Here is a 121896-nt window from a genome sequence, read left to right on the forward strand (position 1 = left end):
TCTAAGAAAGTAATGATAATAGCAGGACACTTCCTGATCCCTCATCCTAATACATAGGCCTACACTCAAACAAAATGCTGCCGCTCTTAAACTGCCGCAAGATCACAACAATTATTCCATTTGTTTGGCTAAATCATTTTTATGAAAAATAATGCTCTAAAGGGTAAATGGTTGACGGTGCTAAATGCAGCTGTTCCCCATTAGCTTACGAACGAACTAAATAGCCGAGATGGCCTAATGGCACTACTGAAAACAAAAAGCGCGCCGAGCTTACGTTGATTAATCATGCCACTGACGATTTACTTTTTTAATAAGAGTTTACCTGGTGACATTGTTGATCCTAAACCATTTAATAAGCCTAAATCTTTCACTATCAATATTTAGGGGTAATGTGGATGGCAGAAATAAATATGCTTAAAATTAATTTGAATTAATTCTTGTTTATTTAACATAGTGTTAATAAAACATCCAGCAAGATACTCAATGTTAAATTATGCCAACATCATATTTAGACAGTTATATATTACATATGTGAATATTAATATCAAACATATTAACATTAATTATTGAATAGTACTTATTAGATATTGCAACTGCTTGATTGGCGAAACTGACCTTTTCTAATAACATAAACACATGAAGCGCACGAATAGATGTACGCCAGAATAAAATTTAAAGTATAAAATCGACTGCAAATAACTAGTGAGAAAAAATCTTACTAAATCCCTCAGTGTCTTATTAATAAACTCTAATATCTGTGCATAAACGTAACTCAGAAAGAATGTAATACACCGTTGTTCTCTAACGACGTTAATTTTAACTGTGAAAAAATTCGCGTGGAAGACCATTGGAGGACCAGTGTCTCCATTCAGAAAAACTACATTTTTCATTTCATTTTTAATTGTCTTATTTTTTTTATTTTTATCATTTTTTTTACTTCAAGTTACTGCCAGTTTAGTTTACTGCCGAGTTATTTAATTTAAAAGGTTTGTCGAAAAAGGAAGGTAAAAAAACGGAAATCTTTGCCAAATAAGTCATATTTTGGGCATAAGTTCAGTTTCTATATACATAAATATCGAAAGTTCAATAGCTCAAACTATACTTGAAACCTTACATGCAGATTGTCCTGCTACGCATGAAGTAACAACAGTTAGTAGTAAACAAACGAAGAAAAGAAAGATAGAATCCACAGCTAAAGGAATGAAAATGCTTTGATTTGCATGCTCTGAGACGCCCGATAACGTTATTTAGTAAGGAATCCTTTTTGGAATAAGGAATGTTTATTTCACAACATAGATCAAGGTAACGATACAATATCAAAAGGTGTTCATATTTTTACAAAGTAACAAACTCATTTCCCAAACTCATTTAGATAATATTATGTACAACTACGTTTGTACAACATTCCATCAATTAAAATGATCAATTGATGATTGTGTTCAAGTAAAATCCAAATATTAATAAAACAGATTGAGTACACGTAACCCATTCAGTAAGTTTATACAATAAAAAAGCTTGATTGTCCCACCGTTAAAGCGCTTCAATATGCGAAGAATGTAAGCTGAAAGTGACACAACGTAAGTGCTGAAAATATTTTCCTTACTCAGTGAATCTATTCTGCCAAATAATAATAATAATAATAATAATAATAAAAATAATAATACAATGATGCACTATTCACTTTACAATGCGATAGCTGACAATATTGCACAAATAGAAAAATAACCATTTAACCCACAAAACAAGTCCATTTCATAACGATTTCTCGAATACAGGCATGTTGTACACCTTAGATTGCTTTAACATAAATTGTCCCTATTAAACGTAGATATGAACAATAGAAATAACCAGGTATATGGGGGAAATAATTTATCCAACCAATTTAGCAATTTAATTAAACTGTAAGATATATTAAGAAATTTATAATAGAGATACTTTTAGATGAAAAAATGAAAATCACTATTGTCTATTGATTTTAATTCCGTTCGAACTGAATGTTGCTCTGCAAACCAAGATAGCGTTCCCCCATGAAACGGACATTATTATTATTATTATTATTATTATTATTATTATTATTATGTGATTATTATATGATTAATAGGATATGATTATTAAAAGGAGGAGGGCAATTATAATTTCTGGCACATGTGTTTACAATTCGTTCTTCAAAAAATTATCGAAAACCAAAACACCAAAATTGTGGCTTCCACTCGTAAGAAAGCAAACTCCTTATTCATTAATTAATTTTACTTTTGTACAAAAATAATAACTATAATAATAGTAGTCTTGCTTATGTTACGCTTCCTTGTCCATTACAATGCACATATATACACACACATACATATATACATACATACATACATACATACACACCCACAGGCATACACACCCATACACACACGCGCATATAAAGCATGTTAAACAGGTCTCAACAGTGGTACAGAGGTAACTATAGGATGTGAGTAATACACAGGATGGGGAAACGTGAGGAGAGGCTGGCTAACTGGCACGTTGCCCGACGAATTCCCCGTTTCAGAGGCCGAGTTCTCGTGGTACAAAATAGGCACGCGCACTATCCTCTGTGCGGCTGCATGGCTCAGATTGGCCGCCTCCAGCTCGGCAGCCAGTTGCCTCTTCCACTTATTTCTTCTATTCTGGAACCAAATCTTAACCTGAGTCTCTGTGAGATGCAGGGATGCCGCTAGCCCTGCCCTCTCCGAGCTACTCAGATAGCGTTTCATGTCAAAGGTAGATTCCAGCTGAAACACCTGACTTCTAGAGAAGACAGTGCGCGTTTTCTTTTTCCTGCACGGTTTTTTATCCGGACTGTCCTCTGTTTTTTTCCAGTCATCCACACTGTTCTCTTTCTTTGCTTCTTCAGTATCACTCTCTTCCAAAACTATTTCATCGGCACTTTTGTTCTCTTCGTCTTCTTTGGCGTCGGGGTCGGATTTGAGCATCAGATCTGGCGAATCTCGATCAGTACCCGAGGCTGGAGAGGAGTCTCTTACGTTTGCCTTTTCGGCAACTAAAATTGAGATGGAAAATCTCTGTTACAACTATTGCGATCACACATTTTTTTTTGGCAAAACATACGCATTTTATCAACATTTCAAAACATCAGAACAAAGCGGCCACAGCCGTAGTACCGACTAAGGCACAAATAAAATGAGAAAGGCGTACTTTAAAAAAATGCTAATAATAAATACGACCTCATCTTTATAATTTTTGCTCTTTGATGAAGCAACTTAGCCTATTATCACTAAGGTTAAGCATGTCATTTACTTCATAGATAAAGCATGCCATTCTCTACTTAATATATACATACAAAATTATAAAGTAACTGACATTCTCGAAATCTGGGAGCACTACTTGTTAATAGGAATGAATATTACATTTTATTCACATGCAGTGAAGCCCACTTTTCACAGAATAGCCTAGATAAATGTTTAGGTTACAAGCCAGAATTGTTATCAACGTGACGGTGTCTAGATACACTGTTAAGGTCTTCATTTGTTGCCACGTATAGGCGACTCGAGGAGGTCTATGCACTTAATGATTAACAATCACTGGGATGACATCATATTTCTATACATGCATTACTCTACGTATCGTAAAACTAAGACGACTGAACCCTACCGTCTGCCCGGTGTAGATGGCTTGATGAGTTGAGAGTATAGGGGTACCACCATGCCGAGGCTCGCTCCAAGTAGTGTGCTGGTAAAGTAAATCTTTGGGTAGGCAACTCAAAACGAGGAAAACTTAAGTCCCCGACCTGAGAGACTGAAATGCCGGCCTCCAAGGCTTTTGGCGAGGTAAGGAAAGGCTTAGGTTTGGAGGGTTTGCTATCACAGTTCAGAAGGTTCTTAATGAAAAACGGAGACTCTTTAGCCCCAGTACAGCTATCTTGCACTGTCTCGGGCATTGCCACTATGTTTCGTGGTCCGAATATCTCAGACCACAAGTACCACGCAAAAGTACGAAATTAAACGAGAGCAGAACGACTAAAAGCAAGAGTATTTTATGCTTGTTATTTGTTGTTGTTCAGTTCGGTAGGCGCCGAGTTCGTTGTTGATGATAAAGGTGACAAGAGCGACCAAAAATTCAGATAAAAACCAAAAAAGTAATATCAATCTTCCGTCCGGGTCATGTGAAGATCTTCGGTGTAAATGTAACAGTGTTCACTGCGTCAGTCTGGCGCCAGATGCTAATGATGAAATAAAAATGTCATCCAAGTTAAATGCGGAGAGTATACGGCGATTGGGCACGTACAATGGCAAATGGGATTAAGGAAGGGATGGGCAGAGAGAGAGAGAGAGAGAGAGAGAGAGAGAGAGCAAGAGAGAGAGAGAGCGTTTACAATAAGTCCGCCTTCAGACTTCATGCTTTGACTGTTAGCTAATACATTCTAGTGTTATTGGCCTTGTATAGTCCAATTAGACAGCAAATAGACACTGAGCAATTTTTTCAAAGGGACATTGGCTTCGGATGATTGCTAGTAGAAATATTGTAGACACATCGCTGGAATTTAGTGATTAGTGTAAACTGGTTGTGTTTATAGTGGTTATTTTTCAAAATATTTGTATTTTTAATAAAAAAGTATTACACCGTTAATGTATAGACTTAATTGTAAATATAGGCCTAGATAAACGTGATTTTGCACTTCTTAATAGATAGATAGATAGATAGATAGATAGGCAAGCATATTGATGATATTATCCGTAACATAAAGAGAACTTTAAGCATGCCTAACAAACAAACTTTAAATATGTTAAGAGCAAGCAACTGAAATGTTTTGGAGCCGATGTGATGTTTACTTATTACGGGATTTGTTGTTCTCATAAGCCATTGCGCGTTTCAGTCTGTATATTTAAATGTACCATGCATTCATTATTTTAGTAGTTTTATACTCATTATCATTAAACACGGTGTTTATTACTTTATTACTTTAATCACTGTCCCGAGCCAGTTTTACCATTCAGAAAGTGAACCGGAACACTTAGCAGCAAAAATCGGCCTAGATGTAACTAAACCATATTGTTTTAATGTGTTCTTATAGGCTACAGACACTATCATGATGCTGATCCTTTCACTGGGCCGAATTGCGAAAAATGAAAGAAAAAAGAAGAAGGAATAAAAAGGTGATAAAACATTTATTTGTTTTTTATTTGTCATTCGGGGCCTACAAGAATAACAGAAAGTTGTATGTTGATCGTGGATCGTAATGTAGCGTCAAAGTTTTGTCCTCACCCCATGTGCACGTAAGCTTTATTTCCCTTTGTAATTAAATAAAATGTACATTTCCTTGTTTGACTAGACATTAGCCTGTTTGAACTAGTCCGCATTCTTATAGTTACACATTTACTTATAGCCTAGTTTACGTTTTAGTTGTTTAAAAAACACGTGATCAATAATGGTGCTTGTATTTTCTAACGAAAATACGGGAAATAAACGAAACGGGTTCACTTCGCTGCTACATTTGTACTCAAACCGTTACTTTTGTGTGGCGATCAGCAAAATCTGATATACATGTCCTTCGATCGAGATTGTTTTGCTGTGTCAGATAGGCGAAAATATATCTAAAAAATAATAATTGCAGCTAATGAGCCAGGGGCCAGGCAACGGAAAGCATTGTTTAAGGAGCCACTCAACACGCGTGCAATAGGTCATTTATCGAACAGGAAATAAAATGTGAATTTAATATTATACACTTAAATTTGTTCTATTCATGTTCAATATATGAACGCAATTTCTTATTTCGTACCATTAAACGCAATTCAAATGTTGAATTCTGCTTTCTGTTTATTATTATTATTATTATTATTATTATTACAGAGTTAGAATTGCCTTTGCACAGTAAAACAGTAGAACTGATCATCTCTTATATAACGCTAAAATATGTATAGGCCTATGCATGATTTATATAAATCTGTTATATTTCATTTCTTCTATTAAAAGCGCCGTTGGTATATAAACATTGTGAAACTGGCGTCCCCTGTAGGTTAAGAAATACTTTTTTAAACCGAAAACATGATATGACAAAGCAAATAGGTTATGTTTACCTAGAAAGAACTTTGCGTCAAACGATTTATATATTTAGAATTAAATGTACTGAGGCGGACACATGTAGCCTTGTTTGAATATTCAATACTATTTAATAAAAGTATTTCTTATTTAAAATAGTTATGTCTTTAAAAATACATCTCAATTAAGAATTATGTAATGTATACGTCAGTATGCATATATTATGCACGCAATTGCTCATTTTAATGTTGATATGATATGTGGGCAATGCATTATCAACACATTAATTTGAATGTCTCGTGAAATATTGGTAGAGATTAAAAGAGGAATAGAATTTTGGCTACCGATATTAATCTTTTCTTAGTAATTAAGCAAACGTAAAAAAAAAGCACTTAACATACTTTTTTGTGGACAAATACCGTTAAGAACCGAAACAGATAATCGCGTGTTGACTCTGCCGCGATGAGCAGCGAATAACGCTGCATGGTATGTAGACTGCAGGCAAGTGCGTCCCTAATCATTAAATGAAATATGGAGGCGGGAGACTCTAGTTCTATTTTAGTATATTTCCTGGGTGGAGAGGTACTTATTACAGGTGATTATTATCGAATATTATCGGCTATTTAGAATTGACCCAATATCGGTGTTTTAGATATGTAATCATCATGGGAAGTAATCTGATTTATATGCATATTATTTATCGGGAATGCCATTTTTACCCATCAAAAAATGAAATGAAATGCAATCAAATAAAGTAAATACCAGAATAATAATATGCGGAGCTGCAGTGTTCTAGAGGAATGCGACTAATTCTGCATTCAGCAGATACATATTAATTAACGCTTTTCATAACGAAGAATCTGCAAAGAAAGAAAACACACCTAAGGTGCATTCATCCACAGAACAGAAGCAGCAACAACAGTGATGACAGCGACAACAATGATAGAAATTCCATTGTAATATCAAATATGTAATTAAGCATGTTATTTCTGTCTACTTTTGTTAACACTTCGAAATTGAAATTTTCATTAGGGTTCCAGGCACGACAAATGATAACGTAACAGTTGTCCTAAACTAAAATATTTGTTCAATCTTCGTTTTACTAATCAGTTACAAGGCACAAAATTTCAATTCTCTGTATCTGATACTCAATATTTATGAATCGCGATTACATAATTGCAAAAAGGTATCTAATTAAGCTCAAGTGTTTTGATTTTCTTTTAACTTATATATAATATTAATAGTAAAAGTCTTTGTCCTAGCTAAAGTGTTTTTTAGTTCTATTATGAAATATACTTTTAGTCAATTATATAAAATCTTAAAAAAATCCGTCTGTGCATCGACTTTGATTGACAAGACTGTAGCATTAATAACAGATGTTCAGGCCTATTTATTGACAAAGGAGAATCTGCAATACGTAGTACACATGTTATGCTTTATATTTATGCTTTAAGCTTTTTTAAATAAATAAATAAAGAATAAATCAGGTAATGCAGCGCCCTCTTGTGCTTGCTTTATAAATGTCATTAGCTCGAGTGTTAAAAATCTGAAGTGAAATTTAACGCGTTGTCATTACACTGTCAATTTACACTGAAAATAAAATTGCACGATCAGATTTCCATGAAATTTGATGTCCATTTTGTAATCTAGAAAGAAAGATTATTTCAAATACTCCGTTCAATCTTGGACTATGTGTAAACTCATCCCTGTATTCTAATATTGTTTTCCTCAATTGCTACCATTAGGCCCAGTAAGTGCAACAAACAATTAAGTCATAATTGAGTATGCACTATAGTGAAATATTTAATTATATTACAGTAATCCCTTCCAGTATTTTTTACACCCATCTGTCTTACAGCTTATCTTAGCTAATATTTTGTATTCTTATATTTTTAATAATAGTTATTATTCTGAATTCTTTAGAAATGTACAAATTGCACTTGCAGAACACTATGACTGAATACTCATTGTTCAGCCAGTTAAGAATCCATCCATCCATCCATCAATCCATCAATCCATCCAGAGAAGGTACTGGAATCCTCTGTAGTTTAGGTTTCAAGACAAGAGAAACATTAAGATTATACGGCAGTCCATTGCAGCATTGCACACAAACATTACATCACACTCAAACAGACGTGTTATGGGCGTGTTATAATCAGCAGTCAAGTCAATAGATTTTGCTGTGCATGCATTTTTGCATGTTTTAAAGACAAAAAGGTCTGGTACTCATATATTTCACATATGACTGAAAGAATGGTATAGTCATCGCACCTGAGATACATTAATTAAATTATTTATCTATGTATTTATTTTTATTTTGAAATGTAAACAAAGAAGTAGGCCAAACTTTTTCATTAATATGGAGTATTAAAAATTACATTGATAAAAAGAGAGATCGGGGTTTCTCTTCTGTGCTTTCTTTTCCCAAGCAATAGGAAATCATATAATATACTGACATTCATATTGTTTATTTCAAAGCCTTGTTATTGATTATGTCACATGGAAAATGACAAATGGTACCAACCAAATGACACCATCAGCAAGATCTATTATAAATGATAGGACTGCATATGGTTTGTTAAAAGGTTCAGTTTAGACAGTTTATAGGTCTACATCCATCACCATCTAATGACCAAAATGATGAAAAATGTGTGCTTGAACACAACAGTTCCAATGTCAACTTTTATTTACAGTTTATATATTAAAATTATGTAGTATATACATTGCAGTACTGTCATCACAGTCTGTTCTTCGTAGTTAAAATACAGATTAAAGGTCTGAAATCATTAGTAAGGACCAGTAAATCTGCACATCATTCACTAGCTTTCCTATCTATGCATTTCTTTGCCGTGGGTATAAAGATTTGGTTATAAACTCCTTACTTAACTTGATTCCCCAAACCGTCTTTTCTCTTCCTTTATTTATGTTTTGCACATCTTGAAGCCAGTCTATGTCATAGACCAGAGTTGCATTTCATAGTAAAATTTGTAATATTCTCAGACTACACTAATTTTATCCTAAGGATTGAAGAGATCACATTTCAACCAATTCCTGGACAAGACCAGAAGTCTGATGGGGGAGACCAGAACAGGTGTTATAGAAAATTATGCCGGTGAATATACAGTATGTCCCAAATGAATAAAGAACATTATAATATAATAATATAACACTAATTCAGCTTGACCTTTGTTTGTATACTATAAAGAAAACCATAAATGACACAAAGTAATTGGAGACTTAAATATGTAGCATGTAAACATTATACTTTTAAAAGAATTTTTAGTGGCCTCTCTTTGACCTAAGTGTCCTAATTGTAGCTGTCTGGGTATTGATCATTGAAGACTGAGCTACAGTATGATTAGAATTGCCTCATCTATTTATTTGAGGCTTGAAGAGTGAGGACTCATTGACATTGAGGAAGTGTAGTCTTCCCCCACCGTCTCCTGGAGAAGTATCTGTACCTGTGGAATTGGAATAGGTATTGTTATACTTGTGTCTGCCGAAAAGCCTTTTTGTGCAAGACTGTCACTGCAAGTCCTATTCAGCCATTACAAATAAATGGGCAGCAAAAACTGGGCCCACTATGAATCCGTAATCTACACGAATACATAATAGACAGTACACATGATAATGACAGCTTGGCAACAATGGCAAAATTTTGCATTGGAATTTATCCTGTATGTAATTAAGACACATTTTTTAGTTCATTTATACAATGTGGTAACATTCCAGAACAGACAAAAAGCCGTAGAAGTTTGAGGATATTCATTATAATTTCCATTTTTAAAATGATTTTGTAAGAAATACCTGTCTGAAATAATTGCTTTCAAAACCTGCTAAAATAATGTATAAGGATCTTCATTTAATATACCGTTTGGAAATATCCTTACTCCCATTTTTTGGATGATTGATTGAATAAACTATCCCATGACCCTATACCGGTCAAGCAATTGGAAGATGGATGGATTATATCATTCACGGTTCAGAAGCTTGTATGCCTTGGAACCTTTTTGCATTTAAAATGATCACACTTTTGAAAAATATAGGCAAATGCCAAGGAAAATAGTTACTGGACAAAGATGCAGGGCTAATTTAAAGTAATACTACTACTATTGAAAGTACCATTCAAATTATTTACATAAACCAATTAGCTTGCAAGAGTACACTCTATTTATCTTACGTCATATATAATATAAAAAAGATAAGAAATAAATTATATTCAGTTTCTAATTGAGCTGTAATATAAAGCTTAAAGCCAGTCCAACTATATCTACTATTCAGATTATATCCAGTATGTATTCCTATTTAATAAAATGATGACATTTTGGTGTGAAATTTTCAAAAGTTTAATTTTTTTGTCAATTTTATTATCATGATGCTTAGTTGACAGATATACCCAAAGAAAGAGAATAGTCCCCAGTAAAATGAATATACCTGCCTTCTTTAAAGGCACAATAGTAGACACCTCTTGTCAACTTGCCATCTCACAGCTTTTGGATTCATACATATTTTTCTTTCAAACGTCATGATCACATGGGTTAAATTAAAAATCAGATATCAGAATATTTAAATGAAGGATGTGAGTATAGATACTCAGCATGTCATTCAGAAATGAATCATTTGTTCGGGTGACTCATTTGAGAACGCTCACCCAGCCTCTGAGACAACAAAAATTCACAGTAAATCATACAAATCGGGGTGCCTGACAAAATGGCTGAAGTTTAACCTTTTTTGACCCTCCTACACCATGGACCACAGGATTACATAAATTATGGCAAAGAAAGATCACAGATGGGTTAATAGTTACCCTTCATACACACAACTCATGAGACAGACCTTTCCTTGGAAAACAGCACAAATGAGAGGCAAAGAAAAGCCCACAAATGAGAAATACTGCCACCGCACTCAGGATATAAGTGGGACTTCTGTAAGTATCTGGCGCAGAGGGTAACGGCGGGAAGAACGTTTCCATGTTCTAACTATGTAAAACTCTTTGGTATTACATACACGGACAGAGACTCGTCTGCCATGGGCATTTGTTTTTGTTTTCTTTTAATATCCCTTGTTTAGGTTTACGTCATTTTCAGAGGAATGTAATTGAATCACACACACACACACACACACACACACACGCACTAACCAAACAAATCGTTTGAAAAGATTTAGATCATATTTATATGGCCTGGCCTGACAATAAGGAATATCACTATCGTTACCAAGGACACACCATTCATTGTTTTGGAGAAAACAAGCATCACATTATGCTCTAGCAGGAAGAGACTGATAGATTACTGATAGCATTCTCATAGCTTATGAATTTAATCTAATTTTATCTAAAGTTACAGTTTTACTCCCTTTAAACAGCTGCATGATTAAATGAACTGCCTCTTTAAGGAATACAACTGTGTCTTTAAGGCTATTTCCTAGCTGCTGCCCTATGATGTTTAACAAACATTGTAGCCGTACTGTCATGTTGCTAATCCACAGTCTAATCAGGGAGATTTTTAGCTTTTTTTCCCCCCCCATATGGTCCTGTGGGGTCTTTCTCTGTTTTCTACCTCGCTGCAATGCTGGGCTCAGCCTTCTCCAAGTACCACCTGTCTCATCATGTCATTACAAAGTGTAATCTGGTCCCAGGAACAGAAAGGTTCTTATCAGTGTCAGGCTGAGATATAGATATGGGCTGGGTTACAAATGGCCAAACGTGCAGGCAGGAGAGCAGGCTATCAATAAAGCAATTTCTAGTGTCATAACAGCTACGCTTTCTGTAAAGCCACCTTTCAAAAACTTTTCCCTCTGCAAATCGCGGCAGCCCCAACCATTAGAGTCTGCCTTGTGAATTTAATGGATTCCGTACAAATAATATTCCACCATAATGGAAAAGGTTGAAGTCAGTGAAGACAGATGAAGTCATAAACACGTATAATTGAGAATCAAAGACCGATAAATTTTAAACTGCTATCCATTTTCTCTTTTTAGATGGTGATCTATGTCGTGGCAGTGGCTGGAAAATGGAAGAGATTACAGGGGAAAATTATAACAATAAATTTTCTAAACATACACCTTGATTATGCTTCGATTTTTAGGGAAGGCTAGGATTGCTGAAAGCTTGCAGGGCTAAATGGCACCATAAAATAGGTTCCCTGCTCTTTTGCCTCTAGAGCACGACATGCCTGGAGGTGTGATTTTCTCTCTCTAAATGGAGGAAATGAATTGTGTAATTTATTGCAAACTCGAGCACAGTGAGATTAGATCAGCATATCCCATCAAAGGAACAACAATCAATCAGTCCCTACTTAACAGCTTGAAACGCATAAACCAGGGCGGCTAATGGCTTTCCAATCTAACAGATTGATAGACTTATCCATTCCTAAGGGATGAATTAAGAAAATCGGCTACTTTCACACTTCTGACAAGGCCTTTTTTCTCCCTCTGGTTTTTAAATACAGCGATGCGGTTAAAGTTCTGATGATCCTTTTAAAGCCGGGGACTCGGATTTGTTATTCAGATGAGCGGGGAAGTGTGTCAGATGTGGGGAATGGGTTCATTTAAATGACCTGATTATCGAGGGTCATTTAAAACTGTGAAATTGGGTCTATTCAAAGCCACTTAACAATATATAAATGTGACCTGGGTGACCTATTCAATTGACTGTGGGAAGAGTCTCCTTTTCAGCCCCCTTTAAGCTAAAATGTCAAACTTATGTGGGCAGAACTAAGCAGATTATAAGTGCTGATCACATCTCAGCCGTCTTTAACACAAGTATGACTTTTACGCTAGATTGGTCCCTGGCCCCTTGCATAATTAAGAAGGAGGTGGTACCAAGATGGCACTTTCCCAGAAGGAGAACGTCTCGTTTTAGACAAAAGCCATGAATGACGTCCCTACTGGGGGGATATGGGTGTTCCCAAAAGGGTGAGGCGATTTCGCTAAAAATGCTCCAGGCTTTGTAAGGCAAAAGCCTACGATCTCAGATTGGGCCACTATCCTTATCCTTGATTAAACAACCACAACATTCATCCAAGACCATGTTATGGTCCAGCTATCACAGTTTAACTTTACATCTTGGCTCTCTCCGACATCTATCTAGCTTCAGATGATACCGGGGGGCCCAGATCATTCAATTGCATTGACAGTAAAAATGGATGAGGGTTTCTGTTTTAGAATGCCACAATGGCTGTGGTATAAACAAAAAGGAGATGGATAACCCATTTTCAGTACAGCATTCATGTAGAGCGGGATGGGGTGGTGGGGGGGTGTGTGTGTGTGGGGGGGGGGGGGGTGAGTTTGCACTGGCATGTTGCTGGGAGACAACTCCGTTGACCTGCTTGATGAGACAGTGGATGGTGAGGAAGAGAGAATGCCCAGTCTACCCAAACATTATTGTGGCTACTTATGAGACAATTGCTGTTTATATGCTCCCACTGATGCTCTTTGTCTGCCAGTGAAAGTGTGCCATGACTGCTTGTCCTTGCTATGCATGGCGTCCGCCACGCGGAAAGCTGCCTGGCAAAGACTCCTCCAGCGGCTGTCAGAGTCCCCAATCGCTGCAACTTGAGTAGCTGTAAAACTCAATCCAGCGGTACCATATCACGTTCTCTGTAGGATCCGTTTCACTTGTACAGTTGCCTGAATCCCGCGTACGATTATATCATAGCCCATTAGTAAACCAACATTAACGCGAGAAAAACATGCACAAATTTTGATAGCAGGACAGAGCATCTTAAGACACTCCATGCTGCACTGTATGGGATACATTTAGTCTAAACCTGGCATTATCTATTACTCGGTCTGTTCTACAACTGGATGGCTACCATCAAGTTCGAAATCTGATTTGCAAGGAAGTCCTAAGGGCAGCCAGAAAATTAACCATCAGCCATTTTACAACCATAAATTACAGTTCTGCTCAGAAGGATCACAAATCAACTCCATGCACATTCATGTCCCTTTCTCCAAATCACTTCTGGAGAACGCAATTAAGGATTTCATAAAAGAGGTGACAAGTCATAAGTTATAGCAATGCCTCGCACATACCAACAACACATCAGGGGAAATTGTAGCGTGGTGGCGGTGCTTGAATATAGTATGTAGGACTTACTTTTTTGTTGCTATTGTAGTTAAACTGTAACCTTTCATTCGGCAAAGGAAGTCTTCATCCACACGGCAGGCTCATCCAGTCATTTTCATTTGCCTCCCTCATTTCTCTGAAAGAATAACTCAAGTTGTCCTATTAGCAAGTCAAAATGAAGCATTGATTACTTGTTTTTAAAAAAAAAAAACAGGCACAAAACAAATTTGCACTTCGGAGGAACAGATGAAAGGTGCTCACCTGTAAACACATGAAAATGCAAACAAGTATTAACCAACTGATTTTGTACACGGGTGTGCTCTTTTGGTTTTTACCTTTACTGTATTCCCATTACCAAAACAGCCCCTTCAATCCTCTGACACAGAAACGAAATTTATTCCCTTGCTTGGAATGAAACTTTTCCTTCAGCCTATTATATATTTTGCTTTCTATTTCAGTTTAATAGCAGAAAAATTGGTTACATATATTTTTTACAACACCCTGCCCCATTATTGCGCTTTTGTCATTTGATTATTTATAGAAAACTATTTCCTGCTTACTTACATTTGCCACTTATTTCCCCATTGTGACCCACAGCAGATTCAGTCCATTTCAAAAGCCTTAAAGCCAATTCTTTATAAGTCTACAAGTCAACCCTTACAGTTCAGTAGGAACATAAAGTGCAGGTCTAATGTGGCGGAGGAATGAAAGATAAGGAATAAAGGTGGGGATACAGCAAGAAGGACAGGGAAATATAAAAGGTTGTGGTTGAAAATGAAAAGTGTACTAAACAAGTACTATAGTGTGATGGGAAGAGGAGGGAACAGTAGTGTACTGTGAGATAGCAAGGAACAGTGGTGTGACAAGAAGGACGACTCAGGTTCTAATTTTGATCTTTGGTAAAATGGACAAAGATAAAAAACTCATAGTAAAAGAGACTATGGGATTAATTTTTGGCTACTTTGAATGGAAGATGTAGCATTTGTACAGTATGGTAATGAATATAGTATGAGCAAGCCATGAGTAAAGTGAAGATAGAAGATAGTGAAGAATAGTAAACGTGGCAAAAAGAATAGTAAGATTAGGAAGACACTGAGTGGGGCACATTGTACAGGTTTCGTTTTGATTGCTAGTAAATGCAAGCTTGTTTGGATGAGGAGTAGTAGCTTGTGAGCAGAGGTGCTGTAAGGGGGGGATTCTAAGGGCCCCTGAGTTGGCCCCTAAGTGGGCCCCTGAGTGATACACATAACTAAATACAAATGTAACATAATATTAACTTATAATAATATAATAACATATTAATTTAACAATTAAGTTAACATATTAACTTAGTACTTCATATACTGTTTTCAACTTGATGCAAGAATATTTTTTTTTACATCTGCATGCCTTCCACTGATCGTAATTGTCTAAATTTGTCAAAAAAGATAACAATCAATTGTAGAGTGGCATTCAACAGAATCCTTCATGTGGCATATTCATTCTTACATCGTGAGGTCATATTCTATCATAATGTAAATACACGTTGAACTATAAAAATGTATACTTGATAATCCTATTTTCTTTGGGCTTTGGGCTCATATTTCTGCCTGACTGATTTCCCTCCAAAGATCTCAGGAGTTTCTGCCAATATTTTTTCTGTATTTTGTATAGTGACACTAATAAACTGCCGTGTAACATGGGGCGTTTGTCACTGTCACAGGTGAGAATGTAATTAATGATGCAGGGGGCTAAGCAGCCCAGTGTATCTGCCTTTAAATACTCCTCAAGCTGACTGGGTTTGCTGGAGACCAGCTGGGGCTGCGCAGGGATCGATAAGGTCAAAGTTCAGTCATTCGTCCCATTATTAGCCTGACTGTTTCCATCATATCCCACGCTAATGATGCCTGGGGGGGGGGGGGGGGGGGTGGGGGGTGACGGTGGACTCAGGCATCATGGGCCACTTTTCACTGAGGACCAACCAAACCTTGGCCCTTCTTGCCAAATGCCTGATGGGTTTCCAGACTGGGGCAGCAAATGCAAAGCAGCTTCTCCATGCAGCAGAGGTTCAAAGTTTGTGTCCCCCAGGTCATATTTACAGTTACTGCACTTAAATCCGTTTTGATGTCACATAGCTAACTGCTTATTTTGCTAAGCAGGCTGTTTATGTAACTATTCTGTACATCTTTTTCTGAAACTTCCAGTCTCATGGAAAGAGAAGAATTTGAAGTGACCTTTGAACACATTATGCTGCGTTATCTTGCATTGCGTGTAAGACTAAAGAATTTGAAAATACTCCCTATTCCAAAACTTTGTCATTACTTGTACATTTCTGATTGCACATTTACTCCTAGATCTGTGCAATCAGAAAGGGACAAAAGACAATGGGTAGTAGAAAGTTCTTTAAATTATCTGCTTATAGACAGGCAATCTATTAAGCCCTTTTCATACCGTAGCAGTATGCTGGTGATAGGGCAAGTGTGCGTTCAGAGATTCATTCAAGAGAATGAACTATAGTCTTCAAGTGACAAGCTAGAGAAATGCTCCCACTTTTCAAGCTGTACAAATTACGTTTGGCCGTGATAACTCACAACTGGACACTTCATTTCAAGTTGAGTGCAACTGGACCAGTCAAAAGCTATTATCCCATCTTCTTTATTTGTAGCCTGTGGTTTTGGTGTAAGGAGTCTCAAATAAATACTGGTAAAATGCCACTTCAATCAAAAATATTGCCTAATCGTTCTCCAATTTGACTGAGTCCGGATGGTAGCCCATTCCAAATGACATAAACCATTTCAGGTCATGTGACCAGACTACCTGGCCATGGTTTTTGTGCTTTAACTCTTCTGACATAAAAAGTGAAACTATGCTTCACAGATTACAAGAAGAGAAAAACAAGTGTGTGTGGTAGCAAGAATGAGAAATCACCAAACAAACTGTACATTACGGTGAGTTTTATGTCAACCCATCATGTCACGTATGTGACTCAAATGACAAAAACAAACCCAAAATGGTTAAGATCAGAGCACACAGTCCAGTCTAGCACAGTAGGCATTTTCTGCTGAAATGCAGTCATAGATTTAGTTTCTTTGTGATTCTTCAGTTGGTGAATGCATCAGAGACTAGGAAAAGAGGTCAAAGTCAAACAAAACTAAAAATAGCCCCCTTCCTTGTTACAAGGGTTGAATATGAAAGACGAAGCTGTTGTTTGAGCAATATCTAGTAAAGATTTGGTTTGATTTTTCTTTCTAGTTTTCTAGTTTTTTTGGGACATATTGAGGAATACTTGCGCTGTCTTGTCAATAAATCAGTGGTAGTCAACACAGATATCAGTCTATCAGCCAGAAGTTTGTCTATTAAAGCAAAATGTAAGTGAGAGGAAATAAAAACTGGAAGCTGCAGGAAATTAATCAAGGAAATGGGTTTTGTGGCGCGTATATCACACCTAATCTGTCCTTTGTGCAAATGTAGCTTTCTGCAATTCTTAGCAATGGAGAACAACATGCTTCTTTGTGAAAAGCCACTTGTTCCCTGCATAATTAGAGATCTCATAGTCAGGGTAAAAGAGGGGGTGGGGAAGAACTGGGGGGGGGGGGGTCTTGTTTGCCCATTTAAAGTGTGAAGCAGATAATAGTATTTTCATCAAAGGCAGCAATTACATTCATTAGACAGGGTCTGGCATAGTACCACGGAAATTAAGTGCTGGGAGAATGAAAAGCTTAATTTGTACTTTTTTATTGTAAATCCCTCCCCCCTTGTCTCTTGTTTGAAATGCTTTATGTTGAGCAGAGAATCTCAAGGAATAGACTCCAAACAAGAAGAATAAATTCAGGGTCCTTCATCACCTTTTTGTGGTAATGACTAAGTAGACATGCTACTGACTACTGCTACCATAGACCCACTTTCCAAGAATTAAAAAACCTTTCTTTAGGGCTGATATCCAATGCAGCTTTTAAATGAACCCAGCATATGACTGGAGTCTTGAAAAAAAGCTCCGGGGCTTTTCAAAATTAATTCCCAATTCCTTTCAGAAGGAAATTAATTGTTTCATGTCCTATAAAACTGCAAACAGCACATAAATCAACCAGTTTAGAAGGAATGGAGGCCTTTTAATTCAAGCCCTTTAAATGTGAATTAGGGTAAGTGGACGACTCTATCACTTCCTAAAAAGCAGGTGCAATTTGTAGTGGTAGCGTTTATGTCAGATCAGTGATTCAAAAATGTAAAACTGTAACAACCACATATCTGTATGTCATAATGGCCAACATATGTTTATGGCTTAACAATATTAACAATGATCATATTCCGTAAAACCAAAATTATGAAAATATGCAAAAAGCACTAAAATATGGAACATTGATATTAATCCTTGTACAAAATGTAAAATGAGAGAAATAAAAAACATTAAAAACATTAGGTTTTCTCCAAACACAAAATTGACAACATTATCTTGAGACAATTGAAGGCAATAATAAGAAAAATAAGAAATAATGATTAAAATGACTTTTATTTGTAAGAACTCCATATTTTAATGAAACACAATGTGATTTAGCAGGAATTAGTAGTTTTTCTTACAGTTTTTCATTCAGTACTTACACTAAGAACTACATGCTTTTTTTTATATGCTGTGGCCCATGTATTAATGGCAGTTAATCTCAGACTGCGCTCCATCATAACCTGCCTCACAGACAATTAAAATAACGGTGCATCATGAAGTCGCCCATTTTTAATTAGGTCAACATGCATGAGATCTTGGCAAATTATTCACTGTGAAACATTTAAGTGTCTTCTGTGCTTGAACATGTAATTAAGCAGGTCAAAAGCTGAAAAATACCAATAGCTCTCACTGACATTTTATTGCAATTATTAGGATGATTTTAAAATAATATGTTTGTTATATGTCACAATGTCAACTGTTAAAAGCAACTAAACTTTTTTTAAGAGATTTTTTTTATTAAAAAGCTGATTTACAGATTTTTTTAGCTATTAAATTATTGATACTCAAGGGGAAGAAATAATTTATATCTAAATATCACCAATTAAAAACCTCAAATTAAATGACTACAATACTATAAGGTGCTTACAAGCCATTAGAAGGTTCTGTAACTGATGGTCTCGGTGGTAACTGGGTTCAATAAACAGGCACACAGTTTTACTCACCAAAAGTAAGCAGAAAACCTTACCTTGAACAGCCTTTACTATAAAGATACTTAATATTTAATAAGCATGTCAATAATCAAAGTAATATTTATTTAGCACGACTGTACTCAAAATCTTTTTTTTTTATATAGCAAGTTATTTAAGAGCATGACACATTACAAGACTTATTGGCCTGTTTATTTTTATTATGAATTTTTTATAGTTTGTAAATACTGTAATATAACTTTGAAAAGCATTTTGCAGGAGATCCCAGTCTGTCACAGTGTTCTCAAGTTATGTATTATCATAGCACTCCATCTAGTGTTTAAAATTAAAATTACACATGCACGTCATTAAATTATACGGGACATGGTTACAGGGAGAAGGTTAAATTGCATTGCTCCTTGAGACCCTCTGCTATGCTCTACTCTGATATCACATATACAAACGTACCTTTCACTCACTGATAGAGTATTTGCATTTCGGACTAAAACTTCTACAACCATCTAAAAATTTAGTTACAATTATCAATTATACCTATATTAGGGAGCAATATATCTGTATTACTGTATCCTTATAAAGTTTTTTGGTAACACAAGTTTTTAGTAATTTCTAAACACATTCATAATGCTATAAATATTTATGAAACGGAATAGCACATTATACCGACGGTTATAATGCATTATAAAGGTATCTATAGTGCATTATTGATGAGAGCTTCATAAAGCATTCATAATGCAAAATACACATGGCTATAATGTGTTATGCCTTATGATAAATATTTATAGCCATGTTTATAATGCTTTATGAATGGATTATTATTTGTAATGAATGTGTTTGTAACACGACCTTAAGTGTTACTAGTTTTTTTTAAAAATAAGTTTATGGAGTAATTAAAAGCAATACTCACTTACACAGGGATAATAAGTAATGTGATACAGCCTTAGACTGGGGTATTTAATTATATTGATGTAGCAGATGGACATTATACTAATAATTAACTAGCAAAAACTGTTAATGATTTCATGAAAAATAATGTAATGCATCCATATGTAATGATGACAGATGCGTCTTGGTTTATCAGTCCAGTTCAACTTTCTGTAAAAAAAATAATAAACTCCTGGTTTAAACGTTTGAGCATTTTTCTTTTCCTCTGTCGCCATCTGCTGTCACAAAAATATGTAACAAACATTGCAATGCAAAAGATGCATTAGAGATGCTTAACAGCCCAAAAACCTGCTCTCATCTGTGTATACATGTGTGTTTGTGTCTCATGGAGACCAAGATGGGATATGCAGAATGATTTTAGCACTGGGATTAATAAAGTATTGCTGCTGTATTCCAAATTCTGGGCCCTCCTATTCCCCTGTAAAGTGCTGGGCCCACTAAATTCTCCACGGAATCCATGCCCCTCTGATGCATCTTGGTATATCTGCTTTTTTGGGGTTTACATGAGTTTCGTCACAATGCAAAAAATACATGAAGATGAATTGGTGTCGTTGAATTGGCCTGCAGCATATATGGTCTGTGATGGACTGTACTTCTGTAATGCATAGACTGTGCAGTTCGGTACCTTATGAGATCACCTACATAAACACAAAAGTTTGGTTCAAATAATCTAAAACTGAAAGGGCAGCGGGTTGAGGAAGAAACTACTTGATTGGTTCTGAGCCTGGGGTTATTTGTGTAGAGGAGGACAGTAAATATTCTGCCACAAGGAACCTCAGATTTATGAGAGAACTTGCTATGGGAAATGTAGACAACACAGTACAAAGGCACAGTGATGTTTTACCAGCAAGTAGAAATACGCATAGATGGACAAGTAAATTACTGCATTTATAAAGGATTGCCTGTCTATGGGGAACTTTTTCACGCACTGGCATGCTCAAAAAGAATCAGAGATACTGTAAATCCAGGATAAAGCCAGTGTAATTGTACAGTAAAATAAACTAGTAGCTTTTGTGACAAAGGTATCATAGCTTATCATTTGTCCATCACTTTGACAACTACTGTACTGCAGTAATGTGGTATAAAACAATCCTCTATCAGCTGTGCTTTTTATTGTGGTGTTTATGGCTACTAAACTGATCATATTTTAACTAGTTGCAGGTTTTACGAGAGCAAGGAATGTTTTTCAGATGCTGCTGATGCAACTTCCATCTCATGTCTTTTTTTCACTTGTTTAATCCAATGCATGTGTTTCGTGTAGATTTCAGGTAATGAAAGATTCCACTTCAACAACAGCTGTGCTTATTTTGCATGACATAACTATTTTTAACAGTATAATTTGCATACCCTTGTTTCAAACCCTTCTGCTGACTTTTGACCTGGACAGCATTTTGCAATTCCGAATAACACTGCACAGCTGCAAACTATAGCTGATTTACACCTGTTATAGCTGATTTACAGCTTGTTAATACATTAGTAGTAACTCAATAAAGAAAAGACAAAATGTCTTGTCTTTGTGAATGCTTTAATCATAGTTATAGAGTGCGTTGCGATAAAATAAAGGTTTTATAAATGCTGTATGAATGATTTTGTAGGCAATATAAACATCGTGATGTTATTTGCCGTGTCTCAGCCTTTTGTATCAATGGCGTCTCCTGCATCTGTGTCTTGAGTACCTGGAAAAAAAAAGAGCACATTGATTTAACTAATTGGTTGGTGTGTGGTTCAGCAGGTGAGGACTTTGTGGCCATGATTTGGAGGATGCCAGGCCAAATCCCACGCCGGGCAGAAATAATGATCTCATAGGTGGCACTTGAGCAAGGCCCTTAAGCACGACTGTTCCACAGGTGATGGACACTTGTGTGTTTGTCTCATGGACAGTGAGCTGGGATATATATGTATATATCTGCAATACATACATATATATATATATATATATATATATATATATATATATATATATATATACACAAAGGTACAGTGGCACCTCAGTAACTCATTAGAACTCAAATTTCTTAAAAGCCAAACCAGTTCGAAAAAAAATGACCTAGAACTTGATCTGAATCTCAGAAGTCAAACCGTGAACGCCGACCTAAGCTTGTACACGCGGGGAAATGAGTCACGCGGCCTGTCTCTCAGCTGGAAAGAAAGGGTAACGCTTCGGTCTCAGCCTCGCATTCACTGTAATTGCATCGTTTGTTGGTGATAGTGCTTTTTTTATTGAAAATATCAGGTAATACACTGTACTTTATATCATTTTGGTAGCCAATGCTCACCAAAAAGTTACGCAATAGTTGTACAAATGTTACAACCTAAAAGTTTTACGATTTACGACTTACGAACAAATTAATGAATACAGAGTAATAATAAAAATAAACAATGGACCGCATGGCATAGTCTAGTGTTAGCGCAGTGTTGGGGCATGGCTTGTGGTAGTGTTGGGGTACATTCTTTATCGTTTTGGAAGCCATGAAGAAAAAAATGTTACAAATGGCATTTATTTTCTTACTTTACAAATGACTGTTTTGATAAATGTGCTTAGATGTGTTTAGTATACGCTCTTCTTGTTTTATCCTCTTTATCTTCTTGTTTTATTATTGTGTTTAAATGCAAAAAAAAACCAACATAGTTAGGTGTAATTTTTTGGGGCCGGGAACCAATTAATTGGTTTTCCATTATTTTTTAGGGGGAAAAACTGTTCAAATCCTGAGTTCTGAACGGATTAAGTTCGAGTTCTGAGGTACCACTGTATTTCATTGTATATGAAGTCCTATGCTAGATAAGAACAGAACACTTTATTCATCAATATAATATTTTCTTTTCAACAAACCCATCTTGCTCTACAGTGCAGGTTCGAGCTCACATGCAGTGTCGAGCTCGCATGCAGTGTCCCTGGAGCAACTGGAGGCTAAGAGACTTGCTCAGGGTCTGAACCCATCACACCACACAGCACTGGAAGAACCATTCTTTCATAAAAAGCAGGGTCACAGCGACAGTATTAATGCTACTAAAACTGATCCGTTCATACTAATCTGTACTGACAAAATAGAAAAGAAAAATAGATGGAAGAAAAAGGATGGAAAGATGTTCTTGGAAGGACAACATTTACCTTTTAGTTGGATGGGCCCCAGGATCACAGTTGCGTCTCCATGAGTAGAGCTCAGGGACCTTGCCTTACGGGTCCGACAGCCTTGAGTGCAGCGTGAGTTGAAGTCGTTGGCCTGACACACAACAACTTTACATTGTATGTAAACAGAAGGATACATGCGCAGAAACTTGAAAGCCTGGAACCTGAAGCGGGCGACACTTCTGGGAATGTTGCTATATGCGTAGTAGCTGTTGTCCTTTTTACAGCTGATAGAGAAGGAAAAGGAGAGTCAATCGACAAGGACAAACAAGGCTAAGTGTCTTCTATCAAGATAACATAAAAGATCATAAAATAAGTTCAGCCTTATGATAATTATTCGCAAATATTTTCCTCCTTTAGATTTACCGCCGATCACCCAGAATTCGATAACTTTGAATAAGTAATACATATAATCATATACATTCACCCTGGTGTCCTATCCAGAATGTACCCACACCTTGTGTTCTATGTGACCTGTTAATAGGTATAGAAATGGATGGATGGGTGAATGGATGGATATTGACACTAAAACACTGAAATATAGCATTTGATAAATACATAATACTATAAATTGGAAGACTGCCTAGATAAAGTGTTAAAGACTAAATTAAAAACAAAACCTGTCTCACCCACTGCGGACCAGTTCATATGTCCGAGTCTCAAAGTCATCTTCATAGGGAGAGGTGACACAGGTGTCCAAGAACAACACCAGGTTGTCGGAACGTCTCTGCAACTGGACTTGCACATACAGGTACTCGTTCAAAGTCACCCGGTAGGGTGAGTCAAACACTGGGTAATTGAAGTTGCTTGAGGTATAGAAGACCATGGAGGCATTGAACTTCCCGATTCCTGTGATGTTCCCGTTAACTTGCTCAAGGGCCTCATACATAATATGGGCTGTGGTGTCCGGTTCCATGTAACAACCCACCCGCAACTGGAAATCCGACAGACGTGTGATCTCTCCAGTTTCTGACCCGGAAGCCCTCACGTTATTGGTGTAGACGATTTTACCATTGCTGGACTATCCGATGGAAAAAAAAAATCATGTCACACAATCAGCAAAGAATCCCTTTTTTTTTTCCACAAGTACCTGGCCAAGTGAATTGGGATTAAGGGAGCAGTGTGTCAGATCGTCAACACTGAGTACTGTACAGGTTTTTGAATGTAATACACTTATAGCAAACCAGAATTTAGTGAATTTGACAGCCTTGGCAGTTATTTTCTCATTTTAGTTAATGAAACATATGATAATAATACAACTTAATTTCAAACTATGCCAAAAAACATTTTTTTTGTTTGGTTGAACTAGTGTCGTACCTCTTGCCGTGTACCACATGTGTTCAGTGGGAAGTTGAAGATGGTCTCGGAGGAAAACACTTGAGGTCTGCAGTATTGGTCATTCAGATATAAATCACTGCCACTGTACCCGAATCTCCTGAGGTAGGAAGCCTGAATTACTATATTCATTTTGTCGGAAGAGCAGTCCACTTTTCCTGAAATGGGAAGTTCAATAGGGTTTTTAAAAATATATTATTTCAATAAAATTTTGAAAGATTTGCGAGATTATTAAACACAAACACTGGCTCTATCTGCTATTCAAATTTCTTACGGAATGCTCCCAGTCCTTTCTCAAGATCCAGATCATTCTATCTCTGACCTCATTGAAGTAAAAGTTTGTGACAATAAACAGAGATATACGTAAAAATATAAATAACCACCCGGGTACTACCTGAGCTTTCTGGAAGCGAACTGCTGTAAACAGCCTGAAAGCCTCTGCCAACCTCTGTGTAGTCAGTCCTGAAGAGAACAGTCAGGTATCTGGAGGAGGAGTGGAACATTCCTGTGGTGCTATTAAAGCACATGTTGCCAAGACACGGGGAGCTCAAGGAGGGCCCATCATACACAGAGATGTAGTCACAGCCACAGCACTTCTCCAGGCTGTCAGGAAATAATATGTCAGGTCACTTTAAAGGGAATTTGCATGGGAATGTATATGCATATTAAAACAAAGCAAATTGAATATTTACTTAATGTCGTTGAATGTCAAAAATACTCTCTGTTCCGGAGGAGCAGTTATGTACCAAATGCAATGAGCATTGTCATAGTAATAGTTGGGGTAATTAGGGCTGGAAAATGATCCAGAGCCATAGAGGTGTCCTCCACAGGATGATGAATCTTCAGGGAGAGGCAATGATCAGACATTTACCAAACTGCAAGCATTTTGATAATTCCGAGAAACAAGTTGAAGATGTTTCTTTGCAATGAAATATCACACAGGAATTTTCTCATATTTACATGCAAATGTTGTTGTTGTTGTTGCTGTTGTTCTACTTTAGAGGTGTCTTAGGCTTAGGTCACATACTAGACCTGCATATAAGTGATACATAATATGACATAGAAATAGCAGGAATGGTACCTGGTGTATAATATCCTCCTGTTGTAGAAGGTGCACAGTAATCTATAAAAACAAGAAAGGTAAGGGGCTCAGTAACATAGATCACATACAGTAACAATTAAAACTGCCATGATCATCTCTCTGATAGTGAATCTACTGCTTTTCTATACCCATTCTTTGTAGCTGTCCTTACAGAATGCCAAGTGTTTGTGATTACCGTGGAAGTCAGGGCAACAGCTGCCATAGTATTGGCAAGAATCTTCGCATGAACAGGTTCCCAGGTAGTAGCCACAATTATACATGCAAGATGCAGAAGTAACACCTAGTAAAGGACAGAGTATTAGTAATATCACAACAAGATTATTTTGTTTTCTCAACATAAAATGCTCTAGTATGGCATTTTTTCATGAGAAAAAAATGATTTGGCCAGAGAAATTTTATAACAAGTTTCTAATTTTGCCTGAAATGGATAAAGAGTAAAAGGATAAAATTTAATTCTTATATGGACAAAAATAAGATAAAAATTACTAAAAAAAAAAAAACACAATACTTGATTCTGCTGTCATAGGAATTCCCGTTGAGCCAGTACAGTATTCTGTAAGAGAGAGAGAGAGAGAGAAAAACCAATGTGTTATATAAAATGCGCAATATGCAGAATACATATCAAATGATCATTATCTATTCATATCTTACCAAAATTCGTGTAGCCACAATGGTCACAGAAATCAGGACAGCAGTTTCCAGTGAATTCACACGAGGAGGAACAGGAGCAGGTTCCTAAATTGTAGCCGCAGTTGTACCTACAGCTGTCTTGTCCAGTGTTGTAAATGGCTTTAAACCCAACATTTGTAACAGAGGAGTCTGTTTTAAAGACTACAGTCAGGTAGTTTGAAGAAGAGTGGACTGGTTGGCCTCTGCCATCGTTATGGCAGAATGACTGCAACAGTGTGGAGCTGGTTGAGGCGCCATCATACACAGTGACACTATCACAGCACCCGCAGCTCTCCAATCTGAAAAAACATTGAGTTCAGAAGTATGTGATTTCCCATCCTTGCTTGATACACAGTATCCGACAACCCAATGGAAAATTCCACACAGAAATGTTAATTTTGTTTCTAACACAGAATCCAAGTTTAAAGTGTCTGTATAAATCTGTCACATGTGCTATCAGATTTCACCTGAAATGTCTATAAACAACTAATGAAAAATATATAAGAAACCTAGAAAGAATGTGGATCATTTATATAATCGTTACTATTGGTATACTAAATATGTTATTTAACTATGGCTAGGTTTATCATATCAACTGTATTAGTTCAATCTCTATCAAACAAATTGGTTCTAGTTGTGTATCTCAGTAAGGGTATCTGTCGAAAGAATAACAGTGTATGTTGTATGAAACATAAAAAGAGGAATTTCAGGGATTGTGAGTCCTGATTCCTGCCCCACAGCCTGTGTGCGTGTGTGTGTGTGTGTGTGTGTGTGTGTGTGTGTGCGTGTGTGTGTGTTTCATGTTTTTATTATATTATGGGGACCAAATGTCCCCCACAATGTAATAAAAACCAGTTTTTTTATGTTGTGGGGACCATTTTTCAGGTCCCCACAAATAACAATGAACGCAATCATAAAACTAAAAATGCCAAAAGTCTTGTATTTTGTTTGGTTACTCATGGTTAAGGTTACAACTGGGTAGGGGTTAAGATTGTCATGTTGGGATTAGAGTTTTCCTCATAGAAATGAATGGAGAGTCCCCACAAAAATATAATTACAAACCTGTGTGTGTGTGTGTGTGTGTGTGTGTGTGTGTGCGCATTGAAATGAATGGGCGGTCCCCATAAGGATATGTTTACCCTACATACAAGTGCGTACGTGCGTGTGTGTGTGTGTGGGTTTGCATAGATCGCATTTGAAAACCAAATTGTCCCCAATGTGTAGTAAAACCTGAAATTTCCCTACTTTTGGGGACATCTTTTGAGGTCCCCATTTGGATAACCTCAGTTTTATAAAAATCTGTAAATGCAATCAAAAAAGTAAAAATGCCAAAAGTCTTGTATTTAGGTTGGTTACTTATGGTTAAGGTTAGGGATGGATCGGGGTTAAGGGTGTTGTGATTGGGATTAGGGTTTTTCCCATAGAAATGAATGGACGGTCCCCATTTAGATAGGAAGACCAACTTGTGTGTGTGTGTGTGTAATTTGCATGTTCTTCCTTTGGTCATGTGACGTTCTTCCCATGGCCTAAAACACATGCAGTGAAGTGAATTGTTGTTGCTCTTAGTGTGTGATAGTGTGCCTTGCAGTGGATTACCATCCCTGTCTGGATCTCCCTCCACATCTTCACCTGTGCTTCAGACTCCCTGCAACATATTATCAACATATAATCCTGAAGATTGCTCACTCTCAATTATAACACACTTACCGTATGTCTACAAGTGCCAAAACAATCCTTTGTCCACTGGGAACCTTAATTTGCCACGTACATTGTGCATTGTTGAAATAGCCAGAGGGGTAATTAGGGCTGGAAAACCACCCAGATGAGCTTGTTAATACACCTCCACAGGAATCTAAAGAGACCCAAAAAAGGCACCACAAAATATGGCTTGTAGTATATTGCGAATGCAAGATGCACTGTGAATAAACCAGTCAGATATGTTTTCTTTGATATTCCTAGGAATTAAAAAATGAGTGACAGTTTTAGAAATGGTGAAATACCTGGTACGGTACTCGTTACTGGATCACAGAATTCTGTAAAAAAAAAAAACCACAATAACAATTAAAACTGCCATGACCATCTCTTTGATGCAGCATCTACTGCTTTTCTATACCCATTCTTTGTAGCTGTCCTTACAGAATGCCAAGTGTTTGTGATTACCGTGGAAGTCAGGGCAACAGCTGCCATAGTATTGGCAAGAATCTTCGCATGAACACGTTCCCAGGTAGTAGCCACAATTATACATGCAAGATGCAGAAGTAACACCTAGTAAAGGACAGAGTATTAGTAATATCACAACAAGATTATTTTGTTTTCTCAACATAAAATGCTCTAGTATGGCATTTTTTCATGAGAAAAAAATGATTTGGCCAGAGAAATTTTATAACAAGTTTCTAATTTTGCCTGAAATGGATAAAAAGTAAAAGAATAAAATTTAATTCTTATATGGACAAAAATAAGATAAAAATTACTAAAAAAAAAAAAACACAATACTTGATTCTGCTGTCATAGGAATTCCCGTTGAGCCAGTACAGTATTCTGTAAGAGAGAGAGAGAGAGAGAAAAACCAATGTGTTATATAAAATGCGCAATATGCAGAATACGTATCAAATGATCATTATCTATTCATATCTTACCAAAATTCGTGTAGCCACAATGGTTACAGAAATCAGGACAGCAGTTTCCAGTGAATTCACACGAGGAGGAACAGGAGCAGGTTCCTAAATTGTAGCCGCAGTTGTACCTACAGCTGTCTTGTCCAGTGTTGTAAATGGCTTTAAACCCAACATTTGTAACAGAGGAGTCTGTTTTAAAGACTACAGTCAGGTAGTTTGAAGAAGAGTGGACTGGTTGGCCTCTGCCATCGTTATGGCAGAATGACTGCAACAGTGTGGAGCTGGTTGAGGCGCCATCATACACAGTGACACTATCACAGCACCCGCAGCTCTCCAATCTGAAAAAACATTGAGTTCAGAAGTATGTGATTTCCCATCCTTGCTTGATACACAGTATCCGACAACCCAATGGAAAATTCCACACAGAAATGTTAATTTTGTTTCTAACACAGAATCCAAGTTTAAAGTGTCTGTATAAATCTGTCACATGTGCTATCAGATTTCACCTGAAATGTATATAAACAACTAATGAAAAATATATAAGAAACCTAGAAAGAATGTGGATCATTTATATAATCGTTACTATTGGTATACTAAATATGTTATTTAACTATGGCTAGGTTTATCATATCAACTGTATTAGTTCAATCTCTATCAAACAAATTGGTTCTAGTTGTGTATCTCAGTAAGGGTATCTGTCGAAAGAATAACAGTGTATGTTGTATGAAACATAAAAAGAGGAATTTCAGGGATTGTGAGTCCTGATTCCTGCCCCACAGCCTGTGTGCGTGTGTGTGTGTGTGTGTGTGTCAGAGCATGTGTACCTTACCTTATGGGGACGCAATGTCCCCACAATGTGATGAATACCCTTTTTTTTTTTCCTTACAGGGACCAGTTTCCTTAATAAAAATCTGTGATTGCAATGAAAAAACTAAAAATGCAAAAACCTTTGTATTTTGCTTCATTTCTTATGGTTATGGTTAGGACTGGGGTTAAGGTTGTCATAGTTAGCGTTAGCATTTTCCCCATAGAAATGTATGCGCAGTCCCCATAAAGATATGTTTACCCGACATGTGTGTGTGTGTGTAATTTGCATGTTGTTCCTTCGGTCATGTGACTTTCTTCCCATGGCCAAAAACACATGCAGTGAAGTGAATTGTTGTTGCTCTTAGTGTGTGATAGTGTGCCTTGCAATGGATTACCATCCCTGTCTGGATCTCCCTCCACATCTTCACCTGTGCTTCAGACTCCCTGCAACATATTATCAACATATAATCCTGAAGATTGCTCACTCTCAATTATAACACACTTACCGTATGTCTACAAGTGCCAAAACAATCCTTTGTCCACTGGGAACCTTAATTTGCCACGTACATTGTGCATTGTTGAAATAGCCAGAGGGGTAATTAGGGCTGGAAAACCACCCAGATGAGTTTGTTAATACACCTCCACAGGAATCTAAAGAGACCCAAAAAAGGCACCACAAAATATGGCTTGTAGTATATTGCGAATGCAAGATGCACTGTGAATAAACCAGTCAGATATGTTTTCTTTGATATTCCTAGGAATTAAAAAATGAGTGACAGTTTTAGAAATGGTGAAATACCTGGTACGGTACTCGTTACTGGATCACAGTATTCTGTATAAAAAATAAAAAGAAGAACAATCACCATGTGGTTCCCATAAATTAACCTCCTTTAACTGAAACTTGCAATGGTGGTTGAATTGGAAAAATAAATAACTAAACAAACATATAAACAAACAAAGAAATGTTATGTGCAGAGGCAGCAGAAAAGATATGATTGTAAACTCTGTTACAATATGGAAATTAAGTGTATTTAGGTTGCATATTGGTTGCTACTAAGAACTTTCAAGCAAAATTTGTATTTTTATGTAATATAAATATTTACTGTTATTTTTTGCCATAAATAGATGAACAGCATATTGCCTGTATCAAAATAACCCAAATACATACAAATCATACTATTTACTAAGGTCTGTTAAGGAATATAAAATTTGAATAAATTATTGTAACTTGCATTCTTAGTTTTTACCCTAATACTATAAAAGATCATTATTTCAGGGAACAAGGCAATCCATTCTTCCACCTAACTTTCCAATTAACCTTCAAAAAAATCTCACAATGCATAATCATTCTCCCTATATGAGATATACTACATATGAAAAGACTCCACAGCTACCTGTTTGAGCATAATGTCAGGCTACTTCTACTTTTTTGACAACATAGCGGTAATCAGTTTTGCTAGAACTATTCATCCAAAGTTAAAGTAAAACAGACATATCTACAGACATTAACCTCTCTAGATACCATGAACAAGTCAAGCACAGTAGTTGGGAACCGTAATGCTGACAGCTGCTCAATCATGACGACGATGATGATGATGATGATGATGACAGTAACATGTTTTATTTTAAAGGTGCCTTTCAAGACACGCAAGATCACCTCAAAAAGAATAAAAAGAACACCATGACAGCATCAATACAATCAGACATTACAAAGTAAAAACTCAGGAGCTTTCAAGCAGATGGACTCAAAGTGAACATGCCAGCCTGAGAAAGGTGGGGTTTCACAGCACTTTAAAATTGTGTTATACTGTCCATTTCGCTGGCCTGAGGGGGAGAGAGTTCCAGGGTTTTGGTGCAGTGTGGGAAAAGGCTCTAGAACCCATGTCTGGGATAGAAAGAAGGCCTGCTGATAAGGACCAGAGGGAGAGGGAGGGAGGGTAGGCCCGCAGAAGATTAGTGAGGTAAAAGCAGGACTTTAAAGTGTATTCAGCAGGACACACTGCTTACCTCTGTAGTCGGGGCAACAGTTATTATTGTACCAGCAGTCATATGTGCAGGAGCAGCTTGAGTAGGAGTAACCACAGCCGTACATGCAGGAGTCCGTGGAATAGTCAGTGGTGAAATAGTCTAGCAAAGAATTTACAAACATTTTATAACGCATTGTGCACATCGGAATGTTTTAGTGACAAAACAGATGGGTCTGGGAGAATAATTAAGAAAGTAGAGCCTGTTGGTGATATTTATGTACTTTAGCGAAACTAGTGGTGTAGATTTGAGTAGTAACGAGTACGTAAGTAACGAATACCAGGCTGTAACGAATCGTTACTAGTATTCAGCCGTTCAAGGATTCGTTGCTGACAGTAACGAAATGACTGATCAAACCGCCCAATCGGCACTCGCCTTGCAGACTGTTGTTTGCGGCAGCTCTGGCTGGCATGCAGTTGCAGCTGGTTTCCATTATCTGAAGCCTGCGCTCATTGCCTGCATGTTGTATGGCCCACATACGAGTCTTATGGGGGTAGGGTTAGCAAGCGGGTTCCGTCTAGCGCAGGGGTGCCCACACTTTTTCAGCTTGCAAGCTACTTATTCATGACCAAGTCAAAATTATCTACCTACTATATTTATGTATACAAATATTGAGTATTATTATTAATAATAATTTTAAGAAAGTATTTTTGAATTGAACTGGGATTTTAGTTCCTTCACCTTTCTCTTTCTCAGCTTGCTTTTCGGAGGGAAGTTAATGTCGTAGTTTTGATGAACAGTCCGAAAATGCCGCTCCACATTTCCCTTCTTCGGAATAGCAATGGTAGGCTGACAGATGAGGCAAACGCACTTCGAATATGACATGGTAGAAAAAGTCCTCCTCCCATTCCGTATGGAAGTGGTAGGTTTTTGGCTTCTTACTTGGTCCTGCTCCCTCATTCATTTTTATACCCTTTCTAAGTTTAGTATAAATAAATTGGAGGCTAAGTAGGTGACTTGGTAACTTTCTAGAGTTTTGCAGCAACTGGAGCGGCTGAACTCGTCATCCATCCTCTATTTTTTATGCCATACAATCTACCCAGACTACCTTTGCGAACGACATATTGGGCACCCCTAGTCTAGCTTGAGACTTGCCTCCAGGCTCCTGCCATCTTGAGTAATCACTCGAAAAACCCGTTTCCACTATCCAACTGAAAGTACCGAATAACGATACGGTCATCGATCTGAATGACTACCGACTGCAGTACCGATATCCATTTAATTTCTGTCAGCTGAAAAAGTGCAAATGATCATGTTCCTTAACCACGATCTTTGTTCAAAACTATGATAAATAGCATCTTGACAGCACATTTGAGTTGACTGACTGGCATCCCGCTCTCCTTTGTTTGCGCGGCGTGCATCTTCACACTCAATTTTGAGAAAGCAATTGTGATTGCAGTTCTTACAACCAGCAATAGCACCATGCGTCAAATTACCAACACTAACGCGACGCTGCTAAGCACTGTAGGTTTACGGACTGCGGTATATTATAGGTAGCAGCATTCGTTATTGTATGCATAGCCAACCTAAGTGGTAACGAGTATTAAGTAACGAATTCTGGATTGCCGAGTACTCGGTAGTAACGATTACGCAAAAATAACGGATAACCTAGGGTGACCAGATAATCCATGTCAGGGAGGACACTTTGAGCTACTTCGGGTTTTACAAACTACTTTCAAATTGAAAGGCTCCTGTGCTCGGCTAAATAGTTCAGCTCTTCTTGTGCTTTGACTGGTTTGTTTCCTTGACTGAAAGACTCATCCAGCTGTTTCACATTAGCATTAGTGACACATGCATGATTATAGGAGACTGACCAATCAGCACACAGCAAGAGCTGAGTGCTTAAGTGAAATCCAGGTCCGTTTAATTGAAATGGTAATTTACAATTCCTGTCCTAGCTCAGAGTGTCCTCCCTGACATGGATTATCTGGTCACCCTAGGATAACCACATCACTAAGCGAAACTGATACATGGAAATTTGATGGTTTACAGTGTCTGTTCATTCATTAACGTTTTTTACTTCCCCTCTTAGGTTTAGAACAGTTGGGTGAAAATTTGTCAACCGTTGTACTGGTTCAAATGGACTGTTTCAAAATCACTCATAACCTTTTGAACTGTAAAGAAATTAGGATTTTCTGTCTTTTCAACCGAAAGCAATGCCAGTAGCATGTTGAGTCACATTACAGTTTGAATTAATTATATTCAGACATCTAAAGTACCATTGTATGTTAATACATTTAAAATGTCAATAATCCATGTAAATCAACTTTTGCATCACTAACCTGTTACCCAGTACCGTCCTGTAATAGATACAGAGTGACAGTTTACAATCATCCTTCTGCATATTTCATACAAAACATCATTAACACACACACATAAAACATAAATATGAAAAATACATTTATATACATTTATTGTTATCCTTGCAGGTGCATATTGGTTATCTTGGTAATAAAAAAATCAGTAGATTACAGTAAATACATGTAGTAGATGTACATACCATGAGTGTCACTGACGGCCAGCAAAAGGCTTAGTAGGAATGATATGGTGTGAAACTCCATGGTTCCCCTACCCAGGTCTGTCCCAAATGACCATAAATGATCGCTTATATACCTGATGTGCCTAATATTTTTCTGCATATTTGTTTGAGGGAGTAATAAACTGTGAGGAGATTGCAGGTGGATCAACATAAATCATCAGCACCTGTAGGAATCACACGGTTTGGTTAGCCAATACAAAACATCTACTGTTATAAATTTGGAGAAAAAAAAAGTTTGATATATACTTGAATGCAACCTTAGGGACGTTGTAAAGCAATTTCATAGACCAGAGAATTTATTGTTAGCTGTTGTCATATGTCATGAACCATCTGCATTCTCATGGTTCAGAATTCCGCTTCCTCATCTGAGGTGTTCCCTTTCTCTCTCGATGTCCTACACATGTCCAGTGTAAACACAGATAAACCCAATCTTTACAGCACCCACATCCCAGAAATTTAATTATTGCGGTAAGTGATAAAATGCTTGACTTCATCACAAACTCATAACTCAATAATTTGTACAAGATATAAATAATAATAAAAAAAACAACATGCAATGGTAGTGATTCACTGTAAAACACCTGTAAAGCTTGTTGGGGTATGTAATGTCACTCATCCAGCTTCCATACCCACTTATACTTTACAAGGCTGTGGTGAACCTGAAGCCTATCCTGGGAAGTTGAGGACTGGGGATACCCTGGCCGGGAATTTGAGGACTGGGGATACCCTGGCCGGGAAGTTGAGGACTGGGGATACCCTGGCCGGGATTTCCTCCCATCTTTCTAGATATAATACATCTACATAAATGCACATAGTGAAGGGCAGATATGCTTTAATGCGCTATTACTTTATGATCGCAGAACTGGATTTTTTTTTTGTTGTTTGAACAGCATTGCTGATACAGGTTTTGCAAACAGGACTTTCCATATCAGCCTAAATGATAAGAGTAAATTACCGCCTCTGCACTCAGTACGTATTACTTCAAATCCCACGTAGATTCTCCAGTTGCTTATCAAAATAAGAATACTTTACTGATCCCTGTGGGTAAATTCTCTTTTTGTCTGTCCCATCTTGCTCTCCGTGAGACACACATGGAGGCGAGAGCAAGGTTGGGGGGTCACAGCAAAGGATCAATCACACATGGTGCCCCAGAGCTGCGAGGTAAGGGCCTCACCTAAAGCTCCACAGGCATGTGACTATTCTGGGGATGCTGGGCTTGGACCAGAGATCTTCCCATCACAGGTACTTGAGCTCACTGCACCTCACACCGATCCTGGATAGGCATAAGCAGTGCTTCATTGGTAAATCAGAAGGTGCCGGAATGTGAAGGGCCTATGAGAGCTATGTATTTTTAAGAATAAATCTAAAGTAATAAAGGTGAAATTGCACAAAAATTGGTCTGTAAATTAAAATATATATGTATTTTTAATTTATTGCTATTGTTTTCGTTTTTTTAACCAGAGACCTGCTGGATTTGCCAAAAAAGCAGACAGTGAAAAACAGTGAAGTCCGGAATGTGTTCTAGCAGGATCCAGCACAAATTAGGCACCAGGTATACGGTAGGGATACATCCCAGACAGGATGCCATCCAGCACAGAACACACACACAGGTTTGTACGTCTATCTTTGTGGGGGTCTTCCATTCAGTTCTATGGGCAAAACGGCCATCCCAGCTATGACAACCCTAAACCCAGCCCTGACCTTAACCATAAGCCAACAAAAAAAATACAGAACGTTTGACATTTTCAGTCAGTATTATTTCAGATTGTAGTCAGTATTATTATTTTTTTTTTTAATAAAATTGAGTTTACCTTTGTGGGGACTGAAAAAATGGTCCCCACAATGTCAAAATAACAGTTTCAATACAAGTAATCAAAGAGAGTGCAGCAATATGTAGTGCCCCTCACCCAAATGATTTTTAGAATCAGATTTTCGATTCATTATTTGTTGATAGAATAATCCATTCTGGAAATTCAACTGAACTTCGAATCACTAATACAAACAAGCGAGAATGGATACAAATGAGCCATATCATGCAGAACCCAGATTTGCATGTGTAAACCGTAACCACTGTAACAATAAAATATTACCACTATGCTATCTATTGTGTCTTTAAATTACGCAGTATCTGATTTGAGGGGTTCATTATTACAATGGGGTGGCGGGGTGGCACGGTGGCGCAGCCTCCCAGCAAGAAGGGCCTGGGTTGGGTCCCTGGGTTGGGTGTAGGACCTTCCTGTGTTCATATGGGTGTCCGCTGGGGGCTCCGGTTTCCTTCCACAGTCCAAAAGTGTGAGCAGTAGGTTAATTGGCGAATGTAAGTTGGCCCCGTGAGTGTGTTGGTTCCTGCCTGTGCCTGTTGTTCCCAGGCTAGGCTAGGCTCTGGTCCCCCTGGTTGGGTTTAAGTGGTGATGGGTGGATTATCACAATGTGGGGAAACCTAGCAAATGAAGCAGCGCTACATCCATCCCTCTTCAGATTAATAGGCAATAGATACAGAGAAAAACAAAGCATTCTAAAAGATATCAAAAATAGCTCATTCAAGGAGATGGCTGAGCAGAAACAAAAACCTTTCAGTACAAACATGAAGGGGAAAATAATATGTAAAGGACACTAAGGATGAGTAACAGGTGTAATAAAACAAAGCACCCTCCAGTGATAGAGCGCCCCACCCAGACTGCCATAGCATACACACACAAACCATAGCAGGATTTTATAAATTAATCTAATTTATACTAATCATCTGTGGAAATATTTCCATAGGACATAAAATTTTAGCTCTAAATACATACCACTACAGTATTAGTAAAATTACTACTCTGTGTTTTTCTAAGATCATTAAGACTTTTATACTTATTTGCAAAATAGTGATGCAAATTGATTCCTTGGGTCATTCCAGTGAATCGGTTAAACAGCTAGGGGTAAAGCTTAATTAATGCAATCCATCATGGTTCTAAGTTGTGCAAAAAGGCAGTTCTTTACCACCTTAAAAGAAAACTTCAAAATATAATTTATTAATTTCAATTACATACACAAAAAGGGTTCGTTTACAACACTCAGACAGGACTTAATAATAATAATAATAATAATAATAATAATAATAATAAAGGGATTTGTTTCATTGCAAACTATTACTGACACTTCTGGCAGAGACTCTGAGGGCGATGTCCAATAACATCTGAAACTATGACTGTGGTGAAAGATTCACACGTTTCCAATGTGTTTATTCTCTGATTCTTCATAATTAAGTAAAACCCAAAAGATTTTGTGCAACGATATTCTCAAATTATGCTCCAACACAAGAATTACGGTGATGGACAAAGATTACATTCAGGGTAATAAAGTAAAATGATGTAGTTTAATATAGTAAGATTATTACTGCTGTTCAACTGTAACAACAGTAAAGTCCATTAGAGGGCAACACCTTCCAGGTTTTTCTAATGATTATGAGCACATACTCCATAATGGTGGCCAACTGAACAGTACTTACTAAAAAATAAAAATATCAGCTACCAAACATTATATACAAACAATGGAATAGTGCAGTGTAGCTGTTCAACTGATATCTTTAATAACAGCTGAATATCCACCACTGCCTTTGACAGGCAGTTGTCTTACTATATCCAGTAAAAATCTACTGTATACTGCTTTTTAGGCATACAAAATAAGTAAATATGTATCCAGAAATGAGAAGATACAGGTTATGCAAGAACAACAGCATTGTTGGGGGAATTCCGACTCCTTTATGAGCTGAAAGTTTACAACCTCCCTTCTCTTCCAGAATTGCTGTCCACACACCACAAAAGCCACTGGCGAAGAAATGCACTCTGGGTAAAATCTCAGCCCCTAAACAACAGGATGGCAATAAACCAAAATGGACTAACTTGTTCCATATTGTCTGAACATGAATGTCCTATATATTAATATCCAATCTCCACCAACATTTGGACTACATGGAAATTATTCTTGCCCCTCATACATGTTGTTCAAGGAAAATACATAAAATATAAAATTTAAAAGGGAATTAAAATTCCCCACACATGGACGTTTCGAACAGTGGCATAAGTGCAGTACAAAAACAATAAAAAAGATAAATAATACACTGAACACTGGTAGGCTAACTGAAGAGCAGTCGTACCTCTAGTAGCATAGATCGGAAGAGCAGTCGTACCTCTAGTAGCATAGATTGGACTGTGTTCTGCACAGTTTGCTAACCACTGGGTGAGTTTTCAGCCCAGCTGATGGTACAGGGAAGAGTCTATTGATTACAGATTCTTAATGTGGTGGCACTTCAAAACCACACCCATAATGGTCTGCAGGGATGTACAGAGAGTTGGCTCCAGAGGATGGGGGGGTGGGGGGATGTGGTCAAGGGTCAATCTCCTCCGGAATGATGGTGAGGATGACGTCCTCGTTGCCGCGGCGCACCACCAATCGCAGGGTGCCGTCCCGCTTGATCGCGCTGCTGACATCTCCGGTGGTAGAGATGCGCTGCCCGTTGATGCTGATGATGACGTCATGCTCCTTCAGGCCGCCCCTGACACAGGAAAAAAGGAGAGATTGAAAGTCTGCATGGAAACCACAGCTAAGGTTGAACTTTCAGCTGCTGGGCAAAATGTGGACCAGCCAGCACACAATTAACACTACAGAAAATGAGATGGATCAATGGCACTTACAGCAATCTCACTGAGTAGACTTAGTTCTGCTACAATGACGATTTTTTTTCAGTTACTACTTTTACGGACTCAGATTAACGGGTTAATTCTCTTAGCCGGCAAACAGTGCCAGTCATGGATTATCAGTTACATCCATGCTAGATCAGTTCTCATTAGCAGCCCCCATCAATATTTTTAGCTTTCTGGTCAGTAAAAGTATTTTAAAGGCAAACCATAGGATATTTCAGTCAGCCAGAAATAGAGCAGGTCGTGGTCACCAGCCAGATTATTAGAGACGAGTCACTGTTTTCATAAAGTGGGAAACTGATGCTTCAGCAGACCTCAGGTTAAGGAATTCTGCAGCAAAGATACACAGGGTTTCTTTGCCACACTTTGTTGGGGGGGGGGGGGTTCGTGGCTGCTATCCCCATCCACAACTGCAGAGCAGGCATTCAAACCTCATTCTTCAGTCATACCAGCAAGACAAAATGCAACTGGCATAATCTGAAATGTGGTCTAAGTGTGCAGTATACCAGCAAGTATCACAGAAATCAACTGTTGTTTCCTGTAGTAACACTTACGCTGCAGCGGGTGTCTTAGGGATGACCTCGATGATGTACGCTCCAGAGGTGACATCAGGGAAATCTTTCTGTTGAGCCTTCAGCTCCACAGCAAGTCTACAGAGGAGTATAAACACTTCAAGCCAAAAGCACTTGATGCTTTAAAACATTTTAGTAAGACTTAAGGCCATGTTTCTAGTAATTTATAAACACATTATATATATAATAATGCATTCATGAAGCATTATAAACATGGCTATAAATATTTATATAAAGGCATAATACATTACAGCCATGCTTATGATGCATTATGACTGCCTTATGAAGCTGCTATCTACACTGCACTATAAGTGAGAGCTTCATAAAGCATTCAAAATGTATAATCATAAATATTTAAGCCAAGTTTATAATGCTTTATGAATGCATAATTATTTGTTAAGAGATGGCTTTAAGTAGTATTACCCATTTTTTATTTTTATTTTTTTAATAATTGCAAAAATACTTACGCTGCTGTGAGTGTCATCATCTTTACTCCGATGTATTTCTTCTTTAATGTTGTTTTCACTGAAGTGCAAACAGCATCGGAGTCAGCTTGCTGAGATTTAACTATAAGGAGGGTCACTTATATGACGTATGATGTTTGGTCTGGACAATCAGAAAGTGCTTTCTGGGTTTAGTCTACATAGGGATCTGCTGAGTGAAATGAAACTTGGTGGGTGGATCTATGAGCATGATGGACTGTCACAGGTACCTTTGGCCTGCCTGCCGTATGACTCGGCCAGGAACTGCCGTATTTTGTCAGAGGGGATGGCGAATGAGATGCCTGCCGTGACCTTCAGGGTGTTGATTCCAATCACCTCGCCATCCTACAAGAATAAATCCCATCAGAGTTCTGCTCCCTGAAATCATTACCACTGTGCGAAGCACGCTGTATGGCCAAACGTACGTAGACGCCAGCTGGACCAACATCTCCTTCCACAACTAAGGATATTAATATGAAGTTGGTTGGCTCATTGTTGCTGTAATAGTCTCTGCTCTTCTGGGAAAGCTCATTTCTTGGACATTGAACATCATTCGGGGTGTCAAGAAGCCACTAGAATTTGCGGGAAAGGTGGGACGTCTGCAGTGGCTGTGATTTAATGAGCCTGTTCCTCAAATTAACAGGGCATCCACACAATAAGCATAAGATTTATGTGTAACAGGGTATATGAAAGAGAGAAATCCACCTTACCAGATTGACCAGTGGGCCTCCAGAATTCCCATACTAACAAATAAAAACATACATTCATACGTTTAGACACAAAGCAAAAAAAATACATACATATATATATATATATATGGTAAATGGACTGCATTTATATAGCGCTTTTCTACTCCTACGAGTACTCAAAGCGCTTTACAATACATGCCTCACATTCACCATCCACACACACATTCACACGCCGGTGGGGGAGGCTGCCATGCAAGGCACCAACCTGCACACTGGGAGCAATTTGGGGTTCAGTGTCTTGCTCAAGGACACTTTGATGGGGTCAGGAGGAACCAGGGCTTGAACCTGCAACCCTCTGGTTGCCGAACGATAGCACTACCTCCCGCGCCACCATCATATATATATAGTATAACAGGGTATATTCTGCTGATGCCTTTCTGAGACATTTTTGTCCTCTTTTCATTTACTGAACATATTCAATTGCTTGTTGTGAGAGAAAGAGTGCAGCTTAATTACCCATGGCAGAAAGATTTTACCTTCATTTACTATTATGTTACTGAAACACAGGAGCAATTCACAGCAATGCTGGTTGCAAAATCTGTCAGTCCTCTTGTGGAAAACATCAAAAAAAAGGTCTTGCTGTTTTGTTTTACGGCTGCCAATGTTTCAGCCACAGGCAGAAACTTTAAAAAGTTAGAAAATGGAAAACTAAACTATAACTGGGCACAAACTCAATTAGACACCACTTCATATTACTGCATGAAAATGTGTAATAGCTCTACATGTGACATATATGCAACTACACAGGCATGATTGATGCCAGTTGTTTTAACTTTAACTTGTGTGTTGTTAGTTGAGTTTATTATTGTATAGTTGGTGAAGGATATAAATAAATGACAACCTTTGCGACACTTAATGACATCAGTTCCATTTTTTCCAGCCATTTTTAATTGATTGAGTCATACAAAAGTAGCATCTAGAAGGGGGTGTTGAGTCAAATCTATAGCACTTTGAAACAAATTAATAAACCAAAAATTCCATCCATCCATCCATCCATCCATCCATCCATCCATCCATCCATCCAGCTGCATGGGTTCTGGAGCCTATCCCAAGCAGCAGAGGGATGGGGAAGACAGCCCCTCTACTTTAATCTTTTGTTCAGCTTAGGAAGTGCTGCCTACTGACCGCTAAGTGTTATTAAGCAGATTATGCTATTATGACGCAAGACTGAACTCACATTGATGATGGCATCAGTCTGGATATAATCCATGTCAGAGTTGCGCAGGCCCAGCTCCTTGCCCCCTCGCTGGGTTGTGCTAACGATCCCTGTGGTGACGGTGTTCTGCAAGGAGAAGGGGCTGCCAACGGCCACCACGAACTCCCCGGGCCGCAAGTCAGCTGATCTGCCCAGCAGCAGCACGGGAAGCTTCGTCTGCAGACGAGAGGGAAAGAATCGAGGCCTAAGTGCAAATACATAAAAAAGGATACGCTTCTAGATATCCACTGAACGCCAAAAGGATGTTACACTCTTCTAAACTTAGTTTCTTATTTATAGAAGGAGCTCTTCTGTTTCCAACATAGCTGAGTCAGGGACATAAAGTATTAATGACCAGTCTAATCGCAAGTTCACTCCACAAACACATAAAATATTTTACCTGGTTTTAAACAGTGACATGTGCATTCGTAATTATAGCCAGATATGCACACGGAGTGTACACAGCGAAACGTCCTGATTTTCTGAGCTCTAACGTGGCTGTCAGAGTAGATAAATAACTAGTAGGACAGAACATGGATACGATTACTAATTATTTTTGTATCTAGCCTCGTACATGAAGGTAATAGTAGAAATGGTCCTGCGTGCTGAACTCTACAAGCCGCTTGGATTAAATCTACGGCAGCGGTTATAAATAGAGCAAGACAAGACAGTGAAAGGTCACTGAGGAATGAAGGAGGAGACAAAATGTTCCTCCATGTCCTTGTCACAGGAAGAAGCCAAGCATGACGCAGGAACAACTGGCTGCTTGGGCTAAGCAGGTAAACAGACAGAAGCGCAAAGAGGCCAATCCTGACGCAAGGTAGCTCGATAGCAAAGTGCTTAGATGAGCTGCTGTCTGTGTTCGTATGCAGCCGATGGAAGAAAACCAGCCTTTTTAGAATATAAATATACTGCAAATGAACATTGAAGAAAGTTATCCATGTAAAACAGAGGATTTTGTTTGAGTAACTTCAAGCAAAAAGGTTAAGGAGCTTCACAGCCTCAAAACTATATAATTATATGTAACTGAGCTATCCCTGTAAAACACTGACACATTTTAAAGACGGGTAGGTTGTATCTATTGTTTTGTTACTTGTCCATTGCTAGCGGTGTTAAAGCAATGTGAAATAACTGGAAATATCCTCCTGGAATGGAAAGAAGGATAGCTCAATTTTCCTTGCCCATAATAACCTCATAAAAGAGTTCCACAAGTGTTCCTTTCTAAACACTGATTCTCAAAAACCAAGGGACCAGTATTTAGTCATTTTATAAATTCATGCTTAGCTTTATTGGAAACGGAAACTTTCCCAATCTTTGCTGTATTACACTTTGGTGAAAGAGAAGTAGCTTGTAATTGATAAAGAAGGAAATGTGTTTGCGGGACTTTACTCTAAAGATAGTCAAGCTGCAGACCAGAAGGGGACAGATATATTATAAAAAAGTACAGTTTTACATGTATGACTCAACTCAGTCAACTGTATTTGCAAGCTAGACACCAGATGCCCTTAATCAAAGGCGTCTACATCTGAGACAGTGTGGTTGGTTTTTTTCTCCCACAGAATGAGAAACGGACGCTCTATGCCACATTTTAATAGAAATTTAGAGGGAAAAAAAAGTCAACCAGAAGAAGCTTTCCTTACATCTTTCTTTAGGATTATTGCTATATATACACACTAGGCTACACTAATTATGACTTAAGTCTCATGGAAAATAATGAGACAATTTACACAGACAAGACTGTAGCTAAACTGCACATTTGTAAATTTTAATAGTAAAATAAATTAAAATATCTCTACAAGATAACTACTGCTGCCCTGGTTAAAAAGAAACAATAACCATTTACTCATGAGAATGCAGAGATTTAATAAAACCCCAGATTAACAGAGATGTTTGAATATCTCCTAACAAAAGCTCTCCATAAGAAAAAATAAGAGGCTAAACAATATTTGCATATGGCAGTCCAATTAAGACTGAGAAAAGAGTTACTTAAAACACACACTGCATATAACAGAAGAATTTGTTCTAAGGCTGCAGTATAGAATTTCTATCATTTTTTTTTGCTAGACCAATGCCAATCAATCAGCAGGCCAGTGGCCCAGATGGCTTTTCTGCCGTCTGCATGGCATTAGTCAACGTTGAATAAAAAAGGGCTTTGGAGTGAAGTTTCAAAAAGCTGGCCTTTCGCAGTTTAATCCAGTGTGCCATCAGATGGCGTTTCAGCTCACTGTAGAGGTTTACTGATACAATGTGTGACCACCGGCTGTTCATCTCAGACTGTATTCAGACTTTATGCACATCTGAGCAAAATAGATTTTACATTGTGTATAGCCAGGTGTGTAGCTCTGCAGGTTATGACTTTCTGCCTGTGAGCAGAAGGTTGCTAGTTTAAAATCCCATGGGTGGCAGAGTGATTTCTCCATTGAGCTGGGGAACTAGGCCCTTAACCCCAATTGCTTCAGGGCCAGGCTAACCCTGCTCTGTGAACCTTATTTGTATGCCCAGGGGCTCCGTAACAGGGGGAAAGTCGGGGTGATTGACAGCGGTCCTAAACATTTCGGAAGAGAATTGGACTGGTCTGGGTTGGGGGACCAGTATGATATGCTTTCATGAAAACTGTGTAGAGGCACCCTGCATACATCACTTTGGACAGAAGCATTTGCTAAGGAAATAAAATGCAACATAAAAACAAAAGTAACTACAGAAAAAAATAAAGGGTGAAAAAAAAAAAAAAAAAAAAAAAACAACAGATTATAGAGTTGTGGAAAAATTTAAGAGACCACAGCACAATTTTCAGTTTCACTCATTTGTCAATTTATAGGTGTGTGTCTGTGAATAATATATATATTTCTGCAAAAGCCTGATACAAACTGTCCTAGCAGTGCACTTCACACCTGCACTTAATGTTTCCCGTTCCTTTTGAAGGTCACTTTTTGTCATCCTGCAATTCATGAGAAGCTGTTGGATAAATTAACGGTCATCCCTAGCATTAGAAAGTCGCTTTTGCCCTTTTCATGGCTGGTTTCTGGTTGTTCCCGGTGTCTCCTGCTTCACCTTATTCTTGTGTACTGCGGTCTTAAAAATTGTGAACCTGGAAGCAGCCTGCTGCTCAGTATAGCCTTCTGCCAGCAGGACCAGGATTAAACCAGGATTTAAAAATGCAGGACTATTTAAAAATATAGCGTGGTCTCTTAATTTTTTCCACAGCTCTATATAGTGCCAACATACCACAACAACTCAGTCTCTTGGTGGTAGACTTGGATGAATTCTCAGACATTTCCACTCTCTCTCTCTCTCTCTCTGTCTGTCTGTCTGTCTGTCTGTCTCTCTCTTTTACACACACACAAACACACACACACAAAGAAAGAATTGCATACACATGCACACAGAAGTATGAGTTAGTGTATTGTAGAGATGGACTATTATGAGGGTCAACAAAACTGACCTTAAGCCCTGCAGAACATGAATCAGAAGGGAATTCTGACACGCCTCCTCCTGAGGTTTCCAATCAAATACCCAGTTTATCCATTTAAAAAAAAAGTACAAAAACTCAAACAGCGTTAAATCAAGAGAGATACGACACTGCAGTTTTGCTGTAGTATTATCTATCCATCTGCCAAATGCTTATCCAATACAGGGTTACAGATAACCTAGCCCCTATCCCATAAGCGGAGCTACGGATGTGGTAGAAGTCTTAGAGCACACAGGTTGGGGGGGTCTGCCAATATGGGGGGGGGGCATCCCCCACATCCCCCCTATTTCCAACGCCCCTGCCTGGTGGAAACCCGCAAGACACAGATAGAACTCCACACACAGAACACAGGCAAGATTCAAACCTGGTACTTTGTTTTGTATGTTGCCAGTTGCACTGTTTGTTGCTGCCATTGTGAGAAGTGTTTCACTCACTCTATCAAGTGTCAAGTCATGTGCCAAAGTGATTTCATTTAAGCCTTAAAGCAACACCTACCCATCGGACATTGAGATACCGCATATTTTTCTCTAGATTTTGTACAGCCACCACATTTATAAAGTACCATACAACCAGATTTTCACTAATTTACAACTGTAACCAAAATAACTGAGAACGACAGGTTACTAGAATCTTGTGTTCATTTAGCACCTTCACCAAAATGCTCAGTGATGACACAGACAACACAAACTTATGCTTATGTGGCCACGAACATCTTACCGGGGTCTCAATCTTAATAAGTGCAATATCAGCCTTCTCATCCACATCCTTGATCTTGGCATCATAGGTGGCGCCATTCTTCAGCTCCACCTTGACCCGATGCTTGTTGGCTACCACATGTGCATTGGTTACGATGAGTCCGTTTTCCGAGACCACGAACCCTGAACCACTTGCCACGGCCACTTCACGCATGGAGAACATCATCCTGGATTAGGGAGAGAGAAACTACAAGTTACATTTTAAAAAGTTGATTGACGACTGAACATTTCCCATGGAAAAGAAAATCGGTTGCAGATCACTGGTGACCTATAAAGCCCAAGCCGTCAGGAACACTCTTATAAATGTCTCTTAAGAGTTCAACATTGCAAATCCCAGCGTCGCTGCATGTAACACACAAAAACTCAACATCGTGGGTTCATAGGGTTCACAAAATGGAGAAAGAGAGAGAAGTTTGTATAGTGGCTTACTATTCAGTACTGCAATTTCTACCTCCAGGATTGGGGGTTTGAATCCTGCCTTGCACTCTGTGGGTGTGAGTTTGTATGTACTCCTATCGATTTCCTCCAAGCATTCTGGCTTCCTCCAAAAACCACGCAGTTAGGTGAATTAGAGACTCAACTGCCAATGGACTTATATGGCCTGTGGCAGACTGGCCTTCTATCCAGGGAGTTTCCCCAACTCAAGACCTATGTTTTAAAGGTAGGCTCAAGGCTCATGACCTTTTCAAGTAATAAGAAGCTGCAAGACGGATGGGAGAGTGGATAGGTCTTTGAAGGACTTTAATTTTATTATGTGTATTCCATATTTACAATATTACTGCTACTTGGTTTTGAATGCTATTTGAAAAAAATACATCAATTTGATTAATTTGACTCATTATTTGTGTAATGTGAATAAATAAATAAAAATATAGTTTTGTGCCCCAATAGCAGCATTGCAAAAATTCTGATACTGTAAGATTCCACCTATTTATGCTTGACTTGAGGAACTTTATTATTTTTTTCTGAAACCATTTAAAATCTGTCCCTTCATTATAAAACCAGTTGTTTGAAACATCTACTTTAAACTCTACTTTAATAGTATCAATAGTCTTTATTGTTTGAACCCATTACCTTAGAAGGGCCAAGCGACAGTGTTACTCGCTGCCCTTCCATGCCTCTTATTTGTTTTTGTGTTATTAGTTTTAGTTGTTGTAGTGGAAATGTGTTCAGTTATAGTACATCGTGACCAAAAAAAAACCTGACCAAAGGCAAAATCTCATCTATGAGCCAAATGGTCTCTTTTGAGTGAAATCCTTCTTTTAAACACACAGCAAAAACTGGACAAATACAGTCAACATCAGCATAACTGACAACCCTCATGAAAATTAAGTAAAATTAATAAGGAGTTAATTTTTGGCAAAAACAAATGGATAAGCCTCATGTTTTGATTTTCAAACAGATTTTTTTTTTTTTAGATATAATAATAGCCCCTTCCAGAATCTGAACTAGCGTTCAGCATTCCATTCCCTGCTGCATGGAATAAAATTAACTTCTCTTACTATGAACGGTTCTCTGGTCCAATAGGTTTTTATGGGTAGCAGAACTCATGGAGCGCAGAACCGGCGAGGTCACAAAGGCAAATGCTCGAAAACTTTGGGAATATCATTAAGAATGTAGCGATGAACAATCACGAAAAGATACCTACATATAATTACAAATCAGTAAAGCATTATTTAAAAAAGCCTAAATTGTAGCTGTGTTTATTTTATTTGTTTTTAGCACACATGATATTTAATGAAGGCAAACAATATTGGCTATTCATCGAGTGTCACGGTCTGACATCTATTTCTAAACTGCATATTAAATGTTATGTCATCGGCAGTGTTAGCGCTGCAAGGCAAAAAAAAGTGCATCTTCTTCAGATGATTTATGAAATGTGGTTGTCAAACACACAAGGACTCAACTCCTGCAGCCCAAGCTTCTAATTAAAGTCCAAAGGCTTCATCAGGCCACATCAGGCCACCCAGAAAATCTGGGTTTCTCTTAAGGCAGCCCTAGATGTTAGATGCGTTAGTATCAGTCGGCCTTAGTTTACTTGCTGCAGTGCTAATGTGAGATCCCTTACTTGCGGAACAGTTCGATATGGACAACAGCAGGGGCGATTTTCTCCACCACATCAGCAATGAAGTTGTACTTGTGTCTCAAGCTGTTTGGATTCTCCTGTCCTGGAAAACAGTAAAAAATATATACACACACATATACATGCACACAAAATTCTTATTAAAGGAGTTCTTGGATTATCAATACATACATCCGTGAATGGAGACAATACAGCCAGTAAATTCAATGTTAGGTTACTTTACCGCAATGTTCCTGTGGCCTTTTATCTGCCATTAAATATTCTTCCCCGCTAATTGAATCTGGACACATCCCGTATTATGTATCACAATAAAAAGATAATCCTCGGTACTAAATTGTGCAAAGTAATTAAATGCATGTTGCGTTTCTGTTTTTTGAGGAAAATCACACAGCTGTTTTACTATCTCTCAGCCTAAACATAGCAACCTGCAGATGGAGATGATCAAAACAAGGTACTTATTCAATGGAATTCTAAATCAAATCTAGCACTGCATACGCTCTAAGTAGCTGCTCTAATATTATAGTAGGGGCGGTCTACTTTCTCGCATCTATCCATGGCTGAAAGCAAAACAAAAAAAGAAAAATCCATGTCGTACTGCAGCAATCCTTAGTATGAAAGTAAAAATAAAACCCGTGTCACTTGCCCTTTGCTTACATCAACCAGTGCTTTGAAGATCGTATGCTTTTTTTCCAAGTGAAGTCTTTGCTTTTCATTGTATTAAATATTCACTGGGCATAACAAAAATTCCTTCTCAGGTGGAAAATATCTTCTTGTGCCGCTCTCAAAAAAAGCACTGCTCATCTATTCTTAGTGAAACGCGAATTCCCTGTCTTCTGCATGTAGAATAATAAAGGAAGCCCACCCGGCCTATCCCTGTCTGAAAAATAATTTAAGAGCAATTTATTCTGCCTTGATAAAGTTTCACAACATATTGAACAAGGAAACAAACTTGTTTTTGTACCTGTAACCGTTTTTATTCTTTCAAATACTGCTCAGTTTGATATGCAATATATTTAGTTTAGTAATATCTATAAATAATTCATTCAGCGGTCTAATCAAAAGTATTCAGGAGCCCCACTGGAACAAAATCATACATGGCAAGCTAGCAGAGACTTCAGTCCTATATGACTTCCTTTATATATGCTGAAGTATGACTGAACTAGAGATGCTGTAATCCAATTGAGCACTCAGATTTTTTTTTTGCCAACCTAAACATACCAGTCTATGCATCATATTACATATCTCATATAGTGAAATTCTACCAACATGCATCAGCAGACAGGCAGACATACAACATAAAGACACATTAGATGGAGCCGGTTCCAGGGAAACATGTTTAGATGCTGACAGCATACTTTTAGAGGGAGGAGAGGAATTGGTGATGGAAAACATGTGGAAGGAAAATTTATACATCAGTCCTTCCCTGGTTCTCATTAATGATGGGGTATTTCCTTGCTTTAGGGGTCTTCAGACCTGCTTGATATGAACTAACCTAGCATTGCACTTCACACCTGCACTTAATGGTTCTCATTCCTTTCGAAAGTCATTGATGTCATCCTCCAATTCATGAGAAACTGTTAGATAAGTTAACGGTCATCTCTGCCAACAGAAAGTCACTTCCACCCACAGTCTTAGACACTTTAAGCCTGGAAGCAGCCTGCCTTGCAGTGCAGCCCTCTGCCAGCAAAACCAGGGTTAAACCAGGATTTAAAAAATGCAGATTATTTTTTCTTTTGTTTAATATGGCGTGGTCTCTAAATTTTTTCCAGAGCTGTATATGTATTTGTGTATGTGTGTGTGTGTGTGTATATATATATCCTGACCAGCACTCCTTGCGAAGTATTGTTGCCATTGCTTTAATGTGCCTTGCTGAGCGGTTTCCTGTCTCCCGTCTCTCTCTCCTGCCCTGCCTGCCCTGTCTTCCTCGCCCGCCTGTCGCGGACCCCTTGTCATCCTGCATCCTGCCTGTTCCTGCCTCCCGTCCTGCCCGTCCCCCTGTCCAGCGTGCCTGTGTAGGACTGAACACCCCGGCATTCGACCGTCTGGCTACTTCCCCGACTACGCCTCACGCCTTGCCCTTCGGATTTGTCAGCTTTCGTTATCGCCCACATTCTGGGTCCCGTGTCTGGTGTTCTGCCCAAGTCTAACACTATGCATAACACCTTCTACGTTTTTTTTATGAGATTGCTGCTCAATTTCAAGTCTGACATTGACATGCTGCAGGCAATAAGTTCTTGTGATTATCACATTGTAGAAGCTTATACTTCTGAAACACCATCACAGGTACTGAATGGTCTGTTTGAATTCAACAGTGATGGTAATGATTATCATTGCAATAGAAGCATGTATGAGGATTATTACTTTGTTTTTCATTTAGCCCCTTTCATTCAAAAGGACAGACATATAAAATGTTTCAAATATTGGATCGTTCTCAGTAAACCTATAAAGATACAAATCTAACTATAAGTAACAGTAACAAAAAACACAATGAGAAAATTCTGTAGAAACAGAGGTAGCTAACTGAATATGATGCATAATGCACTTTATTGGGTTTTAAAGTATCAAGCCCACAGGCCATGGGATGATTTTAACATAGTATACACTCACCTAAAGGATTATTAGGAACACCATACTAATACGGTGTTTGACCCCCTTTCGCCTTCAGAACTGCCTTAATTCTACGTGGCATTGATTCAACAAGGTGCTGAAAGCATTCTTTAGAAATGTTGGCCCATATTGATAGGATAGCATCTTGCAGTTGATGGAGATTTGTGGGATGCACTTCCAGGGCACGAAGCTCCCGTTCCACCACATCCCAAAGATGCTCTATTGGGTTGAGATCTGGTGACTGTGGGGGCCATTGTAGTACAGTGAACTCATTGTCATGTTCAAGAAACCAATTTGAAATGATTCGAGCTTTGTGACATGGTACATTATCCTGCTGGAAGTAGCCATCAGAGGATGGGAACATAGTGGTCATAAAGGGATGGACATGGTCAGAAACAATGCTCAGGTAGGCTGTGGCATTTAAACGATGCCCAATTGGCACTAAGGGGCCTAAAGTGTGCCAAGAAAACATCCCCCACACCATTACACCACCACCACCAGCCTGCACAGTGGGCATGATGGATCCATGTTCTCATTCTGTTTACGCCAAATTCTGACTCTACCATTTGAATGTCTCAACAGAAATCGAGACTCATCAGACCAGGCAACATTTTTCCAGTCTTCAACTGTCCAATTTTGGTGAGCTCGTGCAAATTGTAGCCTCTTTTTCCTATTTGTAGTGGAGATGAGTGGTACCCGGTGGGGTCTTCTGCTGTTGTAGCCCATCCGCCTCAAGGTTGTGCGTGTTGTGGCTTCACAAATGCTTTGCTGCATACCTCGGTTGTAACGAGTGGTTATTTCAGTCAAAGTTGCTCTTCTATCAGCTTGAATCAGTCGGCCCATTCTCCTCTGACCTCTAGCATCAACAAGGCATTTTCGCCCACAGGACTGCCACATACTGGATGTTTTTCCCTTTGCACACCATTCTTTGTAAACCCTAGAAATGGTTGTGCATGAAAATCCCAGTAACTGAGCAGATTGTGAAATACTCAGACCGGCCCGTCTGGCACCAACAACCATGCCACGCTCAAAATTGCTTAAATCACCTTTCTTTCCCATTCTGACATTCAGTTTGGAGTTCAGGGGATCTTGGTTTTGGATCTTGTCTTGGTTTAACTTTTAAAATATAGTTTTTTTTATAAAGCACATTAAATAACCCCTGTATATGATAATAAAAACTTGCCTTGCCTTACCTTACCATAAGGAGACCGAGAAACGTTCTCCTCAAGACCACACGAACAACTAAAAACTATATGCTGGAAACTAAGACATTCACAAGGTAACTCCATGAAAAGCTCTGTAAAAGTAGAAATGTGTTTATTTTGTGGTAAGATAACGTGAGCCAACTGGCTAGTAGTTGCCTTAACTGAAAGAATTCACTCCAATCATCAGAGAAAAAAAGTTACTAACGCACTACAACAAAACATTCAATAACATTAACAATAACATTCAATGAACAATAATGTATGGCATGAAATCAACTTGTAACTATATCATTCAGTAATACAAATAATAAAACAACATACCGTTCACATTGGCCTCAAGAACTAAGTTAGCGCTTGATTCCCCTGCACTTCCTGTTGTGGCTGAAGGTGCACCTGACATCAGTGGCTGAGCGTGCACCTGACGTCAGTGGCTGAGCGTGCACCTGACGTCAGTGGCTGAAAGTGCACGTTCTGCAGCCAGACTAGTTTTACAGCGCTTTACTATTATTTTCTGCGGACAACGCTCCTTGGGAATGAACGAAGGTAAGAATTTTAGGACATGGGTAAATCTCATTTAAGACCTAGGATGGAAATCTGGGCATTTTTAAGACATTTTAAGGCCTTAAATTTAACTTTCTGAATTTTAGACTTTTTAAGGCTTTTTAAGACCCCGCGGGAACCCTGTAGACTAAAACCTACTGTATACTCGGAAGAGAAATATCAATTCCATGCACTCATAGCGAAGCAAAAGTTGCAAAGGCAATTGCTGACATAATTATGTACAAGTGTCTTTGTCAAAAGCAAGAATAACCCAGGTTTCCCCAGGAATTCCAGGTATCTTATAATCACTTATCCTGGATGGGTGGGGGGTGGGGGTGAAATCTACCCCAAGCACATCACAAGGCACATACATTATAGGCAATTCACACTTATTTATTTGGCACGTGCTTTTATTCACAATTACATCCAATTGAGAAAGCAGGTTCAGCCAGTGCCTGGAGCAACTGACACAAATACATTAAGCTAACTGCTGCCAACAACTCTTACATAAAACTGGCCTACAGTTCATCTAAAATGCTGCTTTTCACACTCCGCTGCCACTCACGAGCAGCCGAAACACACACATTTCCTTGAACCAGTCAGTCCCAGGTCACTACTGACATAGATAAGTAAGTAGCTTGTAGTTTTAACTGTCCTTTTCTCACTCATACATGTGAAAGAAGTTTGGGCTGCCAGTTGTGCCCCCCCCCCCGGCCAGCACATTTTCAACTGGCAATGCCAACTGTTTCAGAACTATATGAAGGGTTATCATATGCTCTTAGATATGCCCAGCTGGATGTGCAATCTTTTGGGGTGTGAAATCAATCCTCCTGAGACTGAACATCAGCAAGATGTGCTGTGATTAATCACAAGTTCTATACATAGCATTTAAAACAACCTCGGCAGATAAGGTTTATTTTCCCTAAAAGATAGAAACATTGTTTGTTGATATTTCATAGGGGCTTTGCCATAAAATATTTTATCTGTGAAAATTTACAGTATCTCTGTTCCAAGTTATTATTGCATTTTTTATAATATATATAAAAGTCACTCTGCTGTTACAGTCATGGATATACGGTAAATGCCTTTTTTGGTTTATAAAAACAGTGCCTCAGAATACAGAACTTGACCTAGATCGTGAGCCAACTTAAATATGTTATAAATTGAGTAGTTAGAAAACCAGATGGTGATGCATATTACATCATCCAATAAGAAATCTCATATTTTAACTTGAAAGCAGACCATGCAACTCGTAAAACAGATTTCTGGAAAGCACTTCAGCAGCTCTCAACTTAAGGTTTCTTTTTTAAATGCAATCACTAAAGTACCAAAAAGTAGCAGACATGCAGGCAAAGTGGTGTTGATGAGGGACAGACACGTTAGAGTAATGGAAGCTGCAGGGTTTGTATGCACAGTACTGGCTGGGGCATCTGCTGTTGGGCTCCGTTCATAAAACCATCTACACAACAGGGACTAAGGTGTGATCTGACTCACTGTACATTGATGAAGTTGCCTTCTAGGGTCTAACACTTACCTTTTCACATTTCCCATTAAAGTACCATTCAAAGGTTGGCACATTAATGCCAGTATTAGTTTCACCAGAAAAAAAGGCAAATGACTATCAAAGTTTTTTGACCTGAGAGCCTATAAACAAGCAAAGTAGTTTAAAGCAAGTCATCCTATCGGACTGAATTCCAGTTATGCAAATACTGTATTCCTGTTCAAAAGTGTTATTATGATACTTTTTAAAACTGGTATTACACTTGTAAATCATAAACCATCAAGTGATCATTTAAAGACTGAAAATGAAGTAGCACCCAGACATTAGTGTGAATGTGTTCATTGACTGCAGGTGTCCATAGAAAGATCTCCATGGGCGTCTCAATTAGCCCAGTCAAGGACTAACTGTTCACGCAGTACAGGTTAGCTAAGGGCAGGGTTATTAATAGTGGCGTTTACAATGGTTAGAATGCTCCTTAATTATTGCATGTGTAAAAAGGTATAAGTATTTATTACCTGGGAAAATATCATATCTGGCCTGAAACAGCTACAAAAAAATCCTATATGTGAATTAATTATATATGGTGTAAATGTAAAATTGAGACAAAAGTTGCATTGTGTAAGTGACATGCAAAGTTTACCAATTTTTTTGTTTATAGAAAAATGAAATGGGATTCAAATGGTGAATTCACAGTACCAATAAGGTTCTTCTGTAAATATTCCATGTGCATTTCGTCCACGTACCTTGACCGCACGCCCCTCTTTGTATGAAGATGACAGGCGGCTGCTGCAGTCTCTGGGCCCGGTTCGCCACTCTCCTCAGTTCGCAGACGTTTCGGTACGTGACTCCGTCGCTGCCGCACACCCGCTCCGGGCTCTGACACACGCACACGCCGCTTTTTCCTCTCCTCCTCACCGTGGCGGAAAAGCCTACTCCGTCCGACACCAGGCACACCATGCCCTCCCCGCACCTCCCGGTGCCGCCGCAAGCCTCGCCCTCTCCGGCGGCACACGCCGGACAGCAGCTGCACTGGTCGAGGACCTCGCCGGCATAACAGTCAGCGGGCAGAGGGACGCATAAGGACTTATCGCAGGGATCAGGACAGCCCATAATATAGGGATCAGCTTGGGCCGGTAAAGGTGTAAAAAAGAAAGTTGCTATAATTACCCAAAGCATGCTTCAGTGCAGAATAAGTATAAAATCAGTAAAATAATAAATGTTAAAAAATAAGGTATAAGAAAAACAACTAAGTATCAAACTACCTTCCCCAAACTTCTAAATCTGACCTTATTTTAATATAAACCGCTTAAAACAAACTATAGGTGCTCCTACGCTGAGCTAGTATTACTATGCAATACAATACATAAATTAAAGAAGAAAGTCACTTAACTCCTAGTCTGCTTTGTTATTAGACAGCCCGTATCTCTCTGCTCGTAGTCGCTATTATGGGATTTGTTTTCTAATACATATATAAAACCAGTCAGTTCCACATGACCAGTTAAGAGTTAGCAAGTGATGGAAACAAGACTTATGATTGGCGGAGCAGTGTGACGTAGTATCGGAGGGCGTGTCCTCAAAACGTTTGTCTATTGCAGTGAGACTACCCTGCCCAACTTCATATTTAAGTTAAACTTTTATAACTATACTGAAGAAAATGAAAGTTCAAAAATACTAATGGCGCTGGTTAATTGTTTGTCCTTGAATGTTAGAATGTTTGTATTTTGTGGTCTTTCAGAAACAACGTACCATTGTTTGCCAGACTATTAGGATTGTTCTAATTGTTATTCAGATGTTCTGCTTTACAAAGCGATGAACAGGGTAAAAGCTGTTTAATTTGTAGTCGCACGTTTTAGTCCTTTTTGTACAATATGTGTTGTCGTTTGTGAATAGAGAAACATATGTAACTTTGTTAGCGCTAAATGTCAATAACCATCAGAATATTAAACGCATATAGTTCATTATCTTGAGGGGATTGGCATAAAGAACAGGCACATAATTCCAGACCCTACATCATCATTGGAAGTGAACCACACAGACACAGTTGACTGTATTTGTTGGCGGCTGCCGGACATTTAGATGCCAGCAAGTCATACCAGTCAGTCAGTTATGCTTTGTTTTATCGCACCAGCAACAAACAGCTATAGCTTGTCCTTAATTGGGAAATTCTGGTGCAGCGTTTGAAAGATCTGCAATCCGCTGTGCTGTGATGCAGAGTCAGCAGATTTGCTTGCATTGGTACAGGTTAAAACTGCCGGTCACATCTCATCTGTGTAGCAGTATTTTATTGTAAAGGTCCGTAAAACCGATCCATGACAGCACTGTTTAGTTGTATTAATTTAATCGGCATACTGCCAAGTCACGTCTATTTATACTTCTTAGTACCGAACAATATTTTACTTATTACACTTACAGCTTTTAGTACCGGACTAATGTTCCCTGTAAGACACTCTCAAAATAACAGAAGTAAAAATGAAGTGAACATGCTGTATAAGTAACTAAACATAATAAGTGAACATTTCTATTTCAAGTCCCTTCTGTGTTTGTATACATGTGATAAAACTTGCAGGTTGTGCCACTCATAAATATTAAATTGAAACGGCAAGTGGTTATTAATTTGAAAATTATGCCGCAGGAGATGAAAATCATGCATACAATATTTTGAAATTACAGAAAATTACTCATAAAAGTTACAGCATTGGTATATATATATGTATGTATGTATATACACACACATATATATATATATATATATATATATATATATATATATATATATACATACACACACACACACACACACACACACACACACACATACATACACACACACACACACACAATCTAAGCAATCACTGTAGTCGGTTATTTCCCAAATGTTACTTATGTACATGACCACATGACTGTTTCAATTAATCACTTAACCCAATTTATTTTTCACCTCTGTAGAGGACATTGTGTTTTTCCTCATATCTTGATTTGACTGGCGTGTGTAGTATGATTTTTTTTATTTTATCATCCTAGGAGGACATAGGGGTAAAGCAGGTTTTCAATGTTTTAGCAAGCTTGACAACAAATATATACATAAAGCTCATGCCTTTTAATAAACCAGTTTCTGTATAAAGGGGTAATATTATATTAACATTTACAATGTTACAATGCATACAGCATATCAGACCAAGCAGCTTTTGCTTATAACTGTCAACAGATCCAATTGATATTTATGGAACAAATTTCTAAGTATTCACTTCTTGATTCTTTGAATTAAAATCACAAGTAATATTTACAATGGGTACGTCCTACAAAGGGCTGTTGTAGTACCCTTGAGCAATATACTGAACATGATGCAGTCCAGTTAAGTACATTTAAATAATTTATTTATTTATTTGCAAGAGGCTTTTATCCAAAGAAATCTTCAACTGAGAAAGAAGTGTCTGACAGTCCCTGGAGCAACTGTGGTTCAGTGCTTCGCTCGAGGGCCTGACTTGTAAAATCATTGTGCTGATCCTAGGATTTGAACTGGTAAACTTCCAAACACAGGCAGTATCCTAACCCACTGATCCACACACTGTGTAAATGCCCAGCTATATAAAGGGGTAATAATATGTAATCTTTTCAGAAATGATTCAGAAAGTACGCCTCATGACAGCAAACATCTCCACATCTTTCCAACCTAAGAATGATCACCCCAGGTATCGCAAATTCCAGTTCAACTCACAAACATAGCATATTTCAGCTCAGCAGAAAAGCGACTTCAAAAATCCACAAATAAAAATTATGTTCACCCATCATTGATTTTTACGGTAAAGTATAAAGACAAAATGAACAAACATGGCTTGAATTAGCTGTAAAGAGTAAGCAAGGTATCAGTGAGTCAATTCATACCAAAACAAAGTAGCCTACTTTTTGTAAGGTACTTGCATTTAGTAACTGGGACATCAAATAGAGGGGTAAGGAGCGTGCACTGATACACATTTATATGACATCAAATAGGACATCCTTATATTATTTAATTCTGTAAATGTATAAAATAGAACATTTTTACAATGTCAATACTGAAGTTTTTCAAACCCCAGTTTTATAGCAGCATGTCAAAACTCTGTGATGTTAACATATCTGTAGAGGGCAGTATAGTCCTTTACAATAGATTGTACATAAATTCATTTGGAGCTCAAGGTAATGTAAGACATGCAAACCCAATTTTAAAGTATATTTGTCCATTTTTGTGTTGACTAAAATGTGTTGAAATCTAAATAGTTTTATCCAAAGATTTAAAATATTATTTTATGTATTATGCCTGCTTGCTAGGAGCTACTACTGTTTTACCCAGGAAATGCGACCTTTTGGAGAAGAGTCAGATCAACTGAACAGACAAAAAAAACTGTACAAAAGGAAGTATTTACTACCTTGGGTTAAAAAAGCAAGACACCACAGCAGGTCTGTCAGAGAGCTATTACATTAAACAGAGTTTTAATTAATTACTTTTCCAAAGAAAATTCTTCAGGGTCCAGGAGTGATAACCGCAGTTCACATGGATATCATTTACTATGACACTATATGATTAACCATGTCAGATTACATTGTGGGAGTTGCTTCATATGACGAATACTTCCTGCTTTTGTCATAGTCCATCCATCGTTCAATCCATCCATCCATCATCCATCCATCCATACCTAGCCTAGCCCCAAAACGAAAGTATTTCAAGACAATGATCCGACTAAAACATGTCGTTGGACTTGTGAAAGGAAGCTGAAATGCTTAATGATGAACATAGGAACAAAGGGAAATTATACACATTGTGTAAGTGTGGAGGTCTAATAAAAACATGGAAAAGAATAAGTGACCTAAACGACATCCACTGATTATGTCAGCACTTACAGCAGAATAATAAGAGTCATTTGGTTTTTAGTATTCTTTTCATGGCAGGACCACATTTTAAAATGGTACTTTTCACACCAAGTAATAAATACAGAACACAATTAAAACACTAATTTAAAAAGACAGCTTTTGTATAGATATAATCCAGGTTCATTGTTTTAACAGGTGACTCATTGTTACAGTAGAAATGCTGTATGGCTGCTGTTATCTGTGGTATTTAACTGTACAGGGACTGCAGATCTCAAAATGAGATACACCATAAGATATATGCAAGAGAGCAATGGATCTCACACAGCTTTAATACAACACACTGATGCAAAGAGCTGGAATAGTGCCCTCAGTCAGGAAATCCTCATTAAATATGCCAGTTGTGGCAGTTTTGGTGGTGCATTACATGAAATTTCATTCAGATATATAAACATGAATTAATCCATTATTCAGAAAACACAGTTTCTACAAATTTTCCTTCTATGCTTGGGATTTAGTAACATTAAAAATACTATAAAGTGAATCTGTAAAACAATATATAATTATGCACAAGAAAATGCATGTTTTTTTCCCCCACTTGTCCACAGGACTGGAATTTCCCTTTAAATTTTCGGTATGAAAAACATACCAGCTGACTCTTCCATACTGTCACCCCCACTACAGCCAGACTCTTCTTTCTTCCATCCCAGGCTTCTTCAAGTTCACTTGAATTCACCTGCCTCAGCTCCATGCACCTCAAGCCTACATACCTTGTCCCTCTATTTTGATTTTCATGGGACAAGCTTTACTCTCTTGCCCGGTCTTAGCTTGATATCAGGTTCTCAGAGGATGCCCCCCACTCCACCACATTGCGGGGGGGTCGGTGGGTAGTGGAAGAGAGACAGTAGAGACAAATTACTTTGAGGGACATCAGTATCTTAGACCTGGCTGACTGGCAGGTCGGCATCATCTAGGTCAAGGCTTGGGGGGCCTGGGGGGCCCGGGGGGCCTTCTCCGAAGCTGCTCCGGCGCCTCCAAGGAGAAGCCGTGCTCATTTGGACAGCCGTGTCTCTTGGAGGGACAGACGTGCGGCTCTCGGCGCCCCCTGCTGGCTGGGCCGGGGCAGCAGACTCATGAAGTGCTCGCTGTCCCAGGTCAGGCTGTGAGCAGACAGGGCGCGCGCTCGCGGCCCCAGCGGGCTGGGCGACGCAGCGCCGAGGGGAGAACGGCACTGACGCGGGGGTCGAGATGGGGGCAGGAAGCCTCTGGTGGTTGCGGTAGAATGAGGAGATTGAGGAACGGTCGCTGGGCTCCTGTAACGAGTGGGTTGTTCCCAGAGATAAATACACAGTCAGATACAATACAGATCACTGGAGCGGTGCAGAAGTACAAGGAGCAGTAGTGCAAGTAATAGTGAAGGAAGTAGAGGTGGTAATGCTCAGTTTGTAAATGTTAGTATTTCAGTGTCCGATTTTACTCTGAAAAACAAAAAAAGAGAATGCAGAAGCATTAGCAAAACCGGAACCCGAATGCTGAACCAAGCCATTTAGGTGGGCGGCTGCACAAAGAGCCACCTAACATTAGTGGTCAATTTAATTATTAGGAATTAATCCACATTCGCGATTAGTATAAGGGTTGTTGATTTGCATTAAAAAAAAAAAACACCATTTTGAAATAAAGCAGATGAACAGGAGAGGTGTATTGCTTAAAGTGATTTTAAAGCATTCAATTACTGAAAAGCATGTAAAATTTCAAAATAAATTATGTAAACCAACATTCATTACATGGAAGGAAAGATATTAGACTGCATCCAGCCAATAAACTGCATAGCTTTGATATATTCAATAAATCAAAAATCATCAAATGAAGTTTTCATATCTTCTGCTGAAGTCCACCTTAGAATAGTGTATTGAAGGTAGTTTTCTAAGTAAATATATCATCTCTCTGTTCAATGGAGGCTGCATCAAGTCCTTTACCAACACCATTTGAGTGGCCTTTTAAATTAAGGGTGACCTACACTAAATATGCCATATTTATCAGTTAACAAATGGGAGACATAGATGAGCTCCTTGCTTGACAAGGCAGTAAGATAGTGAGGTGCCCTTAAATGTCACATGGCCAGAAAACTAAAAAAGATGCATTTCTCTCCCTATAGTCTGTTATGCATCATAACCTCTTGTGATGTGAATGTGAATCTAGCATACTATGACCACTAGATGGCGTGCAGGATACACATATGAAGATTAAAAGGTAAACTTTTCAAAAGAGTTTCACAGTCAAGATTAAGCTAATGCCTTGGCGAAAAACATGAATTTCTAAGGCACCCCCAGGTTAAGCAGACCTATCTAAATACACCTATAACAGGTTCTATAGCACCTCCTGAGAGTTGAGCAAACTGACGCAAGCCAAAGAGCAATCAAGTTCTCCATACAAGCACTGAGCATGCATATTAAGACAGATGCCAACTGGCTGCTGTATTTTTTTCTGGACAATGGGCTGTGACCAATGGGGCATGAAAAGAGAAAATTTTGGTGACACAGTGTCTTGCACTATAAGTGCACAATAAAAAAAACCCCAAAAAAAAAACAACACAGCTCGTCTGCTTTGCTGTTTCACAGGGTCGGGGCAAGACTTTAAAAATACTGAAAACAAGATTGCAACACCATCACCATCACACAATGTGCCTTATAGAGACAACAACAATACCCTGACAACAGCGGCCATGGTGGAGCCCTTGAGTGGAACGAGGTTACAAGAACTCAACAAAATGGCAGATGGATTGGGTGGAGTTCAGGTTCGGGGAGAGAGGTAAGACTGTGTTTGACAGGGATGGGTCAGGGAAGATGAACGTGACATGAAGCAGCACCTTCAAACAGGAATGGTGCCTCGTGAGTTTAAGAAGCACAAATAACTAAACAAATAACTAAATAAACCTATGCTGCTTAAGCATCTCAAAATGTTCTGGTCATGAAAGCTCACATACATTCTGCATTCGCCATTTCGGGATGTATACCTCTGTATACAAGGATTCGACAGCCGTCTGGCCTGCCGCATCTGGAACAACACATTGCAGAGCTCTATTAGAGAGGCTGGGAGGAGAGGAACTCCAGTACAGAGTGGAAGTGTAGGGACCTCCTACATCACCCTGAACAAGCGACCACCTCTCCAGAAAAGGAATGGGCAACTAGCAGCAGTCAGTGTGGGCCACCCAGACAAGTTTTACAGAAAATGGCCAACTGCAGCTCACGTTTAGCATCTGCTTATATCCTTCTAGCATCAGTTTATATGTCAGATTGTGCAGCGTACAATCAAACGTATAGGATATTGACTTTGAGCAGCTGATAGATACTTTGAGGACATACGTACAGGTCCACCACCCAATCAAGGTAGCCTCAATCTCCAAAAAGAGCCCATAGGTGAGGGCTGGGTTTACATACATAAGCCGCTGATCTGCCAGGGCCACGCTGTGCCACTATCGCCCCAGAGACGGCCTTGATCCAGCTGTGCATGTCTTCTGGGCTTTCCGCCTGGATGGGGAAGGCACAGAGTAGAGATACGTGTCATTAAAATGCTTTACCTCAAAATGCAGAATAAGAAATGAAAGATGAAACACAGTGGTACTGGGCGAGTTGCCGGCCAAATGGAATCTGTCACACACCTGAATGTAAAAGGTCCTAGAAGCTGTAACAACTTCAAAAAGGTTGTCCCTCATCAATATATCACTGAAATGAAGACATGAGGAATATTAATTCAAATGCATCTCCATGATAAAGCTGACATAATATACAATTATCAGAGTTGAAAATATGTCATTTTCAAACATCAACACAACACATCAAGCTTCTACTACATTTTACACATGAGGTGATAAAACTTATTGGTTCATTTTTTTCATACTTTAAATGTCCTGTAGTACCTCTGCTTACACTCCTGAACTTTGTGAACTTCCTTCAGTGGAATTATTCTCAGTGGATCCTTGTCCTGAGGGCAAGAGGGCCATCACACGTTACTGTGTTAATACATCAACTCACACGCACGTCAGTTCTCATATCCTCATACATATAGAGTGTTGCCCTGCTCATTTCTGAGAAGTGATTTGCTTAGATAACCCCTGAATGTAATGTGAACACAGTAGCAGACTGCGCCAATGTCCTCCAGCCTATCCCAGCCCTAATTTATTATAAGGAATAAAGATCTGTGGTGCTGTGTTAGTGTATTTATCATCATGTAGACACCGGCCCAACCGCTGGACTAATCGTACATGGGAGACATACATGGAGACTGCTCAACTTGTGTCATTTCACCTGGGTAAAATCCTGAGAGTAACCCTTATTTAGAACCAGAAACAGAACTTCATAACCATTACTTCTGAAGATTTACACCTGACAAGGATTTGCCCCACTACAGAGAAACAAATTAAGCATCCAGGCAATTCTATAGCCACAATTTCTCTGAGACCTCACTGCCCTTTAAAGGAAGTGCTTAGCACTGCTGTAAGGCTGGCACTAAGACCAGGCATGTGTGACTGTTTGAGATTTCTAATATTACTGTCCAAGGGTCAGAGCCCCATCTGTCTTCTAACTGCTTAGCACGGTAAGGGTTGCTCAGAGTCATTCCCAGGCAGCCTAGGATACATGCTGGAAGGTTGCCAGTCCATCACTGGACACATACACACCAATTTAAAGACATCAGTTATCCTAGCTGCATGTCTTTAACCCATGAAACAGAGGGAGAACATGAAAACTATACAAACACAGAGTGTAGGTGATGTTCAAGTGACAATACTGTATATTATCCAGTGTAATTTTCAATTAAATGTCATCTGAAAATTATGTGCTTTGACAGTTACACAATCTTACTGAGTAATGGTCTTACATGTGTTTAATTATAAAACCAGAAACATGTTTTAAAGATTAATAGTGTCCTTTAACAGTGTCAGTGTCAACACTTGAAATGTTATGCGTGCTTAATACTTCAAACCTCATGCCAATTGGCTTAAATTAACCATTATCTTAACTTGTATAATGCAACAAAGTAAGATAAGAGAAAGGAATATTCCTTTTCATTTAGCACAAACACTGTAAAACGTATGCATTTATAAGGTTGGCAACATGATAGCTATTCCAGTATGTGTGTAATAAAAACGCAAATTATGAATAAAGAAAAATGGAGAAAAAAAAAACTGCTATCATAAATGAACTCGTTGATCCAACACTAACAATACAGCCAAGACATAAATCAATATAGTATAATTTACATATTATATGCATGCAGGATGAATCAGGCCTGTCAGATTTTTTCATAACAAAGTACATTGAAAGATGCTTATAGAACTGAGTTGCATCTTTGGTACTGAGGAGTGGGTTATCATTTTAGATGGAGTTTGCCGATTCATACTACGTGCACCTGAAACAATGCTATACAATGACAGACTAAACAATGTTCCCGGATGAGGGAATTAGCAGACACACTCTTGAGTCCAAATTGGACCACCTGCTAGGCAATGCAACTGAACACAAGCAGGGTCTTTGTGGCAAGCCTGAGCACTGTTAGTACTAACAAGAACCCTTTGCATGACTTAGCGCTTCTCCTACCTGGCTAATAGCCCAGGCCCATCACTTTATTAACATACGGTATTATGCCCTGTGAGAAGATTCTCTGTAGTGTTTTGGATCAGTGACAGCACTAACTGAGAAGGGATGTAACTGAAATGGCCTTGCAGACTGCACATCAACCACAGTTCAGTACCGCTGATCTCCAATGTAGAATACATATCCACACAGTAAGTGCCCCTGAATCTACTGATGACTGTGTCCAGAGGAGAATTCCCTAAGGCCATAGATCAAATATCAATTTCAGACTTGGAGGGGGGAGGGAAGGAGATTATAAGTAACTACAGCTTTAAATGTATGTAATTCAGGAAACTTCAAAGAAATATACACTCGATCTCACCTTCGACGAAAGACTAAACACTGAGTGACAACTAAAAAGCTTGGAATCATACATTTTCAGGTCTGTCGCCTGCTAAAGGAGACCTAGAAGACAGAGGTCTGTAGGTGAAGTTCACGGCCCCTGTCAAATGGCTCTATTTATGGTGCTGTAATGGCCTTCTCTCACTGACCAGCCGAATACTTTACTACATGAAACAACACTATGGAAGTTCAGCACGTGGCTTTGGCTCTTGGAAGCATCTACCGAGTGAATCCATTGAAGTACATGAACGACAGTGAAAAGGCTTACCAAATCTGATTTGAAGTAACTCACTGAATTTTCATCTAAAAGGAAATATCTTCTTTTCCAGGTCTTCATCTGAAAGTTGTATAAAAGGAGCAGTTCAGTCATTTAAACCCCCCCCACATGCACCCCATCCCAATTTCCTAATCTGGCCATGTAGGACTCAACTATTTGACAAAGAGCTCTTACCACGGCCCCCTGTTTCACACAGTATCCTGCCTTGATAGCTGCCGGGTCCTGGGTAGGTTTGCTCAGAACATATGGGGCTTGGCTGTGAGACGTCTTCAGAGCCTCGCGGTCTGTACTGTTCTGTCCACCACAGCCTTCCTGCTATGGGTAACAGCGCAGAGGTGAAAAAATACACACATTACACAAACAGCTGTGTAAACTGTGCAGTCACCTTAGTGAATAGGCCGCATAACTAACTCCTGCACATAACTGTGGAGACAATATCATCTGATCATCCATCCATCCATTATCCAACCCGCTTATCCTACTGGGTCGCGGGGGGTCCGGAGCAACGGGTTCGAGGCAGGGAACAACCCTGGACAGGGGGCCAGCCCATCGCAGGGCACACTCACACACCATTCACTCACACATGCACACCTATGGGCAATTTAGTAACGCCAATTAGCCTCAGCATGTTTTTGGACTGTGGGGGGAAACCGGAGTGCCCGGAGGAAACCCCACGATGACAGGGGGAGAACATGCAAACCCATCTGATCATTTATTCCAATATTATAATTATTTTTTACGCATTATTTTTTAGTCTCGGTTAAATGCCTGTTTTTACGCATTATTTTCTAGTCTCAGTGAAATGCACACATTTATTACTTTTTTATTAACTTCCCTTATTTCTGAATGGCCAATAATTAAAAATACTGTGGTACCTCAGAACTCGAATTTAATCCATTCAGAACTCCGGATCGAATCCTAAAAAGTTCGAGTTCTGATCGAATTTTCTCCATAAGAAATAATGCAAAAAACCAATTAATTGGTTCCCGGCCCCAAAAAAATTACACCTAAATATGTTTTTTTTTAGCATTTAAACAAAAAATGAACCAGATAAAACAAGAATAGCATATACTGTACTAAACACATCTAAGCACATATATATCAAAACAGTAATTTGCAAAGTAAGAAAATAAATGTATCCAAACAATGTGTAGATTTAAAAAAAAAAAAAAAAGACAATGCGTCCTGGCCCAATCATCCACTCCTTCCGTGTGCCACGCCCCCTTGTTAACCCCGTGTGATCAGCTGTTTCTGGTTGTTGTCATTAGTCCTCTGTATTACGTCCGCGTTTCAGTTTGTTTCCCCAGTCCGGTCATTGTATTGTCCGTCTGCGTTTTGCCTGCCTTACCTGTAATTAAACCCCGTATTCCCCAATACCCTGACATCTGCGCCTTTGTCTCCGTTTCGTCCCTGTTCCGCAGAACAATATTATTATAATTAAATGTATTAATGGTTTACTATTAATATTAAAATAATTAATAAGAAATCTTTATTTTTAAATGTATTTTATTATATAATAATAATTACTGTTACTGTCTGTCGGTGTCTAAATGTATTTTTACTGTCTAAATATATGTATTCAGCTAGTGTAAACATGCACGATGCTATCACATCTAATGCGAGACTGAAGCTTTACCCTTTGTTCCCGCTGAGAGACGTGCCGCGTGACTCATTTCCCCGCGCGTACAAGTTATCTTAGGTCGGTGTTCACGGTTTGACTTCCGAGATTTAGATCGAGTTCTAGGTAATTTTGTTTCGAACTAGTTGGTTCGACTTTTAAGAAATTTGAGTTCTAATGAGTTCGAGAACTGAGGTACCACTGTATATATTTCCTAAAATCAATACCTGATTTCTTGAGATATAAACATTTTCATTTCCAGCATATGCTCTCACTTATTACAAAACCTGATTTCCATTCTCATTTAAACAACTAAGCATAAAATTAAAAAAGTAACACTGTCATGTGGAATTAGCCTGTTCCTTACCTGTGTCTGGGTAACAATGGGCACACCTCCAATGATGTCAGTTCTGTAGGACACTTGTCTCTTTGGATTCAAAACATCTACGAGAGTCTTTTGATTCTCTGAATTTTGTTGTGGATCACAAGACTTTGGCACCTAGACCCCAGAGAAAATATGAATACAAGTTGTATGCCGTGTTTTACCATTTTGATTGATAAAGAAATTAAGTATGGAAGTTAAATTCAGATATCTATTTTAGCTGGGCCGAATAAGCATTACTGGGATACGTCAAATTTTAGGCAGCAAACGATATAAGGATTTTGAACTTGTGAATATTATCGATATACTCAAGAATGTCATTTCAGATATCCTGCAAATTTATTCTGGCATAAATAAGGTGTGTTTAGCAATCAAGATGGAAAACATAAAATAAAATAGGGTTACACATAGGAAAATCCACTTTTAGACTTTTAGACTAAGAAAACCATCTAAATTTAGCTCATTAATTGCACACATGGACAAAAACCACTGACACAGTATGTGCTAAAGTGCCAAAGACTTGTGCTTCAATACAAGCCCTGACTAGCTTTACTACCTCTGTGAGATCACACAGCAGACTCTGTGGTATGTAGAAAGCCATTGTATGAGTGCCAGTGATCAGGGAGGGATTTGTTCATGGCAAGAATAAGAGTATGTGAGGATACCTCCAAAGGAACAGAGCTGACATAACGACAAAGAACACTGCTAAAGAAGAGCATAAACCTGTTACACCTTTAATATTATTGCCTTATATAATAATGATAATGACAGCATCTCATAGGAACTAATTACCACTAAATATATGTTATGTTGATTTAAGTCGAAGTCAATATTCATTTTTATTTTAGTCATGTTTTTACATATGAAGACTAGTATTGGATATTTGTCATGGTGATAATCCAGGTTGTGCTTTCTCCATGTTAAAAAGCTAATTGGCGTTATACCCTCAGTCAGAGATTTTAATGGGATGAAAAAAATTTTAATGAAACCCAAGGGGCATGTCAATTAATAATGGATTGACAACTGATGACAACTGCATCATGTGTGCCAATTGGGCCAATTTGCAAGTAAATAAAACATACAGGGAAATTACTGCCAACTCTGTAATACAGTAATTTCCAAAATTATAAACAGAAATGGAAAATAATGCACTGGTATAGGTGATACATCCATTTGCCTATAGGGCCCAAACAGGTACTGAGCAGGCAATACTGCATCTCCAATAGGGACATCTCACCATTGCCACCCACAGCGTCCTGCATCCTGGTACAGACACCGTAAAATGCTGATGAAGCAGATATGTTCTGTATTACCACACAGAAATGGGGGTGCGTTACTCAAGGGCTATAACGTCATGAATGACTGACAGGGATGGCAGAGGATCAGAGCGGAGAAATGGAGCAAAGAAAGTGATTAGGGACAAAAACAGGCTAGACTACCACTTCTGTGCCAGGTATACTGTAGGTGGGTTAGAACCAACTCTGCACTAGATAAGCGGTTATGGTACCTGGCTGGCTGGACTAACCATTTAATTCCCAAATTAGTTCCTCTTTTCTTTCCTAATATAGACATTATATGGGATTCCGTCCATAATGCCAATGGCTCCTAGAGAGGGGTAAAAACTAACATGCACTTCCTGCAAACCTGTGAGCTGAAAGTTTCATCAAGCATGTGCTTTGAGGAGACCTGCACAGCCCACAATCCTGCAGGCACTCAACCAACAGGCGACACTGATGTACAGCAATGTGAGAAAGTGGAGCCCAAGTCATCATACGATAGGGTTCTCTCATCCCGATTATGTTGACTCAATTACAGTTTTAATGCAAAAATAAGAGGGACAAAGACCCACTGTGATTTTGGTGGCCTTGTTGAGCACGTTCACCCACTCCACCAGGTCCTGCTGGTCATTAGCTTGTAGGAAGAACTTCCTCATTCCAGCATTAATAACTGAAGAGGGGGAAACAGGAGAAGAAAGTAAATGTCACCTACCTGCCAAAAAGAAAGGGAACAGGGGTGAACAAAAGTGTTTTAGTCATTAGGTATGCTAATACCAATAAGCTGTGCGAGAGACTGATGGAGCCACATGAATGTGCTTGTGACCGAATAGCACGCCCAACATTTACTGCTTGTGGGGTTGGGGCGACAAACATTCTACATTAAGAATCTTCATTGGCTAAAGTCTGAAAAAGTAAAATAAAGCATTGACAGAATGCCTGTCTACTAATACAGTCCACTGGCTCAACTGGCATAATTAAAACGACGCTACTGCAAACAGAAAGACGGCGTCTTTGTCTTTTCACACTTCAGACCCTCCGTGCACAATATCCGCATTCTTTCTCAGTGAGCACAAAGCTCAACATTCAGTGCCACCCCTTTCGGTAGTGCTTTTGGTGTAAAGGAGAAGGCAGTCGGAAACTAGTCAATCACTAGAGAGGAAGCCAAAGCGCAGTAGGCCTAATATCTCACTCTAATTTTGAACAGTGTTATCTAATCTACTACTCTTACTGCTTTTTGCATGCATCAGTAGCAAAAAATGAGGATACAGAGAATGAGAAAAAATGTTACACTTCAAGAAAAAGAGTTTACCACCTACATTTTTAAGAAAAAAAAATATATTTTGACTAATCCATTTATCCTCAATTATAGGCAGACTGATGACAGACAGACAGTTACAGGAAGGGGTGCACATAACTGGTACGCAAGTATGCATTCGCCGTATAAAGCGATATGTGCTGCAATTTCTTGTCACAGAACAGCAAATGTGTATTTAAGGTTATGTACAGTTGTGCTGTTATGACAAGAAATCACTGTTTTATAGCCTTTATTCCATGAAAGAAGTACAAATTCTTGTGCATGGTAATTTCTTGTCATAACAGCTTGGAAGCTATAAAATAAATATGTACTGTATTTGTGCTGCTATGACAAGAAATTGCTGCGAGTACTGGTTTTACAGCGAACGCATACTTGCATGCCAGTTATGTGCATCCCTGGTTATAGGTGTGAATGCAAACATCTCTGCCACATGTTCCTCTCATAACACTGGGAACCAGGGTTCATCTACTGCACTGACAGGTAACAGATGAACAGATGTAGCTTCATCCTTTATTCATAAACTCCTACCTTCCATTGAGGAAAGTGGTATTGGTAGACTGTTTGCACACAAAGGCCTCTTCCATAGAAGCTAGTGGGAAGCCACTACTAGAGAGCCCAGAGGAAAAGCTGGTAATTGCTATCACACTCTTCTGCAGACCCCTGATCCCATCCTGGACGGCTAGCATGCGGTTGTACAAAACTAGTTCTGATCTATCTTGTGCATCTGCATATTTCATTGCATTTAAATACTTTCCTAACTAAACTTAGTCGATTTTTTTTTATACCAGGATAAAAAGTGTTGGAAAATTAACACTTTGTAGTATGCAGTGTGCGTGGGTTATGTATATATTGCATTATGGGACCAAATGTCCCCACAACGTGATAAAAACCTGTTATTTTGATGTTATGGGGACAATTTTTTCATTCCCCACAAGAGGTAATTGAATTTTATAAAAATCTGTGACTGCAATCAAAAGACTAAAAATATTGCATTTACTTCTGGTAAGGTTTGGGCTAAGTAGGGGTTAAGGTTGGCGTTGTTGGGATTAGGGTTTTACCCATAGAAATCAATCAACAGTCCCCACAAAGATACGAGTACAAAGATGTGTGTGTGTGTGTTGGGGGGGAGGAATATATATATACACATTACATTGTGGGGACCAAATGTCCCTACAATATGACTAAAACCTACTATTTTGACCTTCTGGAGGATTTTTTACATTTGCCCTACTACCCAGAATCACATGAATTCACAAACATAAGTATTTTGCCACAAAACTTGTTGAAGAGTCATCCCCTAAAATTTGACGTATCCCAGTAATGCTTATTCGGCCCAGCTAAAACAAAACTGAACGGAAATGGAAGTCTTACCAAAGCAAAACTCAGCCTTTGGTCTTTGCTTAGTGGCATCACTGACCTAAATGAGATGGAATATCATGAACCAAAGGAATCTTCTTTTTAAAGGTAAAAGAATGACACTCTTTAGGTAGCAAAATATACAAACTCACCTTGGAAATATAGGTGAGCTTCAGTGAGCCAATGAAGTCAGTCCCTATGGGCAGGTTCTAGGAGACAAAGTGAAAATACTTATGAGGATGACAAATGATACAACAAAATAGCACTAACTCCCATTAACTGCATGAAGCATTCAGCTAACAAAAAAAGAAACACTGCATCTGTAGTTCTTTGACTTCTATCTATCAAAAATAGGCTATAGCTCTTGGAAGGGCAGTTCACCTCAAAACTCAAAAAAACTGCTTAGAGGGACTTTAGACCTATATATCCATGAAGGTTGTTCAGCTGGGAGCTGCCTAGTTTTGGAGATATCGATGGTAGAAATGTCGGTCTTGTCCCGAATATAACTGGAGGGAATGTCATTCTTTCTGTGGCGTTTAAAGCAACACAAATTCATTTGAAAAATTCAACAACAATGTCTCTTACCATAAATCATGACCTGTTTACTTAAGATAATCCACAGACTTTGTAGTGAGCAGTTTAACATAGTAACTATTCTCTTCTACCAAACTCCACACACCAATCGTATTACTATGGAAAAGAACAGGGCGCTCATGCTCCCCTAACATTATATAATTTTAGGAATTCAAGAGCCTCTGTGAAATGCTGACTCCCTCGAAACTGTCAGGGTATCCATACCCCTCCGATGCCCCTGCTAGCAACTAGGAAAATGAAACAATCCATCCATCGGCACCCCCCTGCCCCATCAGCAAATTTTATCATCAGGGTAAAGGCGGGCACCCTTTTGGTACTGGGAACCAATCAGATCGGTGCAGATTGAAAAGAAAATCAGTGGTATTGCCCATCCTTATTGTTTACTTCCATGTAGTGATCATGTGACCAATCAGACAGTGAGAGGTTGTAAGTAGCGGGATCAAATCAGGGAAGGGCCACATGTTCAGTAGTGACCAATTAGAGAGCTTGTAGAGTTAGTGTTTTCAAAATATAGCAAGGGGAACCTAGCCTAAATCCATGCATGCTGATTTTTCATAAGTTACACACATATCGCTCCTTTCCATTCTGTTGTAGGTCATCAAAAGATGGATATAACAATAATATATTACTTACTGCATATTAAAATTAATGCAGGGTAGTTTTCTATTTCGTAAACCAAATATCAGCAGAAAATACATAAAACCTCTAACAGTGAGGAAACCATTACATAGCATAGACTTTTGAAATACATATAGCTTAATATCCTTTTTCATTCATTTATGAAGTTGGATATTTCACTGAAACTTTGCTCAAGAGTACATCAAAAAGGCACCTCCTGGCACTCTAAGCTAGAAAACTTGCGGTTACAAATTTAAAACTACTTGGAATGCAGGCTCTTCTAAATATTCACTCACCCACCTCCCCAGTGGGGAGATCTGCAAGCCAAAGTGGACAAAGGAGATGCCATGATGAGTAATAAACTTTTTTCAAACATTGTGTTTTCGATTTGCCTCATGGCATTTTTTTAACCAGACAGCAGAAAGCAGTTCTGTAGAACTGAAACTTTGTTGCCATGTGAACAGAACCATAGTGAGTTCAGCACACCCTACTTCAAAAGATCATAAGATTTGAGTGTTAGGGGCAGGCGTGGGTGGGTACTGACGGGATATGCTGAATACTGAAACTCGATTCTCCCAAATGGAGCACAATGGTGACATGCAAAAGCGGTCTGGTTTTGCAAAAGGGTCAGTCTTTCAAAGTGACAGGGTCAGTGTCTGCACAGATGTAATAGGTTCCTTAGAACTTTCATTATGACAAGATTACTGTGGGGAAACCACTCTGACAAGTCGGCTAGCTTAGCAGTCTCCAGACACCTTATACAGAAACCATTTTAAAAGGGATTCTTTAATCAATTAACAGCTTCAGGTGTCACATTACTAAGTTCATACTGTCCAGCCTAAAGTACATTGTGGAGGCTTGGTTAGGCCAAGAAGCAGCTTATTAGTAATGATTTAATAAGTACAGCAACTTCACAGGAAATCACAAATCAGTAGAAGAGGAGGTGGGGGGGGGGGGGAGGTCTGGGGGGTACAGATCCTCGTTGGGTTGGCACATTTCCCAGAGCCCGATCCCCTACCCATAACTGTCTAGTATCAAGGAAAATGAAATTATCCTTGATTTGCGATTTTGACAAGTATGAGTACAGCTACACTAGAATGCTTCTTTAACTTCTTGCTCTTTCAGATATAGAAACAAACATACAGTTGAAAGTGAAGCCTGAGGCCCGAGCACAGGGTCAGGCCAATTATCCAGCACTTCGGAGCATTGCGGGGCTTAAGGGCCTTGTTGAAGGACTCAATGGAGATTAAACTATTTTAAAAATACTCAAACCGGTGACCTTCCAATCACAGGCAGAGAGGCCTAGCTGACCTCGGCACACACCACCCCCCATGATATAGAACACCGCTCACTGGCAGAGCCTACCTGTGGGTTGTCCATGTACCACACCAGACTGCCCTCACAGCTGTCGAGGATGAAGTAGCGGCGCAGGAACTTGCCGCTGTTCTCATTCTCCTCAATGTCCAGGAACCCGCAGATGCGGTTCTGCCGATCCACATAAGGCATCTCCGGGCCAGAACATTCCACCACAGCCCAGCAGACGAGATGGAGATAGGGGGCAGCTGAAAAGAGCAAATCATGTAAAGACAATGAAGGTGTTACCATGCTTTGTTCCTCGTGCTATACATCTGACCATGACTCATGGAGAATAGACTCCACTGCTTAACCCTGTCATGCTCCCCCTTTCCCACATGCATCTGGCAAAGCCCACACTTCCTGTTATTAGAAATCACCCAGAATGCATGTCCTTTTTACCCTTGATGTGAGAACCAATGAGGCATTACAGGCACACAATGCCAAGGTCAGATTTGCAGTATAAGAATTAATAACCAGTTGGAGGGCACGTCCTGATTCAATTTTGCTGAGTGACAAGAGTTAAAATATTTGTAAAGAGACTTGGCAGAATGGAGCAAGCACAATCCACACAGAAATCGTTTCAAATGTCAAATGTCCAGCAGAGAAAGTGAAAGTGGGAAGATGAAACGGTGTCCACAATATGTTTTGATTTTATCAGCAGTGAAAACCAGATTTACATAGTCCTGTGACTGAAGGGCAAAATAAGTTATTCTGACACTGGCTTAAAACCACTTCTTCCTTGCTCACATAGGTCTAATCAGACAAATGACAGCTGTGCCCACGCAGACCTTCCCTAAGCTATAGGAAGTCACTTTCTGTCACAGCTACCTCATGGTTGGCTGCACAAGAAGTTGCAGAGGCATGAAGTGGGAGATTTGAGGCAAAGCTTTGGTAGTCTGTGCAACAGTTAACTGGTCGAGGACAGAGCAAACACAGGGCACCAGATGCGCCCGTCTCCCAGTACAGAGTACGTGACACAATACATGGCTTGTGTCAGCCGCATAGCGACAACACAATCATTGCTCTGAATGCCTGTGCTTCAGAATAGAACAACTACTAGGAGAATTAAGAGAATATTTTTTAAAAGGCATACTTCACCCAAAAAGAAACCAATAAATATTCATTGAGAATCATGCTGTACAGGCAGATTATGACTAACCATGAAACATCCATCTTCTACTTTTCCAGTATAGGTTTGTGGGTGCTTTTAACTACTTTATGGCCTATAGGGTCACACAGGACCTGGAGCCTATGCCAGAGAGTATAGGGCACAAAGCAGGAGAACACCCTGAACAGCATGCTAGTCCACCACAGGGCATGCGTGCACAGATAAACACATTCACACTAGGGCTGGACAATAATTCGATATCAATATATATCGCGATATAATTTTTTTTCAATAACGGTGATACGATTTTTAAACACATTTCCGATATTTCGATATACATATATACTGTATCATATAATATACAGTATATGAATAATCAGCCTCTTTTAGTTTAAATGGAAATATATTATTGTTAATAAGCTGAGTCTGAGAGTTTTATTTAGTTGATAGTTTATTTCACATTTCTTGTTTGTAAAGGCTAAATACAAATAAAAAGTGAACCTTATTTTTTTTTGTACCGTTTTTATTAAAAAAAAAAACTTATATAATTTTAATAGGAGGAGCCTTGCAAATTCAGTTTGCAGACATCCATTGTGTGTGTCCTCGGCAGTTTTTTCCTGAGTCTTTTTAATATTGTCCATATCGATATCGGAATTATATCGTATCGACCAAAAGTAAGAAATATACCGTGATATAATTTTTTGCCATATCGTCCAGTCCTAATTCACACTTAGAATCACATAGTAAGCAATCCAGAAACACCAATTAGCATAATCACATGTTTTTCGACTGGAGGAGAAACCCAGAGGAAGAACATACAAGCTTCATATTGAAAATGGGTGTGATTCAAACCCCTGACTGTGGAGGGGAGAGGCAACAAGGGCTCATCAATGGGCAACCATGAAACAAGGTGGGTGGATCTTTTGGGAGACCTGGCACCAAGCGCTGTGACAAACCTATAGATCTCAGCCCTGTTTTGGTTTATGCTAAGAAAGCTGAAAAGCCTGAATAAACCTGTAGTGTCGTTTTAAAATGTTGAATTGCACTGATATTGATACTGAAAACTGAATAAGGTGTGTCACAGTTCAACCCCGGAAGAGCCACTTTTCCAACACTTTGTCCCTTCCTATCCATTCCAACAAGGAAGTAGGCATCACTAAAACCAGCACAACAAAGAGCAAACTGCAGGAAAGAAAAAGTATGAACATCATTCACCCAGCAAGCCCCAAAACATGAGCACTTCTATGGTGTTTAAAAACTCCAACCACTCATGGAAGAAAATAAAGTAAATAAATAGTGTAGAGCCTGTGCTTCAAAGTGCCAGAGGTATGTGAATATTAAAAAATAACAGGATACACATATCAAAGACCATAAGTCATAGAATGTATGCCAATACTTAAAAAAAGACAATGACAACATAGAACAGATGAGCCAAAATCAGATCTACAAAGCAATTAACTCCCAAAAGACAGGGTAACACCAGATCTCATTTCATTACAAATATTTTTAACTGATGAACACTATAAAAAATCTAAATATTCACAAAAAAAATAGCCTCGGTGATGATGGAAGAAGGCAGTGACTATCCAGCTTTCAATGTATACTAAATAAGTCTCCCAACCATTGTCCAAAAGATATAGGTATCTCCAACTCTGAAAACATCTTCAACACCCACCAGTAAGAGCAGTGTATGGGAAATGCCCCCTGCAGGTAGAGCAGATTCACCAGTATGGATAACTATACGCTTCCAAAAAAAAAAAAAAAAAAAAACAGTAAACAGTCAAATGAATAAATCAGAGATGACATATGCACACTAAGAAATATCGGCACAAGGAAAAGCATTCTCCATGTACAGCAGAAAATATAATCAGATGGGTGAGATGGAGGCACAAACAGAGGGACAGTATCATTCTTAACCAGCATGTCAGGCAGAAAGGTCAGATATCAGCAAAGGTCAGCAAATGGGCCCAATCCTGCAGCTGATTTAGAGTCCAGCTGGCAACAAGGCGAAGTTTCTTGATGAGAGCTGTGTAAGATTGCAGTGTGAGACAGCTTTGTCCTCCAGTGAGTGACCAGGCTATAAAACAGAATAAAGGAGCGTAACAAGAACCCAAAGGCTTGCCCTGAACAATGCTAGTGCCAAATAATGGCACATTATTGCCAGTGATATTCGAGACAGATCTCTTTATAGCTCATATGCAAATAGAAGAACATGCTATTTAAACAATGCACTGCTGTATCATCTGGACTAAATGGTGGCAAAGCGAATAAAATAAGGAAAGAAAAAAATCATTTTAATGACTCATCCAATTCAACTTCTATTCCTCCCTCAGTTTCAACAGAAAACATTTTGAAAAGGATGTCTTTGTTTTGCCCAGCAATGCCGCTTTGTCTCAAGTTTGCTTCGGAGGACGGCCTTCTGTTTATAACGGGCTAGAGTCCATCAGGCGGCTAACACACTGCTGAACAGGGTCAAAGCATGAGAAACCAAAATATCAAACTGTGACTCAAATTATCCGCCTTACTTGACTTGTGACCATTAGTCAACACATTTAAAGCTGAAATACTGTCTATTAGATTACAATAATGACAATTCAGAATAAAAGTTCAATATTAAATGTCCTCACCTGGCAAGGGGGACAATCAAATGAGAAACACCTAAATGCATGAAACAACTAAAATTACTGCAGCAAAGGTTTGGCAAGACATTTTAAAAGAAGACACCAAGAACTAAATACAAATGATTTTAATTTGCATAAATGCTTAATTTGCATTTATCCAGTGCTATTATCCAGAAACATTCTTCACTTCATTGCACCAGTATTTATGTGAGGCACTGCATCCCTTTCTGAATACATTAAATTGCATTTGTAATCCACATCCATGGCCATACGATACTGCTGCTCTCTGCTTATGCTTTTGAGTCTGCACCATTTAATCTAATGTATTGCCCTCGTCTGAGATCCTTTTCCTCTTTATGTGTTATTTTTGACCATATTACCAGTCATCATCCATAACTTGGGGCATGGTTGCATAAAGTAGGACGGCATGATATCCCATTGCGATTTAATCAGGATTATGCAGCGCATGCGCAATAATCACCAGGGCTTTAGGTAACGGGTAAAACATTTGTCCGGATGGCGCCTTTTCGGTACTATACGGACGATTACTTATGCCCACAATTTGGTAAGCAGATTAGTAGTACACCTAAAATTTTAATAAGAAGCATATTATGATGGCCAAAAGTTAGCAATCTGTATAAATTCAGTTTACCCATCATCTCTAATGAAAACCCAGTTTCAAGACATTTGGTTGGATATTTAGCTCAAAATGCTTTGACAGTCTTTAGATTTCAAGGAGTTCATATGTTCAAGGCCACCAGTAGAACCAGCAAAGTGATAGCATTACAAAACCTCGACTGTGGTCTGACTGTAGAGAGTATTCTTTTCTTTGAAAGATTCATTTTATTGTCTGCAAACAAATGGCTGATTTACATTTTTGAACAGTTCAGATTTGATTTCCTCAGTCTACAGAACATTTCCTAAGCAAGGCTTGTTTAAATAAATTCAGCAAAGTATCGCTCAGCCTGGCCCGTCTGAGTTTTCATTTCAGTGGTGGAGTCCTCCAAGGCTGTTACCATACACCCTTACTTGTTTAGAGTCCTGTAGACAATGTGGGCTGAATCCATTGTTCCAGATCTCACAGGGTCAGATCTCTGCAAGTAGTGTGCAGGGCTTTTTCAAAGCCTCCTCAAAATCGCCTGTGCAATTTTCTGGTAAATCCACATTCAAAGAAGTTCAATACAATTTCAAGAGCTGCACATTTCTTGATGACATTTCTAGCTGATGCCAAGGTCTATAGAAAATAATGTGTATCGTTGAAGCTTTACTTGTCTTTTGGCTTAGCCATCTTCACGAACATTATGTCACTTGCTTAAGAATTACCTTAGGTGATGTAAACAGCAATCGAGAATCAGTTTGGTTTATCAAAGTGAGGTGTACCTTGTTATTTCAGATTTTTTCCTTTTATCATTTTCAGTTCCAGTTAATTAAAATGTTCTGAATCACACCACTGTGTATGTAATATAGACTAGTTTATGAAAAGTTACAAACTCAGATTTGCTTCCAAAATTCATAAACATTTTTTTGGCTACTATAATACTTAACTATCTAGGTATCATTGAATGATGTTTAACTAGTTGTGTCCTTTAGAAGAAAAGTGAGAGAAAAAATGAAACACTGCTGTTTTTGTTCATCAGCATTATGCGACAGAACTAATGGTTTGAGTATTAAACATTATAAAATGCATAATGTATAAAGTCGTTATTTAATTATAGATAAAGCAACAACATTCAGTAAGTGCCTTCCTGATTATACGACTGTATAAAAAATCATATTTTTATGTAGAAAATGTACTGATGAAAAATGTGAAAATATACTGGGGAAAATCTGAAACCAGTTTCTCAGCTAAGAGCAAAACAGTGACATCCCTTAATGGGAAGGGAGGAGTGGCATACATAAGAGGTTGAACGTAGCAGGCAAAGGTCATGAGAACGGTATCTGACCGTAAATTAAAAAAGAAGCATCTGTGATGTTAATCATAAGAAAGCAGTAACAGCAACATCAACAGAACAAGAACAATATATTTGTTCAGTGTTATTTCATCGGCCAGGAAATAAATATGACAATCTGACAAGTCATATTTTGATGTAGCATTGTTGGTTAGACAAAAATACCATACCTGCTACAGCTAATGAAAAGCAAGGCTTAGGCTGACAACATGTCCAAACCCTCAGAAGCCAAGTAGTTTTCGTGCAAAGATAATCTCGCGTTCTGACAATCTCCCTTGCAGGATTTTGTGGTTACAAGAAATTACTGTAACACCCCATCCACAATGACATTTCAACATATCGGATCATTCCAGTCAATATATCAACAACTTAACGCTAATTTACATGTTACCATATAATTCAACTTTGCTATTCTGAATAAATAACGTAAACATAAAACACAGTATAACTTCGGTATTAACCTATAAGATGTGTTTGCTTCTTGCCTAGAGCATACAAAGAATGGGTTATTTTATTAAGACTGGCATTGGCTACACTGAAAAGTGTTTCTCCATTTGAAAACTGTTTCCTTCATTGAGTCCCTTTTTTTCTTTGTACAATGCTGAAAGAGCTGAACTTACTAAAATCTTAAATGTTTAAGGAGGACATACTTCCATGCACATACTCAACCAGGAAAACAAGTGAATCCAGCAAAATAAGAGGAGCAAAAGGAATTTAAATAAGGCAATGATTGCATATTGAAGGCAGAGAAAGTATATTTTCAAAGTAAAAATGAAATACCATAAATGCATTTAAAAAGACAAGAAATACACAGAACAAATGCATAAATAAAAATACACATGATGTGGTGGAAGACTAATTACATAAAACATTAGGGCTCCCACACAGATGCAGCTCATATATTTAATGAATAACTACCCACCATGCATAAGGTCACCAATAAAAAATTCTGCAGAGGCTTGGCTGCTTACAATAATGGCTTGCGTTGCTGCAAGGCAAGAACTGTGACATGAGAACTGACTGTTGAGCTGCTTTTGGCAGGAACCGCAGTTACCAAGGCAGCTGAACTTTTTCAGTTTTTTCAAGTTTTACTGTTTCATGAGTAATGCTCCCTGCATGATACACAGAGGACTAAAAATACCATCCGCAAAGAACATTGTTGAGCTGAGGCACATACCTAAGGATCAAAATATGCATTCATTCGAATTTCAATATAAAATAAGTGGTAAGCAACTGGACAACAGTCAGCATTTTTTCATTAAACTTGGAAATGAGCCACACTCAGTGGCTGGGGTGGGAATCGGCAGTGACCGCCCAAATCAATATTATATCGATATATGTTTGCTGATTTAATATGTTTCACAATTTAACAGATTTTGCAGTCAGGTCTACATTTAAAGCAAAGACAAGGGCTGTTACATGTATTCATGCACAATGAAACAAATTAATACATTTATTGACACGGGTGAAACCTCAATTCACAAGTAGATGTTCAACATAAAAAAACATTAGGCTAATTGTGACTTTGAGTCGGTTACAACTAGTGCTAGAGAGCTCCGAAAGCCTCGCATATCACTTAAATCAGGAGTTTGGGAACACTTTGGCTTCCCAGTAAATTACGCCAACACCAGAGTAGTTGATGAGACTAAACATGTCTGTTATACCAGAAACACATCCAACATGCTAACTCATCATCAGAGTGTGTACTTTTTCCAGGAAATTCAGGCTAGGCTTAAAAAATATAACTAACGTGAAGTTCACATTACACAATTTCAGCCCCAATTTTCTGCTTGCAATCACCGACAAAAACCCCAGATCGGAGTTTGCTTGACGCTCGATTGCTCGATCGCCATTGGTTCAAAGACACGACCAGACAGAGTTGCTGATGCGTTGCAGATGCCCATCAGATATTTAGCAGGCTCCCCGCATGATACACATACTGTACTTAGCAGGCTAAAGATTTGGATGAATATACAGTTATGCGACTGCCAATGAGTGCAGTGACAAGCCAATGAAAGTGCAAGACACGGGGTGAAGTGAAACCCAAGGGAGGAGTTTTAAAAAAGTGTAAATCATTCAATTTGTTTAGAAACTGTTCTTATTGTTCAGGGAAGAGGTACAGAGATATTCAATGAAAGTTTACATTTCACACACTTCGTAATTACTTGTGGCTTTAAATTGAGATGCCAACCCCCACCCAGCTCGGCAAGACTGCAAAATACAGCAACAGCACTGGTTTGGAAAATACCGCCAAAATATGTATACTGTACCGCAGTATAAATACAGGCTGGAGCACATTACGTCATCAGGAGTATATCAGCCATGCTGGGTGGACACTCCACACAGCAACACACAGAGAATGAAGTACAGTAATTCTGTAGTTCTCATTTCTTTTTTGTGCTTTGGACAATTAGGAAAATTATTGTGTGACGATTTTGATTTTCTTGTGCATCACTTGTCGTGACACTAACGATTTGTTTAACACCAATAAAGTAGAGACTCCAAGAGTTTTCTAATGGTAGGTGACGCTAGTGATATTTTAATTGCTGATCAAAACTTTCACTTTGGATTCAGAGCAGCTCATAAATTTTTTTTTTAAATAATGGAATACATGAAGGTGAACTAGTTCATTTTAAACTGTGTGAACTGAACTTTGAGCTAGTTCTAGTTAAGTGGGAACTTGCAGAACACTTGAGAACTGTTGATGGCAGTAATATTATTTAAAAGGGGACCTCTAAGTTTTTGTTGATGTATTAATTATGGAGATCGATCAGACAAAGCTGGAAGTACTTAAGTAATAAGCAGTCATGCTTTTTACATTGTTTTTAGAAAGCTGAAGTATTTAAAGTAATACATTTGCCTCAATATATTTCAGCCCTCTTAAAGCTTACATTTTTTACCATTTTGTAGCTTATAGAATTACTCACCACCACAGCAGAATGCTGGATTTTAACAATAGTCTGTCGTGCTTTCGTTCCCTTTCTACAACACTGGGGTTACTAATTGTCATATTATAGAATATGACAATACAATATATACACAATAGAATAATATATAATATAATAAAATGCCTTTGTCGTCATTGCACACAACAGGTACAACAAAATGCAACAAGTGTCTCCCTGATGTCATACTATTTCAAAACATAACCACATGCTAAGTTTGTTAATTAATTTTTAATGCTTGCAATGATATGTAGGAAGGAGTTAGATCTGTCCTAAGGTATGTGTGATCAATAGACAACTAAAATAAACATAACAAAAATATGCTGAGACAAAATCTTTGGCTAGTAGCCTGCTGCATAGTGTTTATACTTAAACACTGTTATCATTACTTACAGCTTATCTCTTTAAAAGCATTTCTAGGAAGTTTAGAAAGAGAAGTAGCATTTATTAGCCATAAAACTAGATTCGCTGCTTTCCAACTATCGGTATTAGGCTATTAGCCAATGCAGCAACAATCAGCCATTAATTCCCTTTAAGGTGGTAACCCATGTTGCTTTTCCCACCTGCGTACTAAACAGTTAGAAAAATGTCTGCTTTTAACGTCGTTAGAAATGCATTTTTGCAAACATCGCTCTGTTAAAATCTCTCAAGGAAGGACCTACTAACAACCATTTCAACACAGATTTGACTGCTCACCTTAAGGTGAGAGAGTTAGGAGTATGAAGAGTTTCTGAAAAACAAAATCTGTTGCAGTAAAGAAGGCTGCAGTACTGCTGAATAATATTAGGCTGTTAGTATCGCAAGCATTTCATAGCAAAAGAAAATTCAGTGCAGACAGTGCAAAATCAAAAGATATCACTCGGAAGTGTAATTATTCACACTAAATGATAAATAAAAAATTATAAACATTACAAATGTTTATAAATTATAAATGTTACAAATATGTAAGATGTTTACTGTTATAAAATATAGTACTCTGGGACTGCTGTATGCCAGAGATGATGTTTTCCTACCAAAAAATAAATACATTTCAAAAATATGAAAAAGTAATTTGTTAATCAGTTTCAGTTTTTGAAATAATCAACTATCGCTATCTGCCCGAAGTTTCCTTTTCGGTGCATCACTAGCTTATAGTCTTAGCAAAAAACTATTTTCTAGAGATGTGTGATATATCACTTAACATCGGTATCAACCAGTATTTGTTAGAAATCAAGATATCGGAATTAGTCCAATGTAGAAATGTAAGTGCATGTGTCAATTTTAGCTGATATTTAAATTTTATCATTAATCAAAGTTAGCAGCACCAGAGCTAAAGACAAAATTACTAAAATAATGGAGATAATTGCATTGGCCTGAAAATACAGGCCTGAAGATCGTAGATGTTTATAATTCATTATTATATATGGCCCCCAGATTGATATTTTCTTTTCCATAGAGTAAAATAAATGATGTCACGTCATTCGAGTAATCGGGCCCGGGAAGCGCAGCAAGATTTACCCCCCAGTATCGGTGATATTACACAAAAATATATCGGTAGCGGTCAAAATTTACGCTTCAGTACACCACTATTTACGAATAACGATGGTGGCTTAGGTCATATGTAAGGAAAATGCTTAATCATTGGTGGAAAATATACTAATAAATGCACAGCTCACACGCGTGAAAATAATGTGCTAGGTACAAACACGCAAGCCAAACGCGTGGTAGCCATGGTACAGGTGGGCTAATGCAGTCCAAGCTGTGCATTATGCTTTTTTAAAATCGCTCCAAGAAGACAATCACTCGCTGCATGTCATGGTTCTACACCACCACAGCCGTGCACTTAAAAACTGATATTGCACAGCTTTTCATGCATTAATCCTAACTTGTACTGTGAGCAATAAGCTGCATAGTATTTCACTACTGTAATTCAGTCATAACGCCCCATATCCAAAACCTGACTCTGCCCCTCCCGCTGTTCAGGTTGCACCTCCCTTGCCAGAAGTTTCTTCTTCACTTCTTTAAGTTTGTGAGGGAAATACCATATATTATACATTTAATGCAAAAAGACAGAGAGACAAATAAGTCACACACTGAACACACTGCCATATATTACACATCAACATGCCATTCGTTAGTCTAAATGAAAACACTAAAGATGTAAAACTAAGAGAACGGGGCAGATGATTCATGGCCAATAATACAAATTACATGAAAAATATTAATAATAATCTATTAAGTCATAGCAGTATTGGCCTACCTTGGATTAAGAACAATGACCATATAGCATATCCAATACCAAGGTGTTTACTGTGCTCACTCCACAACCAGCGATACCGCTCACCTGGAGACTTTTCATTGTAATAATGGATGGATGACATCAACTGTGCTTGCCACTGAGCAGTTGATCTCCTATAAACATTCATCACAAGGTGGAAATTCAATTCACTCTCATAAACAGCAGTGTATGAGCCAAACTCACCATCCTGTGCCCATAACATTTATTGCACTGGCCCGCACAATGACAGGAACTGTTCTCTTTTAATCATGCCATATATGAATTTCTCTTTTATGTTTCACTGTTAGATTTTCTGCTGCCTACAATCCATATAAATCTTGTTCATGTAGAAACACTTTTTATCACACCACCATGGGGTGAAGGGGATGTTGGTGATCTACATGTCAGAGTCTATGCATTTGCTACACTATATATTTGATCTGAGCTTTTCAGTTGAGGAAATCACAAGCAAAAATAAGTCACCTAGGAAAATGTACCTCAATTACACAGAGCTTTTAAATTCTGAAATCCCTGAATGCCAAAAACCATGGTAAAACTTCAGTCAATTCATATAATAAATTGCATTACCTTTTTAGTAATAACATTTGCGTTTATATTATTATTTTATACAATTATAGCCATAGTTACAGATTTCTTTTCCTCATACAAAGCATATACAGATAGATAATTCACAGTCATTATTGTTGTATAGATACTCTCAACTCATGGAAAAAATTTTGTTCAGCTGGTGTTGAATTAGATTGGTTGGGCCAAAGTCATGTTTCTCCACACCAGGCCAACTCCACACACACACAAAACAAATAGCGGGCTTTCACAGTAAAATTTCAAGTAATTGAGTACGGCTTTCATCTTTCTGTTATGGCCTTTGAGAAGAAGGTTCAGTGGCTCCAAAAACCTCTGTGTATCTCACGGAGAGCAAGACAGGATAGGAAAACACACAATTTCCTTAGGGGATGAATAATGTATTACTATTCTATTTTATTCTATTATCGTGACATAATCTTATGGCATTAACTCTATACTACCGGTATTCAACATTGGATGAGTGGTACAGAAACAGGCCATCCCTTTTCTGCTAGCCTTGGCCCGATGAGGTTATTATACTCAGTGGCTAATTTATTAGATATACCTGTTCATTAATGCAAACAGCCACCTCTTCCAGAGAGTGAATCACATGGGGAAAGAGATTCATTTATGATGCTTCCAAGACATGGAATGGCTAAGATGCCTGATCTAAATGATTATGAATGTGGTTTGGCGATGGGTGTTAGACATTGCGGTTCCAGCATCTCAGAAAGTCATTCTTCTGGGATTCACATGCACTACAATGACAATAATAATAATAATAATAATAATAATAATAAGGCCAGATTTGTAAAGTAAGGCCACAATTCCACAATTCATCCACCCTTAAAATGGTTCTGGAGCAAAAAGGGAATTGCACTTGGTACTACCTAGGTGTCTCTAACAATGTGGCCATTCTTGAGTGTAAGTATTTATGATCTATGACACAGCTTCCATCAAAGGTTGCCTTCTACTGTATGTGGCCATTAGCAGCATGTGCTTGTTCCAGCTTAGACGTGTTACCTTTTTCCCGATTATTTCTTGCTTCATACCAAATGAGTGATTGTATGTCACACACAGACAAAAATGATGTTAATGTGACATGTATATTATATAATCACACATCAATATGCATGTTTTCTATACATTCATCTTTCATGACTGCATATACAGTACAGGGTCATGGTGACCCAGGAATCAAAGGTCAGGAAACAACCGCAATGGGCTGCCAGACACTCACAGACGCAAAATCATACAGTAGGAGACGATCAGAGACACCAATTCGCTTAACCAGCTGTTAATGCATCGAAGGAAAAAAAGCGTATTTTGAGGAAACTTTTACAACACTAGAAGAACACACAAGCTTTATAGACCAAGTCAAGTCTGTTATATGCTATGGTGATTAACTTTCATTTAAAGTATTTTAAATCATACCATAGGTACTCACTTATTATTCATCTTGATTGTGGTAAATTCTGTGTTTCTAAGTAAAAATCTTAACTGTCATTTGAATAAGCAGCATCTTAATATAGTGCTGCTATACTGCTACCAATCAAGAACTTGTACAAAATTATGTAAAATTACTATTAGAAGTAAAATCAGTTTATTGCAAAACATGTAAACAACTCCTACAGAGGGGTAATATCTGTAACCCTCGATCAGTTTCTTGAACTGCCCCTCAGCATTTGAACGTGGGTAATAATTTTCCAGAAACTTATGTTTCTGTAAAAGGATAGCTTCCCATATACCTTTACACCAACTTCACAGGATGCAATTTAACAATATATTAACAAATATGTTAATTTGCCAGTGAACTGGGAAGACAAGCAGTCAATGTTAAAAAATTATCTGTAGGTACACATCAATCATTTTTGTTAAGATGTAAATGCAATGAGCTATAAAAGCATGAAAAGTACTGTGAAATTACACAAAGTTTATATATTTAAATAAAACAAGGGCATGGTTTACAGTTCAACATTGGTAGGGACCAAACACCTAGCCCTGTAAAACATACACGATACACCCACAGTATTTGTAGGGACCCCACTGCACATACCCAAATCTATCCCCTTGGGCTATATGTATTCCAATGTGGAACATAAAGTATATGTAATCTTTCTGTTACAGCAACAGTTGATTGCTCCAAAGTTTATGCTTCACTTTAAAAAAATAGCCTATAAGTTACCTACCCAAAACCAATACATTTCCTATAAATAATTTAATTACTTAAATTAGTTAACTTTAACTTAAATTAGTCAGTAAAATAGTAAGTGTAGCTTTGCCATTATTTTGTCATTATATTGTGATTTATAAACCTCTTTTAAGTATCAGACCACTTTCTAAAATAATATTACAGCAAAACAACCTGACTTTTAATAGAGCTGGAAAAAGGACCTCATAATGCATATTTTGTAAACTTTTTAAAACTAAACAGCCGAAAAAACCTAACGTTAGATAATAACCCACTGCACTATCTTCCCACCAGAAGCGTTTTTTTAAAGTTGTTCAGGTGTTGTTTTATTACCCCTAAGGGGATACATATTTATCAATAGCTGGAGAGCTTTTGAAGAAAATGAGGATGTATATTTTTCTTTTGTTCATACAGACCCCACCCCCCTTCCATACAATGAAAACGAAACAAGTTGGACAAGTCTAACCTACAGACCAAAGTACGTAACGTCCATTTTTCCTGCCTTCAAAAGGAACCCGAAAGTCATACATGAAATAGTCTGTTGAACAGGTGTCATTTCTATTCGTAATCGTTTTTTGGATATAATACATATCAAAGTTTAATCGTGTACGCGATTTAAAAAAAAATGTTGCCATAACCAGATACGCTTTAGGTCTTGTACGTTTCTGATAAGGAAGAGAAGAGAGGAACAGCTGATGCTCTACGTGTCCGTGTATTGCTCACAAATCACATAGTGATAAACATTTACATTTCTCAGGTTCACAATTTAAAACTTCTTTTTAATGTAGACCCACTAAAGACCGCTCTAGCTAGCAAACAGGGACTCGATGTGCTGTGATTATGTCGGGGATGCAAAGTTCAGCAGCCCTATCTGACGGCTCATCCGAGAGGCGCGGATCTTTTCCCAACTATAACCAATGATACTACTGACTTAGTAACCAGATACCGGTTATAAATAAGTTAAACGACAACCACATAGAGGTGTACACGCGTAATATTAAAACTGTGAGGGAAACACGCATTTTTAAGAATTTTTTGCTCTCGAGCTTTTTTTTTTAACTTGGCAAACAAGACCTTGGACTAGCCTTGCTGGCTATCAAACATACATTAAACAAAAACACATAAAAATATACACTGTCATTATTATATTAGTAGTATTTTGATGGTGATATTTCATAACCTATACTTACTCAGGTCTGTTTGTCGGGAAAGTGAGAGCCGCCAGCGCGCTTCCCCCGCCGCGAGACCCAGCCCATCTCCGCGCGACTTCCTACCAATCCCGCACCAAAGACGGCGGAGCTGCGAGTCGCCCGATGAGCTGGGCGTGGAACTTAAACTTTCGTTTTTTTATTTTTTTGTTAGTTTGCAATGAACCGTGGGAGATGTAGTACCCTTTTATCTTATAAATACTTTCTAATATTTCTCGAGTTGAAATTAATCATTTTAAAAGTTATGCAGTTATTAGCAGAACTGCACGGTTTTTCAATTTCAAATCAAATCGCGCATGTGTCTGTGCGTGTATATGTTATAAAATACGTAAGCCTTGTACACGAATATAAATGAAATACGAGGTCTGCATAGGCAAATGCATGGCATTTATTAAGGCGAATTGCAAGGCATTTCTTGTGTCTGTCACCCGACTCTTGGTATAGTGTGAGTGTTGCACAGATGAAACAAAGTGCATAATATTGTAATGCAAATTTCTACCCAACTGCTTCATATAGTGCCCTGCGATGGGCTGGCCCCCCATCCAGGGTTGTTCCCTGCCTCGTGCCCATTGCTTCCGGGATAGGCTCCGGACCCCCTGCGACCCAGTAGGATAAGCGGGTTGGACAATGGATGGATGGATGGATGCTTCATATACTCTACATTTATGTGGCAGAACTGTAAGAGCTATCCATGACTACATAAACAACAGAAGCCCTCTGTGACTGACCACAGTATGGTAAGACTCCATCATTACAAAAGGATCTCTATTCTCCTTCACACCAAGAGCCTTGTTAAGCTGTTTATTCTTTTGAATTATAGCTCAAGACCGAGTGGTTCTGTTGGGTAATGTAATTTCAGACTGTTTCACAGCTTAATTTTCATACATCAATATGAAACATTATTATCTGTATGGTATTTTCTCTGTGTGACATTTTATTTAGCAGTAAAAATGACAGGAAGTGCTAGAATTATTTTATGTAATATTTTATGTAATATCAAGCTTCATTCTGTTTTCTCTCCACATACGAGTGTAACAAAAAGCAATGATATGTTTTTTTAAACTTACCAAGATATACAATTAGGAAAACTATGAGGCAAAGGAAAATTATTATTAGGGTACATGTGTGACAGTTGTGCAAATATTATCTTTAAGACTTGAAACCTTTGCCCCTATTTATCATTTTACCAAAGGAAAATTAACATGCCAAGAGTCAAAAAGCACTACAAATTTTATACTTTCAGTTATTCATTATTTAGTTGAGGTAGCTTGCTTTAGCTGTGATTTAGTTTATGAGGATTGTTCTCTGAGCTAATCTTGTTTTTACAAGTATAAATAGAAAGCATGATGTCAGAAGGACAACTATGTATTCCCAAGAGAGCTCTGGGACGTCTCCGCCCTCCCCCATGTAAATCCTACTCCTCTCATTGAGGTCATCGATCTCGGGGCAGGGTGAGCCAGTACATGCCCCTCCTCGACACCGGGCCTGTCCCTGGACGGCCTGGTAACCCCCTCCCCGATCTAATCACTACACTTCCCACACCTCTAACCACTATCTCTAGTGACATCACCCATGATAAGTTTTACCAATCGTAAATTTGACACTAATATGACAATCTTACCGTAATACCACACAAGCCTACCTTACACATTCTCCCCATCTCCTAAATCCTTATTAAAAGCCCAACTTCAATTAAATTCCCCAATTGTACTTGTCGCCAAGTTCCCCACAATACATTTTGCAGACACATTACCATGCTGATGAAATGATGATGGACAAGTGAGGCAAAAAGTACATTGCAATGCATATTCTACTCTCATACCCCACAGTACCACACAGTGTGAGAACCACTGGCCTGTACAATGTTCCTAGAAACATCTACGGAATACTGTGTTCACAAGATTTCTGCCACAGCCTCCCTTTCTGCCTTCTGCTGCTACCTGGCACAGTGGCTTCAGTTTGGGGATGATTTCTCTCAGGTGTATCAGGTGTAGATATCCATTCATACAGTGTTTTTGTGATGTGTTAATATGATCTGCCAAAGATCAAATAGATTAAACAGAGAAATAAGATCAAATAGAGTTATCCTCATCACAAGGTCATCTTCTGCAGTCACCCTTCCCTTGGCTGTCACTAAACGCAGTTCTGTCACGTTTGGTAAGATTTCTCCTAAAATCTGAACAGCTCCAGATCTTCACCCACGCAATGTGTCTGCAAAGTTTGGAAAATAATTTTTTGAGTTATCATGCGGACAAGATCATTTGTACCTGGGCATTATTGGAAGCTCAGCCTAGTAAAATGTGTCTACATTTTAGCTGATTCCTGAACAGCATGCATGGCAATGTGCTGTTTACCTCACTTTTATATCTGTTTGGACAAAAGTGTCTGCATGTAAATGTAATGTGAATGATTAAGAAGTTTAATATCATGTCTGATAATTTGTTCATTTATGGTCTCTGTCATAATGTTACTGTCCAGCACTTAAAGTTAGACTGTCACTCCTCTTTCGTCAGGGATGGATTTGTCAACTGATCAATTTTTCCAAGAGAAAATCAGATACACATAATAATGGCGATTGTGTCAGCGTGTTTTCCCAGTGGGCGTGAAACCCATCCACACTGCCTCCTGCCTTATGTCCTGTGTTTCCTGAGACAGACTGCAGGATTACTCTGAATATACAATGAATAAGTAGTCATGGAAAATGTACTGATTATAGAGTCCTATTTGGGCCTGAAATTAAAACCTGAGCCCAGCCTGTACCCGAAACCTTGAGACCGAACCTAACTAATCTGAACCTAACCTGTGTTTGAAGTTGGACATAAAAAACTAATCCGTACCCAGCCGAAAACCCGGTTTGTCAGATCTGTCGGGCTCTTGGATCACATACCTCTATTTCATAAGTTATACAAGTATTTTGCACATAAGAAATTTGCCCATCCTTCATAATTTACTATAGTAAATACAATTATCGTCTTAAAAATCATGTATGTTAAAATTTAATGATCAGATAGGCTACTAAGTGTCACGCCCGGCTCGTACGATCCTCGTGTGTGCCACGCCCCCTCATTACCTACGCGTGCTACCCCGATTGTGATCACCTGTTGCCTGTTATTTTCTGCTTGTCTTATGTATTTAGTCCGCGTCTGAGTTAGTTTTCCCCAGATCGGTCATTGATGTTTGTCGCTGTCTGCCCTGTCCGTGTCAATAAACCCCTATTCCTGACTTCACAGCTTCGCTGCCTTCCTGTCCGCTGGGCGGACGTAACACTAAGAATCTACCTGAAACTTTGATGAATGTACAGGCTGGGAACCTATTACTGTGCACATATAAAACAATGCTTTTTACAATTCTATATGCTATGGGAGAGTGGTAAAAAAATCACCACTAAAAAATACCCAAGCTGACTCTCATTTGAGGTATGCAACACAACAAAAACCTCCTCAGCTGACACAATCAGAGCCTGGATCCAAATCTAATTGAAAATTTGTTAAACGACCTCAAGATTGCAGCATGTCAATGGCCTTTTCACATCTGATTGTCTTTCTAAGAAGAATGTGCAAACAGTGCCAAATTGAGGTGGGATATGTTCGTACAAACCTATCCAAATAAAATTATTGCTGGTGAGTGAAACATTTTACCATCAAATACTGAGTCTGAACATTTCATTTTTACCCTACATACTAGAAAATACAGTGTACAACTGGCGGTTTACAATATTTGCAATATAACTCATTTTTTGTTATGTAATGTAATGAGATGATCCACTGCGAATCCACTGTGCACAAATGACCATCAGCTGCTTGATGTTGCCAAGGAGCCCAGGAGCAACAACCTTCAACATATTGCACTGCAAAACTGTGAAGGCAGAAAATGTTGGATATCAGTGCTATGTAAGTCAGTCAGTGAGCTTGGCTGAGGGCCATACCACCCAAATACTGGTATACAAGACCACAGTGTGACATGCAAACAGCAAGTAACGAGGGTGAGGTTTCATCATACTTAAAGTGCAAAAACACAGGATATTGCAAAACGGGGGCTAGACACAAGGGTTCATATACTTTTAGCATAATACCTTATAAGTCCCAGATACATCAACCTATTCCCAACACATTTCGGTATTAATTCAGTGACTTACAATCTTTGCCTACCATCTCTTAAGATCAACCCATCCTTGCATGTCTCCTTGTATTATCACACTCCAGTCGTATCACCGACTTCCCATAAGACAAAACATTCATGAAAACATCCAAAGAGGTTAATGATGGAGAATGTACATCTGGAAACAGTGGGTGCTTGGGCCTTCAAAAGCATTCCTTTGATCGAGGAAGATGGACATAAGTCTGGTATAATAAAACACTTCAGTAGTACATGGTATCTGACTGCTATTGCTAGCTAGTGTCTGTTTCACAAGAAAGTAGTGAAATATTAAAACTAGTGTAAATAACTGTAATGTAACTAAATGTTTTCCACCCCATCTTTTATGCCACCTAACCAAATGGTGACCCCGGGCATTGCCAATTGTCACCTGTAGGGTGGGCCAGCCCTGGAAGGAATAGATTGTTAGTCCATTAATTATGCATTGTTATTAACAATCCCTTGCTTTTGGAGAGAATTGCAACAATGATAAGGATAATGTTTAGGTACACAGATACACACAAATAAGCACAAATCTGTCTGTCAGCATTAATAAGTTCAAAATGCCATAAAAACTTTCTGCATTTGGAAGCCGGTATGCAAAACCAAGTGTTTGCTTGGATGCCTTTCACTCCCAGTGGAGGTCGCTCTTTTCTTCTCACCAGATCGAGGATTAGAAAGGCTTCTCTTCATTGTGATGAGCATCACGTTGTCTCTGCAATACCAAAGTAAACAAAATATTCCTATCCTCCAATATGGGCAAATAGCCCATGCCATACGGGAAGCATTAGGTTGGCATTCCTGCAGGTGCTAAATGCAGTCCAAATATTTAATGAGCTTCTTTTTTTAGTTTTACTGCTGTACTTGGCACCAAACTACTGACTAGAACTGGTGGACATTATAGTAAATTATAGGTGTGGTACCCATGACAGATGGGGATTGACCAAAGCAAAGAATGGAAAGTGAATTCAGATGATATGTGCGAACTAGGCAAATCCCTAGACCCTCACCTAGACCTGATGATTGGTCTGGTTTCCTGTTTCCATATAAATGAAGCTGAAATGTATTTTTCTCCCATCTACCATTTTGTTAAAGCAATATCTACCTCCTGCACACAAATAAAGGCTTTATTTTACTGCTCGACCACCCCCCCTCCCAAGGACTCGATTTTGGCATTTAGTCTGGAGCAAGTATTCAAAGATCAGGGCCAAAAAAGAGGTGTTTTGTGGCACAACAGGCAGGAATGTGGTGATGAAGACCAGCACAACTTTCCCATGTTCCATGAGGTAAAGATCATGAACTATGGACAAAAGGATACTCATCAGCTGTTTGACTATGAAGAAAAACTGTATTTCAAAGGAACGATGTGTAAAAAAAGAAAACAACTGAATCGGTTAAGTAGTCATTTCAATCTAGGGTGTGTGCAAGCAGTTTTCAACAAGTCCAGTCCAACCAGAACTTCACAAAAAAGTCTCCTTCCATAGGAATGGGGAGGTTATGAGATCTCATACGAGATTCTGCAGCAGTTCATGAGGCATGCAGCAGTTTTTCATCACCAGAAAAACGTCTGAATATATTTAGATCGCTTCAAGTAATTCTGTGTAATAGGCCCTTCGAAGCTGTTCTGAAGGCTTTCAAATGCAAGTGTTTATGTTATTTTTTAATGCTGGAAGTTAGTTGTCGTAAATTTTGTACAAAAAAAAACATATACGCCAAAAATATTAACCATTCATCCTGATCAAGATAAGTAGTTCCTTAATGGATGGACTGAGGGGGATTATAAATTCGTGATCACCGTATCGTCATTGTAACGGTTATTTCAACATATTGCAACACAATAGGTTTTGCAATATTAAGTAGCACCTTTATAACATACTATTATACCATGATGTAAACAGTATTGTTAGTGAATTCAAAATATGCACAATTTAAATTTCATTAAATATAAAACATCATGCAGTACGTAATACGTTATCAAATACAAGAATACAAAGCCTATCGCAGCGATTTCTAAATTCCACTTTTACTGCGTTTCCCATCAACGCTTTCGCTTTACGTGGTGGGCAGGCACTTCCAACACAGCCCACCTATCACCATTATCGCTACGCCCATTCTTAGCTTCGTTTTAGCCTAAAACCGTTTTTCTTCTGCACCTGACCAATCGCAACTAAATATACTCAGAACATAGACGTTGGTTTGGTGTTTGACGCTTAACATATCAACTTTCCTCTTGCTGATTGGACAATGTTTTACTTGCGGCACGATGATGTTTCCTGGCAAGTGAAAGACGGTGGGAGGGGGGATTCGAATGGCAGGCATCGGTAACAGAGATGTGTCTGTCGAGTCTGATATAAATTAGTTAAAAATTGCAACAACAGAGAATCGGAAGTGGACTCGATGTCGGAGGCCTCGTAGGGGTATTCGAGTGGGTAGCGCCCATCTTTGTTTAAACAGTGTCCGTTTCTTTTAGTGCGAGCAATCTGATAAGGCCCAATTGGATGCGAGCAGAAAGAAGCGGCCGCCTCGGAGTTTAAGGTAGGGTGAGTGTCTCGGCGTATGCGAAGTAAGTGGAGCAGTATTGTTTTTGGCGTTGCATTTTCCGGGAGCCCCGTGTGAGCCCGGAAAAATGGTTATTTAGTTTAACAGCAATGAGTTTCAGAATATGTGTAACTAAACGTCGAGTCAAAATAAGTGGCTGTCAGGCCTAGCTAGCCTGTATCACTGATAGCATGGTAGCTAGCTTCCCAGCTATTTATTAAACATGCTAACCGTCTCACAGCCATTTAGAACAGTTACGTAAAACACGGTTAAAGTCATTCTGCATGTTCGTCTTCCTAATGATTTTGTAACTCAAGTACGTGGTGCTGTTTAAATGTATTTATTTATTATTTTCTGGGTAGTTAGGTGGTGTATTACCACGGAACGCTATTGATTGCGTGACTACATATCTAGCCTGTTATTGATAATCACCGTGGGTCGTTCATTTTGATGAAAAACACTGACATTTTCTGTACTGCGCACTGTATGCTGCATTGTCACTGTAGGCAGAAATGGAAGATGGTAGGCAGTTGGTTGGATGGAGGTTATTTATATAGATCAGCATAGCTCCTTATAGAAGAGATAGTAGCTGACTTAAAGCTCCACTGATTAAAAAAAATAACAAAAGCGTTCGCTGCTTTGTAATACTTTGTGCTGTCAAGCGACTACAACGATTCATATGGGAAAACGTGCCGTACTGTAGTTTTCTCCTTATTGACTGCATTAGACAGGCATTTGTATTGTTTCATTTTTTATATGTGAAGCTGGGAAATGTTCTACCGAGAGCCACATACAGGATTTCTCGAGCACTTCTCTTGAACCTTTTTAAAGGACTGCAATTTTATAAAGGATGGCACTATTACTTAATCAGACGTGTGTGTATATAACGTGGGCAAAATTGTAGGGCAGTTTTAAGGTAAAAGACTACTTGAAAGAAACAATAACACACATTTTTGTACCGATGATATGTTGCAGAATATTAGTAAATGAACTGAATGAACTAAGCAATGAGTGAACTGATCGCATGAAACCTTTCATTCAGATTTCAAATGTATATGCGATTGCTGACCAAATCTGGAATGGGGAGGGGACTTGGGCTGCTTTAAATTCATAACTTTGTGAATAGACTTCTAGGCTTACCCTACTAAACTGTGAAAATTCTACTTTAATATTTCACAGTAATCTAATTCATGTTCAGTTTGTTAAACTGCATTAATCCAATTGCATGGCTAACGTTTTCAGCGCTGAATACTGAGTAGTAAACTTACTGTGTTTCAAATATAATTCGTATATTTATTTTTTTGTAATGTCATAATATAAAATAATTTGGTTTAATTTTGCATATTTTTAAGAGGATACTTCCACCAGCAATGGTAACTAGGTCTTCAAAGTGTATGAAAATGATTTATCACCATGCAGACTAAAACCTTTATTGTGTTCAGGGAAAAATCCCAAGGTGACTTTTTCCTAATATTTTAGTGAAAATGGTCATAATTTTTCTTATCGATGTTCGTGCTGAATGCACATATTTCTAATTTTCATTGTAAGTTTTCAAAACGATGCTCTTTTATTGTAAAGGTTCTCCATGTTTTTTCACAAGCGAAGGTATTGTCAAGCTCAAAAAGTAAAAGAAAAAAATTGCCATTAAAATACAGTAGTATAAAGAAGTATAACTTTCTTGTGATATCCCTTTAATGCTTTGCAAATGTTTGTATTTTTAAATACAGCTCTCATGGTATGATACAACAAAGTGATAAACCTGTAGGTTTATAATGTATTATGTGTGAAAAGTAATTATAGCATGATGTTGAAATACTGGAATTTCTAAATTTATGAATTTATATTGTTCTGTTCTGTCCAGGGAATATGTAACAGAAATTACAATGACATCGAGATTTGGGAAAACTTACAGTCGAAAGGGTGGGGATGGAAATTCGAAATTCGACGAGGTCCTGTCCAACAAAAGGGCCACTCTCAGCACCAAATGGGGCGAAACAACTTTCAAGGCTCAGCTGGGCTCCAAGCGTCCGAATCTCAAGCCCAATTTGACAGATACCCCAAAGAAAGCCAGGCCCAGTGAGGAAGAAGATACCGAGGACCCTTTTGGTTTTGACAGCGATGATGAGTCCAAACCTGTGACCTCACGCAGTTTTCCTTCAGCCAAGCCTCCCCAAAGCAAACTGGTACCAGCTGAACCAGCTCGAGCAGAAAGGCCAGTGCTTCAGCAGGAGTACAACAGCCATGTAAATATATCCGATTCCTTTGACCCAGGTGTCCTGTCCTCTACTCAAAATGATAACAAGAATGCATACAGTGTTTCTGTGGACTTCAGCAGCAAGGTCTTCAACAACGCACCTACAGGTATGGACTTTCTACAATAGGTTTCGGGTAGAGAGGTTTCCCGACCGTTAAATAAGTTTCAACCTTTTGTTCCATAGTTGAACAGCTGTTTATTCTTTCCTAACAGTTGGATAATTTATTTCCCCCCCCCCCCCCAAATGATCAATTACAGTGAGCAATTCTAGCGTGTTGTCATTTACTTGCCTGGTTTCTGTTTGCTAAGTGCATGAGTATGTACATGCAAATGTGTATCTAATATAGATACAATATGTAACATGCATATACATCTACTGAAGTACAGTAGCTAGCTAAATTTGAAGAAATACAAGAAATTAAAAAATTCTAAAACCAAAAAATGTTCATTGCTCCCAACAGTAACATTGTATCTTTAGACAGGTGAACAAGTCAGTCAAGGTTTTGCAATGTTAAATGAATAAATGAATTTTACGTACATTTTATTTATTTTGTTTAATGAATTGCTCTTCAGGTGCGATGATGGCATTAAAGTTGTGCAAATATTTGTAGTAATGGATCGAGCTCCCTTCCTTTGTTTGACTGCTAAGGTGGAGGTGTCTGGCGGCATTTTCCGAGGCATCTTTGAGTTTATTGTATATTTTTGCTTGTTGTAGACTTACTATCGTTGGGATCTGGTGTGTGTACTTTGAAAGCAGTTGTCCAACATTTATTGCATTTTGAATATTTCTAAATCTAAAATGCATTGTTAATATTAGAGGTGGGCGATAAATCGATTTTATCGATTAATTCGAATTTACAGTTCAGGACGATGTGTTTTTATGAAAATCGATTTTATTACTTATTTTACACGCGAGCGCCAAAAGCGGAACTAATGCGACGCACCGTTCTTCATGGGTACATTAGCGCGGCGCACCCAGACACTGTAGCGGATTCACAAACAACATGGCAATTATTCGGTTTTGCGCCCAACAAAACAAATCCTCTTTACAAAGTCTGTTTAAAAACTGTTGCAACCAATGGAAGCAGCATGACAAATTTATTCCAGCACCTAAAGCAGAGGCACACAGCGGAGTGGGAGAAGTGCAGCTCCCAGTGAAATGAATACCCGCAGCACCAGCACAACATCCGAAGTTAAGCAAGCAACCATCCCTGACACGTTTTCGAACTGTGTGTCATATGATAATAATGGGGCACGGTGGAAGGCGATAACAGACGCTGTCGCGATGTATATTGCAAAAGACATGGTGCCCATACATACTGTGGAAAAGCAGGGATTCATTAACATGCTAAAAGTTTTTACAAGTTTCTAAAAGTGTTTACAATGGCGTGGTGTGCCATCTTACTTAAAAGCATCTTTTTTGGCTTGTCAGATTGCACTTTAAAGTAAAATAAATAAATAAAGTTTAAACTTGTTTTGAACCATTTATTTGTCATCTGTAGTTTGATTTTGAGTAGGGGAGGGGAAAATCGATTAAAATTGAAAATCGGATTTATTGTGAAAAAAAATCTGAGATTTTATTTTTAGGCCATATTGCCCAGCTCTAGTTAATTCTATTTCCAACCAAGTTCAAATCACCCCAAATACGTTTTTAAGGCATGACTGATTTTAGTATTATATTTAGTATTTATATTTTTATATTAAAACAGCTTGCTTTGCTCAATCAGAGGAAATATGTATCAAACATATGCATACTTACTGGAGACAAGTAAACTGAAGAACTGGAAAATGTTACAAATTAGTGTGTTTGCCCTTAGCTTTAATATTCCACCAACCTTTTGGCGGGTCCGGATTTTCTTAAGATTTTCAATCGTTCCTTTCTTGAATTTATAAAATCTTTTATGCTGTTGTTATTGTGCATCATTAGTAACTTAAGTCTTTGCAAAGATCAATAATTGGCATTTAGTAGTTTAGCATTTCTTAAACGTAATCAGTGATGTCATGTTGCTTGTTTTTCACTATTTTGTTAATTATACACAAACCTACAGATATATACATATATATCATTATTTTTGGAAGTTTGAAGAACAGATACTTCAAGTGAGCATATCCAGATCCACTATTTAGTTAGACAACAAGACATGCGAAGAATGTAAACACAAATAACACTGCTGTCGTGCCAAAATTTCCAAACAAAGTGACGTAGGCGGCAGTGGCATTTTAAGCCTAAGAACTTGGTCTTAAAGTGTGCAGCCTCTTCCGTAATAAGCTATGTGGCTACACTGAGTCGGTAATGTTCATGAGCTTGGATTTTATAAAACTAGTATTACTGTGGATGCATAATTAAATGCCAACAGTCTTACCTTTATGCCTTCTAAAATTAAATAGGAAATGAGCGTGAGAAATGGTGAGTCTGGTTAATGGCTTTAACGTAATTAGACGTATAACATTGTTGTATGGTTTATGCATTTTCCCCCCTCTTCTGCTGATTACAGAACAGCAATTTAATGTATCTGATGTTCTGGGGTAATGCAACCTAAAAAGACTGAGCAAATTAATTTACTGTAGCCTATAATATACTTACCTTGAGATTACAGACAAAGACTCCCATTTTTGCAGCCAGGTTTTTCATTTTCTTTCTCCCAAAGTGAAATAATTTTGGTATTGTCATTTCAATTTTACTGTTTGATTGTCAGCTGGTGTGTGTGTGTGTGTGTGTGTGCCCTGCAATGGGTTGGCGCCCCATCCTGGGTTGTTCCCTGCCATGAGCCCATAGCTTCCGGGATAGGCTCCGGACCCGCTGTGACCCTGAATGGGACAAGTGGTTTTAGAAAATGGATGGGTGTTTGATTATCTATGTGTCAATGCGATTTGGAAAAGGAACTCACTATAGTTGTATACAGGGCTGCACTGGCCATCTGGCTTGCTGGGATTCCCGTCGGTCAGCTGATGGGTATGTCGCTCAGTAAAACATATCACTCAGGAAAGCTTATCATGGGGTTTCCCCTGCTTGGCAAAATTTACTTTGAGACCTTGGAGAAGTCCAGGGCTGATTTTGAATCACAGTCCAACCCTACTTGCATATTATGTAAAACGTTGCCACTTTGCTGATACAGAGTATGGTGTGTCTATGGTTTTTATGGTGCTTTGTGGCACAAACCTTTTGGATCTTGATTCTCAATATCATGGGTTAGGGAGACCACAGGAGGTATTTTGATAGTAGGTTATACCGCTTGCTCTCCCAAGTCTCTATTCCCTGCAGCTGAGCGGCTTCTCAACATGCACCACACTTTGTCTGCTTCTGACAGTTTGGTATCTGGAAAGAATCATGTTCTTGCAGCCTGTTCTGCTGAAGTGTTTATATAAACCTATACTGGCTCTGTTATTGCAACTTCCATAACTCACCCTAACCTGGTGTAGATGTACTGAGGTTTTATTGAATTATGACAGATTTCACCGATGACTAAAATTTAATATATATAGTTCACTGTTATGAATAAAGGACATTTCTTTTTTTGGATAGTTTGTAGACATCTCAAGTATTAAATTTCTTCTTTTTCTTCCCTAAAGACAAGGCAGTGCACACATGGTCCTATGAAGGTACGGAGAAGCAAACCAACACATGGTACAAAAATGCTTCAGAAAAGGGGAAGAAAGCAGTGCTGCAGTCCCCTAGTTTAAAGATGGACACCAAGAACACTCTGGAGAGCTGGAACTCTGCAGGAGGTGATTTGAGGCCAGCCCTCCCTGGCATTGAGACTTTTAAAGGCAGTGACTCAATGTGGTTGACCAGTTATTGGCAGGAAGATGACAAAGGGCACGCTGAGGAAGAAGTGCCCTCTTATGTGGAGGGGAACACAAATAGCAATGAGTTCAGCCAGGAGGAAGTTGGCTTACCTGCAGGAAACTCAGAGTCTGAAGACCTCACCCAGTCTCTTCTCAGGCCCAACAACTGCCGAACGTATCGGCGGCCCAACAAATGTCAACAGGCAGCAGGTACGGGGAACGGCAGCGGTAACTTACCTCATGGCACGGGGGGCCAGGAGCTTCCAAAAGCCGGCTGCGGGACCGGCACGGCGGACGGCAAATCTGGTGCCAGGGGTCGGATGAGAGACTACACTGTGCTCCACCCATCCTGCCTGTCGGTGTGCAATGTCACCATCCAGGATGCTTTGGACCGGAGCATAGAGGAGTTCACTGCTGCTCCAGCTGACCTTGGGGAGGCAGGCAGGCTCAGGAAAAAAACAGAAATGGCCACGGCCAAACCTACCAGGTGACCTTTCCATATGCCACAATGACACATCTCTTGTGACGCTACTTTCCTTTTCCACAACAATGACACAAACCTACTTAACGTGCCGTCTACCAAAACAAACATTTTAGTAAGGCAAGAATATTAAGGATATCTTGCTATAACTCATGAGCTGCCTTTGGTGAAGGTGTCAACCGAAAAAAAAAAAAAGCATTGTAGAATCATGGAGAAGGTGTGGATGCTTTTGAGGGAGGTTAAGGTTTGGTAAACAGGCTTTTCTGTGGTCTCCTGTATTTAATCGTATGAAGGATACAGCAAATTTGCTCTTTGTTAGAGAGGAAGGAGACAGGGAGCAGTGATCATCTAAACCATTGTCGGTTTAGAAAATTAGAGAGCAGAATTGTTTTGTACCTTGTGTGGTACACCTTCCCAAAATATCCCGGGGATCCTATTGAAATCACCCCATTCGACCCCCCCCCCCCCCCCCCCACAGTGCTTGTGTCATGTGCATCTGTTAACTCTCTGAAGAACCAGGTTTTTAACTCATTTTGTTTTTAAATAAGTAATTGCATGGTCAGTTAATCCATGTTTTTATGGGATTTTAAGTTGATTTTTAGCAGGTTTTACATTTCTACTGAGTGAGGTTTTTAAATTTTTTAATTTTTACTGCAGTATAATTTCAGTTTGGTAAGGAATTGATAGCATTCTATAATCTTTAACCACTGAAATGTACTAGGGTTAACTATTGCTCTCAGCTTATAAGTCTGTCCCATGTTAATTACAGGTTCAGGCCCTCTCAAGCGAAATCCAAAAAAGAGAGCAAGCTGGAGTTCTTTGGATTCGAGGAGAATGAGGGCCAGGCGGTGGAAGGAGATCCTATGTCCTCTGGGAGCAGCAACTACAAGATCAAGTACTTTGGTTTTGACGACCTGAGCGAGAGCGAGAGCGACAGCGACGAGGACGACGAGGCCGCAGAGAAGAGGAAGGCGAAGAAGGCGAGGGCAGCAGCGGCGGCGGCGGCGGCGGCCGCCGGAGCATCCGGCGTAGCGGCGAGTGTGACCCTGTCAGCTGCTGTACACAGTCCACAGCCTGGTGATTCCCAGGCCTACCGGACAGGTCAGGCTGTGCTTTGGCTGCGTTGGCTACACCAGCACAGTTTGTGTTATGTAGCTTTTACTGTGTGTGTTTGCCTGTGAATCGTTCTTGATTTGGGGCATTTTCTGGCCCCAGGGCGCAATGCCTCATGGGGGGGAAAAGATCTGTGTTGTCATCAAGTTCTTTGGAAAGGGGAATAAAACTCTAATAAGGGTTACTTTTGCTACCTGGGGCCTTAATTGCAGCATTGATTAATCATTAACTGTGTCATACCTTCCAGATAATGTGGAATTCTTAGTTGACTCCTGCCCTGCTGCACTAGAGGCACCAAAGAAACCACAGGGAAAGCAGCTGGAGAAATCGAAAGACTGCCGGAGGATTTTCAGTGGCCCCAAAAAGGTACGGTTCATGTCGCCCCGAGATGTTTTCTGCGTTCCTTTTCACTGCATTACCTTGTTCTCAGCTGGCCCTGTGCTTTGGCAAGCTGTAGTGCTTAAACGAAATATTTCAAATGCATGAAATAAGCTGGCAAATAACAGTTGTATTTATAGCCATTTAAAAATGCGCTTGGGAAAGTTTAAAAAAAAATAAAATAAATAAAATACCACAATACCGTTCGCCGTTGGGCTGAGCAAAAACTTTTAAAGCATTGCAGTTTCAAGGCATTTTTAATCCCTGTGTATGCCTAGCTTTTTCAGCCAGGTGTTAGAGCTGCCCTTTGCTAAAATGCGGTCCGGGACCATGGGTGATTTGGCTCTTGCACCTCCTAATCTGTCACGGATTGTGCTTCTCCCATATGTTAAGCAGAATAAGAACAAGAAACATTACTGCCAAAGTCTCGCTTTGTTCTCCTAATGCACCTTATCAGCCTTTGAGCTATGAACAGGACGACGACAATTTATCACTTTTTTGTGATTTGTTGTTTCTCTAGGTAGATAATCCAGCTGTCCCAAATCTTAAAATGGCTAACCTCCATTTCATATAGGTTCCATAAATTTATATTTTGTATGTATACTAATGGAAGAAGAATGGATGAATGCTATATTTTATGGTGGTTTAACTTTGAAAATGATTAGACTGAATTTCCATTGCAGTAAGCATGTCTGTGTGATTCATGTTCTTGTGTGTAGGTAACACTGGCTTGTCTATTCATCCTCGTTGTAGTGACATTTATATTAGCTCTTTAGAGCTGGGAAGCTTTATTTCAGACTTACAGTAAATATCGTCGGAATATAGAATGAACTGGGGGAGGAGTGTAAACTGCCATCTTTCGCCATACTGCTTAATGCTACAATCTTGCATCTGATTATATTTTTAGACCTTTTGTGTTCATGATCATTGTGGTTGGCTGGTTTATTTTCTGTGGAAAATAACAAATGTTCTGAAATGAATCGTGATGTGAATTACAATCTTCACAGAAGATGAAAAGAACACGTCATGGTGGGCTTACTAGTTTTTCATTCCTTAAATTTCCTGAATTGTTTATTTTTTCTGAAACACTTGTTTTATATTTTCTTAATTGTTCAAATGCCATTGTGGTCTGGGCTTTTTCTTTGGCCAAGTTGTATTGTCACTTGTTTACAGGATTAAGTTAAATCCCAAATTGTTTCATGCTTTGTTCTGAGCTCAATCCTTGTTTTACTGTTTTGAATGATTTTTCAAAATTTAAGTTTATGGTGTATCCATTCCATTCCTTTGTGCTCTTTCACATAAACCAAATTAATATTCTATTTGTTTATGTAAAATGTGAATCTTTCACAGGCATAAAATTTCAAATGGTCACTTTAGGATGTTTTGTTCTGGCGAATTGTGATTGAAAGTTTTTCTTCTTCATTCCTGGCTCAGTCTGTCTAATGATTGTTGTTATTGTTGCTGTTCTTGTTATTAGTGTTATTCTAATAGTCTCGCCCTATTTGCATGAGTATGTATGTATACATGCACTGATGATGAAACAATCCCTTTAGCTGTGTTGTTAACGTATTCCAAAAATGAAGCAGTCTGTAGCTGATAATGTTAAAAAAGTATTTTGCAAATTTAATATCGAGTCTTGAGTCACTGTCAATCTTTCATCAGTACAAAAACTAGGGTATGCAATTTACATCAGGAAAATGATTCATCAGCATGCAAGGTTACCGATTGATTAATTGATTAATACCATGCTGCTCCAAAAAGAAGGTGCGGCCAAGTCATGCTGGAGCGGCCAAGTATGTTGCTAGCACAAGTGCTACCACTGGAAAAGTTTGTCTGGAGCCCTAATCAGACTGGGCAGATGGCTGGATGTTACTGATTTGTGCTTGGGTGAGGTGTGGCTCCCACCTTCCTCCAGAAGCATGTTTGGTGTCTCCTGCAGAAAGAGTGGAGAGACTGAAAGGCGTCACTGGTTAATGAATGTTTTAGGTTCCTTTAGTAATTGCTTTTTAAAATAACTGACCATCCATCCATATTTCGTCCAGTAATAAGGCCACAGAGGGTCAGATGGAGCCTGTCCTTTGTTGTTGTTTTTGGATGGTTGGTTGATTGGTTAGTTAGTTGTACATGGGTGACATATTGGCTTGGGGTGTAGAACTATCTTCACACCTTGGGGGTTATGCATTCAATTCCCATTTTTGGCATTCCATGTGGGGAGTTCTCACTGTTTCTGTGAGTTTACTGCGGTTACTCAGATTTCCCCTGAAAGTTCAAAAACAATGTTAGCTTAACTGACCTGTCTGTATTTCCACTGTGTGTTGTGTGTATGGCTGAGTGCCCTGTGATAGAGAAGTATCCCATCTAGAGAACCCCCCCACCTCATGCCCTGTGCATTAGGCTTCAGGCTTACCGTTACTCTGTAATAGATAAGCACTTATGCAGTTCTTGTTAATATTAACGATGAAAGACGGTGAATTCGTTTTCGCTGTTTTCAGTCTTTGTCTTATCAATTTATTTAAAATTTGACTGTTTGTATAACTATAACTTTCAGGTAAATCATCTGTTGGGGAATGTAGTTTACCTTGGTAAAGTAATGGACCGTTGGAAATTTACATACTAGAAATTTGTATATGAAGAGCAGCTATAATTGCCAAAGAGCATCCCTGTGAAATGATACTTGCTTAGCTGGATTTGTCAAACTTTTTTAACAAGTTGTTGGTTCAGATTTTTGTACTCAGGATGACCTTTGCATTAGAGGAGATGTAGTAGTTTCTTTTTCTACTAAAGCAATTAGGCAGTTAACCTTAGTCATTGCTTATCATTGAATAAGCTTTTTGGGTGCTCCCTGCTGTCTAATACTTTGTGTCCTTATATTATGAGGGTATTATTAGGGGTGTAAATCACAGCTTTCCTCACAATACAATATTGATTCCTTAAGCCAACAATTCGTATTTTTTTTTGATACCTCAGAAATTCCCACAATATAATACGATACGATTCAGTTTGATACTGGGGATTGCACTCAAAATGATGAAATTTCACACAATCCTTTACATTTCAATGGATTAAAAAAGGCAAATATAATTAGCATTTTATCATATTTTATTGGGAACTGTAAACAAAATCTAGTGTAGTCAAGTATGTCCCTTAAATCAAGCAAAATAAAGTGCAATAAGGTAAAAATAAAAACTTTGGATGGATGTAGATTCACATGGTGACTGATTTTTATTTTGAATCAAGTCTTCTCCAGAGAAATACAAAAGTGTAACAAAAAGTATAAAAGTATGTCCATAACCGTCATGACCTGCTCCTATGACCCTCTTGTGTGCTATGCCCCTCATTAACTTCGCGTGCAATCCTGATTGTTCCCAGCTGTTTCTTATTGTTTTGTCTAGTCCTGTGTATTTAAGTCCACATCAGTCTGTCGCCCAGATCTGTCATTGAAGTTTTCCCCGTGTTGCGTGCTGTGCTTGCAATAACCCCCCCCCACACGTTTGTTGGATTTCCGTCTGCCTGACCCTGATTCCTCGTTCCCTGCTCGCTCGCCCTACACTGGGATACAACAACAAGTAAAATAAAGTGCAATAAGGTCAAATAAAAAAAACATTGCATGGACAGACATATAGAATGAGGAAGATCAACATGACTGACTTCTGCAGTGAAACAAGTATGTCAGTATTCTCCTTTGAGAGGTTTTTTTTTTTTTTTTATTTTTAAATTAAATGGTCAACATGTTCAGGAGATGGTACGCTACGCTCAGAGCACACAATGTCACCTGCCGTATTACACGCAGGCTCTGAAGGTACGCCAACTTGCGAGCTACTTATAAATGACTAAATCAAAGTGATCTACCGACTATAAAAATGCAAAACATATATTTATATATAAAAATATTGAGTATTCTTGAGTAATATTATTTATTATTACTATTATTATTATTATCATTAATTTCCCTTTGGGATAAATAAAGTATTTTTGAATTGAACTGGGATTTTAGTTCCTTCACCTTTCTATTTCTCAGCTCCCTTTTCGGAGGGAAGTTAATGTCGTAGTTTTTATGAACAGTCCGAAAATGCCGCTCCACATTTCCCTTCTTCGGAATAGCAATGGTAGACTGACAGATGAGGCAAATGCACTTTGAATATGACATGGTGAAAAAAAAAGTCCTCCTCCCATTCTGTATTGAAGTGGTAGGTTTTTGGCTTCTTACTTGGTCCAGCTCCCCCATTCATTTTTATACCCTTTCTTAAGTTTATTAGAAATAAATTGGAGGCTAACTAGGCGACTCGGTAGCTTGCAGCAGCTGGCGCGGTTGAACGCGTCATCCATCCTCTATTTTTTATGCCATACGATCTACCCACACTACCTTTGCAATCGACCAGTAGATCGCAATCGACCTATTGGGCACCCCTGGTGTAGACAATGTATATGTCGGAGTGGGTCATGAAAACAATACTGGAACAGGCGAGAAAATAAAAACGCATGTATCGACATTTATGCGGTCACATCGATGCATCGGATCGTTTGCCGTTGAATCGATATAGCGATACAAATCGATGTATTGTTACGCCCCTAGGTATTATGTATGTTGGTGGACCTTCATGTCGCCTCTTTTGTTCTAGGACAGAGGTCTTCAACTCCGGTCCTGGAGAGCTACTATCCAGTAGGTTTTTTGTCCAACTTTGCTTCTGATGAGCCACACCTGCTCCTGGTATTTACCTGAGAACAGGTGTGGCTCATCAGAAGCCGGGTAGGATAGAAAACCTTCTGGACGGTAGCTCTCCAGGACCGGAGTTGGAGACCCCTGTTCTAGGATATATATTGCCTTGACAGCATTTGGCATTAGTTAATACAAACATATTGTTTCATTTATTTAAACTTAGTCAACCTGGCAGTCTGAGTATCTCAGAATTCTTGCTTTAAAATTTATATTTATACAGTTTCCAAATGTATGCTTGGGGCCTCCGATGGTTCTTATATCAGACTTGAGTTCAGTCCTCGTTGTGCTGCTCTAGCCGTCTGTTACGCAGGCCCTAAGAACAGGACTTGACTTGCTGGACGCCTGCAGTTTTACGGGTGAAATTGGGAAATCTGAGCGGCTTGACAACCTGTAAAGCAGCTTGTAGCTGATAGCATTGATGTGTTCACTGCTCATGAGTCTGCATGGGCACCAAGAGGTTACCTGTCATGGGTTATTTTTTTTGATTTATTAAATGTACAGATTATTAATATGGGGTGGAATTTAATTGCTAATGCAAATTGTAATTACCCCCTGGCATTTTTCTCCCAGTCACCTGCAAAAGCTGTTTATAATGCCAGACACTGGAACCAGCCTGAGCCTGAAGACACGCCTGCACCTTCGCTATCCCGATCCCAGACTGCCCCGGTAAGCAGTGCTCTCCAGCTGGATTTCTCTTCTCGGAGCCATACGTGGAATCCCTGTTATGGCCTAGCCGGCTCGGTCCGGTCCTCCCCACCTGTGAAGCTTGCCAAAGTTGCTTGGATGTTCACTAGATAAAAACACACACAGTACTAGAATGGATTTTTTTTTTAAGTTGCCATATATAAAATGCACACATTACTTAACACAGTAGTTTTGTGTGTTTATCTCAGGGCTGCACGATACATTATTTCTTCATCATCATCATCATCATCATCATCATCACAATGTGTGCATGTGCAGTAATCACATCGCCTTTGTTGGCAACACCATTATTATTAGTTCTGTTTGGCTATAGTTTATTTTTGTGTGATTTCATCTTTTTTGTTTTATAAATATCGCGATATTAATCGCAGATATTTCACAAATCATAGTGTGATATCACGATGTTGATATCTATCAAATTCAAAAGTATTCAGACTAGTAATTCTGTTTATGCTACATAAATACCAAATGTTAACATGTCATTTAAATAACATTTTGATCTGATTGTTTATTGTACTTTTTTAGTGTAATTAATGAGTTAATGTGTTTTTGCAGGCTATTTTGTCACAAGGAAGCACAGAATCAAACACCCGCAAGGATGACGGTGTCTTCAAAGCACCAGCTCCCCCCCCCAAAGTCATTAAGTCTGTCACCATCCCCACTGAGCCGTACCAAGACATTGTCACTGCACTGAAATGTAGAAAAGAGCACAAGGAGGTGAGAATTTGACTCAACTTATTTTCTGAAATGTGTGTGTCATATTAAGTGTTTCATATAGAATATATATATATATTTTTTAATTGACATGTATGAATATGGACGAGTTTCCTGTGCGAAACTTTGCTGATCAAACTAGCTTTGTGGGTAGCACTTTGTTGAGTAGAATACTGTACTGACATTTGTTTTGTGTGTATTTCCTTCCCAGCTGTACACTGTCGTCCAGCATGTTAAGCACTTCAACGACGTGGTGGAATTTGGGGAGAATCAAGAATTCACGGATGACTTTGAGTACTTGGAGACTGGCCTAAAAAGCGGCCAGCCTCTCAACACACGTTGCCTTAGGTATGGGTTTTACCCACAGTGCTCTGGGGCCGGGGGGGGGGGGGGGGAACTCAGATTCACACTCTGACCGGTTTTTCTGTCTGCTGATATGCAGTATAATCAGCCTGGCCACCAGATGTGCCATGCCCAGCTTCCGGATGCACTTGCGAGCAAGAGGGAAGGTCGCCCAGGTCTTCAAAACTCTGAATGATGCTCCGCAGCATCCGGTAAGGTGGAGGAACTACATGGAGATAAACTTCGTTCTGTTGTTGATTGTCAGGTCACAGTGTGTTACCATGAAATGCTCCACTCTGACATTATAAGCATTGATATTCTTAATTCCACTTATGTAACCTCCTGTATTTATGTTCATTTTGGTTTATTTTGCTTAGATTTTGGTGATTCTGCTGCTAATGTCTTTCTCCTTGTTTATCTCTCAGAATCTTGCCCTCTGTACGGCTTCTTTAATGTACATCCTCAGCCGAGATCGACTCAACATGGACCTCGACAGGGCCAGTCTGGACCTCATGATCCGACTTCTGGAGCTTGAGCAAGACGACACAGCTGATAACCAGCTGACTGCTAAGGAGATGGGCAAAGTGAAGGAGAAGATTCGAAAACTCTGCGAGACCGTCCACAACAAGCACCTCGATCTTGAGAATATCACGGTCAGCTCATGGGCTTCTCCCCTATACCTCATTCCTGTATTCATCTTGTCTTGTAATCCTAGCCCATGATATTTTTTATGTGTATATATATATATTGTGTGTGTGTGTGTGTGTGTGTGTAAAATATGTGTATAGACTTATGTTTTATTAATTTAAAAACAGTTATTCACCTATTTACTGGGGTAGTATTCTTTTTTTTCCCATCATAATTCAGCGTAAATGAATTCCCTAGACTTAAATAAAATTAGTGGTGATCTTGGAGTCCTTTTTAAAATGCACATTAAGCTTTACTTCTCCTCAATGATTAAACCGTCTGTATAGAGTCATGTTATATATGTTTGTGTATAATTTTATGAAAATACAACATTTTGTCCCCACTGCACTTGTTGATTCATGCGTTAGATAGTTTGATGCCAGTAACGTTGTTTAGATACTTTAACATTATCAAAATGTCTGCTATTGTGCTTTTGTTACAGACGGGACATTTAGCCATGGAGACTTTATTGTCCCTGACCTCAAAGAGGGCAGGTGATTGGTTCAAAGAGGAGCTGCGCTTGCTTGGAGGCCTGGACCATATTGTAGACAAAGGTAGAGTATGTCCGTGGGCTTCCTTCGTGGTTTGTTTCTTCTACATCAGTGTTTCCAAACCTGATCCTCAGGGACCTGCAGACACTGTCCCGGTTTTTGCTCCCTCCTACCGAAAGCTGAGGGGGAGCAAAAACACATGGATCAGCTGCGGGTCCTGGTGAACTAGGTTGGGAAACGCTGTTCTAAATTCAACCGTCGTCACATTTGGGGGATCAGTCAATAGTGAATCTTGTTTTGCATATAGTTAAGTGTGGTTTTTTTTTTCTTTCTCTAATAACTTCACTCTCACCACTAGTATTTTGCTTTGTTTAGTCTAAAGTCAGGGGATTAACTGGGCTGCTGGAAGCCAGGAGTGCCTTGTAAAATGAGTGATTTCATAATCCTGCTCTGAGTGATGCACTGTGGTTAAGTGTAATGACTGGAAAATGCTGTTGGGGGCCCGTATGACTGTAAGTGCCCTTTAATAGTAGTACAGAGGTAAATCTGTCTCTCTTTCTCCTTCAGTGAAAGAGTGTGTTGAAAACCTAAGTGAAGAAGATGACAAGGAGAACCTGGGTGCATCTTTATGGGGAGCTGAGAGGTGTCTCCGAGTGCTTGAAAGTGTAAATGCTATTTTATTTTTAAAGTGGCTAAAATTGAATCCGAGGCAGGATAAGTGCCTCTGAGTTTTTAGGTCTCTTTGAATTTCTGCATATAAAGCTTAGCTCTGCAAGTTTTGGAACAAAATACTTAAGCAAAGGAGTATTTATAATATTTCAATGCAACTTAAGTGCCTGTTCAGCAATGGTTTGTAATTTATACATGTTTGTTTTAGGTCTGATCATAATCCTATGAGATAAAATACCTTAAAGAGCTGCCTGTTCCTGAATTTATGAGTGTATGCTTATTTTAAATGTTATGTGGTAACCTGGATACTTCCTTGAGGTTATTTCTGGTGTAGGTTGTATTCAGAATTTGAGCAATTGGATTTCTTTAAGCGTATGTCTTTGTTTGTTACAGGTGACTGTGCACAACCCAGAGAACCAGAACTACTTGATAGCTTACAAGGAATCTCAGCTCATTGTCTCTTCTGCCAGGTAATCCCTCTCCCTTAATTTCCTTGCAGTTTTATATGTTAGTTTCTGCCATTTTCCCTCTATAAAAAAAACTAGCGACACTAAGCTCTCGAAATCGTGTTAAATATATCTCTTCCTGTCTCGACGCAAAGTCCCCTCCAACTGTTAACTTTGTCAGCGTGCCTGTAAGCAGTTATGTAACCGTGCTCTTCCCCGGCTCCTCCGTCGCCGCCCCCAGGGGCCTGCGGCACTGCGAGGCCATGATCCAGCGCTATAGCTGCCAGGTGGACTCAGCGCCGCGCCGAGCGCTTTGCCGCTTCAGCAGCGTAGGCAAGGCCGTGGAGGACTGCATGAGGGCCATCATTGGGGTTTTGCTCAACCTCACCCATGACAACGGTACCGTCACCCGCACTGTCCCCCCCCCGGCTGGGGCGAGCCGGTCTTTCCATTATGTGTTTGAATATTTAGTAGATAGTAACTTCAGCGAATACCAACTCGGAATACTTTTGTCATTTTTTTTTTTTCATTCCTCCAAAATATTCTTGTGGATCCTTTATATACTTTAATATTCAGATTAGGATTTTGACATTCTGGTCCTTCAGTTCGGCCTTGTAAAAATAGGAACGTTTTGGTTCATTGTACCACTGAAAGGTAAACTTCTAAAGCCTGGATACATTTCCAAGTATCTTGCTATCTGCCTTTTTACTCATTTTCCTAAATCTGCTTAATCTTCCCATTTTTCCTTCAGCCGCTATGATCCTAGAAGGCCAGCCTTGTGCTGGGACCATAAATTCTTAAGTATAGCTCGGGCTTTTTGGGATAAGCCTGCAGTCTGCTTGGCCATTAATGAGTCTCCAATTTTCAACTTCTTTAAATTCTGCCTTTGCATTAATTTAAGCTTGTTAATAGAAGCAGGGAAAATGTGTTTTGTTTTGCAAATGCTTTTCTACAGTTGGTCTCTTCTCTCTCCAGAATGGGGAAGCACCAAAACTGGGGAGCAGGAAGGCCTCATCATAACAGCCTTGAACTGCGTGTTGCGGGTCCCTCAGTATCTACCTCAGGAGCAGAGATTCGATATCAGAGTACTGGTGAGCAAAGCGTCCTTCCTAAGCTTCTCTCTTACTGACCTGTGTCTGTTACAATGAGCTTGTCAACTCAATGGTTCACTTAACCACATTTTGGTCCTTTTTGCAGGGCCTGGGTCTGCTGATCAACCTAGTGGAGTATAGTGCCAGAAACCGGCACTGCTTGGTGGAGATGGAGGTGGACACTGTACCCTTCGATTCCATCTGCGTGGGAGAAGGGGAGGAGTTGAAGACGGAGGGCTCCTTTACTGCCATTTCGTCCTTGGTTCAGGTACATGTCCAAGATTGTGGAGGCTAGCATCTTTTGCATGAGATTAGCGGAAATCGATGACCTTATTAATAGGCTAAATTAGCTAGGTTTTACTTCAGCATATAATGAGTGTAAGTACAGCGTTCCACATGGACACTAAAGACATCCACAAGGTGTTCAGTGTACCACGATGGTCTGCTTATCTGTGTGTCGCTCTCTGCAGCTTTTTCTCCAGCGAGAGCGGGCAGCGTTGCTGGCCGAGACCGAGACGGACGACTTCATCAGCGACGCACCTAAACCGCAGCCGGATCAAAGCGGCGAATGGCAGGAAACTTCTGGAGAGATCCAATGGGTCGCCTCTGAGAACAATGACAAGGCTGATAACAAGGAAAAGAAAGAGGAGGAAGAAGAGGAGCTGGACCTGAACAAAGGTAATGCAGTGTCAGCTTCATCAAAGCCCCGTATATCTGAATGCCAGCCGTTACTTCGTTTTGTGTAATTTTGATAGCCGCACATTTTTTCTGCATGTGCACCTTATTAGGTGCTCAGGTGAAGCATCTGATCATCGGTCTGTCACATATTATTCCTTCTTCCCTTCTCTCTGGTGATGTTCTTTGTTGTGTCTCAAAGCAAGTCTCTGAATAAGGATTGGATCCGAATTTTGTTGGTTACTGGTATTACTGGAACCCCACCCTGGATGCCTTCCTCAGTGTAAAAAAACAAAAAACCCAAAGCAGTTTTCAACCAGGCGATCTTTCATATCATCGGCTTTTCCTTATTTGTGTTGTCAGTGTGTCTCTCATCACCCCCTTTTTGCCAGTCTGCTCCTTCACGTCTTTCTCTCTGCAATTTCAGCTCTCCAGCATGCTGGGAAGCATATGGAGGACAGTATTGTGGCTTCATACACTGCACTACTGCTGGGCTGCCTCTGCCAGGAGAGTCCTGTAAGTCACCAGGCCTCCCAGCCTCACCCATTAGTACCGCTACAGTTAGGCAAAGTCTGCTTTCATTCACTTGGAACTTTTATATATAAGCATATAATCCAGACTGTAGAAGTACAACATTTTAATTCTTGTTCTCTGTTAATATATTGGATCAATAGGTTATGTTATAGTACTTTTAGTTACATTTTGTAATTTTTAAATGTGATTTCAGAACAGTATGTCTTCAGAAATGCAACCTTGAAAGTACAACTCCATAATAATGTGGGTGATTTGTCAAAATTACTTCCCATCCCTTTAAATACAAAAATTGAAACTGGCTGAGATGTTGCCTGGTAACAATAATGAGCCGCTCAGTTGGATGCTGGTTTGAAATTTGAAATTGAAAGTCATCATTTGAAAAAATAGTGATTCTTTGATATTGTGACCCATAGATATGCCTGGGTTTCTATTTCAATGTGAAGGTTGCTCCGTTTGTGTTGCAGCAGCATATTCGGTGCAGCGCTAATGTAAACCGCATGGTCTTGCGTTGATGAGTTGTTACAGACATTTTGAATTTACCACATAGGTACCATCTAGGCGGAAGTGTGCGATATTTAAGATTTATTCATTTATTTATTTATTGCCAAGACACTCAACATGAATATAGAACCTTCCTTTTTGTGTCTTTCAGATGAATGTGACTGCTGTGAGGGACATTTTACCAAAAGGAGATTTCTCAATAATGACAGAAATGCTCAAGAAGTTCTTGAATTTCATGAATCTTACAGTAAGTATGTCTTGTATTGTTTGCAAGTGTAGTCTTTGTCAGTTCTGCCGTTTCTCTAACAATCTCTGTTGCCCCCCCTATAGTGTGCTGTGGGCACGACAGGGCAGAAGTCCATCTCCCGGGTTATTGACTATCTTGAACACTGTTAGCAGCTTGGTCCCTTTGCCCGTGTCAGCATCACTTGCCTGTGGTAGATGGTAACAGGGAAGAACCACCAGATAGGTCAGCACCCATTTATCATCGGCGAAATTTCAAGGACTTTAAAATTAAATAATCTGTAACTGATCATTTTTATTTCAGCTTTTTACCTGTATTTTTTCTGAGTTTCAGAAACCAACTCGGTGTATAAAGTTTTTCAAAATTCCGTGGCTCAGCAGGGGGATGGGATCTGTATGTAGTGAAATGTTTACATTTTTTAATCTCTCTGAACTCTCCTGTAATTTAGGTGCAAATCCTACTATCCCCTGAAATAATTTATTGTTTTGTTATGAAGCAGTAATTATCAGCTAATTTCAATTGTGAAAGGTTTTAAGCTTATACATATAAACTATTAAAAACAAGCAGGATTTTTTTTCCCAGTACTGTTAAAGCTTTTGTCCCCATCGCGTAAATGTAGATCAGGAATTTCTGAATGGGTAAATGTTTGATATTTAATTTGTTTTATCTTGAGAGAAGGTTGAGTAATATTTCCGTTTGATGCTGATCTTTGTGAACTCTGCATATGCTGGTAAATAAACTGTTCCATTGAAGCTTCATCTATTTGCACAGGGAAACAAATCTAGCATTCAAGGTGTCATTAGTGATATGTTGCAGTACACGCCAGAAGCTATTTTAATGTTCTTTTTGCCTTTTTGTTCTCCCTCTCTGATTAGTTGTTTAAATACCAGTAAAGTTGTAATGCTAGGATTAAGTAAACCCTATGAAACCAGTGTCACCTTTATATGGACCATTTTCATAGGGACACATTTCCATATGATGATCTCAGTGAGGTAATAAAAACTTAGACTATGTGGAACATTCATGCAAGAATTCCCATTTCTGATTGGTCCCTTTTCCGAGACTTGTGTTTTGGCAATACAGTTGAATGAGTTGGATCAACTTTTTAGCGTTTCAGAGTTGACTGGGGAAAAAAAAGAATGTTTGTCATTTTGTACTGTTTGAAGAGAATGTCTTTACAAACCTGGACATTAACACTAGCTAGCATGATCTGAAGTCCGACCAGCTGTTAGCTGCCTCACATTGGTTGCGTATAGTTGGGAGACCGGATGCGTCATCGTCTCTGTTGCTCGTTATGTCAGCAGCAGAATACATGCTAGTCATTTATGGAAAGCATCTTGCCAGAATCAATGTTCTTGGTTCAGGCCAAAGAGGGATTCACCGTTGTGAATTATGTGACTAGTTGAACATTCACTTTTTGTCCCGGAATTAAAATGCTGAACCGTTAAGTAAGTGTTACTCATCAGTTAAAGGTGAGAGGTTGAGGCTGTTTTAGGTTGTTCTGATTTCTCGTCAAAGATCAAAACATTTCTAAAATTAAATATATGAACGGTGCAAGGAAAGACTATTATCCCACCCCTCCGTTACACCTAACCTGCTGTTGTGGAGCTTTTTATCATTATGATGACCTTCAATATGAAGAACTCTTTCATTTTAAATTCATTTAAGAATTTTTATATTTATAAATGTAATTCTGCTCAGTCACTGTCTTTTATGGCATAGCATTAGTTTTTAATCTCACTAGTTCATAATGTAAGACCAAACAGAACTGTTGGTTAGTGAGGGTCCTCAGGCCACTCAGACTCTGTTCAAATCTTTGGCGGGTTCTTTATTTTTCTTTCTATTTTGTATGTTGTGTCTTTCCAGCCTTATGTTTCTGCAGTGCAGAGGCCTTGTCCGTACCCCAATTTTCAGATTTAGCAGTAGTGTATACATACCTACTAATATATTGCCAGAACCGCTACCCAGAATGAGAGGAACACACAAGTTCCCTCTGTCTCGCACCCCAAGTTGACCTCTGTAAGCTAAGCGTACAAGCAGTTTACTTAGAGTATGATTTCAATATGAATGGAAAGCAAATTGTTGTACATATATATGTAAATATTGGTTATTGGGAATTAGAATTGTAGAATACTTTTCTGAATCCAATCCTATTTTTATTTTTTTACAGTATTTCTCATTTATTTGACAAAGTATAAAGTCAACTGCAGGACAAAGTTTGTACCAGTTTCAAGAATGTTATGTGTAAATAATTTTAACTTCAATAAAAATTGCTACTTTCGGTATACTTTTTTTCTCTTTGTAGCCCTTTTTCCGTGTATGGGAGTGTATTTTTGATAGCATGTCTTTCTGCCTAGCTGCCAAAGTGGAGAAGTTACAATAAAATTATTTGAAAAGGACGAAGCTGCTGTGTCATTTCTGGTACTGTGGTCGGCACCTTATTTAACTGTACAGTAGTATTTGGCTTCATAATGGTATTTCTGTGTCATTCACCTGTCATTTTTATTAAATGAAACAAGGGTTATTCTATCTTGTAATTCGTAGTATAGATGCTAAAATGCTTTATAGTGTGTAAAGATTCTTGTGCCCTTCACTTGTATGAATGAGTATTTCACTTTATTGGGATTAGTGTGCTATACACCAAGGAGATGACGGTGTACTGTTATGTCATTTTAAAGATCATTTTATGAATGATATTGGCAGACAGTTACAAATCAACATTTTTAAAAGTCATTATTGCATTACTGCTGTTCAGTCGAATAGCACGATTGTGCCCTTAGGTGTCCGCTGGGAGTCATCACTCTGGGAGTCATCACTCTGGGAGTCATCACTCTGGGAGTCATCACTCTGGGAGTCATCACTCTGGGAGTCATCACACTGGGAATCATCACTCTGGGAGTCATCCCACTAGGAGTCATCCCTATGGTCTTTTTCTCACTGGTATGTGCTACTGCTTGCCTTGATGTAGAGTACATCTGTTATGTTTAGGTTTGTAGGTTTGTTTCCCTAAGCTCATGTGCTGGAGAATGTTCAGAATCTAACCTTCTGCTTTAGTCTGGTTAACTCATCCTTAAATATCCTTAAATATTTTTCTTATTTTGATTTTAAGTGGTGCTCAACCCTTAATTCCTTAATCTGGCTGGTTCATGTCCCAGGAACAGCACTAGCACAATTTTCCTTTTTGTAAAATTAAAAAAAAACTTATGATAAAGATGTAAACATGCATTGCATGTTCTTCAGTCTCTTTTGTCATCATTTTTCATACTGCCCAATTTATGTTTCTTGACTATAACATCTTTGAACAGTTCTCTGTGAAATGTCTTTGATCCAAAGATTCCATGTCCACTGTATACATGGTTGGACAATGAAACTGAAACCCTGGACAATAGTGTTTGAGTTTGGCCACCTGGCCGCACATATATAAGGATACAATCTTCACACATTCCATCCGTAAGAGCAGAGTATGAAGGTTGAATTAGCAGAGCAATAGCACAGCTGTACATAAAATATCGCAATCCACACAACATTATGGGAGACTCGTCTTGATTTACGCTGTTTCTACAGACCATCTATAGTGCGACAGCGCATAATAAACCCTGAAAGTTTCAGAGGTTCTCCCACGCTTGGAACCATCTCCAAGCAGGTGTGTATTCTCAAGGACCATTTTATCGAAGACGATCTTCCATGGTGCCATTTATAAAATTTGCTTATCAGAAACAGAGCACAGTTATACAGATGATAGAGAAGAAACGTTCATTTGCGTCTTTTTTTTAATGGCTGTTTCTCCTGAGATATAGAGTTATCATTAGTGTATTTTAAAATAATCAGCTGCACAAAAACCAGTATCTATGGTGAGTTGTAAGAAATGAGAAATAATGTTACACTAAAACTACTCGTTTTGAGATTATCCATAATTATGCATCTGTGATTTATAAAGGATTGTTTATGCATGTTAAAGAATCAGTATCTTTGTATGTCCCTTAATTAACTTCCCTAGCTAACATTGATCTCCCGTTATCCAAATACCCAAGCCGATTGCAATCCATTTCTCTCTCATCTGTTCTTGAATGTTTTGTCCTGCCTGTAGTCTCACAGCTCTAGGGTTATGGGGTTTGAATTCCACCTCTTACTCTGTGCGTATTTCTGCCTCTTTCCTCGTAGTCCAAAAGCTTTTTTTTTTCTTCCTTTCCCCCAATACTGAACATAGAATACAGAACCTGTGTGTTTTGTCATTCAGATGCAGGTGCTTGCTTAGATTCATATTCTACTCAATGGAACTGGTGACTCTAAATTGGCCAGTGTTCAGTCTGTGATGCACTAATATCCAATCCCCGTTCTGGTTCTCAAGGCATCTTCGGTTCCAGACTCGCTATGATCCAGTACTAGATACTATTGGAAAATGGATGCGTGGATTCTCTCTATGCCACTGTAAACCACAGAAAGCTGTACCAGTAAGATAATTCAATTTAAAAATCAGTAATGCCAAAGGCACTCTTCTACATTTAATCCAGTTACCTAAATTCTATTTTCTGTGCCATTTTGAATGATGAACTGGTGTACAAAAATGTTTTACAGCGAAAGGCATTCAATGCATGTTTTGTTGAGTATTATTAGAACTATTCACATAGTTGGAATGTACAGCCGGTGATATTGAGTCCTGATTAAATTGTATTAGATGCTGTGCTCTACTTTACTTAGAGTTCCCAAACACATTTCCTTGCAATAATAATGAGCACTGTATTACTTGAAGAGTCTAATGAATACTATTATATGCATTTTAGATATTATGTTAATTATTTAAGTATTATTACTGGTAAAAAACTTTCATTGTCCAAATATATCCAGATAGTGTTGAAAGATGCATGAATGTGGAATTAATTTTCATGAATATACAAAAATGTGTTGCGGTGGCACTTTAAAAATTAGCCGGTGAATATTTGCATTAACATTCATTAGATGACAGGGTCATTTCTGCCAGCTAAATTTAAAACTAGAATAATGGCTATAATTAGAAACAATTTAAAGAAGTGGGATAAAGACTGGTAATGTAACTTTGTAAAAGAAGAACGATACATTCTAACAGATGATGATGAATTCGACAATACTAGACTGCACCACAGCGAAAGACAAAAGGTTCTGGAAAATGAAAAAGATGATTAAAAAATGGGTTGATGGAGTAGAAGACAGGAATAACATCATTCCCATTACGTGGATTTCTTTTTCCTAGTTGCTACTGTTAAATCATAATCCAATCCTGGTCCCAGGGTTGAGTTTAAAAAATGTACAAGAATGTATCAGAGGTTTCAATGGCAAGTTCTGAACACAATTTAGCAGCATTCATTATTCAGAATAATCAAGGCCATTTATCATTACTGAAGGTGCTTTAAAAAGCTGTTTTTTTACAAACATCAGAGAGGAAAATTTACTGCTAAATACATAAAATAAAAACAACAGTATGTAAATTACAGAACTATTAACATGATGCTTTATATAAATTAACTTAGGGTTTGCATACTAGTGCAGTAAATACACAGAAAGCAGGGTTGGGGCCATTCCGGAATGCATTGATCAATTCCAGTCCAAATCAGGAAATGGAACTGGAGCTGGGATTGGAAAAAAAACTACGGGGAACAGAATTGGAGTTGAATTTGAATTTCAGGGAGATTTAAGTTTCAACTCCAGTTCCATTTCCTGATTTGGACTGGAATTGATCAATGCATTCCAGAATGGCCCCAACCCTGATAGAAAGTCCATCCATCCATTTTCTGTAGCCACTTATCCTCTTCACTGTCACAGTGGGTCTTAGGGCACCACAGGCTGTACTCACACCAACAGGCAGTCTGCTAACTCCAATGAACCACAGCATGGTTTTGGACTGCGGGGGGAAGCCGCAGTTCACCAGAGGAAACCCCACAAAAGTGAAGCCATGGTAGAGACTCGAACCCTGATCCCAGAGGTGGGAGGCACATGCTAACCATTGTACCACCCTGCCAAATGTAAAGTATGTAAAGCTTTAATTATCACATACACATAATCCTATTTAGTACAATGTGCAGTGAAATGTATTACCTGGCCCCAGACTGTGAATACATATTTTTTCTATACACTTAACATTCAATACATAAATGTATTAAACACAGTGATAAATATTCTTAAAAAGGCATAAAACTTCATAGCCATGTTTATTATGCATCATGAATGTTCTATGAAGTTCTCATTTATAATGCACTATAAATGCCATCATAATGCCTTATAATCGCCTATACTGGCCAGGTGGTGTTAGCATAAAGCTCGTCATGCACTTAGTTAAGGATATCTGCTAAGTGTTGGTGTACAGCAGTGGAGAGGCCTGCTAAAGTGTGCTTAACCAGCTGTGCAAATAAAGGCCCCGAGCAGTGACATCGCAGCTAGAAGGGGGGTTGGCATGGAGTCAGTAACCTCCCGTATGATTGCCCAGTAAGGCCTGCTTTGAGCAATCTAAGTGTATGTTTGTATTGGTGTTGATAACATTTGCTGGTCTGATTACCCGCAGGAGGACCGGGTGTCACTGAATGCCCACATACAGTTTGCAAAAATACTATCAAGCATCAGTCCTTTATCTGATCTGCATGCTACAGACACTCACATTAGCCTAAAATTGTCGTGTAGATTTATAATACTAGCTATAGATATTGTTTTTGTAGCCAAAGTAATTGTACTGGACGCTAG

The 121896-nt window shown here is 38.8% G+C and overlaps 5 protein-coding genes across 15 annotated transcripts; 1 reads left to right on the top strand and 4 right to left on the bottom strand.

Annotated features, from left to right (window-relative positions):
• Nucleotides 1-1197: 1197 nt before the first annotated feature.
• On the bottom strand, nt 1198-4357 carry LOC111859379 (homeobox protein HMX3-like). Its single transcript, XM_023841981.2, has 2 exons — nt 3640-4357; nt 1198-3028 (listed from the first exon to the last, which is right to left on the bottom strand). Exons 1-2 carry the CDS (start codon nt 3923-3925, stop codon nt 2418-2420), a joined length of 897 nt encoding a protein of 298 aa, XP_023697749.1. The 5' UTR covers nt 3926-4357; the 3' UTR covers nt 1198-2417.
• Nucleotides 4358-21666: 17309 nt separating this feature from the next.
• cuzd1.2 (CUB and zona pellucida-like domains 1, tandem duplicate 2) lies at nt 21667-35771 on the bottom strand. Its single transcript, XM_072709579.1, has 20 exons — nt 34339-35771; nt 34121-34138; nt 31821-31940; nt 30613-30645; nt 30320-30464; nt 29028-29344; nt 28885-28929; nt 28552-28656; nt 28392-28424; nt 28099-28243; nt 26374-26690; nt 26231-26275; nt 25898-26002; nt 25702-25743; nt 25313-25460; nt 25015-25223; nt 24603-24778; nt 23915-24306; nt 23268-23512; nt 21667-21834 (listed from the first exon to the last, which is right to left on the bottom strand). Exons 1-20 carry the CDS (start codon nt 34526-34528, stop codon nt 21788-21790), a joined length of 2877 nt encoding a protein of 958 aa, XP_072565680.1. The 5' UTR covers nt 34529-35771; the 3' UTR covers nt 21667-21787.
• Nucleotides 35772-37363: 1592 nt separating this feature from the next.
• On the bottom strand, nt 37364-55685 carry LOC111858922 (serine protease HTRA1B-like). 2 transcript variants are annotated; one of them, XM_023841131.2, is made up of 9 exons: nt 54961-55685; nt 48350-48449; nt 46244-46448; nt 42040-42234; nt 40824-40856; nt 40344-40458; nt 40099-40198; nt 39614-39709; nt 37364-38914 (listed from the first exon to the last, which is right to left on the bottom strand). In XM_023841131.2, the coding sequence occupies exons 1-9, from the start codon at nt 55391-55393 to the stop codon at nt 38746-38748; spliced, it is 1446 nt and encodes a 481-aa protein (XP_023696899.2). In that variant the 5' UTR covers nt 55394-55685; the 3' UTR covers nt 37364-38745. The 2 variants fall into 2 exon arrangements, with proteins under 2 accessions (XP_023696899.2, XP_023696908.2); XM_023841140.2 differs by having other exon boundaries at nt 40099-40156; nt 54961-55684.
• A 2908-nt stretch (nt 55686-58593) lies between these two features.
• Nucleotides 58594-88805, bottom strand: LOC111859089 (pleckstrin homology domain-containing family A member 1-like). 6 transcript variants are annotated; one of them, XM_023841495.2, is made up of 13 exons: nt 88671-88805; nt 73834-74030; nt 71409-71465; nt 71272-71317; nt 69158-69255; nt 67294-67425; nt 65483-65623; nt 65300-65368; nt 62976-63040; nt 62718-62781; nt 62497-62586; nt 62073-62113; nt 58594-60372 (listed from the first exon to the last, which is right to left on the bottom strand). In XM_023841495.2, the coding sequence occupies exons 2-13, from the start codon at nt 73972-73974 to the stop codon at nt 60111-60113; spliced, it is 1206 nt and encodes a 401-aa protein (XP_023697263.2). In that variant the 5' UTR covers nt 73975-74030; nt 88671-88805; the 3' UTR covers nt 58594-60110. The 6 variants fall into 6 exon arrangements, with proteins under 6 accessions (XP_023697263.2, XP_023697253.2, XP_023697244.2 ...); XM_023841485.2 differs by having other exon boundaries at nt 62043-62113; XM_023841511.2 differs by having other exon boundaries at nt 60284-60537.
• A 6259-nt stretch (nt 88806-95064) lies between these two features.
• Nucleotides 95065-118413, top strand: LOC111859485 (wings apart-like protein homolog). 5 transcript variants are annotated; one of them, XR_011989469.1, is made up of 21 exons: nt 95066-95357; nt 97222-97721; nt 101185-101887; nt 102651-102982; nt 103242-103360; nt 108660-108755; nt 109350-109511; nt 109720-109856; nt 109951-110062; nt 110276-110503; nt 110980-111091; nt 111596-111693; nt 112091-112167; nt 112385-112542; nt 113119-113234; nt 113341-113502; nt 113705-113912; nt 114337-114425; nt 115096-115191; nt 115275-115413; nt 117944-118413. XR_011989469.1 is itself a non-coding variant. In XM_072709582.1 (20 exons), the coding sequence occupies exons 2-20, from the start codon at nt 97244-97246 to the stop codon at nt 115338-115340; spliced, it is 3549 nt and encodes a 1182-aa protein (XP_072565683.1). In that variant the 5' UTR covers nt 95065-95385; nt 97222-97243; the 3' UTR covers nt 115341-117587. The 5 variants fall into 5 exon arrangements, 3 of the variants coding, with proteins under 3 accessions (XP_072565683.1, XP_072565684.1, XP_072565682.1); XR_011989468.1 differs by lacking the exon at nt 117944-118413 and adding an exon at nt 115522-117587; XM_072709582.1 differs by lacking the exon at nt 117944-118413 and having other exon boundaries at nt 95065-95385; nt 115275-117587.
• The last annotated feature ends 3483 nt before the right edge of the window (nt 118414-121896 follow it).

This window comes from Paramormyrops kingsleyae, chromosome 3 (assembly GCF_048594095.1).
Source record: "Paramormyrops kingsleyae isolate MSU_618 chromosome 3, PKINGS_0.4, whole genome shotgun sequence".
NCBI lineage: Eukaryota > Metazoa > Chordata > Actinopteri > Osteoglossiformes > Mormyridae > Paramormyrops > Paramormyrops kingsleyae.

Excerpts from the sequence above, each read along its gene's own strand:
- LOC111858922 (XM_023841131.2), bottom strand. The coding sequence starts at position 55,393 with ATGCTTTGGGTAATTATAGCAACTTTCTTTTTTACACCTTTACCGGCC. Across the intron at positions 40,199-40,343 it reads ATACGGCAGGCAGGCCAAAG|TTAAATCTCAGCAAGCTGAC; the intron begins GTACCTGTGACA and ends CCCTCCTTATAG. Across the intron at positions 38,915-39,613 it reads CCTAAGACACCCGCTGCAGC|GGGCGGCCTGAAGGAGCATG; the intron begins GTAAGTGTTACT and ends TTCCTGTGTCAG.
- LOC111859485 (XM_072709582.1), top strand. The coding sequence starts at position 97,244 with ATGACATCGAGATTTGGGAAAACTTACAGTCGAAAGGGTGGGGATGGA. Across the intron at positions 110,063-110,275 it reads ATGATGCTCCGCAGCATCCG|AATCTTGCCCTCTGTACGGC; the intron begins GTAAGGTGGAGG and ends TTTATCTCTCAG. Across the intron at positions 112,168-112,384 it reads CTCATTGTCTCTTCTGCCAG|GGGCCTGCGGCACTGCGAGG; the intron begins GTAATCCCTCTC and ends CGCCGCCCCCAG.
- LOC111859379 (XM_023841981.2), bottom strand. The coding sequence starts at position 3,925 with ATGCCCGAGACAGTGCAAGATAGCTGTACTGGGGCTAAAGAGTCTCCG. Across the intron at positions 3,029-3,639 it reads CCATCTACACCGGGCAGACG|TTGCCGAAAAGGCAAACGTA; the intron begins GTAGGGTTCAGT and ends TCTCAATTTTAG.
- cuzd1.2 (XM_072709579.1), bottom strand. The coding sequence starts at position 34,528 with ATGTTGATCCACCTGCAATCTCCTCACAGTTTATTACTCCCTCAAACA. Across the intron at positions 26,276-26,373 it reads TTGTGGCTACACGAATTTTG|AATACTGTACTGGCTCAACG; the intron begins GTAAGATATGAA and ends TCTCTCTTACAG. Across the intron at positions 25,744-25,897 it reads CTGTTGCCCTGACTTCCACG|ATTACTGTGCACCTTCTACA; the intron begins GTAATCACAAAC and ends TTGTTTTTATAG.
- LOC111859089 (XM_023841467.2), bottom strand. The coding sequence starts at position 73,974 with ATGCCTTATGTGGATCGGCAGAACCGCATCTGCGGGTTCCTGGACATT. Across the intron at positions 71,466-73,833 it reads GGTACATGGACAACCCACAG|AACCTGCCCATAGGGACTGA; the intron begins GTAGGCTCTGCC and ends TTTGTCTCCTAG. Across the intron at positions 63,041-65,299 it reads GTTACTTCAAATCAGATTTG|GACAAGGATCCACTGAGAAT; the intron begins GTAAGCCTTTTC and ends TCTTGCCCTCAG.